Below are 116,330 nucleotides of genomic sequence, written 5' to 3' on the forward strand. Positions count from 1 at the left end.
TTTTGAAAAGGAGACTAGAAACTGAAATCATGCTTTCACAACACAGAGGATCTTTAAATGGCACACTTCCATTAATAATCTATGTATTCTTACATGAACACTGGACACAGGTTATTAAATGACGATTAAGAACATTCAAATCAAATGGGCTGAAATGTCCAAAGTCGATGAACACATATGAACTGAAAGTACTGCACCGAGTCCTAATGCAGGTAGAAAACGTGTATGTATGGTCTGATGGTAAAAGGCCATCATCTCCTACCTGCTTCCAGTCTGCTGCAGTATCCTACCCACCTCCAGCACTGTGTAAATCATAGCCATGAACTAGACATTCAGGAAATAAACAGATAGAACAGCCTGAAAAAGTTGGATCAGAAGTCTTGGTTACCAACCCCAGCAGGTCCCAGCAAGACGCGACCTTGTGTTGCTGGATCCATGCTCCAGAACAGCCACCTGCAGTCAGAAGCTCATCTTCTCTGCTACCGTGTTAGGTTTAAATGTAACTGATTTACATCCAAGCTGGCTTCCACTGAGACAGTGTCCTTCTGCTCCCTCTCCCAAACACAGCTAAATAATCCTTCAAATGATATTCCCTTGGAGGCAACCATCTTGTCCACCCATGTGAGCTTGAATGCTCCAGAGCCACAGTTGCCAAATGCCCCTACGCTCCATTTATCATCTGTGCTGGGCCAAAACTCTCCATCATTCCCAGAGATGGATGGTCTCCTTCTGAGTACCCCTCCGCAAGCTCTGCAAACCCTCACTTGGCCTGACATATCCACCACACCACAGAGCATTGCTCCCATGCACAGTGCAGCTGATCCTCAGAAGAGAACTGGGGGCTCAGTGAACTGTGAGGACTTTTTTTTTACTAAAAAGACAGGAGACCTATAGGTGCTCCCTGGACAGTGGCAGGTATCCGCACAGGAGACACAGACCTGTCTATGGGGACCACAGAGCTGTGACACGCCGCTGGCCTGAGGGAGAAGGGGAGGCAGTGGCTTTCACCGACTGAATTTTGACAAGAACACAGCAATACAGCGGCATTACCTGTTCATTAATTTCCCAGCTATGTAGTCTCACAAACGCTAGGTATGCTACCTCCACACACCCAAACTATTCCCAGAATAACCCGATTAAAGAGGTCACATACGGACACAGGTGCTTACAGCATCAGCCATCATATGTTAGCTGGCCAAATATGAAAATAAGAAATTAATTCACAAATATTTTAAACTAACCCATTCTAAATTGACGTATTACACTAAAATTATGTTCTCCCTTCCCATATGTGTTATAGATGTATTTTTTCAGCTCGATATATTTTGCAGAGAGAGTTCAAAGGTTGACTTTTCTCTTTGTCTGATCAGTTAAACATTTGTATGTGAATTCTTTTAGGAGGTAGCAAGTTTAAGGGATATCACCATACCTCTGTACATGCTTCCATTTATTTTATATGCATAACACATATTCTTACATAAACATAATTTTATAGTGGACGCTTGACCATTCTGACCAAAAATCCTTCAAAATCAATAAAAATACTAACTTTAACATTAGAGAAGGACTAAAGGGGTAACATACTAGAGCAGAAAAGTCACAAAAAACCCCCAATCAACAGTGAAGGATAAAAATCAACTTCAGGCTGTGTGAAATACAGTTATTTTGTCAATAAATTCTCACCTTCTGCCCTCTGAAAGAGCCTTCCAACGTACCTAGCAGGACAGTAGCTCAAATTGATGAGAACCCTGCCCAGCCGAGAGCTGAGAACATGAGCCAGTAGGATTTGGCAAGAAACACGACTACACAAAATTGCCCACCTCAGACTGACTTAATTTGCTGTATTTATTCATTTATTTACTTGTTTATTAGAATTACTTCAAAGCAAGCAGGGTTTGCCACTGGGGCAGTTTTGTCAAAGTAAAAAAAAACGACAGCAAGCATTGTGCTTTTCGTGTGTGCCACGGGATATTATGGGATGCTTTTCTGAACAGGTCTGAAATCTGCTTTTCTCCTGTATCAGCCCGAAAAATGTCATAAAGGTTTAAATCAATGCAGTTCATGAGGTCACCTCTGCCAGGAGTGAGTATTAGTTGCTTCGGAAAAAAACGCAAGAAACAACAGTTGCGGGATCTGAGCCGCAAAATTATCTCAAACTAAACGCTAATTGTTAAAAATTAGCTTAAACCCTGAAGCAAGAAGATTTATGTCTCCTTCAAAGCTTTTCTTGTAGCTTCAATTGTCATAATATTGAATATTCTTATTCTTCCAGACCCTCTTTAAATCTTGTTACAGTCCTGACCTCAGCAGCATCCTCTGGTAATGAGTTCCACAATTTAATTACCTGCTGAACAAAAAATGAAAAAAAAATTGCTTTTATCTGCTTTACATTTGTCACCCCTCACCTTATTCCTCTGTTCTAAGACAGAGAAAATAGGAGCTACTTGTCTATTGTGATTTTTTTGATCATTGCTTTCTATAGTCTTATCATGGCCCTCTATGATAATTTCTTCTAATTACTTTGTGTTTCAGTACCCCTCCCTGACTTCTGGTTATGTACTTTATCATGATAAAACTTCTAGTCACATGATGTGTCAACACAAATTCTATGAAGATGTAGTAGGAAAAAATCCAAACACATTTCAAAGAAATAAAGGCTACAAAACCCTAAATACTACATACCTCAGTTTAAGCTTCTTATAAGATGTTATATACCCATGATTAAACTAAAGGCACTTAAAATATTATCAGCTATATTTAGTATATTCAGAACTACATCTAAGACGTTATTTTAGTCCTTCAGTAAGTAATTTAATCAAACCACTTACTAAAGAGCACCCTCGAATTTTCTTCCTTCTTTTAGAGCTTAGAAAGGAGCATGTTAGCTGTAGGCAGTAGTCTGTGACCAACAATCCCAAAGTATCCATCCAAGGACAGGCTGGAAAACTAAGGATTTTTAGGTACAGCAACCTAACTATGTTTTGATAGTTCTTTCTAAAATCGCATCAAATGCAACTTTCTGAACACAGTGACTCACAGCAGTACTAACTTCATTGTCATACTTACTTAAAAACTAATTTTATGCGTCAGCAGATTTTGTTTCTGGGTCAGGCAGAGAGGACCAGGCACCAAGGTCAAGGCACCCTGAGACACGGAGTGACAGAAGCAGAATGAAAGCAACAAGTCTGAGGGTACTGTGCCAAGGCACAGCGCCCATCGCTTGGTTCAAATGATGCATGATATCATAAAATCTATGACAAAGCGTATTAGAAAATGTAATCTCTACTCTTCCTAACACATCCACATCATGAAAGTTTCGGCTTTGTTGTTGTTAAAACATTAATTTATTTGTTACAGCATAAGTGGCTAAAAACTATCAGTAAGTATTATTGAAAGCTTTAATTATCTGCTGGGTTGTTCATCTGTGGAACAAGCCTAGCAATGCAGAATTGTTCTGCTGGCTCATCCTGGCTGACCCAACCAGAAAACTGTGTTAGTGCCAACACAGGAGCAAAAACTGGCAGAAAGACAGAGATAGAAAGAGGTTGAAAACTCGAGTATGCTGGAGGTGACGGTAAATCTCTTTGTGTACCAAGGTAACGAGGTGGTCAGCACTGCTCAGACTAGGCTTATGTGTTGGAGAACTCTCGCAGAAGAACAGAAGAGCAACTTGGTTAAAAGTTACAAAAACATGGTGTTTCAGAGTTAAGGAAGCATGTGAGTAACCTGGTAATTCCTCAAGAACCCAAGCAAAATTCTGGCCACTCAAGGAAAAGGCAGAAATGTTCATGGACTTCAGTGTAGCTAAGGTTTCATACCACTTGCTGTCTTTGTAAAGACTAAATAGGAATTGCCCGTGCAAACAGGAGCTGTATCCCCTCCCCTGTGAGAGGAGCACCAGGGCTTCAGCTTCCAGTTTATTACAAATGTACTTGATGAGATTGGCTTCTGTAAAATTATGAGAAGTTTGAGTTGAATTGTCACACTGAGTTTTTTTCTGCTTGGATGCAACCTTGTGCTAAAATGTCACATTTCCACCGAAACCACAATTTTGTGATAATCGTCTCACTGCACAGGTAGGAAAGGACATGTAGGGCACTTCTGACACTATTCACAAATTCAGTTCAAAAAAGATGCTAATACATACATTAAAATGGGGTAGAGAGGCAACTCTTATTCAAACCACTAGATGTAGAGGGAGATGTGAGAAAAACCCAAAAAGTATTATTTTGAAAGCACTCGAAGTTCACATTGTTTCTTGTTACAAATCATAGATGTAACGATTCTTTTGTAGTACTGAGCGAAAAGATAACTGGCGTGTAAACAATTTCACATGTGTGTAACTCAGCTAGCAATTAAACCTCTCAATAACATTTATTGATACTTTTGAGCCACTTATGCTTTTACAGTAACAAAAGAGATGCAGGAATAATCTGATGTGTTATGAGAACTCAAGATGATCTGATGTATTAGGAGATTACCAATATTCAAACAAGAGGTTAATTAAAGCTCTAGTTTTAGTCAAGGAAAATTTAGCCACAAACTTCAGTGGATGTTTGAAACTCGTGGACTCCTTCACATGGGAAGAAGTCACATGTCATTTAGATATGTGGCCCAACAACGTTTCTGTGACAGATTTCAGATGGTCCTACTTGGCCTTCCCCTCTCAGAGTGACAAATCTGTTATTTGAAGTACAACACTAAATCGCTCAGCTGCAGAACTGACCCAAATCCCATCCCACGCAAATGGAAATTTGGTGTTAATGTTGTAATACTTGCAGAATTGACAAGTTCACCACTTCAGTCAAAACAGTCCTTGTCAAAAGACAACCAGTCTTGTATAATTAGTCCTTTAAGAAGAACAGAATGAACCCAGCTTCCGAAGCTGTGGCAGCACGTGTTCCTCCGCCCCGTCCCCTGAGAATACACCTCAGCCCCAGCTTTAACAGACCACTCTAGAGGGACACAACAGCCTTTGGGCTTTCATGGTGTTTATGAGAATGCTGATCTGAGAGATGCAAACGCTTCTCCGCCAGGACTGGACAAGGATCAAAGCACTGAGTTGTCATTAGGAGCAATGCCTTTTACTAACCGGTGAGCTGAGCGGTACTGCATTTCAGCTGATAAAATGGAAATGAAGGACAGTGCATCACTGCTGAACACAAGCCCTCTCTAAGCCGCCCATTGCTTTCTGTGAACGCTGGTAAAATGTGTTAAGGTCTTCAGACAATTCTGTCTTCACACAGCCTTCTAGATCAATTAACAGATTAAGGCAATTCCAAATAATTTTCTGGCAGGTATTTGAGTCACGTTAGAGCTCCTATATACACATCTAAAGGGAGAAACAAGGTCTACAAAAACAAGACATCAAATATCAGTGACATGAATATTAATATGAATAAATTATATAGCTGCAAGAGAATTCTTCATCTGACCAAGCCTAATGAACCTTCTATTGCATTTCCAAACTATTTTTACAGTTTTGCCCAATGAGCCTCAGAGAATGGAAAAATGCTAACGATGCTGGCCTGGAGAAGTTAACGAGCTGAACAGAAATAAATTATTTTTCCCTTTGAATGTCTTTTTAGCAGGAAAAAATGTCTTAAGAAACATAGCAGCAGACTTACCAGCAGACTTCCAGAGAAGTTTTACTGTTCTCCTCCTCGAACTGCTCAACGATTTAGGAAACCAGTAAAAAAAACGTGCTATCCTCCTGATGGTTTTCCTCAAGTCATTTCTTACTGCCATAGCCGAAAGGGCTCCACAGCTACACCAGGAACAACAGACACATGTATCCAGACAGAGGAAAGCCCATGAATACCCACACAGAGTGCGCTCGCTGTGAGCTCAGCGTCAGCCAGCACGTCTCAGGACCACCTGTTAGTCCTAAATCCCCTCCCTCTCCGTCACGCCGCTCCGAGCCCTCCAGACCTCCCTCTTTATTACGAGAAGCAGCTATATTAATAGATGCTTCAGCTAAAGAAAGACCAATGCTTCAGAGTCTTAACCTGGTACTGTCTTTCCAATGATGTTAAAACAAGGCATGTTTTCCACAGAAAGGTTTTGAAGGGCTCATTTGTTCATCTCTAGCTACCTTTTCTAGGCTGTAAACAAATAAACACCAAAACTGATAGGGACAAGTCCCCTTTCAAAAGCCCTTGATTTAAATCAACAGGATTTTCTCTAGAGAGAGTGCTTCCCAAAGACCTTCTTATGAAGGTTCTTAGCAGTAAATTTAACAGAGATTTCTACAGATACACAGGGTTTTAAAATGTGACTTTACTCTTAATGGATTTTAAGGCAAACATAAGAGTCAGATCATTCACTCCCACGGTTTGCTTAAGAATAGAGCATTTATCAACGTATCGCTATCCAAAGAAATTAACAGCACCTCAGTACTTAGACTACATGTGCTTCAAGCACGATACATATTAAATTGTAAATCCAGAGATGCTATGAACTAATATATGCCCCTCACAATATTTATCACCAATTCTAGCACACGCTTTTTAACAGCAAGACTATTTAACCATTTCCCAAGATTAATATGATTTCCTCGACTATGTCACAAGTTTCTCTTCAGCTTCTCACATTTTATTTGATTTTTTTTCTTCTGCTAGATCTGAATGGTAGAAAACACTGAAAATCAAGACTAAGGTAATGACAAAACAAAGATCCTTTTATATCAACCTTTAAACTACAGAAAGTAAGGGCTTTGTTACACCAGCTATGTGCACAGCACGCCGTTAATAACTCTTCTAGTATTCACAGTATATTTTTCTACGCCAAAATATGTGAAGTATTTAACCCCATTTTATACATCTGACATTTTTAACATACTGCTGCTTCTCAGGACCAAGCTAGATAGATTGCATTTCCTCTGGTCAATATGTCTCTGAAAACAAATAAACATTTCCATTTATACTGTATCTGCCACAATTCTTCAGCCAGTGTCAATGAAAGAGCAGAAGGCAGGACTCAGGCCGCCAGACTTGTCTCTTGTTCGAGCTCCACCCTGTCATACCAGCAGGAATTTAGTAGCAAAGTGACGGTTTTAGCACAAGTAGGAGGTCTGCCACCCAATCCAGCACATGCAAGGAGCAGAGTTAAAGGCCCAACAGCTAACTTGCTTCTTTCAGGAAACAGCATGGGTTTGAATGTTTAAGAGCATCTGCCAAATATTGAATCAAGCAATGACCTTTTTTCCCTGAAATTTATACATATAAAAATTTAATGAAAATCGAAGTGGCATAAAAAGAACCCCATATTATTTCAGACCATAAGTGAATATATGTTAAGAGGACTAGTTTCATAATTTGATAAAGAATCCATAAAAATATGTATGATCTTTAGCAGGATATGAAGGGCACAGGAATATTTTTTTTCATTTAACAGAAAATGCCAATACAGTACTTTTGTTATACTGGTATTTTATGAGGCTTAAAAAAAAATGCAGTAAAACGCATGAGAATATAACAATATAAAGGGGTAAACTGACTTTGCTGATGAGAATAACAAACCTGTGGAGGTTTACACCTTACAGTGTTTAGTGCCTTACTGGAACAAAAAATAGGCAAGAGCATAAAACATTGCATATTACTTTAAGGCAAACAGAACTCATTCTATGAAAAAAAGTCAGTTGGATGAATCTGACAATTATGCTATGCAACAAACCAGCTAACGCCAATGAGAACATGGACCCGAATTCAAGCTGAACTGAACAGCAGTGGTAGTTACCCTTGCAGTAATTTCATGACTCCTCCATCACCTTACATTTCTAGGCCCTAGTTAGGCCAAAACGTAGAGCTAATGGATGACAGCCTGTCCCCCACAGCTCACGGATGAGGGGTCTGTGATGATGACGGGGGTTCCTCTCAACCTGGACTGCTGGCTTTAGAATCTGAGCCACTGTGCTCTGCACAGCAACGAACCGCTGTCAGCCCGCATCAGCTGCATCAGCTGGGCTAGGGAGAGTTCACAGAGCCCCTCTGAACAACTCTGGTTGCTTACATTACACTGAAGCATTACTAAAGTTAAGAATTCACTGTATTAGAAAGGCACGACACAGAGCTACATGTGTACCTTTCAGTCTACACTGATGAAGAGATGGTGCATGGAGATGCTTTCCAAGAAGCACAGAAGGACCTGAAATGTGAGCGGAGTCACACTCTTGATCCCCACCTCCCTTTAAGGAAAAAAGCCATGTAAGGCTTTTTCCTGCAGCAGATTTCAACCCGCAGGTCATACTCTGCTCATCTAAGCAGTGTGCTGGAGGAAGGGAGGGGACAGTTGCTGCCCGCGCTGCTGTCCCACCTGCCTGGGAAGGGAGGTGAGCAGCTGTCCCCTCTGCTATGCAGGCAGCCTCTGACCTCCCACCTCCCCGCAACGGTGCAAAGGTCAGATCTCGCAGGCCTCTGCGAAGGGCAGAAACGGCACGCGCAGACTCCACGTGTGTGCCGCCCACCCCACGTGCTCTCCAGTCGCGGGCCGGGATGTGTGGCAAGTCACCACCTTGGCAGGAGAGCCGGGCACACCGCGCTGCTCTCAGCATCTGCCCCACAACCCGCTTTCCGCATGGAAACCTGTGCACAGCAGTCAGAAAGCAAAGGGGTGCCTGTGAAACGTCCAGCGGTTTAGACGCGTCCCCGTCTACCCCGACCTACAGAGCTACACAACGACCCCGTGGCTGCCTTACTGTAGCCATCCCATACCCACTGCTGGAGCTGAGAAAACTAAAAAAAACCAAACAAACCATTGCTGTTACATAAAATACTCTTAAATGATGAACTGTAAACAACCAGAGGTGTCTGACTGGAAATATTCTCTTGGAGTGTGCCGAGTTTATATAGTTTCAAAGCAAATTCTTTGCTGAGAAGCATTTGTTAGAGCAATGCAGCAGTGCTGAGATATCATAAAAATGCAATCTAACAATGAGGAGGAGCACAGGCAGCGGTACCAGACGGGGGCAGATGCAGAATTTCCTCTGCTCTGGCGCAGAAGAGTATTTTTCCTCAGTGAGGAGTTACTGCCATTTCTACTCCTCCCAGCTCTTAGGTAGCAAGTGACTGGGATGAGCAAAGGATTTCATTTGCTTTGTCTGAACTGGAATTTCTCCATTTAGTCTGGTTTCAGGAACAAAGATCCCCACAAACCTACTCACAATGGGATACTGCGTGTAGGAAAAGCTAAACCTATTAAGGAACATCTGCTTGCCTGCATTAGCAAATGTCTCTGTTAGCTGAGCTCAAAATGAGTTTTTGCTTTCTTTGTAGGGACAATAATGTACTTGGAAAACAAGGTGGTGTCTTTCCAGCCTGTCACAGTGTGGGTATGTGACACTACGCTATATGCCACACCTGCAGGCAGAGTTCAGTGTGGAGAGGTATTCAAAAGCCAGCCTTCTCATGGGTATTTTCCATATCAATGGAGCTTGAACTCCCAGAGAAGGAGGAAGAGACTTCCAGACCTCCATGGGCTGTTTTGCTTCACTTTTTGTCTGACAGAGATCTGAAATGGACTAAAAGATTTTAGCAATCCAGAACCGGGTTATGCAGAGAAACACTGTATCTATGCACTGGACAGAATTGAGTGTGTGAAACATATTTAACTAGAAATTATAAACAAAAGCTGTGAGCTTCCTTAAACCCTGTTCAGCTGTGTGTCAGAGTAAACTTTATCCAAGTAGCAAGAGAGGGGCCCTGCCTAACTAGTCCCTGGGCTTCAGCACTACTGCATTTGCATGACACTGTCAAGACACGTATCACAGATTTCATACTAAAACATAATTATAACATCACCATGTGTGACAAAGCTATGCAGTTGCTAGGAAGCTTACAAAGAACACAATACAACTACTAAAAGTAAAGAAATAAAAAACTGCTGTATTTCAGCTTCGTTCAGCAAAACTAGCATAATACTTCCGATTTCCAGCTCAGCTGTTCATCCCTCCCTAATCCAAATAAGTAGCTATATTTGTGAGCTTTCTAAAAAAACTTTTGATTCTCAGCAGCTGTGCATACACAAAAAGAAGGGATTAAAAATTAACCACTGATTGGCAATCTGCAACTTCCAAAACCTTGCCTTCATTTGAAAGATGGAAATTGAAGAACTGTAGTACTCAAACTGATGCAAGACACATTTGTTATCAGATTTAACGACCTATTACTTTGCAGATAACTAAATAAGGTTAAAATAGAATTGTATAGACACCTTTTTAGCTGTGACATCAAAAGTATTTCACATGTTCAATCCTCTGTTATCAAGGTTCCCAATAATTTAAACACCAATAGGTAACAAATGTGATATGAAAGTAAAGAAAACTGACAAAAGAGAAGGAGAAAAATGTTGAAAACCTTACACAATGGACTACGGATGACAGTTATGCTAAGAGACAAAAATACCGTAAAAAGATCACGCAACCCAAACCTTGCTGCACATCAAACTGAACCACCACCAGATCTATATCACTAGAAATTTCCATCCAACATTTTTTTCTGAAAAAAATGCTTCTAGGCCAGACATATTGCTATGATTAGAATGACTTTTTAAGTAAAAGAGCATGACGTTTGGACGAACACATCCAAAATGGACAGGAAGCAAATGAGCATTAGACGAGCATGAGCAGCTTCAAGCCTTTTCCACAGGCCTAGGGAAGTCTCGCTGTACGAGCAGGTAGTTGGGTTTCGTCTAATTGAATACAGATGTCTGCAGCTGAGCTGGTTGTCATGGCTCCCTTTACAGTCAGTAGAGAAAGACCAGGGCCTCTTGGGCATATTTATTCCCATCTTGCAGTAAGGCTGTAAAATCCATGAGATGAACTGTGCCCTGCACCGTTTCTGGAGAAGCCAGGATGCCACCGTGAAAAGCAGATCGGAGGCTGGGAGAGTATTAGTCCTTCTTGGCGCTGGCTCTGAGCAGCGGTAAGGACAAGAAGCAGTGTCCTGACTCTTCTATGGCACACCTAGCACATCTTAAATGGAAATCCCTGAGGTTTTTCAGGTATGCCATCTCTGTCAGGGATGGAGGACAGAACCCAGAATGACTGAACCCAGATCAGACAACCAACAGCTGCAGGTCTGGTTTCAGAGCTCTCTCCAAATACATTGGGATTTCAGTTCATTTTCTTCAGGCCTTAAGTGCTGTTTATTCAAAATAAAATACATAACACAAATTCAGCCTATCAACCACGTCTCAAGGTCCTCCGAGATGAATTGCTTACTTCTACAAGCTACCTATTGGGGAATAACTGGATTTCTCTCCTTAAGAAGTAAGGAGTAGTAGGAAGGTTTCTTCTGAGCGATCACTCCAGTGAAACACATCCTGGATTTTGAGGAAGAAAATCACAGTGCCAAAGCACATTTGTTCACATCTGGTTGGTTCTTATTTCATTCTACAATATATTACACTATCATTAAATATTTTCATATACTTTTACACGAAAAATAATATCTCTCTGTGTATTTCAGCAATATTTCCGCTTGATTCTTTTCAGTGTCGTCCGTTGTACTGTACAGTTGTTCCCCATTTCATTTCAAATACTTCAACCTGTAAAATTTGTTGTAATTTGCTGTATGTTCTCTTCCAGATGCTGGAAATGTGCAGAGGCAGACAGGACCGGCACAGTACCGTGATGAAAGTGAGTGTGTGAGAGACGGCATTGCCATGCTGGTCCAGCTGAGCATCGGGAAGATAATGCACTCCTTCCCAGAGACCGCTGCTGGTACCATGGGATGCACGTTATCATTTTTAATGTAGTCTGGTTACAGGCTTACTGTATGTATGTATGTAGGTTTGTGCATCAAAATTAAAGTTGAATATAAGTTTAAAAAGCTAAATGCAGAAATAGTAGTGCAATGTGAAAAAAACAAATTACTGTTAATTTTAGCTATGTAGTAGATATTATACTAGGAGCACTAAACTCAGGAAAATGATTGAACAGTCTTTAGGAAAACGACTTTTGTACATACACAGCTGCACTTCAGAGTGCAGAGAAAATAAAACTCAAGGCTAAAACTGGAGAGAAGATACTGAGCTGCCTTGTAACATGGTTTGACACATAGGATTTGACTCAGTGGATGATAGACCAACTTGCCTGTGGGCTTCGGGTGACTTTGTGCCAAAATTAGTAGACTTCTCAGTGAGAGCTTGCATGGAACTATCGCTAAGGGAAATCAGACTGGGGAAAAAAACCAAAAACATGTGTTAAATGTTGCTAAAACAATAAGTTTATTCATCCTAATCTGGTCTGCTTAAGACAAAAATGATTATTTTTTAGGGTGCAAGAAAGCTGTGAGCATCCTTCTTTAGATCTCTGCATGTTGTATGACTGATTACATGCTGTTTGCACTTGAAGATGAACAAGGGTGCACCTCGTACATTTATTCTCTCTTAGACAAGCAGGATGTTTCTTATTTTAGCCATGGCAGCTATTAGAGTGATATTTCGAACTGGAGTATAAGAGAAAAATACACAAAAGAGATATTGCAGAGCTTAACTTTCATTGTAGCCCTTCATACTTTTTTCCAAGCTCCTACACTCACTGTCAGGCTACTGCACCCAAGCTACAATACATGACATGCTCTTCCTTTACCAAGCAAAATCAAAAAGGCATTCATCAGTACTCAGTATGATGTGGAGAAAACAGGCATGTCTAGCAGCTCATAAAGCCACCCGGCCAAAAACAGCATCGTTATTTTCTTTCTGTTGCGCACACTGCTGACCTGCATTTAACTGTCTGGATAAAGAGATCCATCCAATTGTGCTGGAGGTTTCTGGTCAACGCTACTTAGCAACAGAGAGAAGAGATGACTACCGTCACTGGACAAGAGCTGAGCTTGGCCAGTGACCTCCTGGGTAACCTTGAAAAAGTCATTTCAACTCTCAGTGCTTTCATCTGTGGCTGTTTTGCTCATCGCACTTCAGACCAGCGGCTGCTTCTTCCTGTGCAAGCATACTATTACGGGCTTAGTGTGGCCAGCAGCTCCTACTGCTAACAGCAAATGCAAAAAAAAAAAATTCACAAAAAAAATTTAGCAACAAACTATGTTATCAATTTATCAAAAAATACATTATCCAGTAAAAATCTTGGTTTTATCTTTCCCCCCTGTGTATTAAAAGCACAGATATTGGCAATATGTAAATGGTACGCAAGCAATGTGACACAATGTAATTGAAAAGACACCTGTATCGTTACTTCCCACAATACCCCAAACTCGTGGCCAAGCAGTGCTAACCACCTGTTGAACTTTGAGCATGGTAGGACTGTACAAAACGAGCATCGAGACACAGCAAGCTCACCAAGGCTTTCACATGACAAGGTCAAGTTTCTCCTCGGTTCCCCAAGGCTTTCTCAGCCAGCAGACCATCAGGAGGTATCGCGCTGGTGAGTAATGGCAACAGTTTTATTGCTAAGAGCTTCTTTGCTTTTGTAAACAGATCATTGCTTTGATGTTTTATTACACATCTTGATGACACCCTAGATGATGAATGCTGCCTGCAGAAATACCTATTTTATCACTTTTTCATTAATGGACTCCTTTCTACTCCTGTACCAGCTCTCAAATACCAGCTTGTTAGAAACCAAGCCTTAGGGCATCTGGCCTCCTTGCACCCTGCGAGTGAAATGAAACGCAGGGTACCTCCACGTCAGGATGGCCTGGGCAGGGAGGGCACTGCCCACTCACAGCAGCCTCTGCGGGAGCTCCCGGCAGAGCGGCTCCAAAGCACGTGAGGAAAACCACGCAGCATTTTCAGAGCCTTTCCGTGCTGGCACCCGAATGTTATGGGGTGATTTTTTAAATTTTTCTCTTTGCTGCTATGCAACCTGAGTAACAACTGCTTGTATTCTCTGTACTCTCTTAGGGTTGTATCTGAGACTCCCAAACTCTGAAGGACACCATAATTAATAATTAACCGTTCATGAGGTGGTGAAAATGAGAACAAAGAAAGAGATGCTCAGAGAATGGGTGAAAGCCTCTACGTGTGAGAGTGTACGGCTTAGGGGTGGAAGACGGTCCTCACACAGGAAGAGAAATGTCAGCGGCCGAGAAAACAGGACCCACAATAACCAAGGAACTCGGTGAGGAGTTACTGTTCTCTGCAAACAGGGGGAAAAAGGGGCTCAGCTTTGCAGCAGTGGGAGCCTTGCTGTGGCTGCAGAAACCACAGAAATGCCCCAGGAGGCGGAGAGAAACTGAGGAAGACAGCAAGCATTACTCTTGAGGATCAAGCTCCATCAAAGCTGCTTCTTGCTCTCCATTTCCACGTCTCTTCCTTCCTCCCTGCACCGGGCACAGCAGCCTCCAGCTCCGCCAGCCCTGCGAGCTCCAGCAGATGCCCCGTTGGGGCGGCAGATCACCCGCGCTCCTTCGAACCCAACAGGGAGGAAAACGGGGCTTTCTCTGAGCTCAGCTCCACTGGCACAACCCGAACACTGTCGGCTCCTGCTGCTCCAGCCCCTATGGATTCTGAGAAAATTTGGTGATTTGGGATTTAAAAGAAAATAGAGAAAATTTTGGGAACTGCACATCATTAAACAAGTCTCCACAGAAAGAACGGGAAAGGGAAGCAGGCTCCCACTGCTGCTATTTCTAATCTGCCCCCCCAGTCCTCACTCTTTAGATAAAACTGTCAGAGGCTCCTTCGACCCTGAACAGTTTTGGCAATTCAAGTCGTAACTCTAGAAGTAGCTTTAGCAACTTAACCCCCTCATTACATATGATTAAATATGAATGTACTCCTACTGCAGAGATAGCAAACAATGTGTATCCTCTTCTTTAAAAACATGAAAAAGTATGTTACGCAAATTTGATGGCCAAAAAAATATCCTTCTGAAGGAAAAAAAAATCCCTGCGTTTGCTCCTTCCCTCCACATCTCATCCTCATTTCTGTAAGGGGGAAGCTATTTCTTTACCATTCCTGACAGTTATGAGCCATTTAGATAATATACCTTAATTTGTTCTAAGGGCATAAAGGCTTGGATTTTTGGTTTGGGTTTTGTTTGTTTTTACAGATACTTAAAAAGCCCCGTAGTATGAGAGCTATACCACATATTAAAACATAACGCTTCTGTTCTTCAACTGCACTAAAGCAGGAGTTGGCTACTGAATATTCAGAGCCACCATAAAAAAAAGTTAGAAATTGAACAAGGCCCCCACCAAAATACCCATTTCAGCAAAGAAAAAAAACAGAACACCCTGATGGGCCCTGAAACTGTGCAAACAAAGTCTGAAAAATGGGTAAAAAAGACATAAAGAAGATTCAGTGAACAAAGCTGAAATGACTGCCCAGTAGATTTGAGAGGAAGAGGACACTTGCAGTCTTATCTGCTCCCATGGGCTCCTGCACCTCTGCAGAGCACCTTGCAACTGGAGAGGTTTCTGTGCCAGGACAGGGGTGTCTGCCTGTGCACAGATCACACTACACCCAGGTAACATTACAGGCATTATGCCACACCTATAGAAAGTAATGCTATAGGCAAGGAGGAAACAGGCTGAGGGACATCACTTCCAACTAGCATTTAAAGGATACCCACTGACCCAACGCTCATCGATTGCACCTTTATAAAGGGCTCCAACCACCAGAAATCTGACAGAAATATTCTAATTTTTCCTTTAGCAGGCAACTTTTTAAGGGCAACTTAACAAATACTCGCAAGCCTCTGTTTGCCTCCTGAGGTCCTTAGAGCATTCCAATGTACTGGGTCTCCTCACTCTTGCAGCCCGACCAACCTTGGCACATAAACAAAATACATGCACCAATATCTATGTTGTTGCACAGGCAACATACAGTTGGTAAGAGTAATAAATATCAGTTCATAAAGGTCATGCTTTTAACAAGAGCATCTGTGAATTCCCAATCGGGCCCAGTCGCTTAATATTGGAAAGGAACAACCTGTTTTTCATGGTACCTCTAAATGCCATCTGCTTAAATATCTTCAGAAAGTTTGAACCGAGAGTCACGTAGGACCTATAATTTCTCTATATTCTCTTAAATGAATAATAAAACTTCTGAAAAGGCCTAGCAATATTTCTGTTTGGTTCAATGAAGAAGTGCATCTGAAATTAAAGTGTCAAAATGCAAGGTAAGAGAAAAGTTACAGAAATGAAGTAGGAAGTGTAGAGCAACTAGTCCACAACAATTCCTTTCACGCCCCCGCCACCTATGTACACCCAGTCCGTTGACCAGACTATGGGGAAAATAAAACTGTTCGGAGAGTATTCCAAAGCCTGGCAGTATAGACTTTCACCTAAAACCATGAGAAATGCCTCATTTTTCAAATGCCAAATGATACAGTGAAACAATGCAACAACTCCAGGGCTGCTACGCTACATCATGCTACACACCATGAAACCATCAGTATGATATAAGAAACTGATAATTATCACTCCAGAGCACTCTCAGATTGAAAGAAAAATGGAATGCTAGAAAGGAAAAACCACCCTTTATTGTACGTCATTTCCTTGGTATAAACCAGAATAATCCCAGCTGCTTCTGTTTCAAACGACTTTGTGCAGAGAAGTCAGGCCAGGCAATGGCGTTCTGCATCTGCACAGTATCACCAGGTTTTTACCCCAAATAATAGAGGTGAAAAGGTGAATAGCAGAGCAAGTCTGGACTGCTAAACCAATTAAGTCTCTCTTGAAAAGGAATCCAAACAACAGCAAGAGCTCAAGATACTACAAAGCATCCTTTTCAGAGGTATTTCATTACACGTGGCTTTCTTCCTGGGCTGAGGTCCAGAAATATCAGCATCGCTTTATTTTTTTTCCAAGTTGCTTGAATAATGTGCACCTTGTGCACTGCGTTGAAACAGATGATCATTCATCTCCTTGAACTCTTTTTTTGCATTCTGATCTTTCTGCCCCAAATTACATGAAAGTATGTTTTCAATTTATTAGCAGAAGCCTAAAAACAAACTTGTGAATTACAAACAAAAATCTCACAGAAGGCAGAAAGACCTTTTCTCGGTGGTTCTTCATTCACTCCAGTGGTCCCACCTCACTTCATGATGTGTAACAAGTCGTGTACAAAAATCCAAAGACGACCACAGCCCCATTGCGAAATGATGAAAGAAAAGCCTGAAGCTGAGCTCAGGTATCTTCCCTGTCCCTGTGGGGAAGGCGGGACAGAGACACTCAAAGGAAACCCCTGCTCCCATGAAGATGTCACAGATCCTTTCTCTGGGACAGAAAAAAGCCTGCACCTAAATACTTTAAAATGACTCCTTTGATGTGCCCTTTGAGTACTTCCCTATCCCAGAGGGAATTTCTCATGCCTTTTAACTCTTTTATCACCAAATTCAGCACCTCTGACTCTGACCTTGTTTGAGAGCAACGATCTAGTGAGAACTGACTTCAGCCAATACTCAAACAGGGTAATTTAAATAAATATAATACCTATGTCTTTGTGACTCAGAATCATTATGATGATTTAGTATGCAGCTCCCTCTTTATCAGCAGTGGACCATCTGGAAGATGCTGTTGCATCTTCCTTTTTAGATGACATAAAATATAAGTCCCTACCACTTGTGGCCTCTGGAAAACACAGAAATATTTGGGAACCTTTCAGCACTGTCACAAATTGCCAGGCAGCTTAAAATCTTTGAAAGGCATTTGCAATTGTAACTTCAGCTGTAATCTCTGCTTCACAAGTAGATACCCAAAGGGGACTGTGGCATTTTCAGTGGAGGCTGCCACAGTGGCCACAAACCCAGCTGTAGTCCTGGATGTATCTGCTGCAGTTTTTAAGGCCAGTTTAGATGCACTTTAGATGTTGAGCACAGGTGTGCCTGCTGCCTTTTCAAAGCAGGGGACATCTTCTTCTGTATTCACTTAAGGAATAGCCCGTGACCAAGGGTGCAGACTGACGTCTGGCCACAGAGCGGACTTAGCAGCTCTGAGCTGTGAGGGCAGCCGGCCACACGTTCCCTCACGCCTCTGAGCTGTCCTGACGCAGCCACCGCTTTCGTTGCCCTCAGCCAATTTTTCAGCCAGATCTGTTCATCAGTCTGGCTTGCTGGTGTGCCTGCGAACTGGGAAAGAACGCAATCCTTGTGTGCTTCAGCTAGTTTCCTTTCATCTCCATACCCCTTTACAGCTTTTAAGTATTATATTCATGCTAGGTCATAAATGTTGAATGTTCCTTTGCTACTTAAACAGCAATTCAAGAGAGCAGCTTGAAGTACTATGCCTCATAAAAATGGAGCTTGTCATGGAAGAGAAGGAAAAACATTGTAAGCTGTAATCATTCTGAGAAAACGTTGCTGGAAGATATATAATCCAATGTGACACCTGAAGTTCTGGCCACAGAGCATTTGATCATTAAAAAAAAAAAATGGTTTTTGAGGTCTATTTTCACACCAGTGCACTATACATCCTGTCAGAACGGTGCACTAACTTAAATGATAAATAAAAAATATTCCATTTTCACAGCCAAAGTATTTCCATTCCAACTGGTAAATGTAAAAATAGAGCTACTGTAAGTGTAACAGTGAGAATATTATATCATAACAGAAATTTTATGTCTCAGCAGAGGACAGTACGAGGTTATTACATCTCCTTAGGCCAGAACAAAGCAATACGAAAAGACTGACCTTTCTGTCCCACCGTGGGTTTCAAATATCATCTGTTAAACAAAGGCTCAGTGACGTAAGTCAAGGGCAAACCACACACCTCAACATGTCACTCCGCTAGGGATAGCACTAGATTGTCCGAAGAAGCGGGGGAGCGCGGCAGCCGTGGGTGAGGAACGGCCGGCGAAGCGAGCGCGCCCGCCGGGTCCCACGCCGAAACCACTCGCGGGGTCAACATGAAACCCAGCGACGTGGCCAAATGCTCTTCAAACCAAGGGACAGCGAAAGAGGGCTTTTCACCAGCACTAGATTATGTATGTTCTCCTACTGTAAATAACAGGCGCTAGCAGGTGAATGAAATCACTGTATTTTAGAGTACAGCAGTGGTAATGAGAGCCGAAAAGCAGAAAAGTTGTTTTCTACACAAGGAAAGGAAAATGCACGTTTGCCTACGATGAATCAGAGCCCAGAGAGCGAAAGGACACGTACGCGGTGCCTACATGGGGCGTGCGATGCTCCAAGGCACAGCCTCCTCCTCCTCCTCGAAGGACCGGGGACAAGACCCCATGGTTTTTGCCAGAGGTGGGAGCCCACAAGAGCTCCCTTTGGAGCTGCAGTACCTACACCCCCTGTAAGATGCATTACCGTCCCGCTGGGCGGAGATGGAGCCCTTTTACCTGGGTGATGCTGCGCCCACGCTACGCCGTCGCCCCACGCTACGCCGTGGCCCCACGCTACGCCGTCGCCCCACGCTACGCCGTCGCCCCACGCTACGCCGTGGCCCCACGCTATGCCGTCGCCGCAGCTGTAGGGCGCGAAGGGCGCGGCTCACAGCTCTCACGCTCCAACGCCTCATGAGGGGAAACCCAGGCTGCCGCTCGGGCCGGGCGAGGCAGGCGCTTCCCGCGCCCCTGGCGCGGGTCGGGAGACGCCGGAGCTGCCCCCCCCAAGCCGCGTAACCCCCAGTTTCGTGAAACCCGGGACCCGCCAGCCTCCCCCGAGCCCGCCGCCAGCGAGGGAGCGCGGCCCCGCCGCGGCCCGCCCGTTTCCCGCCCGTTTCCCGCCGGGGCGCTCACCCGCGCAGCGCAGGCCCTGCGAGAGGACGAAGCGGCAGCAGAGGTCGCACCACGTTCCCGCCGCCGGCGGCCCGAAGCGGTGCGGCGGCTCCGGCGGCGGCGCCTCGAAGATGGTGCGGACGTGGCGGGGCCGCGGCGGCGCCGGGCGGCGGCGGCCGACGCCGTACGGGGGGCCCGGGACCCCCTCCGGCTGCGGGAACACCGCCCGCGCCGCCCGGCCCCGCGGCGGCTTCCCCCGCCCGTCGCCCGGCGCCGCCGCCATGCGGAGCGGGGCGCGCCGGACGCCGCCTGCCTCTCCCCGCCGAGCGGCCGGCGGTTGCCGCCTCACGCACATGACACCCGCGGGCGAGGGGAGCGGGGCGGCGGCGGCGGCGGGGCGGGGGCGCCGCACCGCACCGCGCCCGCGTCCTCCCCGGACCCGGCGGCCGCCGCCGCCGCCCGCAGCGCCGCTCTGCCGCCGCCTCGCCCCCCGCGTCCTCTCGGCACGAAACGCCGCGGCGGGGAGCAGCCGCGGCCGGGGGCTCTGCAGCGCTCCCGGGCCGCCGGCCCCGTTCCCTCGAAAGCAGTTGATGTAAGCAGCACCTCTGCCTGCCGTTTTCAAGGCATTCACTAATGATGTCTGTTAGCAACAGAAGACGTGAAGCGTTTCCAGGAGGTGCGTTTGACTACCGTGGATAAAGCAATTAAGACCTAATAACACGCTGCTTGTGGCGACTCGGGTGTTGTTTGTTGCCCAGGCCGAAGTTTCCACGGGCAGCCTTCGCGGGAGTCGCCGTCTTTGGCGGCGGGCGGGAGCCGCCGGCTCCGCCGCCCCCGGGGCGCGGGGGGGGAGGCGGGCGCAGCGCGGGCCCCGGCCCCGCCGGTCGCTCCTCCGAGCCCGGCCACCCCTTCTGTAGCAAGCTGGCAGCGAGTCACAGCACCGTAAGCGAGGTAAAGCCCGGGTCTGTCGAACCCACGGCTTCAGAAAACATTGTCAGTGGGCTTACTGGTGCGTTCGGCTGTCGCGTCTCCTAGGCGTTGGAAACTTCATCTGTTTCAATGCAGCCTTGCGCAGATTTTAAGTGGTATAGAGCGGGATGTAGCCCGGCCGTAAGGCGTTTTCAGGATGTGCAGATACAGGATTTATGAGCAATTCACCTGCACATTCACGCGGAGGGTTCCAAGGAATGAAAGTGCAAAAAAAAAACAAACAGTGAAGTCTTTTCACCTCATTTCTTTAAAGATTGTAAACCGCTCCTGTCTGCCTGAATCTGAAGCCGCTGTAGGGCTCCCATGTCCGTCAGCGCGGGAGCAGCAGCGCGACTGTGCCAGCATCATCTTCTCGCACCGTGAGTTAGCAAATGTGCCTGCCAAGCAAAGCTACGGGCTGGCGCAGCGAGGTGCCGAGCTCAGCTACGGGCTGGCGTAGCGAGGTGCCGAGCTCAGCTCCCCCAGCACGGCACAGGGCCGCTCGGACGGATGCGCTTGCTCACAGCCGGCTCTGCAATTGCTGACAAACCCCGCACCGTAGGCATAAACGTGCTCGAGGGTGCCGAAGCTGGCACAGGGGGAGCTGGCAAGAGCTGGTGATGCACTTTAGTAGGTTCTGATTAAAATTATCTGCCCAGGTTACTTAAAGCAGCTAGTCCGGGAAAGGTTTCCCATGGCCAGGCAGCGGTGACACAACCCATCCCTTGACGGGAAGGCTGTGGAAGCCCGGGTGCTCACAGACTTCACTGGACGCTTGTGTAAGTTTTCAGGAGCAGAATACAACTTTGAACAACTGCAAACGCTGTGTGTTTGTTGCACACCAGCAGCGCTACCTGTTGCTGTCAGTCCTCCTTGTCAACAGGAAACAAAGTTCTCCAAAAGATGTGTATTTACAAGTACAACTGCTGCTGGCCAGGCTTGTACCAGGGTCAAAATAGCCAGCTCCACTGGGGGATACTACCCCACCACATTTTTTTGTGATCAGTAGAATAAATAACAAAAAAAAGCTGTTTAGCGCACAGAAAATTAAAAGGTCACGCAGCCTTGCCAATGGCAGAATCGGCCACAAGAGCTCCCAACAGTTCACCTGTTCCTAAAAGCCCTCTTCAACCAGTATCGCCCAGTTCCCAGAACACTCTCTTCTGGCACTTGACTCTCTTCACTATTGGAACAATTTTTCCAAACTCGTAGTCTGGATTTTTTTGTTTCTACTACTGCACTACCTTTTATATAATCTCTAATCCTTTCACCACAAACACGGTGGTGAACGTTGATCTTCTGTACCAGCCTTTAGATGACTGAAAACTTTTGCTCCCCCCTTCTTCCAATCTTCTTTCAGCCAGCCACCTCCCGTTTTTTCCCAGTCCCCCTCCAGTGAGTTTTCCAGACCCTAGCCATTCTTTTTTTCTCCCCTAACTTATCTTCAAGTGGCCAGCATCTCTTTAATTTTTAGAAGGCAGTTTAAAAGCGCCCATCATCAGGCTGCTCACAGGTAAGGCAAGTTTCCTCTGCACAGACCGGGGCGGGCGTCCATCCCGCTGATTTTCAGGTCCCTAGCTAGACGCCGTTACTGGATTAGCTACCCCAGCGTGGCTAGCCAAACCAATTACCCTGCCCTCCCTGGATGGGAGGATCACAGTAACTGCAGGCTATGCAGCTACTGAGTAATAGTTCTGTGTTTAATTTTACCCAAACAAGTTGATGCAACTCCAGTTTATTCCACATCTCGCCTCTTCTAGGCTTCAAGCTTAAAAAAACCCCAGAAGTAATCTTTTCCATTCAGCCTTTTTAATCCTTGCCATAGTATTATATCCAAAATTATTCTGTGATTACCACTTCCACAGTGATTAACTAAATTAGTGCTGATTGAGGTCCACCAGCGGACTGTTTCACACGGAGCAGAGACTAGGAATTTTGCCACCGTTACAGAGAACTAATACTGCTCAGAACACACGTCAGCAGAGCGGTGAAAAAAATAAATAAAAAGGATGAGTGGCTCTACCATGTAGCCTATGCTAGTGATTCCGTTGTACAGGCCACGTTTTCTGGACAGCTGGCTGGTGCAAGCTAAGCTGCAATTTGCTACTTCAGATTCCAGGCTTTGTCTTGTCCTTGAGAGGAAATAAAAATTACAAAATAATACTGAAATTAACAGGAAGTGAAATTATGGAAAGACACGGAAGTAAGTACACACCGTACAGTAAGTGGTTGATGATGTATTTATGTCATTAAGTCATTCACTCATGCATTTTCACAATTCATATGAAGAGAGGTTTGTTCAAGTAACAGATAATTAATATACTAAGCTGAACCCCCCAAAACAGTAAACCAGCTTCAGGAGGAAGACCCATATATTACTTTCTATTACTTCTTTTGGCAAATCAGTAGCATGACTGATAGTATCAGGACACTTAGTTTGAGCCAAAAATTGATGGTACTATACACTATGCTTCGACTTGAAAAATCTATTTGCTTCCTAAGAACGTAATCAGGAGATTACGAACTGATCACTGCAAGTGCCTTAGCTACTGCTTAGTTAAAATTGCTTTAGAAAAAGAAATTTTAACGAGATTAAGATTACTGATGTATTTAGCAACACTAAAACCAGCAATGTTTAAAATGAACATAAAATATAACAAAACATTTTCAACCATGTAAAAGAATGCTGCGCATACTTCAACATACAGACTATATTGTTACTACAATGAATGTTCTTTTTCAGACTGCTTCAGTATAAAGAAGTTGAAAATTATATATTCCAACCGACACTTGATTTTTTTCAAAATTAGGAACCTTTGAACCAACAAAGTGTTACAGACATAATATTGGAAAAAAAAAACAATTTATGCACGGTTTGAGAACCCAATCCTTTTAACACTTATGCACGTGTTTTACTGACACTCAGTGAAACTGCATGAACAACGAACAAATGTACAAGCAGGCATTAAACATTCCAGTTAGACATGATTCCGGTATTTTAAAACAAACAGTTAAGAATGCCATGGCTAACCAAGGAAAAGCATATAACAAACTGTTGCACTCCTTTTGCATAGCTAGATTTTTGGGGGACAAAGCTTGCAAAGAAAGAAGCTGCTCACGTAGGTGTAAAAATATCTGAATTTCCTTTTAATATTTGATTCTCCAGAACACTGGAAAGCAGGTCTCGGACATCAAGGCAGTGAATTTCCTCTTCTTTTAACAATGAAAGAATCAATTATAATCAATTATAAATCTCGTAAGTTTCTGTTCAAATATTTAAAAAAAATGCAATGGAAATGTTTTGTATTCTGACCTGGACAGGGAATAAGCATCACAAAATTATCAGATGCTATCACAGGTTACCGCTGTTTAGTTTATACCTAAATGTTTCACCACTAATTATAGAAAATTCTAAATATAGTTGGTCCAGCTCTTCTTACAGATGTAATATAGCAACTAGAAGTGCTATGGACACCATTGAACATCCACGGCCAGGTTTCCACAAGGAAAGGAGGAGTCCTGCAATATTTGCATGCTTTTCGTCTGAAAGAAGTAAGTACACCTGTAGGATCCAAACAAAGTAAGGGGTGTTTTCTGAGTTTTTGTTTGTTTGTTTTCCTCTTCTCTTTCTCCTCTCCTACACGTATTTTGGAGCAGACTGTTTCATTATGCAGCTCTGCAACCCAATCATGTAGTACTGAAAGTAGTAACTACTGATACCGGAAAATAAATATATAGTCTTACTAAATTTTCCAGCTAAGTTTGATATCTGTCGTAAGTCAGCAGTGGGTGCGGTCCCTTTTCAAGATCTAGAAGGTTAACTTATTTTTCCAATATTCAGTTACCACTGAGGCATGATGCTATCTAGTCTACTGACTGCCCACAAATTCTCCTAATACTGATTTTCAACCTTTTTTAAAAATTATGCCTGCAAGCAGGATTCTGAAAAAGCTATTTTATTTTAAGAACCCGCTTCTCTTGTGGTGAACAACCTGATTTCAGGGAAATTCTGAAAATGCTGTACTCTTAAAAAAAGAAGTTTTTACCATTCAGTCTTGACAACCTGGAGTGCAAAACTTCCATATACAGAGCAGTCAAATGATTACAGACAACATGGCACCAAATATGGAGAGGAACTTAAAAAAATATCATGAATTCGTTTTCTCAAGTGGAAGTGAACTAACAGTTTGGATGTGAAGGAAAGAGAAATGCATTTCCACTCTGTCCTGTCTGTGCTTTTAGTCCCTATTCACACTTAGGTGAAAAGATCTCATTTAAAACAGTTGTCATGTTCTGTGATGATCAGAGTCATTCAGCTAGACTCCAAAATAACAGTGGTGGTTAAAGGAAACCCAAAACACCCTTTAAGACTATTCATAATGTTTAGAGTTCTGCAAGTCCTCTTACAATAAAGACTAAACTGCATTCTGAAAAAGGGGCAATATTCAAAGCAAACAAACTTCAGTTTCATCAACAACACTTTTGCCTTTAGGACTTCGTCAGAGATCCTCCAAGGGGCCAAATTCCCTGCCAGAAGTAATTCTATTCTAACATTGACCAAAAAAAGATATATATTTCTTTTATATTTACATATTATACATATTTACATTTTTTTAATACTACAGTTGCAGAGGGAAAAAAAAACTGGATACAGATTTATTATCGGCCTTTAAATGTCCCAACAGTATTTTTTTCCCCTTTGAAAAAATTTACAAGTCCTCTTCTGGTCCTTTGAAAGCTAGATACAGTCCACGTTCCGCAGGCCACCATCCATAGTCAAAGCACCAAATCTAAAATGAAAAAACAGTGTATTCTTAGGTGATTGACTAGATTATAGAATCAATCCTTAATTCATTATAATTTATTTATGGGTTTTTCTTTTCCCTTGCTGCATGCCAACACATGCATTTGTATCTAAATTTTGTATGTGAAAAGAAGATAGAAGAAAGGATACTATGCTCCAAGTATGGGACTGGGGGTGGGGAACGAAACAAAACCAATTCAGCTTGAAGCTAAGCTCAGCTCCACCAGCAATTTACCCTAAAGCTTTCAGGAGATCATTATTTTTATATATTTTACCATCATCATAAGAAAAAAAGCAAAGTCAGTCTGTATGTGATAGTGACAGTACCCTCTCAGGATTATAAGAAATATGTTGGCCTCTTTTTCTTCACTTTATTTAAGCAATCTGAAAACTGAAAAATCATTCATTCAGATTGGTATAATTCCTTAGTTGTTAAAAGTTATGACTGAAAGTGAGGAGTTAAAAGGAATGAATCTGTCTGTGCAATGCAAACATGCCACGACTGCTGTGTCAGAATGATTTTACAGTAACGTTTCAAGGTTTTGAATACATTCTTTTTTTTTGTTACACCTCAGATCAACGGTTCAAAAATATATTTACAGTTAAAGAGATTATAGAATTGTCCCTTAGAGTAAGTTCTGGATCTACAAAATGTACCAAATTAAGCCTGTTCCTAATATGAGCCCAAAAAGAGAAAACCATTCCTTGCCTTTCCAAAATGTGATTGTTCTCAGCCAGCTCTTTAACAACCCCTTCCATTTCCTCCTTTAGTTTCTTCATACTGTAGTAACAAGAAGCGAAAGAAAGGTTAGAATTTTTACAGGGACAGTTATCTGCTATGATCGCTCACCACCACAAAGCTTTCATCAATTTGTCGTAACATACAAAATAAGGGACAGATAACAGGTTGGTTATTTACTAAAAGTTTCCAAATCTGTACCACCACTTTAGCAATATAAAGTTTTTTCTGCAATATAAAATTCTTAGTCTTGATAAAGCAATCACTAAGTCAACTGTAATTTTTTTTTTTCAATTCGCCTGTATAACAGGTAGAGAATATTACATCAGTCCAATTAAGAAGTTCTCACCCAAGAGTCATTTCCACTAATGTGTTTGAGCTTGGATAGACTGTATTCATTTTATGTTTCATCCCACTGGAAGCTGCAAACATCTTCTGCGGCAGAGCATCTTGTAACTGCAACAGATAAAAAGGAAATGTAAGTTACAATATAAGTTGTCATATGTATCTTGATGTCCACCTTAAAATCCTTCTTTAAATTCTTCATTGCTATGAGGCCTCATAAAATCATTACAGTAGTAAGGTGGCTGATATTCACGTTGAGATCATCATGGTGAGTTTTGTATTGACATGACCTATAGCTCCCTGATTTGTTCCATCTTCTTAACTGTCTTATACTTCGATAATAAACTCTCAAAAGGAAGAATTATCTATTTGTTATGTTTGTAGATATCCTAAGGCAACAGGATCCTACTCAACAACTGACTTCAGTAGTGCTACCAAAATACAAACAAATAACAAGTAAAATGCTGCTGTCCACCATTCCTTAATTGCTTTTACACCTATCAGGTGCTTTTCTTTCATTTATATTTCCTTTATAAAGAATAATAATTTTACTGCATGAAAATGCTCTTATTCTTTCAATTTTGAGCTAATTCTGATAAGTTTGCATCCCACAGAGTCACCGTCCAAATTTTAACAAAACATTTCCTTTCATGTCACCAGCAGCATTGGTTTAGCACGTATCCTTAAGCATGTATCCCTAAGCATGTATCCCCTAATCTTCAATATGGGAGTAGTGTTTTTATGCTTCATAAGAGTATTAAGGTAATCCTCTAGGTGCTCAGATACCATTATGACAACAGTTACACAGAACACTTCTCAATGAACCCACATCCATTTGCACAGATTTTTTTGGGGGAATGCTAACATTACAAAAAAAACCCAAACAAACAAACAAAAAACAAACCCCACCAAAAAAACCCAAAACAAAAAAAACCCCACCAAACTCCAAAATCAAGTCAGGATTCAAAAAATCACACCACTCTCTACGCCACTCTGACACCAGCACTGAAGCTACTATAGACCAAATACTACACCCATGCAGCTTGATATTTTAATAAGACTGCATTAATGTAAGACTTACTATAAACAACACTATTGACATTAAACAATGTGGAATAGTCTTTTATCTATGCAAACACTGTACATAATTTTGAAGCATTCTACCTCATTTATATAATCCTGGTATTTGGATACCTCTTCTTCAATATCAAAACATTGGTTGGTGAGAGCCAGTAACTGCTTCCTTGTGTGAAGCATTTTCCTAAAAGAAAAAAAGTTTTCTTTTAAGAGTTTCCTTTTATAAAAGCGGTGCAGTGAACATTACCAAATATTAAAGAAATCAATAACTTGCCTTGTCCAGTCCTCAGCCTTGTCCAAAAATGCATCATACTTGCTGACGCATTCATCTTTGAATAGAGCTATGGCTTTTGTAGCATGCAAATACAACTTCTGCCTGCAACACAGAAACAACCGGAACAGTGTTAAACTGCTTTCAAAACCCTGTTCCTCTAACTTACTTTCTGAAGCTTGGAGAAGAGGTATGTGGACTTAAAATCCCTTCAGCCAACTTTATTCATGCTGTTGTAATGTATAAGAATTCAACACACTGCATGAACTGACAGTTTATGTTTCAAAAATATTCCCTAGCAGGGAGAGAAAAAAAAAAAAAATATCTGAAGCATTTAATTGCAATTATTTGTATATGAACAAACGGTCAAATATCTTCTCTGAGTCAGCATTTATCCAAGCAGGTGACTTAAGGAAAAGGGACTCTAAATGGAAAGGACAGAAATCCTTATTGTTTCTTATTTGCCTTCTGCAGACACTTGGAACTTCCAGCATATATGAATAATACTTTGTGCTGAGTAATACACATGCAAGAAAAAACCAGGACTTTTGTGTCAGCTTAAATCTATGACAAGAGAAAAAAGCAAGCAGATAAGGACAGGAAAGCAAAACAAAACCCAATTCTTGTTAGTGTTGCAGACAGTAATCCCAGTGTAACTGCCTTACCATGCTATGCATTGCACCAGTAAGCAAAACTAAAGGGATACTGGGACACTACAGTCTAACACCTGCTTCTGGTATTTCATTAAGTCTTGCATGATAACTGTTGGTTAATCAAATTCTGCCTGGAGTGTAGCTGGATTGTCATCAGGCAGGCATACCTGTCATTCGACCAGAAAAAAATCTGAACTGAGTGCTGCTCCCTTGTCTATCTAGTGGTAAATATTACAAAGGCCAGCCTCTGTTGCCAACAGCACACAGTTCTTAACAAAAACCACTGCCATTTCTCTCTGGGGTGAATCAAATAAAATAAGATGCAGTTAGGGTCTCAAAGATACTGGAACAATCCCAATACCGGAACCACACTTGTAGAAAATATACCAGTGTTCAAAACCATGAAAATGAAGTCTATTTAAAGTTATTCACATATTAATGCAAGGACACATTGAGTAGTAGAAAAAGCCCTAAAATTTCTTTAATCTGCCCAAGGGAGTGCAGTTTTAAAATGAGCTATGGATTGTGTCCCAACGTTTGCCTGTTTTCCAACCATATCCTTAAGAACATATGATGAAATTATCGCTCACATTAAGTTCAGTTCCTTGCTGTTACAGGGCAATGATGCGTCCAAGTCTCTTTCAGCACATCAAGATCTGTCTTACAGGTTTCCTGCCCCTACTGTCCCTCCTCTTAAGACAATCTCCCCTCCACTTGGCAGTTATCCCATTGATCTTTCACTATGGGAAAATCAAGTGGCATGGTTGTGAGAATACCAGTGCCTTCTGCATATTTCTATCTGTAACTGTCAGTGAAGCCACACTAGTGGCAGCAACAGCAAGAATTTTTTAGAAAATTACAGAACCAGTGTCTAAATTCATATAGCACTCAACAAGGTCTAGGGAACCACTCAACTGACCGGCCACTAGGAGAATAACTTAATTAATTAAAGACGAGTATCTAGCATCATTTGAGGTGCACAAGGATATCCTGCCCTGCTTCTGACTGTCCATCCAGAAAGGTGTAGGTTTCCCATTTGTCTTGTGTCCTACTTCCCAGTCTCAGAGCATGTCTCAAATACCTTAGAATCATAGAATCGTAGAATCATTTAGGTTGGAAAGGACCTTTAAGATCATAGACTCCAACCGTTAACCTAACACTGCCAACTCCACCACTAAGCCATGTCCCTAAGCACCACGTCTACCCATCTTTTAAATACCTCCAGGGATGGGGACTCCACCACTTCCCTGGGCAGCCTGTTCCAGTGCCTGACTACCCTTTCGGTGAAGAAGTTTTTCCTAATATCCAATCTAAACTTCCCCTGGCGCAGCTTGAGCCCATTTCCTCTCATCCTATCACTTGTTACCAGGGAGAAGAGACCAACCCCCACCTCGCTACAACCTCCTGTCAGGTAGTTGTAGAGAGCAATAAGGTCTCCCCTCAGCCTCCTTTTCTCCAGGCTAAACCACCCCAGCTGCCTCAGCCATTCCTCATCAGACTCGTGCTCCAGACCCTTCACCAGCTTCGTTGCCCTTCTCTGGACACGCTCCAGCACCTCAATGTCCTTCTTGTAGTGAGGGGCCCAAAACTGAACACAGTACTCGAGGTGCGGCCTCATCAGTGCCGAGTACAGGGGCACTATCACCTCCCTGGTCCTGCTGGCCACACTATTCCTGATACAAGCCAGGATGCCATTGGCCCTCTTGGCCACCTGGGCACACTGCTGGCTCATGTTCAGTGGCTGTCAACCAACATCCCCAGGTCCTTTTCCACCAGGCAGCTCTCCAGCCACTCCTCCCCAAGCCTGTAGCATTGCATGGGGTTGTTGTGACCCAAGTGCAGGACCCGGCACTTAGCCTTGTTGAATCTCATACAGTTGGCCTCAGCCCATCGATCCAGCCTGTCCAGATCCCTCTGTAGGGCCTTCCTACCCTCCAGCAGATCAACGCTCCCGCCCAACTTGGTGTCATCTGCAAACTTATTGAGGGTGCACTCGATCCCCTCGTCCCGATCATTGATAAAGATATTAAACAGGACCAGCCCCAGTACTGAGCCCTGGGGAACACCACTCGTGACCGGCCACCAACTGGATTTGACTCCATTCACCACAACTCTTTGGGCCCAGACATCCAGCCAGTTTTTTACCTTAGGGCAACTTAAATAGTATTAGGCATCAGTGTATGAGGACCTGAATTGATCCTGAGACAAGTATGGCAGCATGAGCAGAGCAGCTGTTTACAGCTGCTCAAGAGTTAGTCAGTAGAGTCAGTGAAGCCTAATGGGAAACTAGACACCCGGGTTACATACAGATACTTAATGTGGCCACCTCTCCTAAGTGACAATTTTAAACAGGCATGGAGAACTGAATTAAAATTTATTTTGTGTGCTGTATTTCCTGGAAGATTAAATCATTCTAGAATGCCATTCAGCTAGCCCATATTTTATTCATCTGTAGAAAATTATCTCTGCCTTAGTTACAAAGTCACTTTACTCTTAACTGAGGGCTTTTTCCTCCCTATAAAAACAGGAAAAAAAATGTACTTCCTATAAGACAGTTATGCCCAGATAACAAACAGGTATTTCACATCTACATTTAGAAGGTATATCAGTGAAGAAACTCCACTGCCAGAAAGCACCTCATTATCATATGCTGGTACCCCTATGTATTTAAGATATTTAAAGGAAATGTTTTACAAAGCAGTCCTGAAGAGGTTATAGTTTACAATAAAAATCAACAGAAGAGGTTATTGGCAAGAGCACCTGAAGGACCTGAAAGCAATCATGGTATTTCCCAAAGGTAACTTCAAAACTTACTTGTCAAACTTGTGAATTTGTTCTTCATTATAAGGAAGCCCTAGGATCAGAGCAGATGACAGACATTACCAGTTTAATTCTGTTAGTTGTATTTATGTAAAACTCCGCTAAGCTTACCCATTTCCTATACGGTTTCCTTCTCCTATCCTGATAGGTGAAAGTGGTCATTTACTTTTTTTTTCTCCTCTCCAGTCTTGCAATTCAAATTCATGAGATTAATAGTGGCGTTTCATTCATATGGGCTTTAAGACAGTACCTCACTAAGAAAGACCTACACACATATTCAATGTTGCTGTCTAACTCTCCATTCCTGCCACAAATATCCTAGTGGAACAAGGACTGACCTGTCCTTTACATTATAATTTACGTAAAAAGTGAATCAAATAAGTTACTTACTTCGTTCTGCTTTGTCTTTTTTGAACTGATAATAAATATCTGTGATGGAACATAGCAGCGCCTGCAGCCTTTCTGGACTAGAGTGACAAAAGGAAGAAAATAAGATATTTTATATATAAACGTAAGAACCTATTAATGAGTTTTATGAACTACAATTCAATGTAGAATTCAATACATATCAAAACAATCAATACAGTTACTCACTTTCTGTCTTTTGGATGCATGCCTTCCTGATTTGCCCAGCTGTCAGCCAGTAAACCACCAGGAGAAAGTTTGTTTTTGATGTCTTGAAGACTAGTTTCTATTGTGCCTTGAGAGCTGGAGAGCTACGTAAGGGCAAGAAAGTTCAATCTTACCACTGGGTAAAGTAAAAAATTACTTGAGGCTGAAAACAGACTGAGCACATTAATACTATAGACCTGTTTGTTTCACTGCCCTTCATTAAAGAAATATGCCCAATTATCTACCTAGGCTTTGCTAGAACATGGTGTTATTAAGGAAAGAGTTATCTTTGATGCTGGCATTTCTGTTAGTTAACGTTTATTTTCTTTCAGCATCCTCAACAATAAGTTTCTACTTTTCATATATTCCCTATTTACTTCTACACTTGTTCTTTTGGTTTGTTAAGAATTCATATAATGACTATCCACATAATTCACACTTTTCTTTCTCCGCAGTTCATACAACCTTCAAAATAAAAATGCACTAATCAACTTTTGCTTTTAGAATGGAGAACTTTATACCTGCTCCCAGGACACCAGTGCATAAAGTTACTTTCAATTTTTCCTTACTTGTCTGGAAAATGATGCAAATTGCGAAGCAGATCACTCTGAAGTGTGTTTGTGTACGTATCATTTTAGAAAGCCAACAAAGTAGTTTAAAATTCTTTAAGGAAAGGGAAAAAAAACTTCAAAGTAAAATATATTTTGTCGTTATAATTTTTTACTTGAGTATTTTAGAATATGAGACTGTATTTTCAGGAACTTATTATTTTCACTACACTGGGCTAATAAAAAGGATTTACTCTGTTTTCAGAAAGATATCCACATCTCAGTATGGGCATTTCAACAACCTTTGACAGTCTAGAAATGACTTTGAAAATTCAGAGTTATTCACAGAAAAATCTGTGTTATTGTGTATTGCCTTTTTCTTTAGAAACACCATTTTGAGAATGACACGGCCTTTGTAAGATACTTACACGCAACAGTTTTGTGTGTATCTCTGAAATTTCATCTACTTCTGATGCTTCCAAGTTGATCTGCATCAAATTCTCATATCTGACCACAAAAAAAACCCCACCACAGTTAAAAAAGAAAATAAACAAGCAGTGAATACACTCAAAATATTCCTTGAATCTAGAGATTAACAATAACTACCTTTTCTTTTATATGAAATACAGTATCTGTCAAGCAGCAACCATGAAACACTGACAACCTTTAATGGCCATTAATAATATAAACATTTTAGTTACGAAAAAAAATTCCTTGAATTTTTTTTCCTATGTTTGAACTGTTAAAAAGAAGTTTGAAACTTCCATTCCCGACTTCTTTATTCTATTCTCATTACTTGTACTCAACAGGCAGTGTAAAACTATTTCCTCTCATCAAATAATTTTTAAAAGCTTACCAAACTAAAGTTACTTAAAGTAGTCAACGACACACAACAAACTAATACTCTAGTGCACCAAAATGCTTTTCTGTGGAAACTTATAGGAAAGGCTGAGTTACCAAAACCTTGCGTTGGTTGAACTACCAAAACCTTAAAGGCTGGGTTAATAGCACCATCTGTTCATATTGATACTTTCCGTATGACCTTAGCTCAAGTGCCAAGTAAATCATTCAGGATGATATTTTTCATGTTACAGTCACAGGCACATTTTATTTTTAAAGACACCATCAAAACCAGCTCAGCTGCTTTCAAAAAATACATACTTTGCCCAAGTTCAATACTTTGTTTACCTTTCTTTGTGGGGACCTGGCAGAATGCAGGAAGAAGCTATCTGGACCAAATACAGAATGAACAAGAACCAGTCCTGTCACTTAGTGTAAACTGGCTTGAAGGAGAGTTTGGATTACAGCCCTGATGATTTCTAACTAGGCTACACAGGTATACTATTATCTTGCTAGTTTCACTGCTGGGTTTTTGTTTGTGGGTTTTGTTTTTTTTTTTAAGCAAGTAACTTAAAGCAGAGGTGTGTCAGTTTGTATGTGTTTGGCATGCACACAGCAAATATGACAAATCCTTGGGTATCCGTAATACATACAAGCTGTTCAATCTGCATATGCATAGCAGCTCCAACATGGCTTAAGTCTATTCTTAAGTCTACTCTGCAAACCTAATAGCTCTACATGTGTGCATTAATCATCTCGTGGACATCTGCATTTTCAGAGCAGCTGGGAAGCAAGTTTAGAGAATCCTATGACCAAGACAGCATTTGGGGAAGATTGGCAGTAGGCTGAATAGGAAAACAACTACCCATAGGAGAATCCTCTGAAGAGCTGGGGTTTAAAGTTTGTATCAGGCTGTGTAAGAATAACGCACCTTAAAGACGGAACTAATGCTAGTTTGTGGAAAGACTGAACAAAACACTGCCAGGACACTTTAAAAGCGGAAAAGAATGTGACTGAGAATTGGACATTGAGTGGGACTCGGAGATAAAACAAAGATCAGGAGAGAGAAAAAATGAAACTTGGAGGGAGAATTCAATGGTGCAATCCTGTCTCCTACAGATAGCACTTGACTGAAAGAGGTAGGGCACAAGAGTCTGACCACTGGAAAACATTTGCTTCCTTGGAATGGAAGACGAGAAATAAGGTGCCTTCTGTGGTCTTTGAAACTTGGAAGTCTCCTATGCTAAAAGATAACAATCCTTCAGTTGCTCCTTATTATAAATTTTGTCAGTTTTAAAGAAAGCACTCTTAAAAACTTTCTACTATATAGATCTAAATGGGTCCATATGGGCAACAGTGAGATTCTGTGATACAGACTTCTGCCATTTGAATTAACCAAAACAGACAAAAATAACATAATAGTCAGTCACTTAAAAAAATTACAGAAATAGAATTTCCTATGCAGCTTACTTTTGGCATCCCCATGTGCATGCACTGTGATCTAGTGATATCCTAATGCAGCGTTGTTTTTTGGTGATTTTTTGCGGTTTTTGGGGTTTTTTTTGTTTGTTTGTTTGTTTTTTGCAGCTGCTTTATGTTATATTTCAACATTAAAATTTCTTCCATACAGAAAATGCTATCGTCTTAAAGCTGTAAAAGGGGCAGTATTTAAAGTTATCCTTAATGAACACACACAAGCAAACTCAGTGACAAAAGCACTACAGCACTAATGAAAGGAAAGCTACTTGATTCTTTGTCCAGGCTTTACTATAGCTTCTAAAGTCAACAACAGCAAATAAGCTGCGTCAAAGAAGAAAGGAGAAAAGGTACACAAGTAATTACTACTCCATAGTAATTACTTGTTCCCACTACGTTAAGCAGCAAAATTAGCACTCCAGTTTGAGTAAAGCATATTACTAAATCTGCTTAAGTCACTGCCATCAGCAAATCCATGCCGACTCAAATTTAATTTTCATATGCAAAAACCTGTAAATAAACATAACTTAAAATATCTCCATCATTAAAGATGATAATGACAAAACAATGCACTCAGTATAGTGCTTCTACTCACATTTTCTCAGCTTTCTCAATGTTTCTGCTGCAGAAATCCAGCCTGATGACAACCTCTGTCTTTTTATGAACCATTTCATTGTAATCGTCCTTGATTATTTCACTGAAAGAGTGAAGCATTAGTCTATAACAAAAGTATCAACTGCCATCTTACCAGCAATCAGTAATACAATATACCTACAGTAATAACTGCAAGTAAGAATTGCTTTCAGTTAGAGATGTCTAATTCTCATATAAAACTATCTTGTGCAAGCTGTACCTGCATGTTACCAGAGGTTAGACTTAAATTATCCACAGAAGAAAGTCAAATTCCAAATACCTAAACCTTATTGTCAGAAAAAATTATTTTTGTTTCCTTAATGACAGAAAGGAAAAAATTCAGAAAGCCTGTTCATATACAAGGAGTAAAGAAAACCTCCCAGGATACTGGGAGATCACAGAATTATGTATTCTCAATTAAAAAAAGTGCAATGAAATTCAATCAATTGCTTACATTAGCCATCGTATTCCTTTTCGCATCAGCTCCTGGTAAAGTAGCAAAGAACTGGCAACTCTACAGGCATAACATACAATACCTGTTACTGCCTGGTGGAAAAAGAAAACATTGTTACTAATCTGGCATTCTCTTAACAATTGTTTCAAGTCAATTAATCACAAGAGAGTAACACAGATTAATAAAAGAAAGAGTAACATGAAGATGGTAGTTTAAAATGCATAACTTTGCCCAAACTTTAGTCGGGAGATAACCGAACACTCATTATGGAGACAGAGCTAAACATGGTAATGAGTTTTTCCAGTTATGTTGAAATATCTGTTAGGGATGAAAATAAGTCTCTTATAAACAAAAATGACACCACTTACTCTCAGGATTTACTTTAATTTCTGGAAAGTCACAAGTACATTTCTTCAGTAGTTTAGGAATTAAACGCATACATTAAAAGAAACTTGTAAAAAATGACACATTTTTAAATGCTAAGGCTAGGGACTCTCTTCATTCACCTAATTCCACTTACAAGTTTGCTGCATTATTTAGAATTGTGAACAAAGTTTCTGAAATGATAATTTACAATATTTTAATACTTAATATCAACTGATGACTTTCTGTTTATTAATTGTAAAGACTTCTGGTATTCAAAGAGACATATGCTTTCAGGACTGCCATGCCTGAATACAAGGCTCCTCAGCAGCAGTATTTTACAGGCATAGTCTAAATGGCGGTCACAAAGTCAAAGCATGGCAATGCATACATTCAGTAATTTTAGAAAAATGACCGAAAGAATGAAACATCCTCTACTTGTCTCCCACAGGTTCTGAAAATTTGCAAGAGGCAACAGAAATTCCACTCTCCTGAAGAGTCCTAGAGACTCCTCTCTATTGAGAGAAAGATGAAAGTTATTTTTCTTACGGTAAGTTTTCCACCATCACAGGGGCTGTTATGAATCTTCTAGCTAACTTCAGGACTCCCAAGTGGCAGGCTCCTTTCCCCCCATCACTGAATTATGCAGTAGCAAAGCACTTGGACTTTAGAAGGCTGTTTTTTGGGTTTGTTCTTTTCTTAAAAAATATACAAACATATTTTGCATACAAAGTATGGCTTTAATATACTTTTGGAGCCCTTCTTAACAAATACATTTCTGTCAATCAGAATCCTCACTAGCATATTAAAAATAGTTTCATTAACATTACTCATCTGAAAATCAAGTAGCTTTCATTTCAGTATCATTATCTGAGACAGGTATATAAATTAAAACCATAATTACTCACTTTAGCCATACTGGCATCCCCATCCAAATCATAACGTTGATGTACTTTAGGAAGTAAAACTGAAACATAAAACAAACATCTGTATTTTCTTATTTTCCATAAGAGACTTCAAAAGTTCAGACTGTTCCCCCCCCACTACCCTGTACACTGTTTTTATGTGTATCTACACGGATTTTCAACTAATCTGTTGCTGCCAAGCCTTTTAATATCGTGTGGTTCTCATGCGCACCTTCAAAACTAGCCTTTGCCTTAAATGCTTTAAATAACTCGGTATCTTCAGCAAACTGCCCTTCACTTCCTTTTCCAGACTCACTTTTGAACATGCTGCACAGCACAGACTTCATGCAGGCCTCCACTAGTGATCTCTCTCCGTTGAGAAAGCCAAACATTTATTTCTGTTCTTCAGCTTTCTGTTCTATGTTTGCCCGCACGGGAGACCGTCCCCTCTCATCTCATGGCTACTTGGTTTCACTGAGACTCTTAAGGGCAGGACTTCACCAAATAGCTTTTTAAAACCTAGGGTAGCTTCTATCAGCTGAATCTCCTTTGTCCTCATGCTCACTGACTCCTTCAGAAAGCTCTGACACAATATAAAGGCCCTGTTGATCCTTCCACAAACAGCTCACCTACCCCCACTCTTCGGCACCTCTGTGTGAGTGCCAGCTGGCCCGAGCAGTCAGTACATAGACATACTGACAAAAGCAACACTGACCTCCCAACTGCAGGCATGTCCTCCAGCTCAACTCTTATAAAAAGGGGCTCTGGTACAGGACTTTCTATAAGCCTCTCAATGATAAATGGAAATGCAAAAACTTAATTTCTTTTTTTTTTTTTTTTTTTCTGTTATGGCATTACCTTATCCTCTAAGCCAAGGTTAAGTTATTAAGACCTCCTCTGTTAACTGAAAGGTTAACCACATTCATGACGAATAAAAATTAAAAAAAAAAAAAAAAAAAGCAAAACTTGAATTTCCACTTAGTAAGTAATGGAACAAAAGGACCAGCTTTGAATTACATTCTACAGTGTTCCTTTCCACTTGTTAAAAGTGTCATGCTTCAAAAAATTTCCGAACTCCATATGCACCACTACATCTTAACACACAAATGCTCAGGTTCACAGCACAAGCAGCTACTGCTTCTGTAAAAATATGCTGGATACTCAGCATTTTTGAAGAAAAATTGGACTGCATACTTAGATCTTCAGGCATCAGAAAAACTTTTCAAACACTATTTCTAAGACATAACAGACATAAAACGATAATGAAATAACCCAAACTATTTACAAAAGATAGCTGTAGGAAAGGGGAAATGACTTTCATATACCTTCTTCATAGATCAATCCAACAATGTTCACAGCCTCTCTGCTTACTACAAAGATAGGATTCTCCTCAGTTGTTCTAGGGAAGTGCTGTGCCAATCTGCCAGGCTCTAGTATTAAACGCCGGCCTTCATATATCAGTTCTTGATTCTGAGACGGTATTTTTGTCTGTTTGTAGACCAACTCATGAAATATAGCAGCTCTATAATACAAACAATACATTCAGTAGTAGTTAAGACTCACTACAATAGTTCAAGAATACAGATTTTGTATTACTTAAATAAAAATCCCTTTTACTTCTGATTAATTAAGAACTGGTTTTACATATAAAGTATTTGACTTATAAGCAGAACAAAAAGCAGCACACTGCCTCAGGCTCCAGGTTGCTCTGTTACAAAAATAAACGCTATTTCCTGCAAAATATCAAATTTCCCTTTCTACCTCTGATTTTCCACCAAAGCACGTCTGTGCAAACAAACTCGCTTTGGCCTGAAGTCTGAAGGTCAGTGAAAACAGGCAACACCAGAGGAGAGGAAGGAAGCACACTTTAGTTTTCTCAGGCATACCCATTTCTTCAAAGGAGACGGATGGTCTCTCCAAGAGAAAAGTCTGGTGCTTTACATGTCAAAAAGCACACACCTTAAATTCAGCCTGTAAGCTAACAGCCAGCCAGATTATCTCCTAAAACAGCAAGGATAAGGGAGACAAAAGGCACTTTGGTATTTTATTTCCAGCAATCAATGGATACAAGGCATAAGAATTTATAACAAACCTCCCTGCTCCCCCAAAAAACCCCAACAAACAAACAAACAAAACCTCCCACAAAGAAGAAAAACCTTAAGCACACTAACAGGAAGAACCAATTTGCCTCCTGTGCAGCACTAGTACACTGTCACTTCTTAATACTACAGCTAGTATATAAATAATCATAAAGGTAAATAATAATAAAATAAATTTTAAAAATAAAGTACAAACAGCAGTTTGAGCTACAAGCAAGATTTCTCTGCAAAGATAGTATTTGGGCTCTCTCAAAATACAAATGACAGAATAGAAAAGAAAATTGGAAAACACCAGAACTGTATTTACACATTTGATGAAATAACCGTATCTGTTCGCATATTAGAGAATAACACATGCTCTGTATTACCTGTAATAAGGCAAAGAAAAGGCACTTATTTTTCTATCAAACTGTAAACCAGACTTTACAGCTTTTAACATCAGGACTTAACAACCTGTCCTGGTTTCAGCTGGGATAGAGTTAATTTTCTTCTTGGTAGCCGGTATGGGGCTGTGTTTTGGGTTTAGGATGAGAACAATGTCGATGATACACTGATGCTTTGGTTCTTGCTAAGTAGTGCTAAGCTGTCTCTAAATAGGTGCTAAGTGGCGCTCACACTGGTCAAGGACTTTTCAGCTTCCCCTGCTCTGCTGGGGGCACAAGAAGCTGGGAGGGGGCACAGCCGGGGGGGGGGGGGGGGGGGGGGTGCTGACCCAGACTGGCCCAAGGGCTATTCCATACCATATGACGTCATGCTCAGTATATAAGCTGGGGGAAGAAGGAGAAAGGGGGGACATTGGGCATGATGGCGTTTGTCCTCCCAAGTAACCATTACGCGTGATGGAGCCCTGCTTTCCTGGGGATGGCTGAACACCTGCCTGCCGATGGGAAGTAGCGAATGAATTCCTTGTTCTGTTTTGTTTGCGTGCACGGTTTTTGCTTTGCCTATTTAACTGTTCTAATTTATTTTCCTTCAATTATTAAACTGTTCTTATCTCAACCCACGAGTTTCCTCCCTTTTACCCTTCCGATTCTCTCCCCATCCCACTGGGGGGGAGTGAGCGAGCGGCTGCGTGGTGCTTAGTTGCTGGCTGGGGTTAAACCGTGACACAACCATAAAGTGAACTCCATATAACTCAGGATCCTAAACTGTACCAATTACAACTTCAGAACCCCTGTAAGAGTTTAATGTCAGACACAGATGACGTGCACATTTTGTATTCTTGAGGACAGGATAAGAAAAGCAAGAGTTGAACACAATCTCTGGAAAACAACTTTGTAAATAAGTAACATACACAAATGTGGGATGAGTTGGTATCCATTAAGAACACATGCACATTGTAACATGTCAAGAATTATGTCTGTATTCTGTCACTGATTAAGACCAAGTTTAAGATCAGTTGATTTGACCTTCAATGATTTTGTTTTTATTTTTGGTCAGCATGCTTCTATGCACTGTGACTACACAGGAGAATTACAATCTTTCACTTCCTCAAATAAACTGCCAAGGAAAGACTACTGAATTTGTAACACTGGTGATCTGAGGTCACCATACTCTTTCCCTGAGTAAGAGCAAAGTAATGGAGAGAGAGAGAGAGAACACTTACGTATTATAGCTGTGAATATAAACTTTGTGCAAGGTCATCTGCTGTAGTGAAAAGATGTGGATTATTATTCGGTGCAGTATGTCACTTGTCTCTGCAAAGAACTGGTCAAATCCCCAGCATTTTTCCTGGTCTGCTTCAAGAATATTCGCAAGGACAGGTGTGAGCAGAACTTGCAGGCCCCTAGAGGACACCAGGAAGAGATAAGACAACTTGGATCTACTTGGATCTTTGCACCTTGTAATCAACAGCAATACTTCATTTGACTTGTCTCATGAATGCAAATCTATTATCCCTTGAATAATACTCCAGTGCTTTTTTTTTCCCCCCCTCTACTGAACAACAAAATGTTCAATGCTAATGTCCACTGTTTTTCATTAATGCACATACTTTATCTCTTACCTTTTTATGCTCAACTATCAAGTATTTTTTCCTTGGTTTCTGACAAATTTCACAGGCATTGGAAGAATGGTATGCAATTTAAAAAGTCTACGTTGTAGAGCAAAGGTCACCTTCTACCACTGCTGGGCAGTAGTCTTTTATCCAGCTCACCCTACACACTCACCACAGTTTATCACTTTGAAGGAAGCTACTGCCATTTATGGTTTGCTGGCTGAGCTGCTTGTGTGAGCACACTATGTTGCTTTCAATCAAAATCAGCTGCGTTAGCAAAGACTCATTATTTAAATTGTCAACACTAACAGAATTCGTCCTGATTGAGATGGGGCTGAATAAGTACTCCACACACGCAGCTGCAAAGAAAAATGTGCAACTATTGCCTTACAGTCATTACTATTCTAGGAGAAAGGCCAGCTTATATTTCTTGTAGTTCTACTTTGAGAATCTGAATTGCAAGGAACTTTATGGATCCTACTCCTGTGTTATCATAAACAACTTCTTCAAAGTTTTAACATTATGTACACGTCAAGCCTGAATCCAGCAGTAAAACTGGTAACATTTTGAAGCGAGCTCCAGTGGCTAACAAGAACGCTGATGGCCTCATTAGAGGTCAGTGAATGCTGTGCTCAAACTCACTTTACTACTAAGCTTGTAGCAGTAAATACTGTTTAAATGCTACTTGAAAATATTACTGTAAACAGATGTTTAATGAAAAAATCTGCTTCCTTTATTATTTCAAGCACTTTAATCGTATGGAATAAGCAGAGGAAACAGCTGAGTAGTATCATGAAAAATACATATAAATTGCAAGTTCTGCACACTACAAACTAATGAATTGATGTAAACCAGACTTTCACTTTACATCCCTTATGGATCTACATATTTGGCTTTCAGAAAAGTTTGTTTCCAGAGTCTGTTCACAGAACAATTTCTTTCTCCCTTTACTATGAAAGAGTAGCAACTTTAAAGTACTGAAGAAGTCTCAGGAAGATAAATAGGTAAATGGGTTATGGGAGGTGTTTTTAAGATCATATGGAGATTAGATCTTCCATGGCTCTTCCTACTGAGTATTATGACATATGAAGCAAAAATATGATGATAAAAAAATTTAAAAAATACTATGAGAACATGTTAAAGTGTGCTGATGTGATTTTTTTTTCTGGCAAAAACGCAAGTCTCTGAACTGACTTTTCTTATAATTTCCTTCCTACTGCCTAACCTTTGTAATGTCTGAAGTCATGTTCTTGCAAGAAAGGGGGGCCATCAATTCAAAGTTTATTAAATCTTCATACTCTTTCCTGAGGGTGGAGGAAATATAGTAATAATCTTTCTTCTACTCATACCACTTCAGATTCTCAGGTGCTCATTTGTAAATAGCAATCATAAAATTATTCGGATGAATGGGAAGAAAAAGCACTTGATAACCTAATAGTAGACTGTACCAATCTACTGAAGAGTTGAAAGAAAACAACTGCAACAGTCAGATTTCTGTTCCAAAGACCCAATCCTGAAAGAATAACTGCAAAAGCCCAATCAAGTAGCACTGAAACATTTTGTGAGAAGTTCAAACTTACTTTGAAAGACTACAAGAAACAGGCATCTCCCAACTCCACTCAATTGGTCCATTTTCTGCTTTCTGTATTCCAGAAATAGCACCAGAAGGCTTTCCAGTGATTATTTTATACCTGCGATACATTACAAAAATATTAGACTTCAACCGCTACCTCTTACACATACATAGGTCTAGTAACTAATCCTCAAAGGGGTATCAATAATATAAATCTAAACACCAGGTTGGCCTAAATTTGTAGGTGGTGCAGTAATTAGGAAGCTTCACTTACAAGCTGGCAGAGAGTGGTGCTAAAATAGTAAACAATGAAAAGGAAACACTTTGGGCTATGTTGGAGAAGCAACTTTGTCTACCTCAGGTTTGGGAAAAATTTAGGAGAGATTTCAGGCATCACTGAAGGAAGGTGAAGCTTTTTCACAAGTATTAATTAATCAAAATCAGATTTCCAAGGCAGTTCAATTTAAGTATTTACATAACTAACTTCTAGCATGTTCCATGGCAAGAGATGACATTTAGCCACGACAAAGTCACTTGGGGGCTAAAGAAGGAGCAGGACGTGGGCTTTGAGAAATTACTTTAACTTGGAAACATCTAGCATTTGGATACAATTTGGCATTGTCTAACTTTGTACTGAACAGGCTAATATTTCTCAGATTTCTCATGAAACGAATCAGGAGCAATAGGCTTTTTGCAACAGAAAATTTCAGTTGTGCTTTCTCTTTTTGGAAGACAAGGTACATACAAAACATATGTTCCTTGCTTCCCTCTGAAGAAGATAAAACAAGAATGTCTGTGGGATAATCACAGGACAGGCGGTTCCTTAAACTAAGAAAATTGGAGTCAGCTTTGCAAGGTGTACCAGAACAGAGATGTTATTGGCCTGTTAAGAGTTCCCAAGTACCACCTTCCTTTATTTTTTAAATGCAATGCACAAAACAACAACTAAATAGAACTAGACTGTGATGAAACAGGAATCAATTCCAACCAGCCCATCATAGACACAACTTCTGTTTCCCATTCAGGAGATAACCCTGTTATCTTCAGCCACAGTCCACAAGTATGCTACGCAAAAAATGTCAGTCTCATGGGTAGTGCATGCATTTCAAGACTGCCTGGGAAGACAATCATTTAAAGAAAAAAAAATTGCAGCACTGAAAACCCATTTCAGAATACCACAAATTTGCCTGAATAGCCAAGTTTATATATACCACACTGCAACAGACCAGCCTAGTGCCATGGTGAAGGAAAGACATGTGGAAAAACACCAGTGTTTTGGGGGAGCTCTGATGCTTAATTCTGGTCTTAAGGTGCCACACAGTAAAATACTTGTTGAAGCAGAATGTTTGTGCTGGTTTTGGCTGGGATAGAGTTAATTTTCTTCATAGCAGCTCATACAGTGCTGTGTTTTGGATTTGTGACCAAAACAGCGTTGATAATACAGGGATGTTTTAGCCATTGCTGTGCAGTGCTTACACAGCATCAAGGCCTTTTCTACTTCTCACACTGCCCCGCCAGCGAGTAGGCGGGTGGCAAGCAAGAAGCTGGAAGGAGACACAGCCAGGAGAGCTGACCCCAAGGGATATTCCATACCATACGACATTATGCTCAGCAATAAAAGCTGGGGGGGGGGTAAACTTGCCAGGGCAGCAGTTGGTCAGGGACTGACTGGACATCAGTTGGCTGGTGGTGAGCAATTGGGCTTTTTTTACATCGCTTGTTTTTGTTGGGTTTGTCTTCCTTTGGGTTCAGGGGTGTGTGGGGGGGTTGTTGTTTGTTTGTTTTTAACTTATTAAACTGTGTTTATCTCAACCCATGAGTTTTCGCACTTTTACCCTTCCAATTCTCTTCCCCATCCCGCTGCGGGGGAGTAAGAGAGTAGCTGTGTGGTGCTCAGCTGCCTACTGGAGTTAAACCACAACAAAGTTAAAGAACATTTTTCCTTAAATATTTTCACTATTTTAATGTTTACTATACGTGTGTAGGATTTCTTGATAAAAAAACATTCCATGGACTGACTCAATTTACGAACAGATAAAATCCTCTTTCTAAATTACCTACATCACTTCCTTGTTTCTACGAGGTCCTTCAAAAGGTCGGAAAGGCAAACTCCCTGTTGCAGCATGGTAAAAGGTCACCCCTATGCTCCACAGATCAACCGTTGCTCCATACTTTTTCTGATGCTCTTTCCTCAAAACTGCTCGCTCATACATATCGGGATGCTAAAGAGAAAAAAAAAAAAACAGAAAAAAAAGAAGTTAGAATTGCTTTATGAACAATAGAAAGAACAAAACCCCAATCTATCATTTCACAGCAAGATAATTTGTCATTCTAAACTTTCAGCTCTTTAATCAAAAAGCAAAGTTAGCTTGTATCACAGAATTTGCTTAAGTTATTGTGACAGAATATTACAAAAGTGTTCCTAGGTATGATAGCCACTTTTATTAAAGGTTTGCAAAAAATATTTTAAAATTTAGTTAAAGATTGACTACTAGAATAAAACACCACTAAAGAAGAGGAGAAAGTATTCCTCCAGATGATTCTGAAACAACAGAAATCAAATTGGAAAAAGATCCATAGCAGATGAGAGTATCAGTTACAATACTATATGTGAGAAAACATGGCAGGAAGAAAATTATGCCTGAGATGCTCGTATTGATGCTTCTCTGCCTGCCTCTCTTTGGTTAACTAAGATGTCAAGTGGATCTTAACTACTACACCTAACATCATCCAAGTAGCTCAAATACAAACTGAAAAATATCTTCAGAGATAAAGGCAAAGACATTCATAACTAAAATACTGTTGTTCTTCCTTTCACACAAGCCAACAGTGGAAGTTGGACCTGGAAATTATTTAAAGACTACTGTGCTAGGTAGTACAGCAGAAGAACTGGCATGACCCAAGGTGAAAAAGGTGGAAAGTTATAAAAACAATTATAATACAAAGGTTTAATACTAGTTCCCAACAGTCCGACCTTCACCTATTCAACTCTCATCACAAAGGGCCCCAGGCTTTAAACATTTCTTCAACAGAAAGTGAAATCATATGGGCTTACTAAATACTCTTCTGTGCCATAGAGAGAAACAAATTGTTCGTCGTCTTCAAGTTCTCTCGCAGCACCAAAGTCTGTAAGTTTGTAAACAGACTGACCATCTTCACCTATAACACGCATTATATTGCCTGGTTTGATGTCACGGTGCACTATTCCATTCTCCCGGAGATGATTCATCCCAGCCACTTCAATAAAAAAAGAAAATAATACAGAATTTATGTATACATCTTGACACAGACTGCACAAGCACTGAATTGTCACTGAGGCTAGGAAGACATATGTTTACTTTCTCACTGGGAAATGCGAACGAGAAGGGACACTCAACTAACAAAAAGACCAGGACCAGAGAATTTTCTAAGCATTTTTGACTTTTTTTCTTTCGAACAGCTAAATTACAGTATTTCTTGCTCTCAGCAACATCTTTCCCATAAAGTAATGGAGGAAAATTTTATAACAGGCAGACACAGGTAAACCTTATTATTTTTCTAATTTAATCTTCTGAGATTAATTATCACTAGGAATCAGTCCAACATGTGACAAATAATCTTGAAACAAACAAACAAAAAAGAATTATAGCAATGCTTTAAATAGAAATGGCTTCTTAATGCAGCTATCTATACCAATATAGACATAAATAAAAGATGTGACTCCATATGACCACATTAATTTGTTCAATTATTCAAATTCCTCATCTCTTGCTGTTTCTAGATAAACAAAACAAGTACGAGTTCCTTTCAGTCAACAAATTAGACTAAAGAGCAAAGTCTACATACCCACATCTCTCAAAACAATTAAGAACTCGGACTCTGGCAAACCAAAGGCATTAGACGGCTCCTCTAAAACTGTATATAAACTCCCACATGGACAAAATTCCATAACTAGTACTTTGTGTCTAGTCGTTGTCTGTAAAAAAAAATGTAAAAAGATAAGTCTGTGACTATTGTGAAAACACTGTCAGAAATTACATATAACCACAGGATCCTACTTTCAAAAAAAAGAAAAATAAAATCTGTATCTAGATCATAAATCCCATTCTGGTGATCTTCTGCAAAAGAAGTGCAGGTGAATTTTTATATTGTTTCATATATTCTAACTTGGACGGGGGAGGAAAATTAAGAAAGCCTCAAGTCCTAGACAGTTAGAGGGTGGACAGCAGTACTGATAAGCGGACAAATGAGAAACTACAGCACGGAAGAGCAGAGGTCCATCTTTCCTCTTTACTAATCTGAGCATCTGGCTCATTTGAATTGATGAGTCTCAGTTTCAGCACAACTACAGCAATTCATACTAACATACGGTTCTACATGTCCTATGTCATTATTTTAGTTGGTTGCAAAGCAAAAGCATAAAATTGTCAGGATTACTGAAACACCTCCAACTATCAGTAGGTATTAAATATTCATACATGTAGATAGCTTAGAAATCCTAATTCAAGATAAAGCTTAGGACAGTGGCTTCTCGAGATGGCTTTGAAGAATCATAACCTATGCCTAAACACTGAAAGCAAGCATATTCTTTCAACAACAACAACAAAAAAGAAAGAAAACCAAAAAGCAGTCATGGTTGGGTCAGAGTATTTATATCATCATATATGTTACCATTCTTTAAAAATGTAACTTTATCTTCTATAGTAAGGGTAAAGCAAAAAGACAGTTACTGTGGTTACTACCATGCATCTCAGATCACAACTACAACAATTCATTACCTCTTCTTCGATGGCAAACAATTTGACAATGTTCTTATGATTTAGTTTCTTCAATACTTCAAACTCTCGCATCTGAACATCCACAGGACGAAGGAAACTTATACTGTTAAATACTTTGACAGCATATAAATCCCCAGTTTTCTGTTCAAAACAAACAAATTACTAATCAAACAGAAGCATAAGACTGTAAATGTACACATACCCATTATCCAAGCATTTTGAAATCTTCTGTTGTGCATATAAGCATACCCAGACTAGAAATAGTTCAAAATAGTATTTTATGTTTAGGTGGAAATTAAGATTCTACTAAAAAAAATTATGTATATATTGGTTTAGTTTAATATAGACTAGAAGCAAACAGACTAGCAGAATGGAAAGTCAACGTTAGCCCACAAAATCTAAGCGCTTTTAAAAAAAGAACAGTTAGTGTAAGAAAGGCTACACATTTAAGAATGACCCATAAACTTAGCTGAAAAATAATTTTTCAGCAAGAGGTAAGCCACTTGCCCAAATCAATAAGAGACATGCACATACTACAGTTGAGAATCTTGGCTTGCTTAAGTTAAGAGACAACTTTCAGAAGCTGAACCTTGCTCTCTTTTTTCTTTATTGTTCTGTTTATACTGATAAAGCAGTATTTTGTTTTTACAAAGAAGGCAGTGTTGAGCACTACATACCTCTCATGCAAAATCCTGAAGCAATTCAAACCCACATAATAAGTGACAGGAGCACGGTCGTGATCTTAATCAGAGACTTAAATTCTCAAGTGGGACTAAGCCCCAACATGCTCAGGCACCCACAGCACCAGCTGAGAGTGCAACTCCTGCCCCTCTTAGGGGAAAGTACCTCCCTGTGCCCACTCTAGGAATAAGCTTACATTAGCAGTCATGTGTGTGACAGGTTCTTTCTAAGGACAAAGTCTTCCTGTGCTTAGACTAAGTGTGCTGTACATCACACTTACGTGCACTACTGGTGCCCAGGTAAAAGTTTTCTCCCATTGACAACGAGCTGCAGGTCATGCGCTCAGACTAGTGAGGGTGATGAGAGGTGCAACCATGAAACCATAAGCTTTACAGGGGAATCATTCTGTGTTGAAATTCACTCACCCAGAAAAGCACATTAACTGCTCAATTATTGCTTAGTGTTGCTTCACAGCTAAATGTGGAACCTAGAAAACACTGTAGCTTATATATAACTTCACACTGATTTCACACAGACTGTCATTACTACGGCTATAACTAGGCTTATCTTCATTTTGTGAGGCATACTGCGAAATTCACAGGAATAGAATGACCCACACAAGTAAGGCCATTTTAGCCCCTCACTCAGGTTACAACATACATATCAGTATACCATTTAGATGGCAAAAGTGCTCAGATGTCCTATTTTGTACCGATTACTCAAGGCATGTCACCAAGAAGATGGCGTCCTAGACATGTATGAAGCATTGACTTACGGACAAAGACTAACAGCAACTTCATCCAATACCATAATATGTTAAGAATATTACGGTACAAAATCATAAAAATCCCAAAAAATGGGTTTTAAAAGAACAGGGAAAAACTACGAAAAGAGAATTTAACAAAGACAAAAATGACATATCATGTAATAAGAACTAATAAGACTTTTATTCTTATTTAAATTCTTAAGCAAAGAGTATTTGAAGAATGGAGGAATGAAGAATTAATAACAGTTAATATTTTACAAGGACAAATAATACAATATTAAAAACAAATCCTCAGAAATAACTGTACAGAACTCTAATTCAATGGATGAATATTAAAAACTAAAAACTAAATATGAATAGTTACAAAGATACATTTGCTTTAGGCCTAAATCTTGAACAGTTTTTCGTTGATTTCATGACGCTACTCACATATGAAAAAGTTTCGGTTTTACATGTTACTCAGATTAGTAATTCCTCACAAACCTTATGTCGTCCCCGGAAAACATTTGCAGTAGCTCCCTGTCCTAGAATGTCAGACAACAGCCAGAGGTAATTGGAAGTGCTCTGCATCTTGGCTCGTTGATTAAACAGTTTTCTTTTTCACCTTAAAAACAAAAGGTTAAATATATTGAATTATAATTTAGTAAATACATGAAAGGGACTTATTTTATTTAGAAGGGAAAACAAACCACAACCACAACTCCAAAGACATACAAAAATAATTAAGAACAACCAAGTAGAGGAATAAGAGGTGAAACAAAGAAACAAACCCAAGCTCAACAGTCAGAACTAACGCCATAGACACAACACCTCTCTGCATTTGAGGTCTTTACTCCCCAAACTTTGTTTGAAAAATCATCTGGAAAAGTGAAAGCTTTATCATCCTTTTTCTGTTGTACACAGATGTTTAAATGATACGGTAACAAAAACTACAGGAAAGAGTCAAAAACACCTGCACAAGGTCTTCTGAAAATAAGCAAGACCTGTAATCGAATTCCATTATTCGGTATTTATGCCAAAGAACAGACATGAGAGATGATGACCGATATGTATACAGATCTTTTAGATCACTTTGGCTGTGGAAGTTGCACTTCAGTACAACTGTAAAGGAACTGGACTAACTACTTACAAAAAGCTATCTTTACATGAGCTAGATAAAAGTCACAGTTAACACAAGTATTTTCAGCTACTTGCTAGAACCACCAATTACTACTTGAAGAAATTAAGGGACATTTCTCTCATTTCTAAAATTTCACATTTGGTATATCACATCATTTCTAGAGAGACAGCCTGGCTTCTGATCCTTCCTGAAATGTAAACTGTCAGATACTCAGGTCTTCACAGATTCAAAAGAAATAGGAAAAAAGAAAAAAACAACAACAAGTTTGATTAAATTAAAAGGATTAAAAAAAAAAAAACATTAGAACTGCCAGATTTCCCCCCTTGCCAAAAGAGCAGGAGCTGCAGGTGAATATCCTTACCTTTTTGGTTTAATTAAAGCACTGATTTTGCCATTAAATCTAGCGAAAGGCTCTAAGATCAAAGACATAGCTTCCTGCATATAATGAATCTTAAGAGCAAAACAGCACCTGGACCAGGAGAAGGTCCTACAGCAGCAGCCGCCTTTCCTCACAGCCTCGCAGGGGTCCCTGCATCTGCCTGTGCTAATTGACAAGAAACAGCTAACTGATACTCAAAAGAAACAAAAAAGCCTTTCCTGTAACTACTGGAAGAAGAGGTATGACAGAATTTCCTGTGCATGTCTGTTACGAGAAGGTGGTTGGTGCTTTCTGAGAGCTCCCTGCTGCACAAGATGACACCACCAGAAGCCTCTCAGCATGCACCGTGGGAGAGTGGAGGAAGCTGCACGCCAGCCACTGCAGCACCATTTGCCCGTCCCGCTCCAGCAGCCAGCTGAAGCACCCGCCTTTGTACCCATGCCATGCCGCGAAGAGACAGAAATTTTCTCATGACTTTGAACACCTTTCTCTATGTGTAGTGACTGCAGATTTCATGCTTTCATTTAGCTACTTGCTCACGTAAGATGTACTTTCTTGCAAAGCTGTCCCAAAACATCCAGGCTATGACATACAGCATGCAGAACACAATGACACGGTGCAAAGACCTGACATTACTCTAAACTAAATTCAGAGTCATGCAGCAACATAATTTTTAAAATCTAGATAAAGTTCTTAATACCTAGAGAAGGGAAGAAAGGTTTTGTCTCAAATGTTAAACAAAAAGTTCAACACCACACCCCAAACCTTTAAAATTCTCAGTTAACTCTGACAAGACAATTTGCAATAGTAGAATAAGATAACTTCTTCCAGCTGGCCATTACTGTAGATGCCAAAGAGATGATGTCTCTGATGCAGACACAGAAGGTAAGGAAGAGGTCTCCAAGGGAATAATGCATAGCCCACTCCGTAAACCATTTGTAAAATCTCCGAATTAAAAAATTCCTCAGAATTAAAACCCTGCTTGTAACAAGGCAGCTGGCACATTACCAATAAAAGCGTATTTCGTCATTTATTTCAAAGCAATGTTCATTAGACTCGTACCAAGATGCAGAAACATAATGAATCCTTTCTAAGCAGACAGAAAGTGCGCAGAACGATCAAGTAAACACAGTTTCTTCACCAATCTCTATTCAAATACTAAAAATTTTAGCAGCCTATTAGAGACTGAATGATTATGTTGCCCGAAGTGCTAAAGATGAGGTAACTTATGTATCAGATCAGCTCTCTTTACCTTCTTACTTTCTAATTAAATTTGCATGAAGGTCAATGGGTGAAAACAAAACAAAAGGACAAGTCTGTGCCAGATGAGCTTGAATATCACTCAACGAATTTAAAAACAAACAAACAAACAAAGCAGCAAGTCACTAATGGGTTCTCAAGGTCTGTTTTTTTTTTTTCACTCGTAAAACTACAGATACAGTTATGCCAGTATTAATCCCAGGGTACATATCCAGCGTCAAACCAAAGTCAGTGTTGCACTATTACACTTTTTTTGTCAAAATAGTATTTTTGTAATAATAACAAAGTCTACCCTCTCTTGGTAGAGTCTTCACTTTTAAGGCATAAAGTCTCATTCAGCTTCAATGTTAATCTTCAAATTATAATAATTTGATTCAATAACTTATATAACATGTTAGACCTCCTTTGATTTATTACCTTTCCTTTCTTAGACTGATTCAGAACTGATTTTTGCTGAACACTCAGCATGTTGAGTTTTCTTTGTATATCTTCCATTATCTTCCTAAATCAATTCACTAAGAGTTTCATATTCAAAAAAGATATATCTCTAACTGTATGATTGGTCCTGTCACTAGATTTAATGTTGAACTTTGTATTTCTTCACGTCCCACTTATTGTCACTAAGTCTGACACTAGATGAGTCAGAAGTTCTTCACATATATCTAAAGATATTTCTCCTACCAGCAGTTTGATTTATTATCCCCCCATTACGCCATTAGCATTTTAAGGGTTTGGGGGCTGCTTTTTGGTTTGGTTTTTTTTTTTTTTTTTTTTGTATTTTGAATATTTTTCTACTTCTTTATTTGTCATCAGGGGGAACTGTAATAGAAAAAGACTGCATTGCTAATGTGATTTTTTTCAAACTCCCAATGCTTTGAAGCAGTACTGACTGCTTCTAATTAACATGAAGAAGTTTGCTGTTACCTCAGGCATGCGGGACAGGCACACAAAGCAGGTACTTCCCCTGTTAACAGCTGCAATGTACAAGTTCACCAGGCAAGTAGGGACAGAGGATGAAGTGAAGTGAAGGCTCTTTCTGTCTACACGCAAGATCCTATATGCCACCAAAGCCGACAGGCAAGGTGCTCAGGTTCTGAATAAATGTTATGTTAGCATTATACAGTCTGGTAAATATAAAGGTTTTATACTTCCCTTGATGCCCTCTCGTAACGCCTAGAAAAAGAAGTTTCTCGCCCTGAAGTTCCTGCTTCCTACACCTAACCTCCTTCCGGGAGTTTCCAGCCCAACAGCTAGTATCTTAATTATCAAAATACCCTGCCCTGGGCCACGCAAGGTGCTGCTTGAACCCATATGAAGCCGCACATGCTCCCAAAGGCCTGCAAAACAAACGGCAAGCCTGCTGCTCATCACCACTGCTCCTGGCGTTTCCAGCCTGTAACGGGGGAAGAGGACTCGGCCTCTGTCAGGGGCGGCAGCTCCTGGAAAGCTATGGAGGGCCACAGGCTCGCCTGAGCCACCCAGCCGGCCTCACGCTCAGAAACGTGGGGTATGGAGGGCACGGCACCGGAGCTCATCTCCACAACACGACATCCTTCCTGAAGTGAAAGTTTAATAACTTCTACAACCACGAAGGCGATGCCGCTACCTGAGGAAAGCTTCATGCAAACCACTGGCAAGCACATGCTTCGCTTGGCTTTTTTTTTTTTTCCCCCCTTACAAAAGTAATTTTGACGGGTCGCATCAACCACGACCTGCCGACATTCACAGCGATAAAAGATGGGGGCAAGGGACGAGCCCCAGGCACGCCACCGAGGCCGCAGGCCGGCCACCGCCTCGCCCCCCCCCCCCCCCCCGCCCCGGGCGGGGGCCGCTCCGCGGGGCGGCCTGCACAGCCCGGCCCGCTGCTGCCTCCGGGGGGCTCCGCCGCCGCCGCCGCCCGCAACCCTCCTCGGGAGTCGGCAGCTGCCGGGAAGGCCCCGCCACCGCCCCGGGAAACCGAAACCACCTCGCCCCGGTGGCGGCGGCGCGTAGGGAGCCGCTCTCCCTCGCCTCTAAGCGCCGCCGCCCACCTCAGCTCGGCTCGACGCGGCCTCCGCTCACCCTGCCCTGCCCACCGACCCCGGCCCCACGCACCCAGCCGCCGCTCGCCCTGCCTGCCCAGCGCCCCGGCCGCTTCCGGCTTCCTGCCGCGGCGCTGGGGAGGCGGGGCGGCAGAAGCACCGCCTCGGCGCCCGGCCCCGGCCCTTTGCCGCCTGGAGGCGGCCGGCGGGGAGCTGAGGTGCGGGGGTCGGCTGGCAGAGAGGGGCGGGCGCCGCCGCCGCCGCCCGGTATGGGGAGGGGGGGGTGAGGGAGCGGCGGCGGCCCCTGAGGCGAGGGGAACGCGAAGCAGGGAAACATCTGGGAAACGTGGAAAAGTGGAAGTAGGATGTTCCTTAAAAACGGGGACTGCGGGTATTTTAGCTGGTGTGGTGCTCAAAACGAGCTCGGAGCGGTGCCGGTGAGGATTTCCGTGGCGGTTTTTTGCTGCGTGACCGGTTCGGCGGCGGTTCCCTGTCGTCGCGCCCCGCCCGAGGCCGGGCTGCCCGAGCCCCGCCGGCCGCGGGGAGCCGCGCCTCACCGGCCGCGCTTTCCAGCGGCGTCCAGGGGAAATGTCTCCCCGCCCCGCGTAATTTCTCTCAGTTGCACCCTTTTTAACCCTCGCGAAGTCTTGGTATTTTTCATATATTCGTGCTCTTTGATTATTTTTTACTTAAATCAAAGTTCCTTGCTAATTTATCCCTTGCTCTTTTCTTGTCTGTCCAGTAATGTTGCTGTTCCAATAAATGGTCTATATAGTTCGTGTAAGGAAAAATATTGGTAACTTTATAATTTATGCATAATGAAATTTAAACATAATTGTAGTGGGAAAATAGTCAAAAGAATTTTTTTTTTCCCCAAGACTATCCTTTTTTTGATCCTCTGCATGTCGTGTTCGGAATTACCATCTTCCCAAGTCTTACAAGCCTGTTCTCTTGAGGAACTGACACATAAAAGATAGCACCTTCTCCTTGCAGGCTTTGTTTATTGTTATTATCTTACCTTTCTTAAGCTTTATCACAAGTCCAAACTTCCGCTGTTTCACTTGTTACAGGGCACTACGCTTGTTCCAAAATTCTGCTTAGTGAAACTGATAAATTGATACATTTTATGCTGTTAATACAAATGCTTAACTTGTATTCCCTGTTTGTTGGCATCTGAGCTTTATTTTGTATTGCTTCTGCATTATAGAGGGAACAGTTCCCCACCACATTTATGTTCTGTCCTTGCGTCTTTCAAAACACTGCAGCGCTCCTCAGAAGTTCAGTGGTTTATTTCTGCTACCCTATCCTCTGTACCCAGCTTTGCAAGCCATTTTTTTCTTGTCAGGTGGATACCCGTGAGTCAGCTTCGTCTTCTTCAGAAATAATTCATTAGATCGTTCATACGGATTTTAGCAAAAGCCCTCTCAAAATCAGGAAAACGCCAGTGAAACTTTTATTTTTATCTCGAACGTGTACTTGCTTCCACTTCTGAATAAAACCAAGCTGTTGGCTCAGTATCTTGATGCTTTTTGGAACTGGCCTTTTTAAATCAGTCTCATTCAGGCTGGACAGGACTTTGGGAGGTCTCTGGTCCAACCACCTGCTCAAATACATTGCTCAAATTGCTCAAAGCAGGGTCAGCACTGACTTCAGACCAGGTTCCCCAGGACTTTGTTGGCTTAAGACCTAGACTATCTCAGCTCCAATGTCACCCTGCCCCTGGGTCTGGCCACCGACCGCTCTCACTGCGGTTACCAGCCTGTCTGCTTTCCCCCAGTCTTGAATCGACGAAGATGATTCATACAGTTCACATGATTCAAATTGTCCATTTTTTTAGGGTATATTTGTAACATAATCAGTGATCCTTATGCAAGGAGGATCTTCTCTAGCCTTTAAATGTTTCACAGTATGAATCACAGGAAAATGGTACGTTGAATATAAGAATAGGAAAACCAGACACCAAAAAGGAAAGTGCCATTACAGTTTCACTCTAGAAATTTTTACTTTGCTTTCTTCCACTTCTTTTCAATGTATTAGTAAAACTTTTAGTATTTCTCACCTCTCCTGTATTTGGATTCTCATTCACGTTCACAAATTCAGCAGTCTATAGCTATATACTATTACACCTCTTCATCCTAACAATACGGCTGTAGGAATTGCAGCTAAAGCTGGCATGTTGCATACAGTATTCTCACATGTGTAGCTGCGAATGCCAGAACTCAAAGAAGAAGAAGGTGCCAGGGAAAAAAAGTCAAACTGAGCATAGTCAACCAGAGCTAAGAGCATTAAAACAGGCAAAATACAGTATCATCTTCTTCTTGGGACCCTCTGGGCAACCTAACAACAAGATAAGAACAGGGGAGAGTGGAGATCAAACACAGCAGATATTTGCCAAGAAAAAACATCTGACTGAATTATTTAACTTTTAAAAATTTTGAGTGAGAAATTGCGTTTTACCAACCTTCCCAAAAGGACAACCGCTAACTTTACTAGTAAGTCAGGTGAGAACAGTAACTCTAGAAACTCCTAAGCAAGTTAAACGTTGTTTTTCCTATATCATTAATGAATTTTCTAAAGAAAACCAAAGCTCATGAGCCATTTACTCTTATAGTCAAACTGCTTTCTGTCTTTGATTTAAATATTTATGAGGCATCACAGCTGAACCAGAATAAGCAAACCTATTCAGCAGCCAACTTCACTTCAGCTGGAACTGCCTTTCATTTTTCTGAGTTACTTAAGCCATTTTCTCTTCTCTGTAGTTTTGCAAAGAGGGAAGGGAAGCAATTCTGTGATGGAAGACAGCTCTTACTTAGCTTTGCCTTGTTTCCAGCTTGCCACCAGAGAATTCATTCCAAAGCTGTTTACAACATGTACAGATTAACACTCCCAAGCAAACCTTAGTCCAAAAGTAGTCCACAATTTATACTCTCCTCTTGTCCCATAGTTATGAAGCCATCTAGGAGAGTTCAGTGGAACAGTGGCTAGTGTTGATAGTACAAAAACATTATTAGATTAAAAAAATCTTGTTCTGGAGCCTGGTATCTCCCGCTTTTCTGAAATGCCTGGGATGTATATAGCGAACAACTAACACATGAAGGAAGAACAGAGAAACACAACATTTGGTTTCCTGTTAGCTTAACTCACTGAAAGGGCACAATTGAAGTTCAGTAACTGCATGGCTACAGTGATGCTACAACTAAATGGCCCCAGTGGCCAACTGCTGCTGAAGGGGGCTTGCTCCCTTCTCCACCCCTACCCACACATTACAGCTGCTTTCCTCGAATCTGCAGTAGCACTTGTCTCACTCCATGGTGAGATAGCTCCAACTGGAAAACTGTGTTTCCCCCAAAGGGTGAGTAGCTTTGAATTTATTTTTTAATAGCTTTGAAGTTCTTGAAAAACTCAAACCCAGTTATTTTGCAAGATTAGCTTTCTGCCATGAATTGTCTTATGGAATCAGACAAGTGCTAATGCTGACAAGAGAGGGGAAGAGGGCAGATTGCCTCTCTGGACAGCAACCAGCTGCTAAAATGTCTTACCTGCATTGATAAGCCATTCCCTGAGAAAAATTGTCCCTGACCTCAGCTTGCATGGAATTTGTTGCCTCTACTTCACACCAGGAAGAGCGCTTGCAGGCCTGAAAGCTTATCTGTCTTTAGTAATTACACTAGCTTGTAAATAAAAGATACTATCTTTCTGCAAAAGGTGCCTTGTATCTTTAATTAAAGACTTGCAGCTGTGTTTTCTACTTAAACACACTTTACAGGAGGAAATCCTGGTGCACACAAAAGGAGGAGTTACTAACATGTTTTATGCGCCTGCAGTCTTGATGGGCATTTTGAACAATGCAGGTACACAGCAATGGTAAGTCATACAGGAAAGCTGCAGGGGGTTGTTTGGTGCAGCCTTTAAATTGGAAGATCATCCATTGTCTGAAGAAGGAAAGCACGTGAATGTTAACCTAATCTCTCAGTGGAGTGTTCTCATCTCTCTCATCTTTTTCCTCTTCTACCCCACAAGAAGTAGTTTTTGTAATATGTTCAAAGCATCTGAACATTGGTTGGAGAATCTAGCTCACACTCTGAATACATGTTGCATCACCAGATTTCTCTTTGGAAATAACAAGTACCATGCACTTCTTAGAAAAGATAAAAAAAAAAAAAAAAGGCACAAAGCAGGAATCCATCTCTTCAAAGTAAAGATATGGAAACTCATCAATTGCCTTTCTAAACCTTGATTCTTTGCAAAGATAGTTACTAGGCACTGCATACCCAACTGCAATATAACAGCTGCAGACCTGCGGTCTCTGCACCGCTGAAGGAAATTGCAGAAAAAATAACCTGCTAGTAGCCAGAATCAGTGTTTGCATGTTTAGATTATTGAAAGATATAGAAACCAACCCACAGATGCTGTTGTATAGCTCACACCTTGCATAATCCCTGACAGTACACTATTCTGATTCAGCAGGGTCAAAGCACAGGAAAGTAAACAATCCTTTTTGGAATTCCTCAGGCTGAACCAAATTAGTTTCTCTGAAGATCTAGACTACCTAACCATTCATCCTACAGGATACTCTCTCAGTCACGGACGGAAGGTCGGGGTCCAAGTTTAAAATGCAGCCAGGCTGACGGCTCGCTCCCACACTCCGCACTCTCCACTTCATATCCGTTCTCACCTGACGCCACCCTAGCAGGTGACATGCTTTGAGAGGGAAGTGTTTCTGCCACCGCAGTTTCCCAAATAGCTCATTCTGGGCTTAGGTGAACACCAGATTTGGCACAGAGGAAGCTACAGGGAGATGGCGGGGATGAGGAAGGAGAGCAGCCTCTTTTGGCAGTGGGCAGTTGAAAGACTTTTCTCATGAGGGCATAATTTGATAATAGCTAAGTCATGCTCTGTTAGACAAATGACACAGTCAATTGTACTAACAGAATAAGTGTAGGCTTTTTTCCTGCTTTTACACAGTACTAAAAGCAGCAGTACTACCCTTACTTCAGAAGGCAAAAGTCTAAATCATGTATGAAAACTAAGAGTGACTCCATTACAATGACACTGTAATTTAAAAACAAAAAACTTTGCTAAAGACAGAAGAGCCCTACCTTATTGTTTGCTTCATAATCTGCCTAGTGAAAGCTCTTCCCTCCGCTGCCGTAACTGCAGGGGAAGGAGACCGAGCCAGAGAGAAGGCTGACAGCAAACGCTCGGCGATAGCTGCAGTGGCCAGGGGTGCAGCCCCTTCAGCTGGGAGGTGCAGGAACACAGCAGCACATGCAAAGCACCAAGTCAAAGATGGAAGGCTTCTAGCGCTGCAGGAGAAAACAAAATGGATACTGGACCCAGGGGACCTCTAGCCTTGGTATGGCAGCAAAGAGAGGGAAACAGGATTGTGAGACTAGGAGGCCTAAAAAGCACCACAAGCACTTAATCTGTGATAAAACAAATCAAGTAACAAGAAACTTGATTAAGTGTACAAAAATCGGGAACAAAAAAATCTTATAGAAGTGATGCTGTCCCATTGCAGAGTAGTAAAGGTAAGCACCCTCCACTTTCTTCCCTCAGTGCAAAGGGAGGGAATGGCAGTGAGGATCCTCAAAACACCACCACGCTCCACTCCTGGCTGCTGTTCCTGATCCACCTCCTCATTTATTTTCCGTTTAAATTGGATGAAGAGCCTGCACCACACAGTCTAGAAAAACGCTCATCTGATTATGCTAAAGGTAAGTCAGCTTTTTACTATCAACATCAGTTCTTGAGGGAAGTATTAAATCCCATGAATGGGAAGACTCCTAGCTTCCCCCTGCCCCTATGAAATAGCTACAAAAACTGTAACGTCATAGAATTAAAGGCAAAGAAACAAACTGACCAAGCAATACATTTTGGGACAAAAGTAGCCACGCTCTACTAAAATCTCTGTATAGACCATTGACCCTACTGAAATACTGCAGTGAAGGCAATTCTTCCTTTCTGCCAGCATCTTCCACGTGCAGGACTGCAATACAATATATTATCCAAGCATCAGAAAAATTGCCAGGTTCTACTCAAACGTAACAGCCAGAAGGTTAAAGAATGCTGTAGCTTCTAAGGATTCAACCAAAATGATTCGAGGAGACTTAACATTTCACTGCATAAAATTTTATTTTTTTTTTTATAAAAAAGATAGAACCAGATGCTACTTTTAAATGAAATCATTTATTAAACCAATCTGTTTTATAGGAGGTATATATATATTTTATAATTAAGACAACTTCAATGAAATGACTATCTACAAGAATGACTTTGATTGTTTTATTTTCATGTCACCATACATGAACAAATGAATTTTATGTCTTATGAAAACATTTTACTCCGTATCAAAAATGTACACATTTTAATAACCATTGCTATGGTCTGAAGGGATTTTTACATTTAATTTCAAAAATAAGTGTCATTTCATTGCTGTATGTGTAACAGCATAAGCTTAAATCATCCTATACATAATAAAAGTTTGTGTAGGTATACAGATAATTTTTCATGTTGTCACATACCTTCATGTTTGAGACACAGGTAGGGGATCTGCATTTCTCTTTTTTGCGAAAGGCTAAAATACGTACTGATGTGAGCACAAAGCAACATTTCTTAAAAACAAAACCAGTTTGAATGGCACAAGGGTTAGCGTTTTTATAAATTAACAACCAGAGTTCTGGATTATGGAAACAGGTACATGAGATTCCAGTACTTTCCTTAGGGCTTCGCTCTCTGGAAGAATACCTGTTAAAAAATTTATTAAAAAAAACATTTTAAGACAAAAGAAATAAGACATGGAATGGTTGAGGTGTAAGATAATTAGTTTGACAGAGCTCATTTCCTTGTTTAACACACTGGTTTGACAGAGCTCATTTCCTTGTTTAACACACTGGTTAACACACTAGGTTCAAGGATGCGACTTGTGCTATTTGATTACACTCACACCCTCAAAAATGAGGTATTCTGACACGTTCTCTACAATTATAGCATCACTTTTTTGCTATTTCAGCTACTAAACATAAGCCACAAGAATATCAAGCTATTGAGGAGATGGCAAGGTGCTGAGGATAAGTAACAATTCTACAGATGTAGGTTTGTTGTTGTTGTTGTTTGCTCCTTCTTTCCAAATAACAATTTTACTTCAGGTCACTACCACAACTGAGTTGTGTGACAAAGTTCAAATGGAATTAAAAGCTATTTAAAGAAAAAAAAAAATCTTTACCTTTAAGTAATTTTTAAAAACTTTAGCATCAGGCTGCTGAAGTGCTTGACAGAATTCCTGTAAGAGAGAATAAAGAAATACTACATAACTAAATGAAGCAACAAGACAACCCGAGACATGTTAGGAGCATATAGAATGCCTTGTACGTAAAGCCATTGATACTAGTTTGTATTTTCCCTAGCGTGCAACCAAAGAAAAGCATGTTATGGATAAAAAATTGTCATGGGCTATGAAAGGCCAAGTGCATTCTGGGGTGAAAACACGGTATTTTCAAATACAGGATATCACATTAACTTTTAGCTGAATAGACAGGAACAGGACTATCTGCAAGGACTGCAATCAAGGAGATTCCAAACCTTTAACTTTTCCAGTAACTTTTGGTGGCTTTGAAATGAATACTTCAGATGAACATTTACGCTTCAGTAGTATTATGTACACACTAAGTGACTCTAGCAGGACATGTCTGTCACTTGAAAAAGTTATAATCTTAGATCAGAAAACATTGGGGCACCAGCAAGAGGTAATACTTGATCCTTACTGATATTTAACACCACTTAAAAGTTCTACAGTTTAAGTCTTATAATGAGCATAATTGTCTCCTAATGCAGCAAACCCGATTACTATAGTATCCAAATTAGTTGCAATGAAAATTAAGTTGTCGGTGTTCATCTAACAATTTCTTCATGGAAGTGTTTACCATATGGCTAGCAATGCTTCATGTTGAGACAATGGTCAGGTGTAAAGTTTCACTTTTGAGAACCCTCTTACACTACTCCAAATTAAGCACACAAACCCCTCACACTTAATGTTGTACATCATTTTTGACAGTAGAACCAGTGCTGTGGCTTAAATTTCTGTAGTGTTGAATACAGCCTTTATTATCACACTTTCTATACATTCAATATTCTTCATTTTACTTTTGAGTTATTATGTTCAGTATTCTGATACTTTTTCCTCAAGTTAAAATTTGAATTAAAGTAGGAAGATTGCTTAGACAGTCACACGCATCGGACTCTTTTTTGCAAGGTACTCTTGCAGTAACTTTACTCCTTATGCTAAATTAATCCTATTCTGATATGCAGTATCAGAATAAGTTTTACTGAGGGATGGTAGGAGGTTGACTTTGTCAGTATTCATTTTGTTCCTATTTAACATTTATGATTGTTAAGAGTTTTCCAAATGCACTTTTAGGAATTCCTACCTGAATTATCTCAGGAGCTACTTGCAAAGAAGGCAAATACTCTTGCTGAAGATACTGAATGCACTCAGGACCCTAAAAAAAAGCAGTACATAATTTATTCAAGTATATTTTCATAGAAATGGGAAGTCATAGCCCTATACTGTATGGTACGGAAGAGTTTGAAAACAGGTGGTCTACATGAGTATTTTACAGACAAGTTATGCATATCAAATACCAAATGCTCATGTTATGCTCAGCTGTTAGCAAATAAAAAGATTTCTCAACCTTGGCATTAAGGATTCTACTGCAATCTGGTATCTTTTGTTACACAGCAGCAGAATGCACTGAAAATTGCACTGAAATAAGAATTACAATACAGCCAGTCAGTTTGTGACACGTCAAATGTAAAAGTCAGTTAAGTAAGAAGGTGGCCCTAATTTCACTAACACATGAAAGAAAAAAAAATTCAGCAATTAGTATCTGCCAACTGCTTTACCGGACTACTCCCATTGCGAAATTTAGTAGCCAAGTACCCCTGAACATAGTGTTTCTCTTCTTGTAACATTGACTATGTAATTTGTGGTGGACTAAACAGTAATAAAATGGAACTTCCAAACCTTTGGGAGAAGCAGACAGGTCTGTTTCGGTTAACACATTAGGTTTTGTTTTCTTTATCTGCACTTATCAGATACCTCTCATCACAAGAGAGGTTACGTACACTGGCAGTATACAAACGTGACCCAATACATCTACCAGGGAAAGTGAATCAACTTTATTAATTCACAAATAAGTTACCCTAGAACTAGAACATGGCATACAGTTCAGATGAGGGGAAAAGATTTCAGATCATTTTCCCATATTTGCATTGGTAAAAGAAGCAGTATTTGTAATAGGAAGTTATTTCATTTACTAAAACTTGATTTCCTACAAGTTTCTCTCTGCTTTTGGGGAAGAAGGAACAAACTCAGAAGTTCTCCTCAATTAAAACACAATTGCTTCTCTACCAGTTTATAACTTCTTAGAATTTTTGTGTAGTTGTGACTTTTACTTGCATTTGACAGAAAAGTTAGCCAGCAAGTTAAAGGGTATAGCAGGAAACAGTAACACGAACATAGAAACTGTTTAATTTTCCATTAAAAATGGAAATATGCTATAGTTTTTTTAGTCGTTAGACAATGCAAAATTCATTTTTTTCCATAAACGTTTTTCAATCTAGTCTCCTACTCATCAAAAGATACCTTTGGTTTTCACAAAAGTACTCTACAGTACATCTCTAATTGCTCTTCTATGTCAATTTAAGTACTACACTGAAAAGTGAAAGAATGCAATTGATTAATTAAAACACAATAACAATAAAGCAAGCAGATTTTTCTCCTTAATGAAGAGTCAATACTTTGCAGTAATTTATCAGGAGGTAGAACTACTGGATCCTGTATCCCTACACAGCATTATAGTCATCCTATTACTTTATACAACAGTAGAGGAGTAATTCACCCAAGTAATATCTAATTTTTAGAAAATAAAAATTCTAGTGCTGATAAAAGCACTAGAAAGAAACCTGCAAGAGTTATTCCCTGCAAAGTATTATGAGGCTTACCCTTTTGAGATGAATTGTTTTTAACGTCACTGCACATTCTGATAAAGCCTGCAATGCAATACATAACATTAGACTTTGATTAGTCTATTGGTTAAGTATTTACGATTATTAACGAGGCCCAAAACAAGGGCTGGTTCATGACATTATTCCCTCATTTCTCACACAACGATGACAGCCTCAACCTTCCAATTTTTGTTCCACTCTAACCAGAAAAATTTCTGTCACAGCTGAACCCAAAATGAACTAAAGAACAGCCACCTGTGTGTGTTCACTTTCACTGAACGTTAGCTAATAAGTAATATAGGTCAGTATTAAAAACTCAGATCTGCAATTCTCTAACTTGATTTTGAGCATAGGTGAACTACAAAATACAGTACCACAATATTCAGTAATTAATCGTCCGGGTACCTCAATAAAAACACAAGGGATTTTATTTGTGAGACGACAATCTTTGATACCACATGGCCATTGTAGGTTTCTTATCTTGAATCTGCCCCACAAGAATGAAAGAAAAAAAAAATGTCCGTAATACATACCAATACTGTCTGGGCATCTGCTAAGTCAAAAGTTTGCTTCAAAGGTGCTAAGAAACATGCAGGAACAATGTGCTTGTAGACAAAGTCTGCAAAACCTACTGGTCCATCTTTACCTCCTGAAAAGAAAAAACAACATTCCATGTTCTATTATTGCTTCATGGCTAGTAGCAGCTGCAAAGGAGTTATGGAAAGACCGTCTTACCCCAAAGCTCCACCAGCTTAGAAAGAATAATAAAACAAGTCTTCTGTGCAATAGGATCTGGGTAATCCACTGCTCCTTGAATGACAGTGAACAACACACGCTCCACATTCTCTGCACCTTAAACACATTAAAATGAGCTTGTCATTTCAACTTGCAGCCTAAAATGTTTCTGTAGTCTTACACTATTTTATATAAATACTGACCTGGAAGATATGCTTCAACTTCAAAATAGCTCTTTTTTGCACAAATCTCAAATATTTTTGGGAAGTTTCCCCTACGATGCAAGACAACTCTTATTTAGGTTATAATTGGTTTGTGTTTGTGGTTTTTTTTTTTTTTTTCCTTTCTTTTTTAAAGTTTGGAGATTTTAGTTGCTCTTCTGGCCTTTAATACATGCAAAGATGAGGGGAGTACTTTGATCTGCTAACAAATACAAGTTTTCTCCTCTCTACCCAAACCTGGTAGAGTTAAAACTCGGCAGCACTGAAGTAGTTCGCTTATCTTCCAATATATGGAAAGATATTTCTATCAAGCTTCAAATCTCTGTGCTGTGTCTATACCTCCGTTTGATTCCTTTAAAAATTTCTTGGCCCATCACAACTACCGAAGTGCCTCTTTCAAGAAAGCTCTCACTACTTCTTAATGCCACCCTTTCTTTTCCCACAGGTATCACCATCATTTTAGGATGGGGGGAAGGACATCTGAGCTCCACCCATCAGGTGAATCACTTTAAAGTTTCTCAATTCTCTAGCCATTTTGATGGAATACAAACCAAGAGAATTACTTAAAGAATCAAGCAACTGGACATTCGACTTAAAATTCCTGCTATGAAAAGCACTAATTTGCATTTGGCCACTAAGGGTGAGGAGAACCTGGTAACTACATATATAAGTCATATGATGCCTTCTACCATAGATTAACAAGATCAGGGGACAGTAATAAAAAAATTACAGAAGTTACTGATGTGTCCTTCAGAAAATGAATACTGGCAGCTGTGAGTGGTCTTGCCCAACAGCCTGAACATTGCTATACATTGTTATATATTGTATGATCTCCGATTCACCAAACACAATGATGCATGAGGATGTATTATACACCATTCTTCTCCTTATAGACACAGTGATCACATATAAGCTGAAAAGATCAATGGGAAGAATATGCCTATTATAGCTAGATTTCCCAAACCCAAATTCTTGCGCAACAGGTAAGCAACAGGTAAGTTGAATACTCTATTTACATTAGTCCATTCTACCTTAACATTGTTAATAATACTTGACACGAACTACGCTAATGATTTCAGCAGACAAAAACTTAGATGAGAATAACCATAGTACTATCCTTTGAGAAACTGAACTAGTTACCTTGATTAGCTATGACTTCACTCATTCCACTGCCAGTTACTGTCTGCAGAAAAGCAAAGTAACTCCTCCGTAACATTTGTTTTTCTAAAGCAGCAGACTGGTCATTTTCTTCTGCTGGAAGAAGCAACACCTCAAAAATAGCACGAAGTAGTGGCATAAACATCTGTTGCAGAAAAGGTGAAACCTGTGTCTGTGGAGATTGGAAGAGGGTATCAACTCAAAGTTACAGAAATTGAACATTTCGAAATTAGAACTTAAGGCTTGTTACAATTCTCAGCTTTGATTCACCTTTAAAGTTAGTATTCTCATGTACCAACTACTTGTAATAAAGTGAATCATGTCAGGGTCACCATGAACATCACTGCATCTTGACTTACACGCCACCTATTTCAAGTCTTTTGTACATATCTAGCCCCATCTAGTCTCATTCTAGGTATGAACAGAAGCTTTTTCAGCATTTCTCATCCTTCTCTTCAGACAGACACGATTTCAAATCCCCTGAAATATCCAGAAGGGCTATTATAAAGTCACTGTAGTTACAAAAAATGCATCTTTAAGATGTTGAAACTGACAGCACACCACCTTTTGTAGCACTTGTCTTTAAAGACTGCTTAACAAAAAAAGTTTTCCTGAGCTGAAATACTGCTGGCATTACAGAATAAACTTATCATTTATGTCCTACTTGCAGCGAGAAATATATGTAAGGGCACTAAATTAGTTGAACACTCATGAATTGAAAAACTGAAGGTGTGTGCTATTAAGCCACACCCTAGAGTTCCATGAAGAGGTAACTCAAATGTTCATTTCTTAATGCTTAAGCAAGTACAGTAAAGAGAAGATTAAAGATAAAACCTTGAAAGTATTCAAGGTGAGACTATTGAAGCTAGGATCTTTATTTTAACATATTGTAATAAGAATGGTACAGTATCATACAAAGTTAAACATTACACCTGAACATGGTATTTGTCGTCTTGCTCCTGTGACTTTTTTTTTACCGTCTTTACCTTACACAGACTATTTTTAATTCTCTGTTATCTTGCATTGCTTTTAGCATAACTTGCAAGAAGGACTAGAGTAATAAGAGTCTTCCTCCCTAATCTCTGAAATACTTGATTTTTCAAAATTCCTTCTCTCTGCTCTGCAGATGGGATATTCCAAACAGAGGTCCACATGCTAGATTCACATAGGTATATTGTGGCTCTGTTCTGTGGCTCACAAAACGCACTTCTCTTCACTTTCAGTAATTTTAATTTTGCATTCTGCTGAAAGAGTTATTTAAGCCTATTTAATGAGCTTCTTAACCTTCTCATACAGCAATGAATTTCCCATCCCATTCACAACAGCGCAATATTCGTGTGGCAGCTCCAGGGAATGAACCTCAAGTAACAGCTTAGTAACTTCATATATTTCATTGACTTCGTATTTGAACTGTTTGAAACCAGGAAGCTCTCAAAGGCTACACTCCAAGAACCTTTGCTAGATAATCAGTTGATGGTCCTACTCCCACTTAATACGTATCCCATGCCTCCAATTCAAAACCTGCATATTTGTCTACCTATTTTGAACAAAAATGCATTAAGCCTCAGTGTACATTTTTATGCAATAGCACTGCATCGAGATCTTGTAAATCAATATTCCTCCCTATATGCGCATCTGACATTTCTGTCTCTCTATGTCCTGTAAATGCCATTATTAGAAATGAGAAAATTCACTTCAGATCTTGCATAGTTTGTAATATGACCTTAACACTGTGGTGGGGGGCATGAAGTTAATTGTGTCAATAAAAAAAAATAATTTTGTGCTGCAAGTAGTATTTTATTTTAAAATATTAAACCCAAAAATTTAGATGCAACATAAAATTCTGAAGACTGATCAACAAAACCCACTTATCTAATCACTGCAACTCCAGCAATGTACGACTGTGGTTGAAGACTATGCTTCCCAGTACTACCTTAGAAATATACTTATTTATGAATTGTGAGATAAGGTTCTGACACATAGCTATTTTTCTGGAACCAGAAAAGAGGCGATATCAGCAATACTTTGACCCTGAAAAGTTTGTGCAATATAATACCTTAAACTTAGCTGTTATTTGGTTTATAAGAGGAATGAATTCTTGAAGATCTTTTGCTTCACAATCTTTAAGCATGTGTTCAGAGGCAGAAGGAATGAATGGAAGAACTTCTTCCTCTAGGCAAATAATCATGCGGTGAAGGAAAGTGCGGACACCACTTCTCAGAACTTCCTTTTGTAATGGACAACTGAGAGCTGGCAAAAATGTTTGTAAGCAGTCCAGATAAACCTCTGAGCAGCCACATTGTTTTACAGTCTGCTTATTGCTGAAAGCCTTGCTGGTTCGGCTGTAAAAGCAATACACCAAGTTTTATAGAAGCTCACGTTCCATCACAATGAAGAAGCAGTAACACTGAGAACAACATATGCTTTAGAAACCATGCATTAAGCTAGAGTATTACATTTCATGAAATGGGAGCCAAACACTGGAAGTAAGAAACAATTATTTGATATGAAGTAGCTACACTTTGGCACTTTTTGGAGAATTAAATTCTAATAATTTACAAACAACATATGATTAGAATAGCTCCATACAATTCTTGGAGGAAAGAAATACATGCTGGTTCATTATAAACCATTATAAACCATTTAACTAATTTTCTGCACTATTGTAAGAAATTCTACAACCACTGATGATTTTCTAGGTCAATAAAGCACAGGTAGAAACTCAACCCCTCCTCCCAATAAATCCTTTATATTTCCCTTTTACGCAAACCAGAAACACACAGAGTCACTGTGCCGTACCTACCTAGCAAACCCAACGGCATGATTGAGACAGTCAGCCAGAGCCATCTGTCTGTCCTCATCTTGTGCCATCATCAGTTTTTCTAACAATACTTTGAACTTCTCCATCAGTGGAGTCAACAAATTCCTCATTAGAACTTGTTTTCTTTCTGCAGAGTATTCGCTGTTAACTATTAATACTCCAGCTGTTTCATAAATGAAAAGTTGATCATCACTGCTTAACAGAGCCTGGTAACCATTTTCCTAAAATGGAAGATAACAGGAATAATTCACTAGATGTCCTGTATCAAAGTTGTTTTCTCAAAGTTTAAAGATACTACTCTTCCTTTAATCACGCCTAAGTAATCTCTCCAGTACATTTACAATAATTTTTTTCTCTTCCTACTTAAGTAGAATTGTCAAGTACAGGTAAAAACATAGTTGAAGGAACAACTATTTTCATAGAACTCAGACAGATAGCCTTCTGTATATACCCATCTCTAGCCTATACTCCCAGGAACCCACATAAGCAAGATTATTAAAATTAGGTACAAATGTAAGCATGCGAGTGATCTCACACCAAAAAAGCAAGACAATTATTTGTGTTTCAGTGTTTGTGTGCTAAGCTTACAATTCAGTAAGTACTCAGGCACACTGATGAATAAGTGCAAGCCTTGTTTATTACAAAAACCCGCTGTAAATACTCACAGGAGGAGAAAGTTCCAGCAGGTCTTGTATTCTATTCAGAACATCTTCAATAAAGGGATTCATTTGCTTACTGAAGTAAAACAAAAGTACATAACACTATTTAAAAGCATGTGCATTTTTACAAGTTTCCTGGTACTTTATTTAAGCTGTAAAGCTAGACACTAAACTACCTTCTCAGTATAGAACTCCCCTTTAAATATCAAAGCACTGTTGTAGAAAAATTTGGCTTAGGGATATGGTGCTTGTGGCAGGCCAAATAGATACATGGCACAGTGGGAAAGAAACATTTCTTTCTTTCCCCTCATTTTTTTAAAACATGCATGAATAGCTTCACTCATCTGAGTGAAATATTTTCATTAGGAGTTGAAAAATAGGATCATTCTGAAAACGGAACCATCTTGGAGCTTCTCCCGCCTCTACATTAAATACATGCCTCTGAAATAAGACCAACAGGACAGGACTGTTTGAAGGGCTCTAATACAGTGAGTAAACTTCCATCAGTATAAATTCTGTAAATATTCAGAATTTGGTCAGGGAAGAGTTACTCTTGGAAGTCTCCAGATCCACTCACTCTCAGCTCTACTCACTGAGGAAAACCAGAACAGACATTTCCATTGCTCATCAGTTTTAACATCTAATCAAAGTAAGCTAGGCATATGCATTCGAGTTCCTTGTGCTGTGACAAGTTTTTCCACTGCTACCTTAGTATTACACAATAGGACAACCTCGTTAGAGCACTGTTTTGATATATTAATTCATTGCAGTCCATTTGAAGTCCAGACTGTTTCAATGACAACCGTGATGTACAGAAGGGCTATGTATGGTAAATTCAGTGCAATTTGGATATATTTGTAACAGCTTTACTCACTTAAGAGACTTGACAAATCTGGAAAAGAGGTAAGCTGTTCGACTTCGTACTTTGGGACTTGTATGTCGAAGACCGCGGTGATCTAAAAACGCCATCTGCAATCAAGAAAGTATTTCAGTCTTAGAATCCCTGAACAAAGCGGGGAAAAGCTAAGCATCCAACAATTTAAGAAACCCTGCTTCTTTAGTGACCTTCAGGAAATAAGAAAATTTCCAAAGTCTAAAGAACTTATCAAGTTGAAAATGTAAGATGAAACTTACTAGAACAGTTGGAATGTGCTGAGGTTCAACAGCAAAGAATTTTTCATATCTAACCACTGTTTCAAAGAATTCCAGGGTCACTGATGTATGTTGATAGGCACTAACACCAGAAGTCACCAGCTACAAATAAAAGCATTAGCAGGTTAGTACTTTAGCCATTTATAACGCCAAACTACAATGTAGGCGATGTGTTGGTAATTAAGATCAGCCATTTGAATTGGAATGTTCATTAGCATTTTTAAATAGCTCCCACAACACACATGCTTACCGTTCTCATCATGTCCTGTAAAGCTGTAGCTTTTGTAACATCACCAGAGAAGTGAGCACCATGAGATACAGGAAGAGCCTCAGCCAACATATACAGCAGCCTTATTGCTACTTCTACTTCCATAAATCGCGTAGTCTGCCAATTCCTAGAGAAAGAATATGAAGATCACGTTAGTCTGTAGTAACTTATGAAATAATCACAGTTCTATCACGTTACTATTTTTTTTTTTTGAGCCTTCTTCAGATACGCAGCATAAAAAGGGCAGATTTAAACTAAGAAAAACGCTGTAAGACCTAGGCAGTATTTCAAGATGCTTCTGGAAGACTTTATCCACAAATGCAGCACCTCTCCAAAGGCGGCAAAGCTTCACCTTGCTACACCACACTTATGTTCATTACAAACTCTGAACGTTACAAAAGGCAAAAAAAAAAGCTAAGAACATCATGTAAACAAGTTAAAACAAAACAAAACAAAAAACCCCAACTTACTGAAGCGTAGTGTTAAAAACTCTGCGGACAGATGCCAACAGTAACTCTGGTGAGACCTGAGCAAGTCTGTCCAGCAACAGTTTCAACTGTTTTCTGTACTCCACAAACATTGCTTCATCTTCACCCTAGAAAACATTCACATGTTGGTGAAGTCCATATTTTCATGTTTAAATTCATCCACAACCATTTTAGACAATTATGCCTAAAACAAAAATGTGTACATAGAAGAAGAGTACACCACACTCGGAGAATTCAATAATGCTCACCCTATGCTCTTGCAACATAACAGCAGGCTTCTTTTTTGGCTGGTTGTAGTATGTTGAGATCCACTGCATTCAGTCCAAAGACATATTAAAAAGGCTTTCCAAACTGAAAACTAGCCAAAAGTACAAGAAAGAAAATGCTCTTGGCAAAGCCTTATTGACCCAATTCTTGAAAATTGACTCACTTCTCAAAGACGTTCTTTCTCAGCATCTAGCTTAGTTTTAAAATTAAACTGACAGAAACATTTATGGTGGACTGCACAGAGTTTAAGTTAACCTTTTTAAGGCTATAGCTCTCCAAACATCCTGGAACAAAAGTAAGTCTGTCTAACATATGCAATCATTATCACTGGCTGACAGAGATGTAAGCATGGGAGGAAAGTGAAATCAAAGACCTTCATGCCCCAGGGTTAAAAAAGCTTTCCACATAGGAAAAAAATGCAGCCTACAGAATTTTGCTTCCTACCTTCAAATCCTTAGTCTATGAAAAACATGGATTTTAAAAGCATGAGCAAGTTTTACTATATGTAATTTAAGTTGCATTTGTCTGTTTATTCATATAACACAATACCTCATTTTCAAAGTTATATTCTTCATCATATGTCAACTTCTTCATAACAGCCAACATGATTGCCTAAGATAAAAACAGAACTGTAAGCGTAGAAGCAGACAAGTGATAAGAAGCAACAGTTAAAATCCTACAGTAAAGAAATGTTAAAACAAGTGTTAAATGTTTACAAATATTTTAAATCCCATTTGAATCATTATTTTCAGAGGTTTAGCAGAAGTAACAGTCCAAATTAAAACAGATGGATTATATCCAAACAATACACAGATGCCATTCCAGATACACAGCATAGATGACTTGGAGCTCTCAGTCTCTGACAGTATTATCTGGCTTTGTTTCCTGCTTGTAATCTGTGCTGATCAGTTCACACTGAAAACAACAATTACGATGACTGAACCAGGCAAAGGAAGCTAAACAGGTTGTCCAAGACCCTATTTTAAAGGGGCAGGTCAGCTTGGCTGTAACATTAACTTCTCTAATAGCTCAACATCCTTGAAAGGTTTTTTTTTGGGACAGGTTAACAAGCTGAATTGGTTCAGGAAAGAATCCAAGAGTAAGAGCCAGGAGCAGCAAACAAGAGTAAGAAAAGCAAAACCCTCCCTTATCAGCAGCAGTAAGTTGTTAGATCAGTTAAAGCTCTGATGTGCAATTTCACCTTAGTAGGGACTACTAAGTGAGTCCTAAAACAGGAATAAAGACTTGATCTCATCTCTACTGGAGTCTCAAACTCTAAATGTATCACTTTGATCTTACTAGTTCAGGTTTTTAAAACTCTGACTTAATGTTTGAAATACATGGAGTACTCTTCCATTCATGCTTTCCAGGATGGACAGAAATTGAACTGACACACAGAGTGAGCTAGAACAAGTGTTTAAAAATCTATTATATTTTAATTTTCACTTTAGTTTAACAGTTTGTTCTGGGGAACCTGCAAAAACATCTATTAAATCTAAATATTCCAAACGGACAGAAAGCTATTCTGAATAATTAAAACTGAATCAGAGGCAGACCATTTGTACATCTATGACAACAATGAAGTGTTAGAAGTCCAAGAGAATATTAAGCAGCAACAAGTAATGGGGCAGGACACATCCATGTATCTATTACAAGGAACAGGTTCACTGAATATTGGAGAAGACTCAGGAGAACTATAAGAGGTATTTGATCAGCATTACAGAGCACCTCATCCCTATACCTACTGCCATGTGAAAAAACAAACTTGTGTCTTTTTTTTTTCTCATATTGGTTAAGTTCAGTAACCAACAGCTTTTATTATAACTATAGCAAATGAAAATGCTGATCATATCAGCAAGAATTTGATTAGCATTTTGCAATTCTCTTCCAATACTGGAGGTTCTGAATGCAGACAGATGTAAATTTCAGGCAAATAATAAACAAGAGAACAAGGTAAATTAAAAAAAAAAAAAAACCACACCAAAACTTTTGACAAATGAATCACTATTACATATTTTTAATTTTAAGTGCAAAACCTGAAGTTCTTTAACATCAAAATGGACCAATGAATTAAACTTAGGTTACTGAGGTGAAATTCTTGGTGATCTTGCAGTAATACTTTGAGGAAGACCATGGTCAACTAGCAAGAATGTGATCAGGCTTTCTATTGACACGAAGTGTCAGCATCATCTGTGAGAAGTCTCTGCTTCTCTGTAAGAAGTGATATTAAAGAATCGAAAGAATTGCAAACATTAATGCGATATGCTTGTAGCCAGAAATGCTTAGAAATACCTGCCATTTTAAGAATTAAAAATGAGATCCTGCTGATGAGAAAAAACTTTGGGACTCCAAAGGCACAACAAACAAGATCCCCTTTTTTCCTGTTCAAATAACGAACAAGTTGAAAGTGAGAACTTCTTAGGTGCAAAACTTGAAAAGGAATGCTGCTAAGCACTTAAAGCTTAAGACAAACAACAATAAGATTTAGACTATTTCCAAATACTTTCTCATTATGAGTTGGATGAAAGAAGAAAGATTGGTATGACCACTTCTCAGTTTAACACATCCTCAAGAAGTGCTCAGTAAAATTAAGAAATAGTTATAATACGAAGTTCTTCAGTAGGAAAGCAAGTTTAAGAAAACAACAGATTTCGGGACAGTAACACATTCAAATTTTAAGTGTCTTAAGTGCACTGCAGTAGTAATTTGGTTTGATCCAGTTATAAGAACAAAAGAGACACAGTAACAAAAATAAAAAGATTCAGTGATGTTATCAAACTTCTCTTATTTTGTTAACTCATGCAATTTAAACAGACATTAGACAAAACCAGATCAAGATAATCTAGACAACAGTTATCCAAATTCAACTTTTCATGTTAGGACAGGTACAGAATTCCATTTTCTTTGTAAAGGAAAAGGAATCACAACTGTCAGCTGCATGAACTTACAAAATACCTGCACCAATCTAACCAGTTCAACATCTAAATTAGTACATCCACATTCGTGCAGAAGGGTCATAGGAAAACGATATTAAAAAGGACTGTGCTGAAAAAAACGAACAAGTTTACTACCTCCAAAACTGGACATAAACCTTATTTATTAAATTTAATGCTTTATATATAAACTTAAGCTTATGTATAGACTTAGGCATATAAACTTAAGCTTAATGTATAGTTCAATGTAACACTTAACATAACTGTTCTTTATAATAAGTACAACTGTTATATTTGAATTGCAGCTTCTTTCATAAGTTTAAGCTCTGATACTATCAAGGGTTGAATTTTATGACAACCCTCCCCGTACTTCTTCCAATCCTTTGGAATTAGGACAGGTTTTAATAAAAATACAAAGCATCAGGAAAAAACCCAACTTTTCTTCTATCTTGATTTAAGAACATTCTATCAACAGTACAGACTGTACAGGAGCTTACCAACATATGCTTAAGGGTTGCTTGGGAAGACCAGCTCTAAAATAGCTTTCATCTTCATATACAATTCAATATAGGTTTACTATTTAAAGAAACAGCTGTAGTTACTTAGCAGAAGATGGAACATACTGTCCTTACTTTTAAGTCTTCCCTTTTAATTATTGTCACATGCACATTTTAAAGCATATAAATAAAACATGATTTGCTTCAGCAAAATGAAAGATTCTGACCCAACGTGTTCTTGAAAAAAAGAATCTCTGGTAAAAAGAAAATACTTACCTCTACATTAGCTTTTTGTTGGTCTGAAAGTGCAGAAAGCTGTAAAATAAATTTCAAGTGTTACTTTTTGTATAGTAACTCCTTTATTACTATCTAATAGGGAAAGACAGGTTTGCTTTTTTAACAGCCATGTGACCTGCAAGCCTTCTTTCCACTTAATGCAAGATTTAACCCGATTCCTTCAGATTTCTAAACAACACTATAGAAATAGCATGACCACAGCCATTAAAGATACTGAATGCTAATTAGTAAAAAAAAATATTTTGCAGGTCAGCTTGCACACAGTATGAGATTCATATATTCCCACAAAAAGAATCAAACTAAATCATGTGTCAAAAAGTGATATTAAATTGAAGCCACACATACTTACTTGTTTCAAGATGTGAAGGTAGTCATAACAAAAGCCAATGATATTAGATGAGATGTCATCATCTTCGTGAATTAGCAGTTGCAACATTAGGGCCACTTTTGCTTCAATAGCTTGCAGAGTGTCTTGAGCACTCTTCATATCACCATTTTTTATCAGTTTAGTCCAACTAGCTATTAACGCTTGCCCCATCCCATTGACCAGCTTAGAAAATCTGGCCAGAAAATCCACATCATCTTCCTGCAAGAAAAAACATACGATTAAAAATACTAGCAGAGTTCACGTTTAAATGGCGTGAGCTTACAGACTGTACTATCCATGCCTAGTATGTAGAAGTAAAACCAACATTTGTCTCCTAGATGGAAAGTACAATTGCTTGGTTCATTTTCCCCGGGGAATGGAGAGAGACAAATTAAAGCAGTGCCAGATTTGGCTGTCCTCCATTATAGAACAGTAGCTTGCTTCATCTCTTCAGATTAGTTTGTTTCTCTTTTTACTTTACAGCAAGAAGCAGGTTCAAAATAAAAGCAGAAGCACATACCTACCATAAATTTTAGGCTGTATAAGAGGAAAATCTTTTTATGGGAAAACTTCAAAGAATTAACAGCTGTAGCTCACTTCAGAAATACTGATAACGAGTAACTTTCAGTACTGCCTGTAAGAGTTAATATTAAATATTTATGGCTTGCTTTTGCAGAAATACATTGATCAGAATTGAGAAAAATCCCTAGACCAGTCACCCCAAACAAATGCTTTGCCCGCTGCCATAACTGCACAAAAGCAGAAGAATAACAAGTCTTCCTTGGGGAGACTGAGGTAGAATTTTTAGAGGAACACCTCCTGAATTGATGAATGCACATTTTCTGCATTCTAGTAGGAATACAAATTTGACAAAGGCTTCAAAAATGAAGAGAGAACCACCTTGCAATCTAAGGACTACAGCTTTATAAGGACCGGTTCCTCTTTCCCTGTGGCAGGTAGCAAACAGCTGTTCCTCAAACACTGCAACGGCCAGGGAACGTGTGTTTGGTTAGTACACGTATTTTTCCAGCCTACAGATAAGAATTTCAAGCCTCATGTCTGATGGGGCAGACATGTAGAAGGGCATATGTGCCCTTAAGAAAGCTCTTTCCCCTACTAATTATGCACAGCTGATCTAATGTCTCACTCAAAAACTCTATGTGGGCTACAAAACCTATTATGGAATCATTCAGAAGAGAAGATTCAAGGCAACAAAACACAGAAGCAGCATTAGCAGTAAGCACAACATGTTTTAGGAGAGGAACAGAGGAGTTACATAATACCTTGCTTCAAAAATTAAAAACTCATGCTGAGGACAAATGAAATGCAGTGTGTTTTAAATGAATAAGGAATATTAATAGCAAGCTGCTAATTTAAGTATGAGAAAACCATAAGAAGTGTTTAGCTTTGATACAGAAGTGCAACTAATTCTCCCTAATCTGTAGACGTAGTTTTATAGTTTTCTGTTCATTTGCTTATTTAAGAACTGTCGGAAACCTATGACTCATTCCTGTTGTAAAAATCAATATACAAACCTGATCAATACTGAAGAGGCCAGCAGACTGCAACACTTGACATAAAGATTCAACCAATTTTGTTTTATCAATTGGGTCCATTCCCTTATTTACAATTTCAAACAAACAATCACAGGCTTCTTCCCGGAGAACTTCCACAGACATGTGACCTAGCAGCATATTTATAAACCTTCAGAGAAAAAAAAAGTTTATTTTTATATGTACATAGTAGCATCATATAGAAGCTTTATATTATTTGTGTGCATATTTACAATGGCTTCTTTTTATAAGACAGTTTTAAAGTCTATTTTACTGACTAAACCCAGCATTTTGTACATCTTTAAAGAGAACCCTGCAAACTGTGTAGTGTTTATTTTGGCCATTATATCAGCGTGGCTTGCAAAGTCAATCACTCTAATAAAAAACCCCAAACTCTAAAGTTTTATATAGAATTAAAGTCCTTTCTCAAAGATGAGTTTTAATTCTGTTTCATAGAAACACAGTCAGCACACTATCAAGGTTATTTTTGCAAAGATAGTCCATCAGAAAACCCCTACCTTTCATTGGCTATCAGGCTCAAATCTATCCAGGATACATAAGCTCCAACTACTTCAAGGCACTGGCATGTCAACTCTGAGTTATTATATTGATAGTTTTGTAAGATTTGGTACCATGATTCCACCAAACTTGGAATGCACTGTTCCCTCATAGTATCTTTTAATAAGGTGTTCCTACGAGCCTCCTATCAATACAGAAAAAGGATAAATCAGTCTTGTCATAGATTAGCATCTTGTCAAATTAGTAGCATTTTTGTATCCACTACCAGACACCACTTGTCCTAGCAAGATAAATAAATCAGATACCCAAAGAGAGCACATACTTTTTCTTGCAAGAAATAAAACCAAGATATCCTAGTTTTTGCTCTTTTTTTTTTTTTTTCTACCACAATGCCCAAACACTGAGGAAAGGCAGACAAAGGCGAAAAGTCCTCTAGATCATTAAATGCATTTTTTTATGTTAGGACTCCTTAGAACAGGCACTAGAAGAAATCAACATTTTAAAATGACTCAGTCTAACATTAAATTGGCTAACTCAGTCCATTCATTTTTGTTTGCTAGCTCTTCAACCAAAAAATACATTAACTGAGAAGTATGAAATCATAAAAAGCATTAAACAACATATGGCTTTTGGATCTAAACCACCTAATATCTCTAAGGCAGAGTTGCCATAGGAAAAAAATCAACATCTCTGCAAGTCGTCTGCTCTAATTAAAATATGAGAACTTTTTGGAAATTTAAAACAAATGTTTTGCAAAATAATAACTTGCCTCTGATGTATGAACAACATCCCGGTCTACCAGCTCAGCATCAACAGCCATCAGGATTCTGAGGTACATATCCACGCCTCGTGGATTAAGGTCAACTACTGATAGAATATCAAAAAAAAACTTGGGCCATTTTGTGAGATATTCAGTAACAAAAAGCAATGCAAAGACTTGTGCTGCTTTGTTGCGAATAAAAGTCTTCTCAGGCTGGGGATTCAGCATCTGGTAGAAACAAGATATTTTATTTGTATATTCTTACTGAATTTGAGAAGAATCATATATGCCTGTTGACCTCTGTATATAATGTACTACCTCTCTTCCTGGCTGAGATCACAATAAAAAACCTTACCTTTCCAAGGATTTTGAAGAAAATTTAGCTAAATCGTAATGAAACAGGGAAAACATTCTCTCTGGGTGATACAGTCGTAAGCCTCTCATTCAGTACTAAGACATTAATTGTACTATTCAAAGACTAAAAGCTAATTTGTCAGTTTGGTGAAAGGAGTAAACAAGAACTTCCAGAAAACAAGTTACAGTCCTCTTCTAGCTAGCTTGTGCCTATGTTAGAGGTTAGATTTAGAAACTTCCTTTACTATTCTTAAAGCTAAGCTCATCAGGGCAGGGGGAAGGCAAAAATCTGTCACTACCAATTCCCCCCCAACCCCCCGCCCTCTCTCCTTCCCCTTTTCTATAAACTCCTCCTAAATGGAACAGCTTGCCACAAAGAGAAATGAAAAGCAATTTAATGCCTTTCACAATGATCTGTTCTTTTTCTAGGTGTATTATATTCCATTTCCTACTGTTAAGTTTTCTACAAACAAAGCAACTACGTTAATTTCCAGTGCAGAAGTGGAATGATAACTAGATAATGGCAGGTATAGGCAAGACTTGTTATCAGCCCACTTGATGGTTCTGCTGGTTGCCAACCCTTGAGTCCAACCCTACTACATGTTCAGCTACAGTAACTAATTCCACAAGAAAGAGCAGCCAATACTCTCCCGTAGTATTAACAGAGGAGTGCTGCTGTTCATTCATAAACATCTAGTTTGTAAGTAGACAGGAGTTAGGCCAGGAGGGTCTTCAAAACAGAATTACTGCTCCTCCTCCAGACACTCAGGAACATCTGGAATCCGGATTATCTCTCTCTAAAGGGAAACTTTTAATACTCCTTATTTCACACACAACTGATTAAACCACAATCATGATCAGACATACAAGCTTTACATTTAGTAATAAGTTCAAGCACAGACTTCTTTACAACACCTGATTTAAAATATTTCTAATAAAGATTAGCACATTAAAAGCTTTTAACCATCAGATACTATATATCTTCAGGACACCATCTTTAAACTCAAATGACAAATTAAACAGCCCACACTCAATGCCTTATGCTAGCCTACTAATAAGCCTACTATGCAAGACTGCTGTGAAGGGACATACTTACCTGCGCTTGCAGCCATGTTATGAGTGTTTCCCTAATTAGCTGCTGCTGGACTTCAGTAAGTTCAGAGTATCTGAAATGAAGCATAATGAGATCAAAATACAACTGCTTCATGACAAGTGCAACATTCAGTAAGGCAAAAACTCTTTTTAGTATCACACATGATACTGCACATTCATGTAAATGAAAGGTTCCTAGAAAAGGAATTTACACAGCTATTTGCATGCTAAAATTTTTAATCAAAAAAAAGAAAAACATTTTCCGCATATTCATGGATTACATTTTGAGGCACTACTGCCTTCTATACTGGAGGAGCTTGAAATTTTGCAGGAAGGCTGCTCTATCAGGGACAGGACTTATGACCCTGATAAAAATACACATTTGACCATAAGCCATGGGGAGAAGGAAGAGACATTTGTATATGCTCAAACTTGTTTACTACACATTGAAGACTGTCAATAGTGAGCACAAGGAAGCCCTTCACTGATCTGACCTACAGTACCTTTATTATCAGACATGTGTCAAAACAAAAAAGCAAACAAGTAATTCTGCTTTACGTCATACATATAGTCTTGGCAAAATTTGATGTTATACCCAGCCCACCTCAAATACTACCCATATAATGTGTTCCTTCCCAACACTAGCTAAGCTGAGAACACTCTCCTTGCAATAGATCTAGGTGTAGGTTTGGTACAGTCCTTAACAGGAATGACTGCTGAATGTGACTCCAGTGTCTATGTCTGCTGAATGTAACTACAGTGTCACAAGCAACTATTCATTAAGGAGAAGAAAAAAGCAACCCCACTGAAAACACTCAGAGAAAATAAGAAGCAGGAAAACAAGAGAAAACACACCGCAAGAAGCAGGTGACAGGAGTGGAACAAGCAGAGGACAATGGGACAGTGAGGTAAAATCAGGTAAATAAAAATCACAGGAAGTTAAGTCTTCGTTTTTGCTCTGATACGCAATTGTGAAAAATCAGTCACAAAATACATCTTATTCCTACCTAAAGCTTGACCCATGCTTTCAGTGTATTACAACCAGTCACAATGATATTCCAAGAGGCAGACGCCTCTGCCATGACGTTCAAGTCCAGACCAAAGGAGCTCGAAGTGTGGAAAAAAATACAGTTCCATGCAATGAAACTTATTATTTCAAAGTATTTTTTCCTAAAATTATGATTCTATGAAAACACCACTCAGTGAAAAGACTGCTTTCTCTTAACATCTCTGCCATGGTTATTGAATGAATAGGGCTTTGTCTGAAGTCCACGACTCTGTACTGAGCAAGGCTGCTGCCTGCAGGACTCTCTTCTGCAACGATCAGTGAGAGGAGAGAGTAAGGCTTGAATCTCCAGAAAGGAATGGCTAAGTCAGTTTCAAGCAATCCTTGGTATCTGGGCCTGTGTTGGGCCATACACAGGTGTTAGACTAGCTAAGTAGAGCATGCTGCTCAAAACCCAACTAGTCCTCTCCCAGAAAAGGTGAAGAAATACAAGAAAGTCCTCTGGACCAGATTAAAGCCACCTCAACCACCACACTGAGATGACAGATACCATTTTAAGTTTCTTCGCAAGCAAAATAAAAAGGGAAAATTAAATAGATGTATATGGCTGGTATCAAGAAAGATTACTCACTTGAACTTAATTTGATGTTCCAGAACTTGAAAGCAAAAGAACTTGATGTGATCATCACTAGAAAAGAAAAGAAAATTCTGTTACTGGGGGCAATATGGTACACTTCTCTGGGAAGAAAAAAAAAAATCCTCAAATATTACAACCAGGTCGTCCTTTTGGCAAATCAAGAATTACTGTGCACCAGAGAAAAATGCTACTGCTATTACTTCAAAGCAAAAATGACAAATACTCAAGCAGTTCATCTGGTAAAAATGAGCACTTGTTAAACTAATATTTATGTTTGATATTATAATCTTTTTTTCTACAGCCACCAATTTGTTATGCTTTCATTTCAGTATTGAACATACAAAATTACAATACCTATCGTATCCTGCCTTTATAAAAATCTGTCAGGCTTCAATAATACATTCGGGATCCATTAGTACACTAAGTGCAAGTTGTACACTGTGTCTTGAAGAGCAAAGCTAAAGACAAACTGAGGTATAGATTAGGAAGGGACATTCCACATCCTATACAATCTACACAAGTTTGTCTTATTATCTAAAAATTGTAACAATCAATGTATTTTGGTGAAGATTATAAAATGCTGTTTTCAAATCTTGTGTGGTTTTGTTTGTTCTGACTCCGTGGAATCAGATTTTTTTGATAAATCAGTTACAGAAAAAGCATTCACTATAAATCACTGTTGTTATTCAGGAGATATACATCCCTCAGCTTCCTTCCAGCCTAAATTATTCTGTGATACAGCAGCAACCTAGTATTTGAGATCTAAATACACAACTTTGTGCAAAAATACTGGTGACTACACACTCTTTGCATCTTGAAAAATGGGATGGCCTGTTCCGTAGAATAGGGGCAAGGAACTACTACTGAGATTACTGCATATAAAGCCTATAGTCTCACAATAGGCAATTTTCAGCACTCCTCCCCAAAAGACAGCACTACAACTCATTATTTTTCCCTAGATTTCATAAAGCAGCAGTCTTTAGGCTACTAAATTAATATGGAGTTTTATTTATACATTGCTCTTCCTTGAAAGGCATTATACAGAAACCACAGATCAACTACAACACTAAAAATAATATGAAGACCATATTAACCTTCAGCAATTTACAGTTTGCCTATTATGCTGTAGAGCCAAAACCAAACCCAAACATATTGCTAATGAAAATAAGCAATGATTCTTATCTACATTACCTGTATATACTCTGAGCTAACGCTTCTGCACAGACTTGCCAAGCATCCTGAGATATCTTCAGCTGCTCAAAGTAGGCTAGTGCCTGCAAACATCCAAGTAAGTTTCTTTTTTAAAAAAGGACAAACAAACCACACAGCAAGACATCTAATTCACACTTAGACTCACATTTAAAAAGCTCTCCTTCAAAAAAACCAAACTATTTGGATACATCCAAGTATTTATATGACTCCCTAATTACCATAAGACAAGAGTTTCTTCAAATACTAATATCATAGGTACTCATTTCCATTTTACACGCAATATAAAGATTTTTGTATTTGGAATATAAAAGGCATAGAATCAGAAATGTCGAGGTTAGAAGGGACCGACTAGAGGAAGTTGCCCAGGGCCTTTTCATTTGGGTGGACATCCACATTCAAGTTAAAATTCCTTCCACAAATTCTAAAGAGAAAGCGATTTAGATTTTTCACTGAAAACTCCTCACTGTTTTTGTTGCACCCCTTTGGCTGTATTCTACACCTCAAGCTCCAGAAACTTGCAAACACTGATCACCTGACAACTGTCAGTTTATGAATCTATTACAGAGACTGGAAAAAACCTTCTATCAAATTTTAGATAATCAAGTTGCTTATCAGAACTTCTAAATAGCTTTCGACAACAGTTAACTTGATCTAATTGCTTTAAGATTTAGTGTGGCCTGTTATACAAAACAGTAAAGTAACTTTTGAAACAGAGATTAGGTAAACAAAATTATTTCAATTCTATGGATGCATGTATTTCAAGAAGCTGTTGGGTTTTTTTTGGTTTTGTTTTTTGCATTAGTTCACAATTGTTTCCATTCACCAAAGTAATTTCGCAAAGTAATTATTCAGTGAGTTGAAATAAGTTCTTAAAACAAGAATTCATTTCCTGAAGGCTGTACTGGCAATTTTCTTGTACTGAACAGTTTTACTAAAAATTGTTTGATACTTCCTTTATATGTTACATCTTACATGATTAGTGAAAAGGTAAGTTGCCTTTTACTGTAAAATATTTCAAAATTAGGCAGACGGCATAGTTAAAAGGTCAATAAATCTAAAAGCTTCAAATTTTACAGTGATATTCTATTAACAGAACACTAAGGATTAGCTGTATCTATCCTTTCAAAAAAGACAAACACCCAGAACCAACATATTTAACAGGCTGCTTAGCAATATTAGGCTGCATCAAACTACATTTTTAACTTACTTATGCATTTCAGGATTCGTTTTATGAACACAAAACCAAGGTATTAACATCCTCATTTATGAAAGATTTTTCTGGACGTTATCTTGTAGACAGTTGAATCAACTTGATAATCAATCAGTAAGCAGAAATATTTAATCATTAAATAGTTACATAAATTGTAATGCCTTTTTATAGGAGCATCTCTCTTTTACAAAGTAACTGTTACCCACATATCACGATTACTTTCTTAACCTACTCTACACTAATACAAGTTTCACTACAGTGAACAATGCATGTTTCATTAAAAGACACTAAAAATAGGTAATCTATTAAAATAATAAAAAAAAATCTAAGAATTAAAAGGGCAATTGCAAGCAACTTATTGTTTTTGGTGGCTGCTTTGCATTCTATGGGAACCTACATAAGGAGCTGAGCAACAAGTACAAAGAATTGAAAGGACTGAAAAAGTCAGAGCCCAGAAAAACAAATTCTATGCACTTTAAGTGTAATTTCACAGAATTGGTGACACACGACCTTCAGCTTACATGTTTGCGACATGACTTTGTTTTGTACTTGCCACCAAGAACCGTATGTATTGGTTAACGAAAAAAACCCCCAAGCCCCCAACCTCCCCCCAAGAAAATATGAGACTTTTGCCCTGATACAGCACCCCCCATTATTAGAGAGATAAGCAAGTTAATTACATACTCTTTGTCTGAAGTCCGCATCAGCATTTGGGTTTAGCCCTAAAAGGGCTTGTTCATCCATCTCTATTGCTATACTCTTTGTTTCCTGCTCCTAACTGGTTTCCCCACTTCTTCTAGAGGGGAAACTAGGATCATCTGCAAACAGAGAAAGAGAAACTTTATTTGCTCAGCAGAATAACAAAAATTAAAAGGAGAGCAACCACAGAAGTTTGCCCACAAACCTCAGTCACATAGTATGTACTCCACCGAAACATGAATGTGCATACTTCTGACATAGATACCAGAATTCTAAGTCCTTTAATCACCTTTTAATAGTATTAAACAACTTATTGTATAAGGAAAATTTGAAGTGTCCATGTATTTCAGTTCTCTTGAAAAGATCTAATAACATCTTAATTAACACAGAAATGGCATGATGTGTACTACTCAATGGAAAGGCTTGAACCCAAATTTCCAGCATGCAGAGAAGGTTTCAGCAAGATACGACATAAGCATAAACTTGCTACTTAAATGATAAACCACTGTATTTTTTTCCCCACCACAAACTTCACAACTGGAAAAAAAAAATCTCTACTCATCTCTAATATTGTTAAGATGCTTCATAAACCCATTTATGAAGTAATTCCCCTAGGGGGGCAAAGCCATTAGGAGGTCTTTCTTCTAAAGCAAGAGCACACAAGAGAAGTGTCTTAGAAATTAACCACAAAATACACCATACTGAGTTGTTAACAAAGTCCTCTGTTCCTCTTAATGGGTGCTGATTTACTAGCAATTATTTTTATTTAGAAAAGTCAGTGTAAAATGAAGAAGCAAGCTAGCAAAATGTTCTAAAGATGATGCGCCTCTACAGGCTGTTCTGCAATGCTCTGGTAAAACACAGTGGATTAAAAAAAATAATCTTTGTCAAATACTAGGATGCTGTTAAACCGCAAGAAGGGACAAAAATGCATCTATCCTTCAAAGCTCCACACCCCCCTCCCCCCCCATGGTAACGTAGTTAATTAGGCCTGAAATAAGGCCTTGTTATGTAACTACGTAGGAGGTAGGGGAAGGGAAGATAGACAAGAGGAAGAGATGAAATACAAAGGAGCTGTGGTTTGAAGCTGCCTACATGCCTATAGGTAGAACTTCTGATTTCTTAGTATTGCATCTTGTGCACGCTCTGCTGTTCACCCTCCCCCACTGGAGGAAAGGTGGCACAGTGACAACTGACAGCAAGCACGTCTGAAAAGGAGTCCAAAATTTAACGCGGTAACAGACAGACATTTCTATAAAACTCATTACAGAACACACTGTAACAAAATGCATCATGAAAAGCAATTTAATAAGTAAAATTGAGTTCATACCAAAAAAAATTGCAGGTTGCAGCAGTATAGAAACCAGAAAATCTGGAACAAAGCGATGACTCGTGGCAAAACAAGCTTCGCACACTGCCTTACGACACAGAGCAATCCCGCTCAGGGTCAAAACCCTTCGGGATTAAAGTTGCTCTGCTGAGTCTTCTCCCTCTGCGTCCCCAGCCCCCAGCTTGTTTTCCCCATAATCAACATCCAAACCAGACAGATTAAAATAAAGGTTAAATGCTGCGGGGAATTTTTTTTCCTTTTACAGCATCTTTCAATTAGGGTCTGGTCCAGAGTTATGCAAGTAAAACTATTTAATATACAGAAGCATATTTCTGGCATATTTTCCTGCTGATATCACTACATTATCTGCCCAAAAGGTAGTAATCTTCTACACCTGGGTGACAAGTTTTGCTACTAAAAAAACCTTGCTCAAACATGTATTCTTTTCACTTGTTTAGCTAACAGCAATGCCAATCAGTTCTACTAATTTTGCATGTGCTACATGAGCATATTCAAAATTTCATCTTCTACCATGTATCGTTTTCTAAGAGTTTCAGCTTGACTAGCCAACTCTAGAAGACAATTAATGAGACAGACTATTTGAATGAGCCTTTCGAGCTAACAAAAGCTAATAAAATAGCTTCTCATGCTATATGGTTTTAGTTAAGCAGGTAGCTTTCCCACCACAAATTTACCAGCCAGCTACACTTCAAAAGCAAAACCAAACTGCAATTTTAGTAGTACTTACAGTTCGCAAAATCCATTACAAGATGTACTCATCTGTAACACCAAGTATGTCACTAAAGCAAGTTTTATTTATAAAAAAAAAATCAATAACATTAATAGTTAATATGCAGCTGTACAGAAAGTATTGTCTTACTTACATAGAGATGCTTTTTTTGTTAAGCAGTACACTATGTTGGGTGGCAAACTGATCTTACTATAATTAGGAGGGTGCAGTTCCTTAACAGTGAAGTCATATAGGTATACGTATCTCTCATCAGGATAGTTTATTCCCTTCCACATATGAAATACTTATAAATGTATTTGATAGTAGAGACTGCTTTCGTACAGGAAAACAGGAAAAAAACATAGCCACACTTCAAGCGGGGAAGATTGGCCAGTTTAACAATACTAACGCGGTCAAAGGTGCATAACTTGGGTCCACAGATGCGCTAATACTGAAAGCATTTAGAGCATTTTAACTAGGAATGCTAACCATGGTAACAATTGGTAATTAAAGAATACTTCATTTACAGCACTAGTTTTAGGTATTTACAAGATCGTGATAGCACACAGGGAGCCAGTGACATGCTTCATTTTAATCCCCTCAAGTTTTCTCTCTAATACAACAAAGACAGTAAAAGATTGTCTTTCACATTCTTTTTTTGATCTCTGTTTTGCTTGCTGCAAATCGTGAGCATGTTTGCAGACTCTCAGGCTCTGGAGCCTTTACACTCGCCGACCATGCGGTCAAAACGAACAGCTGTGTGATTAGAACTGCTTCGAGAACTTCTCAACTGGACGAGAAAGTTTTTCTTAGGTCTTCATTTCAGGCACATTCTTACTGGCCAGGAATTCCCCGTGAGAGGCAAGGCCTTCTTGCCCCCCGCCCCAGGCTTGGCCGAAGAGCCCGGCCTCCTGCCGCAGGAGAGCCACCCCCGGCCGCTCCGCCGCCGAGGCCGGTGGGGCACTCGCACCCCACCGCGGCCACGTCTGCGGCGAGGACACCGGGGCTGCAACTTAACCCCTTCGGCCCCTTCCCGGGGCCGCCGCGGCGTGACAAAGCACTCCTCCTCCCGGGGCCCGGCCGCGCCTCTCCCGCGGCGGGGAACCACCGCGCCGAGAGCGGCGGAATATGGAGGTGGGGGGAGGTCCCTGCCTCCCTCCCTCCCCTCACGTTGCAGGCTAAGAGCTTACGGTTACTTCCTTCCCCCACCGGAGCCATAACGGAGGGCGGCCACCGAGGCAGCTCCCGCAGCGGGCGAATATAACCGCGCCGCAAGACACAGCGTGCCTTAGGAGAGAAAAATCCCGATGCTTTCGCACGCACCGCCAGCCCCCACCGGCTCACGGAGGGCCGGCCCGGCGGGGACCGGCCGACTGCGGCACCCCCCGCTCTCCCAGCAGCGGGGCCGGGTGGCCCAGGCGGGCGGGGAGGCTGCGCCGTCCCCCCCGCCCCGTTCCCCAGAGCCCCACAGCTGCGGAGGAGGCGGCGCCGGGCTGACTGGAACCGGCCGGGTGACTCGAGGGAGCCCGCCGCCGCCGCCACCACCTCGGCGGCGAGGCCCGCGGGCGCCCACACCGCCCCTTCCCCGCCGCTGAGGCGCCGCGGCCCCCGCCAAGGGCCGGGGAGGCCCCGCTCCCGCCCCGCCACCGCCGGGCTGAGTCACCCCGCGCCGCGTCGCGTCGCGTCCCGCCGCCGCCGCCGTTACCTTCCCGGTCACTCCTCCATCGCGGCGGCGCTGCCGGCTCCCACCCCCACAGCTCCGCGGCCGCCACGAGCATAGGGAGCGGGCCGGGCCAGGCCGCGCCGCCTCGGCTGGCGGCGGGAGGAGGAGGACGCCCAGGGGAGGCGCCGCGCGTGCGGAACGGCCTCCGCGCCTCCGGGAAGGAGACCGGCCCCCGCCCCCGCCCCTCGGCCCGCCCGCCCGCGGCGGGGCCGCCGCAACGCAGGACTACGGCTCCCAGCGTGCCGCGCGGCGCCCCCGCCGCTGGCCCGTCCCGCCGCGCTCACCTCCCGCTCCGCCGAGGCGGCCCGCCGCGGGGCACGCCGGGAGGGGCACGCCGGGAGGCGCCGCCGCCCGGCCCCGCCGCACCCTGGGAGCCGTAGTCCCGCCCCCTGCGGCGAGCGGGCGTGGCCTCCGGCGCCCCGCCCCCTTCCCGGCATCGCGCCCCGTCCCCGCCCGCACCCCGCCGCCCCGTAAAACCAACGGCACCGATTTAATAAACCGGGACCCCCTGCGGGATCCGGCACCCGCGCTTTGTCAGCAGCAGCGAGGCGGGGCGGTGGCGCCAGCACGGGCCCGGGCTCGCCTGCTGCAAAAGCGGCGGCGCGGGCTCGTCCGGGAGGAGCCGAGTCCCCCCGCCCGTGTCTGCCACCGGACACCGGGATCTTCCGCAAATCGTTCTGCCAAGCGATGTACACGGGGGTTTTGCGTGGTTAGGCGCGTGCGTGTCCGTAGCATCAGACTTAAGACTAGATGCAAATAACGGCAGCAACAAGCTGCGGCTATTGACAAAATCGTTACAGCATCTGTCAAGGCAATAGCCATTCGCATCTCACGGCTGCGGCACCGCAGCTTGCAAAATCACGAAGGGCGCAACACTCGAGAGACCGCAACTCCCCGTTACTGCAGAACCGCTCCCAGTGCGCGGCGCACGGAGCGCACGTACTCGGCACCAGCCGTGAAGAGGATCCCACCGAACCGGGGGGGGGCGGTCCACAGGCGCAGCCTCACGGTAGCCAGCAACCCCGGTCTCCCACGGGACCACGGGTGAGAAAGGTTCCCCCGGCAGCCCTCCATGCCCGGCTACCGCCCCGCGGGGAGCGCGGTGCTGGCTGGGGCCTCCCTGCCACGTCCCCCGCGGCAACGCGAGCAGGGCCGGCGGGAGACGGAGCCACGCACAGCCGGGCCCCTTCCTACCGGGGCCATGCGGGTCCCGCGGCACCGCCGGCCCCGGTGCGCCGGGGGGGACGGGCCCGGGGGGGTGCCCCCGCCGCGCGCCCGCGCCGCGCCACGCCACGCGCCCCCGCCGGCCCGGAACCCAGCGCCGGCCGCCGCGGGCGGAGACTGACGGCTGCCTCCTCCAATAGCGCTCTGCTCCCAGCCAATGGGCGGAGAGGACGGGCGGGGGCGGGGCTGCCGGCGGGCGGGTGACGGGAGGCGGCGGCGCACGCGGCCTTTCCTTTCCTGCGGGCCGCGGAGGAGGCAGCACCATGAAGGCGTCGGGCACCGTGAGTGAAGGCCGGGGCGCGGGGGGCACGGCCGGCACCGGGGCCAGGACCGGGACCGAGGCGGCCGTTGGGAGGGCGGCGGCGCGGCCTTGCGGCGCTTGAGAGCGGCCTCTGCGCGCCCAAGCGGCCCTGTCCGGCCCTTGAGGGAGGCGAGCGGCCAACATGGCGGCGGCGCCGCTCCCGCAAGACGCGTGAGGAGGCCGCGCCGCCCCTGGGCGGGGGCCGCGATCGGCGGGCGGCACGGCTGGGCCCGCGGGCGATCCGCCTGGGCCGGTGGGCTCTCTCTTCCCCTGGCCTGGCCGGCTCTCGGCGCGGTGCCTTCGGGCGGAGGTGGCTCCGCGGCGGCTGGGCCGGCGGCGCGGAGGGGCTCACGCTGCGGGCGGCCTGTGTTTCGTCTCATTCCAGCTGCGGGAGTACAAGGTGGTCGGGCGATGCCTGCCCACGCCGAAATGCACGACCCCTCCTCTCTACCGCATGCGGATCTTCGCTCCGAACCATGTTGTCGCCAAGTCCCGGTTCTGGTACTTCGTTTCTCAGCTGAAGAAGATGAAGAAGTCTTCTGGAGAGATTGTGTACTGTGGCCAGGTGCGGGATTAAAAACCTAAAAAAGTGGGAGATTTGTAAGGAATTCCAGCTGGTACATGTGGAAGGAATTTATATGAAGCGCTGTTCTTGGGGGTGAGGTTGCAATTCATTTATCCTTCCGTTGCTGTGAAGCTGAGTGACAAATTCGTTTTTTCAAAGTGGCAGTATATGTCCAGTAAACTAAAAAGAAACTTAGTTCCCAGCACTTCAGAGTTATGAACTATGCCACCAGTCAGTTCTGCTCTCTGGTTCTTATGCTTGTGTCATTGTGGAATATGTCTTTTAAGAGTCACCTGGACATTCGTAATCCTTAGGAAGTAGATATTTGTATGCTTACGCTCATCTACCTTGGTGCTTAAAGGACATTTTTTAGAGCTGAAATCTTGTGTGTATTTTTCTTTCCACACTGAATTACTAAAACTCTTCACTCTGAATTACCAAGACTTGAGTGTAGCTATGCTGGTGTGGGGAAAGAGAGCAAATAGTTGTTTTTGACAATAAAACGTACCACGGTGGTTTCATTAGAGCTCTAAAATATTTATTCTTAAACTTGTAAAATGCAACTCGTAAAATGTAAACTTGTAAAAAACCTGCCTCTAACTACTTTTGTGGTCTTCTGTAATTCCAGGTGTATGAGAAGTCCCCTCTGCGGGTAAAAAATTTTGGTATTTGGTTGCGCTATGATTCTCGTAGTGGAACTCACAACATGTACAGGGAGTACAGGGATTTGACCACGGCTGGTGCTGTCACTCAGTGCTGTAAGTACATGTAACTGAGATGTAAAATGGTAGGACCAGTATGTAAGCACAAGATTAAATCTTAAACTGTGCATAAAGCGTGCTGACTTGATCCACGGTAAGATAACTGACACACTGGGAAAATAAAGTGGGGAGTTCCTGGAGAAGTCTGTAGATGTTTATGTGTGATGTATGTGCTATCTTACTTGTTACCACTCTTGATACAGTTTCTCTAGCTGAAAATCTTCCTGCTTCATCTTGGTCTGACTTTCTACAATTCTAGTAATCAGTTTTGCTATATAGAGAGTTTCATGACCTTTTACGTGCTGTATATATTTTGCTCACTCTATTGTTTTAAAACAATTGAGTATATCTTCCCAAGTCTTGTGGAGAGAGTATTTCAGATACCGTGTGGGACATACTAGCATCTGTCCTTTGGAGACCAAGTAGAAAAAAAATCACCGGGGGGGGGGAGGGGAATCTGTGTTGCTCCAAGGCCTCATTGCCTCGGTTCAGGGAGAATTAAAGGTTGTTCTGATTTCAGTTTGTTATGTGAAGTACTTGAGGGACAGACCATTTGTGTAGGTGATGCTGTTGATATTTGAATCCAGAAGTGTTACAAACCCTACAGAATGCACATAAAAACCCAAAGAATATTGTTCTTAATAATGATATTCTTGTCATGTGTGCAAATATTAAATGTATCTTGTCGCCTTTCAAAAGCTGAAGTGCTGTTGAAAGTGAAATTTAAGGTTCTACATTAACTTACAATGGTTCCTGTTAATTAACGTACTGAAGGACTGCTTAAGGGGCCTGAGAACTTAATTTGTCATGATACAGTGACTTTGATACCTTTCTGTTAAAGAATACTTTTGACAGGTAAGTTTTTGATAGGTGTGGTAGATCTTCATGGGAAGCATTGTAAGCACGGTAGTATTTCAGCAGGCGTATCTCGTGGAACTAGCTGTGGACATCATGGTTTGAAGACAGTGATTGTCACTGCTGCAGGGAGGAATTTTCAGGTAGCCCATGTACAGATGGCTTCCTCCTGTTTTGAAAGCCTAATTATGTGGGCTAAATATCAATTCACATTTCTGTCGCTTGTCAATTTTAAGAAGAGTAAAGATGGCCTCAGATCCTACTTCTACTTGCACCTTCCTTTTGGAAGGGAAATTTATTTTGAAGTTCACTTGTCTTTCCCGTAATCACATTTCAGTGATGATTCTGAATCACAGTTTTCTTGTGCAAAAAAATGAAATAGTGTCACGTAGATTACTTCTGTACTTGTCTACCTTCTTGAAATCAGGCAAGAAGAATAAGATGGCGCTTTCTTGGAGGAGTTCGGTTGTGAATTCCGGGAAGAGTTTGCTGCTGCATGTCGGTTCTGGGACGTTTCTGCCATCACTTTAGATACTAAAACCATTACCGTTAATTAGAGTTGGCCAGAAATTTTAAAAGTTGTAGGTGGTACTATAAACATTTCCTGAAAAGATGGTAGTAAGATTTTTGAACTGAAAATGTCTTGCTATTTATTTCTAATGAGTTCTCTTGTTACAGACCGCGATATGGGAGCCCGTCATCGTGCCCGTGCTCACTCTATTCAGATCATGAAAGTTGAGGAAATTGCTGCTAGCAAGTGCCGTAGACCAGCAGTCAAGCAGTTCCACGTAAGTGAAGTGACGCTGCAGTGCCTGGTGGGTCCCGGTCTGACACTGGCCTGGAAGGGGGGAGCTCTCTTGTCTGGTACAGGTTTGCTTTGCAGGCAAAAACAGGGAAGGAATGAAACTTGCATGCGTAGGTTTACAATTACGTTATATTATGATCAAGACTTTTAATGCTAGAACTGTTTGAAAGTCAAACTAAACCAAATACGTGTTAATGTTGCAGAAAACTTGCCTTTAACAGGCATTTCTTTCAAAAAGAGTTGCAAAACTAAGGCATCTGTTAGCTCCTATGAAGTATATCTAATCTGTGGATGCATTACTTCTCTGTACATAAGTCAGCAGTTGAATATAGCTTAGCTATTTATTGCAACCTATTTTTTGTTGTTCCTCTAATATCTCAATTAACAGAGAAACGTTTTTCTTGCAGGATTCTAAAATCAAGTTCCCTCTGCCGCACAGAGTTCTGCGCCGCCAGCACAAACCACGTTTCACCACCAAGAGACCAAATACTTTCTTTTAAATACGAAAACGTGCTATCAATCAACTCTGTGTTGTAATAAAGGTCTTATTTGAACCTTTGACTCCCAGTTGTCTTTTGGAAACGGTGTCCTGGATACCTAGGAGTCCCCCTTCCTACTCTTTATTTTCTCTAAACTATTGGCAGCCTACTGTTGACAGCCGTGGTTGCCTTCAGACAGGTGAATGTTTCAGGTGCTGACTTAAATTACCAAAATATCCCATCAATAAACCAGAATTTTAATTACCAGCTTTCCAGGTCAGAGCAAGTCTATTGTCAAGCAGCTATAAAATCCTACATTCATTTTGTCCCTTAGGCACACTAAGTAAATACAGTTGAATTCAGGAAGGCGGCAGCTTTTTGTGCAAACTCAAACTCGTCAGCTGTAAGAATAAAGACCTCATAACTTCAGTAAAGCTACTTCAAGTTTTAAGCATTTAAAGCCAAGACTTCAGTTCTAACCTGAACCTTCCCAAGAATGTTACGCACCATTCTGAATTAACTCATGTACATGTACAGAGGTGCCTGCACCTAGAAACGAAAAGTGACGAAGGGCTTGGCAGACTTACTTCTGATATTAGACCAATTCTTCTGATGAAAATTAATTTTTATATCCAAAGCCCCATTTACAATATAATGCCACAGTAAAAAAAATGCGTTGCAGATACGGTGTAGTTAAGGGGAATTAAAAAGGCTGCTTCACACCTAAAGCCATTTTTTGCATCTGGTGCCTATTATAAATTGCAATGTGTTTTGAGTGTTTGCTGGACAAGAGGGAGGCAGCTAGTTTCATTAGCACACCGGTCTTGCCCAGAGTTAGAGAGCTGGTGCTGTGTTTTGCCTAGATGTCAGCTTAAAAACAAATGCAGGTGCGAGTAGAGCGCAGGGAAATACTGTCCAGAGAGGAAACTGGGAATGTTTTAGTTTCGAGTAGCTGGAGAGCTGCATCTCAACCAGGCGAGGAACTGCCTGCTGGATGTCAAGCGAGAGCCTGGCTCGGTGCGAGGGGGGCGGCCGTGCCGCCAGAGTTGGACCAGTCGGTGCTGCCACAACAGCCCCCCTTCCGCGGCCTGGTGCCGCCGTGGCTCAGCCCTGCCCTCCTCCTCATCACCCCCGCGGTGAATCGGTTCAGGCAGCTCATCTGCCCGAAGCACGGCCTGAAAAATAAGGGGATTAATTTGGGCAATTCGTGATCTCCCGGTCGCAAGGGAGAGGAAACTGTAAACAAAAAGTTTGGACAAGTGGGAGGGTCCTGTGGAGTCCCAGCAGGGTAAGGCCAAAGGGTGGGAACAAGGTTGCCTGCAAGACCTTCTATTTTGGAACTTTTTGATTGAAAAAACAATTTAGCATGAAAATGGGCTTCAGATTTAAGCTTCATAAAAGCCCACGCGGCGGGGCGGAGGAGGGCTGGTTACAGCGGGCAGCACCAGCGTGCCCTGCGGAACCGGCCCACCCCCGGCCAGGAAGTCAAAGACGGTGTCTGCCCGCTGGCTTTGGCGCCCCTCGGGCTCGGGGCTTCCAGGCTGCCTGAGTGACGCCGCCGCTGGAACGCCCCACGCTTATGGCGTCGCTCCACGGAGCCTCCGTGACGAGGCCAAACGGCCCCGCGCGCGGCAACCGCCCGGCCGTTAAACGGAGACTGCGAGCCCCCGCCCGTCACGTGACCAGGAGCAGGCTCCTCCCCGCCTCGCTTCTCACGTGACAAGGGCAGGCGCGTGAGGGGAGGCGGCGCGAGCTTCTTCCCTCACGCGGCCGCGGTGCCGGACCCGGAAGTAGCGGCCGTTGTGGAGGCGGCGGCACCGCCGGGCGGGATGGGGGAGTCGATCCCGCTGGGCGCGCCGGTGCCGGTGGAGCAGGCCGTGCTGGAGACCTTCTTCTCCCACCTGGGCATCTTCTCCTACGACAAGGCCAAGGACAATGTGGAGAAGGAGCGGGAGGCCAACAAGAGCGCGGGGGCCAGCTGGCTGGCCCTGCTGGCCGGGCTGGCGCACCTGGCCGCCGCCGAGAAGGCCTACCACAGCATGACCTTCCTGGGCCAGAAGCTAGGTACCGCCCGGCCGCCGCCCCTCGCGTCCCGGGGGGAGGGATCCCTCTCCGCTCCCCCGCCCCTCGGGCCCGCGCTCCGGGCCGCCCCTCGCTCAGGCCCGAGGCCCCGGCCCGCTCACGGCCTGCCCCGCGTTTAGCTCCGCGGGTGTCGGCAGCGCGGTAGGGAAGGGGCGGCTGCCGTAGCCCTACCGGGTGATCTGTCAGCCGGCAGTTGCACAGCGCTAGGTACCTGAGGACCCTGGCCTCGCTGAGCTGCGTGTCTGAAACACAGGTGCTGGGTCAGCAAGTGTTCGTGGGCCCAGTGAGAAATCGGCTCTGCCGTTTGGGCTACCCCTAAAGAATAAATAGGAGTGTAGGTGGCACAGTGGCTGTGCGAATAGGTACATCTCTTTATTGGCTATCTACCTGCTGTTCCCAAGATATAGCCAGAGGTGTTTCTGTACTGGGATGCTCTGGCTGAGATTCTGGCAAAGGTGAGCTCAGTGGGGTGACCAAAGGGTTAAAGCTTTTTCATGTCAGTTTCAGGGCCTAATGTTAGAGCTGCATATGTGTAAGTACTCGGGGATGGAGATAGCCTCCTAAAAGTTGTTATTCATGTAGACTCTGCAGGATCTCGGGAAGTTTAGGCCACAATCTTGGCTGCTTCTTGCTCTCTCAGTGTGTGAATAGAAAAATCCCAAACTGGCACAGAATGAGCTGTCATCATGTTGCCCTCTGGGCAAAGCTGCTTATTTTGTCTTTGAACTGCAGACTGGCATAGAAAATGGATCAAGGGATATGTCTGATGTGTAATGCAGTAAAGTATCAAGAGAATTCTGCTTTGGTGTTTAAGTAGTGACTTGGAACTATTCTATAAGATCTTTACAGACAAAGCTCTGTCTATAAGGCTGACTTTAAAAAGTGAATTTGGTGCTTGCAGAAAGGATAATGTTGACAACAGAAGGGACAAAGTTTTGTTTGTTTGTACACTTCATGAATAACAAATAGATGATTCTTCATCCTGTCCATGACTTGGGGGCAACTCTTGGCTTAGGAAGGTAGCTATTTCACCATGATAACCAATTCTCTGCCTTTCTGCCTCAAATTGCTAAGGTCGCTTTTGAACATTATATGTGTAAAATGGATGTGAAAAGGACTATCCACCACTACAAAATTTATAAGCAGTTTCAAAGTGGAACCTAAATTTGGAATCTCTTTAAAAGTTCTGCAGATTCAGTCCCTGTGATCCTTGCTCTGCTGCAGCTGTCGAATGCTGCAGTGGCACATAAGGCTGTTTGTAAATAGAAATTATGAAGTAAGGTTCGTACCTTTGTACAGTCTTTTGGTAGCATCAAAGTTAAATATCTTTTACTTTGACCCTCTACTTTTGTCTTTTTTTCTTTTTTAAATTCCTCATAGTGTTTAGCAAGTAGAGAGAAGCACAGACTTCTTTCCTCCCCCCTTCCCCCCTGCCCAGTTTTAGTTATGGATTAACCTGCACCATGGTCTCACTGAGATAAACTGTGATTGTTTTACCTTTGAATGCTAGTTTACATTAAGATTGTGTAGGGACTGGAAACATTTGGTTTGCATGCGCAAATGTCACATGGTTCCCATTTAAAGGTTGCTTTGCAAATTTGAGTGCTTCATGATTGAAGAGCTATTCTTAGGGGAATTCTCTTGAAAAGATCTAGTGTTATTAATAGGAGTGGAGGCTATTAAAATTTCATGACTTGATTCTTCTGACTTCCACAGATAACAGTATTTCCAGGTCATGTATCATAGTAGTAAATTTAACTGAACCCTTGTTTTCTGAGAGGTCACGCCATAACTGAGGCAGATGTGAGAGAGTTGAAGTTTTGCAGCAGTTGTTGGCTGCTGAGATGTGAATTGGGACAAGTGTAACTTGCATGAAATTACATAAAATACTGCCGATATATGCTATGTGTAATTCAGTTACTTGCAAAATAATACACTGAAATTTGTTTCTTGAGTAAAAAAAAAAAATACTGTGATCAAACAACACTTAGGAACACCTAGGGGAAAACAAACATGGTTATATACAATTTTCCAGTATTGCTGTCTATCTTTGCTGTCCCTGGATTTTGGTAATACCTCCATATTTATCTGAACAGGTGGTCAGTCATTCTTCAGCCGAAAGGACTCCATCCGAACCATCTACACATCTCTGCATAATGAGCTGAAGAAGGTGGTGGCGACGGGTCGCAATGCACTAGGAGGAACAGCTCCTCACTTGGAAGAGCTGCTTTCTCACCTGTCTGAACAGCTCTGTTTTTTTGTTCAGGCTCGGATGGAAATTGCTGACTTCTATGAAAAAATGTACACGCTCAGCACCCAAAAGTTCATTAACTCTGAGGAACTGGTAAACATTTTGGAATCCATCTTAAAGAAATACAGCTCAAGGTCAGTGTTTATTTGCTGGCAGTAAGTACTTGGACACATGATTTGTAATAAATTATGTTGAGGTTCAAAGCAAGCCTAAAAACTTTGCTGTCCTTTGATTGCTGAGCAGCACAGCCCCTTGCATGAATTCGTGCATGAAGTCGGTGTTGGTCAGCAGCATCAGACACGCGAAGTCTCAAAATATGACTCCTCTGAAGAAGAAAAATAAAAAAGGGAGAGCGTTTCTGCTCATCATGTTCTAGGAGCCATCTTCCCTATTCCTTAATTAATACTTTGCATGTTCATGTTCAGCAGAGAGGAAGGGTCATTTTCCGTATAAAAGATGTAAGACTTCTTGCACTTCTTCGTTAGGAGTGGAGGGGAAACAAGACTTAATTGCATATGGACTTCAGTAAAATTGATATGCAAATAAAACAGATATTTGTGTGACAATTTTACTTCAGACTAGAATGTATGTCTGCTTAATTCTAAAAGCTGCACCATCGCTATTTGGTCTACCAAGTAGGGTTTTATGGTGCTCTGTTGTCACTTCTCTTGAGAAGTATTAGAGCCAGTAGAAGGAGCACCTCTGAGTCTTTGGTCCCTGTCATTGTGGTTTCTTGAAGTTAACATCTAATAGTTCCTGTTACAAGAATCCCAGGATGTTTCTAAATGACTCTGGGATGAGTATTTCACATATAACACATGTGAGCCTTGAAAGTGATGGCAGTTTAAAAAAGAGAGAATTTTTGAACGCTTGTCAACAGACTCAAATTCTAGCTCTTTTATTTTAAAGCAAAACAAGGTAGCCATTGTAGGAAGATAACTTTCAAATGTAGTTGGATTTTTTGAAGTCTGTGTTAGTGAAATAGTGTCTAAGACAACATTTGGGGAGAATATTCTGAGGTCTTACTTTTTTCAGTTACAATTTTTAAAGTGTACACCTAGGAAAAATCAGAATAATTCAGTGCTGCTTTCTGACATTCCAAATCTAAGCATTGCAGCTGACTCCCTTATTTTTTTAGGAATAACTTAGGCAAATTGCTACGCAATTTTGCTGTTTGAAAATCAAAACTAGTCTATATGATCTTACTAGTGATTGTTTTGCAGTTCTTTGTTTGTGAACTCTTACAATATCAGGGCTGTTAGTCCAATGAAAAATGAAACTTACATATTTTTTCCTTGGTGCAATAAACATTAAAAGAGTAAAGTTAGGTAAGTTTGGGTTTTTGTGTTTGTTTTTTTTTTTTAAAGTTGATTTATGTTGTACATTAACCATTGCCATGTGTTCTGAGCATGTGCTGAGTCAGTGGCACTGTTAAAAATCTGAAAACCAAAACTGATACTTGGACAAAGTGACTGGGGATTGTTATATATGAAATGCTTTACTACGCTATTTAAATAAATTTCAGTGACACGTCTGTACTTCTAAGGCATTATTATAACCTCTTTAAAAAAATAAGCAGTCTCTCCCTGGGAAAAAATACTGCTGATCTTGCTTTGCGTTAATGAGCAGTCTCTAAGATGGAGACATTCTAAGGTGCTGTTGGAACTAACTCAGTAGCTGCTGTGTTGTCCTCCCCAGTCACGTACAGAATATTTCTGAAAAAAGTGGGGATAATGATATCTTCCTTTAGTCCTTCCTTTAGTTTCTTCATATCTCAGATCAGTTTCTGGGGGCTGTTGTGCTGATGTGTGCTGGCTGGAAGGCATTTCTCTTTTACAGTCTGTTGACCCTCTCAGGTGAAAGGTCAAATAAACTCATCCTTACCCAGTCTCTTCCCTCTGTCAATATATTCCGCATTTGTAGTTGAGGATGTCTGCCATTATTTCAGCTAACTGTGCTAAGGCCAGACAGGGCATCTCTTCTGTAGATGGGTTCTGGCCTTGGTTTCTTTCTTTTACATCTAAAAATAGCTGTTCAGATAATTGTAGAGCAAATAAGTGCTTGCTGGTAAAGGAATGACGGAATTAATTGACTGTCAACAGTCAAGTCATATTGTCTGTATCTGAAAAATCATTAACTCTTGAACAGTTTAAAGCTATTTTCTTCCTACTTATTGCTGACTTGTACACAGCCAATACTAGATATTTTCCTCTCTGTTTTTCTATAGAATACAGCTGGAGAAGTAACTTTCCTGAAACTGTTGATTTGGGTGGGCTCTTAACTGAAATAATTAAAACAGCATCAGAAGCAGGATCCTTTAAAAGCTTAGTATAAAATGAATAAGTAACTAGTAAACCTATTCTGATGGAATTATTTTTAAGTGTTAAATGTTTTTCATCTAGTCAGCATTTTGTAAATACATGCATGCATGTGTCATCTATGGAAGGAAAAAAAAAAAGCTGTAGAAAAATGAGGCTTCTTTATAGTCTGCAAAACAAAACTGTAGAATCCCTCTGCTTTTGAGAATGATTGGGGGGGGGGGCAGAAATCAATGTTCCAATGTGTTTTTAAGTTCTTAACACTCTGGCTTATTGAAATATTGTAAAAACCTGTCTGGCTTACGTGATACTGAGCTCAGTCAGATGCTTCTGTGTTACGAAAGTTAATTGCAGCTGATATACTGAGTACGTAACCTGTTAGTTTACTCTGCAACCATATCAAGCTTCTCGGCTGTGGCTGAGGTGTGTATTTTTGGATTAAAACAGTTTCGCCAATCCTGCTGTGCAGTGAAACATGAAAATAGCTAAGAGCCATGAAGCAAAGTAGAAGTGGGAAGCTGTACGTTATAATGTTCATCCAGGAGATTTGGCAGTGCTGTATTAGTAGGAATTTTTTAATTGCTTTTAAGGATGAAGAATAACCTTCTTGGTCTGACTGCAGGTGTATTGAATACACTGTGCACTTGATGGGAATATTTGGAATAAATAATGTTGCATAATGCTTTTTTTTTTCCCCCTTTCTAATACATGGCAACAAACCCATTTTTCTGCTGAATACCAAAACCATTGGAAATATATAATGTTGACTGTTAGCAGAATATTATTTTTAATTGACTCTTGTTTGTTCAAAGAAATGTAAATATACTCTGGACTTCTCAGCTCACCAAAGTAGCCAGTAATCACTGTATCTCTGCTATAGCAGGTAGATATGATGATTGCTGACATGTACTGTGTACAGAAGGTGGCTGGTCACCCAACCTAGCCTGTTTGCAGAACATGGTGCATCAACTGATTTATGATATTCATCATTTCATTTTCTTCAAATAAATTTGGACTTGCATCTTAGTAGCAAATCCTTTCAAGATGTGTATTGTGGCTGTCAAAAAAAAAAAAGAGACGCTTAAAAATAGCGATATAAAATTGTAGACAATTTTCACAAGCCTAAGAATTAATGTTTTGGCAAGAGCTTGATGGAAAATCAAAGAAAAAATAGTGAAGGGAGAGGGGATGAAAAGCCTAAAATTCTCATTCTCTCTTCTGGTCCACAATAAGATTAAGTGTCTTGGTTTTGAACCAAGTGTTTCCAAAATTGATTATATGTATTGTGTCCTGGAAACTCAGGTGAATAATGGAGTCACTTCCACTTTGTCTGAAGATGAGCCGTTACAGGTTGGAAGGATTCAGTATAAACTTCTTTGTTTTAAAGCAATAACAAGACCCAGGATATTTTTCTGAAGTGAGGGGATAAATCTATCTTGTCTTAAGTGGAAACCTCATCAAGTCTTGTCTTTGAACTATTGGTTGTTCTTTGTTGGAGACCTCTTTAGGAGTCCTAAATGCCTATTAGCGAACACATTTACTAAAAAGGCCACTTTTGTCTTTGCTGAAGACTCATTCTTTCTAAAGTTAAGTATTTAGCTTTTGCAACTGGAACAGTTTTGCACAGTTTGAATTAAGTATGTATCTATCAATTATGATGTTATAAATTTGCAAGTAGTTTGAGTATCAAGGGAAGGGAGGTAGGCTGAATCTGTCTTTTTTTCCTGATGTTTAGAAAAAATAAAGTGAGAAGAGAAAGCTACAGAATGGATCTATAAAATTGCATTTCATTGAGATTTGTTCTAGTAGTAGGATCACTCTTGTGATTAAGATGTGCAGTGGCACGTCTAACTGGTAAATGAAGTGGTTTGGGTTTTTTGTTATTTTTTTAAACATCTGTTACATTGAGAGTTGATTTTGACCTGAATTTTTAATGAGAGAAACTAGTTGTCACAGTGTCTTCATTGTGATATGATGAAATTCTGCCAAATGTTTTTCCCCTTCATCATTTTTAGTACACCAGGGTTTGGAGTTTGAGACCTGGTTCATTGGTAAATACAGTTAATCATGGTTCCATTGACTAATTTCCCATCACAATTTAATTGTGAGTTTAAAAAAAAAAAAATAAAAAGCTCAGCTTGGCTTCCTCATAGCTTTCCTGTACAAACAGCAAATTTATAACATAACTCCTTTGATTTAACTTAATGTCTTACTGCTATTCCAGAGCTATCAAGACATATTTTACCACTAGAAGGGATTTTTAAATTGGAAGAAAACCACCTGAAACTAAAGAGAAATGGTACTATAGTAGTTCATAGATCAAGATAAACTGTGATTATTGTTGAACTTATCAAATGTAACTCCCTTGCTTTGATAGAGAAATGTCTGTCAGGGGGGGTTTTTTGTTTTTTGTCTTTGTTTTTTTTTTTCAAATAAGAAGTGCTGTATGCTCATTAAAAATATCTGCCCTAATTATGTTAAAAGAACAGTTTTTAAAAATTAACGAGGTTGTTAAATTAACAAGGTTGTTTTTTGGTTTACCCTTTACTCTGCATTGATATTTGGTCTTCTGTCTGTGAATTGACAAACACTCTCTGATTATTTCACTGTTGTGTACAGCAGTTCTCATGTCTTGGATAATGTTATGTTTTCTAGGTTTCATCATCCAATCCTCAGTCCTCTTGAAAGCAGTTTCCAGCTGGAAGTAGATGTGCTTGCACATCTCTTAAAGGCTCAGGCTCAGATCTCAGAGTGGAAGTTCCTTCCATCCCTGGTCAACTTGCACACTGCTCACACAAAACTACAGACTTGGGGCCAAATTTTTGAGAAACAGCGAGAGACCAAGAAGCATCTGTTTGGAGGGCAGTCTCAGAAGGCCGTACAACCTCCGCACCTCTTCCTCTGGCTCATGAAGCTCAAAAACATTCTCCTTGCCAAGTTTAGCTTTTACTTTCACGAGGCCCTTAGTCGACAAACAACAGCATCTGAAATGAAAACTTTGACTGCTAAAACAAATCCTGATTACTTTGGGAAAATTTCCAGCTTCATCCGGAAGTATGACGCCGTCAATGTTTCCTTAATTTTTGACAATCGTGGATCAGAGAGTTTTCAGGGACATGGTTATCATCATCCCCATTCTTACAGGGAAGCCCCCAAAGGAGTGGATCAGTACCCTGCAGTGGTGTCTCTGCCCAGCGACAGGCCTGTTATGCACTGGCCCAATGTAATCATGATTATGACTGATAGGACCTCTGACCTCAACAGTTTGGAGAAGGTTGTTCACTTCTACGACGACAAAGTCCAAAGCACGTACTTTCTGACTCGCCCCGAACCTCACTTTACCATTGTAGTTATTTTTGAGTCCAAGAAGTCAGAAAGGGACTATCATTTTATTTCTTTTCTCAATGAAATTTCACATTCCCTTAAGAACTCCAAAGCTTTTGCAAGCTTGAAGCCTGGATCCAAAGGGTAAAATACAAACTACTTACAAGTTGTCAATGCCAGCCTTGGGGGAGCTGTAGCTTTCAATGATTAGATAAATTCACAGTTCTCAGAGTCTAATTAAAAAGGAACCATTATTTTTAATGTTATAAGTTCCTTTTTTTTTTAAGCTAACAGACACTTGAAGAAAAGTATTTTTGGGCAGCACTCAGTGGGATAACTTAATTGTGGGGTGCTAAACGTCCACAGTAGGATTTTTTTTTTTGGTGTGGTTTCAGTAAGATTTATTTTTTCAGTCCACAACTTTGTTGCCTGTATCAGAAAGGAATATATGCACTTTATCTTAGTCTGATCATTAACTGACTTCTACAGAGTTTATTGAAAATGTGGTGAGAATGGAAGATACTATCTTTTCAGAAAACTGCATTGCCTGACAAATTATTTCTGGGAACTACACACTGATACAAGGGAATATTAAAAAAAATGAACCTGCGAGAACAAATTTTAAATAAAAATATAAGAATCGCAAAAGGCACCATTGTTAATTATAACTTAGTTTTCAAATGGTTTAAAATGATAATTGAGGTCTCTGACACTCTCTGTTCAGCACCACTCTCTATTCTGAACACCCTCTGTCATAAAGCTTTGTCATTGCTCCAGAACGCAGGCTGGGGCGAGAAAAGCTGCGGCGTGGGCTGGAAGGCCAGTATTCACTGGAGTGTTGTGACATTCTGTGTCCAGTACCAGTCTTGGCTCGGGTTAACTGCAGGAGGCAAGCTGAGGTTGAGCAGGTATTCTAGAAAGAACAGCTCCATGGAAAAAGCAGCAAAGCTCTTTTCAAATTGTGCTTCTGTCTGGTTACTTTAAAAAAAAAGAAAAAGGCAGTAGGAAATGCCCACTGTAAATGAGTTATTTTCTAATTTGCTGTTAGGGTCAACTTGGATTTGTTTTCAGGTTTTTATAAGTATATGTTTTTTTTCTTTCTGTTCAGTTTTAAATAATGTCACAATTAAGCCAAATCACTTTTGGAATTTGGATTTAAATATCTAGCCTATGCAGTATGTTTACCTCATTCTAAAATGTCTCCTTCACCACTAACTTCTAGGCTCCAGGTTTGGAAAAAAAATATGTTTTCTAGTTACCCTGGAAGTGCTTTATTTTGGAAATCAATATTTCCGAATACAAGAAAAGGGTCAATATGGCTGTACCTGTAGCCTTATATTGCATGATTCTTCTGACCATTAGCTATGCACTTGTGCAGGCACTTTCATGGGGATTCAGGAAGAGTGATACGGGTCTGCTGTATGATGTATGTAAGTGTAGTAAAGTTAGGTCCTTAGCTGACGCTGTGTAAGGTATAACATCATCAGGTTTGTTTTAAAAGGGAGTTTAAGTCAAAATGTTGGTTTCTGTTAAGACTGAAATATAAAATCTACCATTGCAGACGTGGCTTTTACTGATTCCCTTTCTCTCCCACAAAAGGTTATGGTAACTTGTCTTGCCTCTTACTGCAAGTACCGATTTCTTTACAATCACGTAAGCATGTTCTGTTCTTGAAATGTAAGCTCTGACTTTCCACTTTGTGCCAAATAGAGCCTTCCATGCTTTTCTACAATTATATGTTTGTCTGTTGTGAATATCTGTGCTACTGCCTTTCACCTGAAGTCTTAGTCTGATTGCAGTATCACTCTCAGAAGTTTAGAGACTGTTCTTTGTTGTTGGAAGATAACAGGAGTTGCAAATATACTAGCAACTGGAGGACACCTGGCTGTTACAGCATTACACTTTGCAGCTTGAATTGCCCTTTTAACAGGACAAAGTTGCAAATGACAGTATTGAGAGTTTGTGTGCTTCCCTCTGTGGGACAGTGACCTTGTAATAGCGTTGTACTATTGACTTCCTCAGCCTGAGTACCAGAAAAGAGGCTGTCACCAGAACCGATTCCCAGTCTTCAGCAGTGTAATAAAGTGTTGCACAAATTCTGTCTGCCTCAGTATTTTCCCGTTGTACTAGCTGTCTGTGGGAAGGGGGAGAGGAGGCTGGGGGAAGAGACCGCCTGTGGGTACAGACACCTTGCTCATTTCTGAGTTGCAGGGGGCACGTTGGAAGAAAGAGCTCGTGAAGGAGAAATCTGCTGCCCTTTGTAGCAGACCATCAGCTTTTATCGTTCTGAAATGGCTGGAGGCCATTCCCGGTGGTTTTTGTGGGGAGAGGAAAAGGAGACAACTCTGGCAGACCTGGTGGTTTGCTGCATGCTCCTGCCACTGTTTTTGGCAAGTAGTGTCTCTGGGAAGGGATGCTAGGTGATGTTTCTGTGGAAGAGGAGGTGAGACTTGCTTTGTCCCTTGCCAGTGGTGGAGTTGTTTGCTGCAGTTTTCTCTAGAGGCTCTTGGGGAAGCAGCCAGAGGTGCCGTCCGACTTGTGGGTAAGAATTTCTGCATATTTAGACTGATGAAGAACCAAAGGGACCCATAACCATCACTCTCCCATGGTGTGAGAATGGAGGGAATGGGAGAGAGGTGCAGACAAACAGTTGGAGAGAACTGGGTGCTGGAGAGAGAAACTTTTGTGGAGCTGTCTCTGGGTTTCAGAGTCCTGTCCCTGAAGCTCTCCTTGCAAGATCTCAGCCTTAAGTTAATACGAGGTGGGGAGCAGGAAATCCAAGCCATAGGAAGTGGCTTGGATAAAAGCTGCAGGGGTGAAGCTGAAGAGAGGTAACTGCACTAGAATAGATATCAAATAGTTTTGCAGAGTTAAGGCGTGCTATGACCAAAAACTAAGTGTGTGTGGGGTGTGAGTATGTGTGTGAGGAATAAATATTTGCAGATTTGTTAGCTTCACGCAGACTTACAGCACAGTTTCTTATTTGATGCTTTGAGGAGTTTACATTTGAAATGACAAATGAGTTCTCTGTGATGTAAAATCGGCTAGGGCATAATGAAAACCTGCATAATTAAGGGGGGAAAACATATATGTGGAGTAAGTAAAGGTGACCAGAAACTCAGTAACTGGAAAAAATACATTCATTATTAACTTCAGTACTGGAAAGATTGATCAGTCTCTCTACCATAAGAATTGGAGAACAAATGCACTTTTGCCGAGCTGGGTGATAACCTGTCGGCCAGCTTTTCCTCTCCACCAATTTAGCTAAGCAAGATTGAATGTACTAATGTACTTTAAAAATTTTGTATAAATGACTGCTTTAAATGTAAGGTGTAAAGATGTTTATGACAACATAACGAAAGCCAATGCTTCCAGACATATTTAAAAGTTTTTAAAACGGGTACTGCAATTTGATATTCTTGGTACCACTCAGATTGCATAGAATAGCAGTGTGGAAGCTTAGCTTGTAGCACATTTCATGTACCTCCTCACTTACTTGAGTCCATGCGGATTTTGGCAGGACGTTTAATTAAGTATCCTTTGCCTGGAAGTGAATATGATATCAAATGTATTCTCAGATCTCTTACATATTTTATATTTATGTCTTGTAAGATGTTTTCTTTTACATGTGGTGTTTGGGTTTTTTTCTTGAATAAAACATCTTTCCTTTTCTCCCCCCTTTGCATGAAGACGTAACACAGGGAGTGGAAACTATTAACATATTTTGTATTGTGCTGCAAAGGACTGCAATACATGCACAGTGCACATAACATTCAGGTTTTAATGATCTAAAAGCAACGTAAATTCCTGGTATCTATTTGAATACTAACACTCAGTGTTCGTCTAATGAATTTAAAAAAAAAGTCTGTGCTATAGGTGGAAATAATTTTATGGCACTCTCCCAGTTAATTATTGCTCTGGTCCACTCATCATGTATGAGCTTTTTGGGATAGTTGTGATCGTCCTAGTGGTTGTTCTTTGTTTGACATCAGTTGCCTGAGGCTTCCTCGCGTACCTGTCTGTGACGCCTGCTGCCGCAGGTCAGCCTGCTGCGTTTTACTAGACTGGGTCCCGATCTTCTTGTAACCCCACTTTCCTTAGGAAAATCAGCCATGTGCTATGCTTCATTCCTCAAGTCCTGTTTTTTTGGTCACAATATCTGCAGCCCCTCATCTTGTAGTAAGAAGAGTGCCACACAGCATGGCTGGCCCTGGGCTTGCGGTTAGCTCTGTGATTGCTTCCAGAAGCGCTGGCACTAAGCTAACTAGCTTGGCTGAAACTTTGGTGTTTCTGCCCTGTTTTCTCCAGAAGTCCCGTTTTCAGACTCCCAGAGGTGTAAGCCAGCCCTGCCGGGGTGGAGGCAGCCGAGGCCAAGCACTGCTTGTTTGCCTCCAGAGCAGTCAGTCAGCGTCCTGCCTGCTGGGGACAAGCGTTGTGCTGCTCAGCAGGGACGGCCTTCGGGCTGCGCTCGTGTCGAGGCAGGAGCCGTGTATGGGAAAAGCAGGAGAGGCTCTGGAAATGAGAACGATGACAAAGGACAGCAATAGCCTAATGCTTCGCAGAGCAGGCACACGAAATAAAGAAGTCAAATGCAAGTTGGAATTGGACTTTGATTTCATTTTCCTGCTAGTGAAGGACTGACTTAGTCTCCTTTGGAGGATAAAGGTAATGGATTCTTTTGCCATGAAATCGTTTAAGTACTCAATCATTTTCCTCCAGGAACTGCCTCTTTTCCTCTTCTGTGCATGCGTGGTTTCAACACCTTGCCTGACGTTTTTGTAAACGCTATGGAGCTTTTCTGGGAGAGTTTGCCTCTTTGAGTTCAGTGCACTCTTTTCACCTGGCATTGCAGCTACTGGGTTTGTGGTAGAATAACAGAGCTCTCCACCTTGCAGCTGGGCCCTGGCCGTGCCCTAGCTGTACACGGCAGCGGTAAGAATAGCAAAGTGCAGGAGAAGAGGAGGCAAGTCACTACGAGGTGGCCCGGGGCAGATGACAGCTCTGAGAAAGACAGGCAGGGAGAAAACGGACGCAAAAGGACTGCAATGCAGACGGACCGTGAGCAGAAGGTTTTCGTTGGCCCCTCTGCATTGCTGACCTAATTTCACAGCAATCTATATAAATTTTATATCCTGCAAAAGCTGCACTAGACCCCGCCTGTAGTTGCAGCTGCTGGTTTTATGTGACTACTTTAAAATAACTACGCTATTTCCAGGATGGCGGTGTTCAATCTTTAGGTATCAACAATCTTGGCAAAGCAGCTGGTTTGGGGCAGATGATTAAAACAGGCTTCGCTGTATCCCATTATTCGCTGGGATATGCTGCTACGATGTTACGAGTTAATATCCGAAGCTTCAGAGCAGTGCAATGTCATGCTTTATTTGTGCGGCTCGCTGCTGATCAGATAAAATATTTAGTGGCACTAAATTTTTGGCTCTGTGGTGTATGTGTCACTTGCTACAAAAGTACTGAGAGGTTTTTTAGTGTGTGCCAGTTGAATTCCTCAGGTTAGAGACACAAAGAGCCAGCATTGCCATGATCCTGTACTGGGATGCACAACCTTGAGCCAAGACCTTTAAGTTTCCCGTGGGGAGGATGATGAGGTCCTCATTCATAGTGGCCAGAGGCAAAATGAGGGCCAGCGAGAGATGCTAAGGGAGGCTGGGGTGTCAGTGTTAAACGAATTCCCAGCCTTTGATTTTGTCTTGGAGTTAGTTCTCTCTGGGGACACCAGCAGGGGAAACATTGTCTCTCACAGTACGCAATAGCCCGATCGTCTCTTAAGCATTTACTTAGTAAAACGTCATACCCAGCTTCAACGTTGCTTTTGACCAGGGGAATCCAAGTCAACATCTCCCTCCTCGGCATGTTTACGCAGATGTTCAGCAGAGCCTCCAGGCATCTCCCTGCTCTCTCAGGTGAGGAGCAGGCTTCCTCTCCCTGGCCCCGGGTCATTCTCTTGGCAAATGGGGGATGAGAGACTAAACTGCCTGAAGAGGAGAAACTGATCTGTTTTCTGGGTGGGTGCAGTCATCGGTGGGCTACTGTGTGGACAGCAGACAGCAGCAAAAGGACTGCCCTGCTTTCAGCAGGATCAGGGGTGGCTGCTGCAGCCTGGGGTGACGTGTCCTCCCAGTCCACTTGCTGGGCCTGGTTCTTCGGGGACTGGGAGTGATGCTTCTCCAAGGACTGCCTGGGACTGCATGAGGCTCCGTATCACCTGGAGGTAAAACTCTAGGAACATACAAGACTTAAAGAGCGAAAACTTGGGTTATGAGACCATGCTTTTCACCTGAGGGCTCTACATGAGACTAGTAGTGGGAGAGCTGGGGCTGCCTTTGCTCTCAGCAGTACAGCCGGCCCGTGTCCCCACCCTGAGAGATGCCAGGACTTGTCAGAGGGATGGGGTGAGGGGCTGGGAGCACTAACAGGTTTAGCCTTCTGCTTTTAATCTGATGCTGCAAATCTGTCTGAACTATTTTAACAAGTTGGCCGATTAAGTCCCATTCTAGGTGTGGAAGCCTTTTTGCAGAGCTCACCTCCAAGTAAAATGCCTGGAGCTCTGCTGAAGGCAAGATGTATAAGCCAAGTCAAAGCTACCTTCCCCTTCTCTTCATGCATCCCTGTCCAGAGAGAGCAAGAGCAAATTACTTTCAGCTGTCATCGGCTAATAGGTTTTGGGGAAAAGCCTGTTCCTCATTTACTGTTACAGAAGCGGGGAATTAGTGTGATGAATCAAGTCCCCACCCCAGCCTCCTAAGCAATTTATCTATGCCGTTTTGCCTGCAAATTCAATACACTTAGATGCGGTTGAACAGCCATTTCCATGCTGAAGTTACACTCTGTGTGCAGGCTGGCTTTGTTTGGAGGGCTCCAAAACTTCATACACTAAATTTTCCTAACCCAGCGGCTGCCTCAAGCCGGCTGACCTGCTGACTGCACCTCGCGGTGAGAAAAGCAGGAGGCAAATTTCTGAAGTTGTGCATTACTCGCTCTCTATTAGGTCTACAAATAGATGGGCCTAAATCTTGGACCAGCCTAGTGGGATTTGTGGCACTATCTCCTTTTTTTTTTTTTTTTTTGCTATCCCTGTAGACTGAAATGATAGCCCAGATCCACTCATGCCTGAACACATAAGGGTTTCAGTATCTAAATATGCCTTAGGTGCCTCAGGCCAGTCTCCAGTTAGGAATGATTTGTTGAAATGATGGCTGCTAGATTAGGAATGGCTCATTCTAGATGTTTCTGGCTGTAACTGTAAGAGAATAGCAAAAAAACCAAACCACCACCACCTTATTGATGAGTTTGTAGTATGTCCAAGAAGGAGGTGCGAGTCCAGAGAATGAACTGTCACAAGTTCTTGCCATATCTATCTTTAAAGCTGTCAACCAAAACGTCTTCAGGGGGCTAATAAGATGATAATATATTAAAAGCATAAGGCTCATGCTTCAGACTGTAATTTGCTCACCAAGCACTGAGGAACTTATCCATCTGGAAGGTTATTCTGCAACTGTGCATTATAGGGACTTTATTTGGTAGCATTTTCTTAGGCACTTATTTTTATAAGTTATGCTTGAAACGAGCCAGATACGGCTTTTTCCAAAGCTGCAGAGACTCAGAAAGTGCAGAGTGTGGGCGTTAAATTCAGCGCAGGTAAGCGAATTGCTGTTTGCAATTTTTGTACCATTTCTTAATGCATTAGATCAATACGTTGAACTGCATTTTTGCTTCAGTAAAGCAGAAAAACTGCCACTAGAGGGTGGTGTTAATACAAAAAGAAAAAAAGTCATTTTGGAATCAGTCTCTGTCCAGGATAAAATAATTTATACTCTCCTGCATGTTTATAAACATGGGATAGGTTTTACTGCTCTAGTCAGTCTTGTTGGCTTTTTTCCCTGTCAAGTGATTTATGTAGTTCTGTTTCAGCTGTAAACAGCAATAGCAGGTATCTAGTTTCATACCGTAATGTACATATGAATAATGAAATGATGTTTTTTCATCTTTGCGAGGGACTTTTTTTACAGTGTTTTTTGCAATTCAATAAAAAAGCTTTTATGGTTTTTCTGTTGAAAACTACCTGTTCACTTAAAATTGCATTCCATTTTAGAAAAGATGGTGGGGTTGGTTTTTTTTTTTTTTTTTTTCTTCCTCCTTCCTCTTTTTGCCTTCTTAAACAGTGGGAGAACTAAATGATTTTTTACTCAGGCAGTGCAGTACGATCAAATGACTGTTAAAGCCCATTTAGGGAGCATCAGGCCAGGGTTTAAGCCTAATGCAAAGTAAGACGGTCTTGATAGTCTGATGTGCGCAGGGCTACTGTGGTATATAACTATATATATATACGGTATAAACATATATATATGGTATACAGTATATGGTGTGTATATATATGGTATATGGTATAACCCTATGTTACACCTTTTTTTGTATGTATATATATGTTACATATGTATTTTATATGGTGTTATATATGTATGTTTTGTATATAAAAGCTAATTTCATGGCACTTTCAGCGTGATTGATATGTGCAGGGTCAATCCACTGGGCTTGGCGTGGGCTTGCGGTGCCCAAGAGCCGGGTGGGGACAGTGACCCCGGACTGTGGGAGGGGGACCCCCGCCACAAACTGCTCCAAACCTGCTGTACCCTTCTGTGCTGACCGCCAAGCTTGTGCGTCACCCGTGCTTCACCCCCTGCCCCCAGGCTGGGTCAAAACCTAGTAATAATTGTATTTATTTTTCCTTCTTCCATGTTGGAAGATAGCTGAATGAAAGATGTTATCTAGTCGTGAACTTTTGGGCTTTGATGTGATCTGAAAAGCATTAATGTGTGTTTCCCCTGCTGCTGTTTTACATCACCGCACACGATGACAACTCTGCCAGGGAGGCAGCGACCCAGCCTGAGCTGGCGGATTAAAATGACGATCGCATGGGTTTTGGTGGTGCGCAGTAAACACATTCTTTCGCCATGACGATGTCGAAATCATGGCTCTTCAGGGGACAGGACGGTGCCTTTGAACTGATATTGCAACTGTGTGCGTGGGATGCAAATGCGGTGCGTAAAGCCACCCTGTGGTGCGCTGGTTTAATAGAACAGATTTTCAGTGACTCAATAGGAAGATGAAAATTTTCTACTCGCATTTAATCTTAGCCTGATAAATCACTCAGAGAGGGGGAGGGAAGCAACAGTAAAACGCACAAAATTAGTGCTCTGGTGATGAGATGGACTTGGTTTTGGAGAGCCCGTGGTGGCAAGGAGCTCAGATGGTGGTGTGGGGCTGGGAAATGTGGAAGGAGGTTGGATTAAACTGCAAAGATGGGTTGGGGTGGAACCGGCTGTGGGGCAGAGCCAAGAGCCCGGCCACGGTGGTGGCTCCTCCTCGTTGGCATGTTGGCCACCGTGCATGTGGTTAAAAACTAACGATGTTCAGCTGGTTGCTATGGCAATGATGTAGCACGAGTTGTCATAGCGATGGAGCAGAATTTTTCGTCGGGTTCCTGCAGGAGGGTGATGGATGCCATTTTGGGGGGCCCTGAACTTGACCATCTCGTATCTTTTTCCGTGATAGAAATGCTTGCACCCGCAGCAGACGGTGAATGTACCCATCCTTCCCGTACCATTACCTGCTTTTCTGTGTCCCAATGCTAAATTTTTCTTTCACGTTTAGAAAGTAAAGGACAGGTGTGGTAAGCCATAAGTTGCTAAGCCTAACCTAATTATGTGCGCTATTATACAAGGGGTGTTAATAAAACGTACTTCTGTTAGTGAGGCTGTTTCCAGACACTTCCTTTGTCTTGTGTGCGCTCTTCACCTCTGTATCTGCCCACAATAAAATTCAATAGGACATTAGGTGCCCATTTGACAAAATAATTTAAAGCTGATCTGAAGTAAATTTGCTTCAAATACTCCCTTTCAGCACAGAATAATATATGTTCTGCTTTGACAATGCATCTAAAAAGATGCAGTTTTATTTAAATTACCTTTGCTTTCTCCTCCTTCTTGGGCTTTAAGAGCAATGCGTAATCTTTTTCCCTTACTCATGAGCTGTGCATCAGTCCCTCCTTGCCAGGGTTTGTTTCATATAGGTCATCAACAGGACAAGTTCATTGTATGTAAATTGTATTGCTTTCAATGGTCCTTTCCTTAGGAAGGCTGGTGTAACTCCTGGTTTACCCCTATAGAAACCGAGCGCGTACCTATATCAGCTGTGTTTTTTCAGTTGTGCAAGAAAGTAAACTCCTAGAGCGCAGGGCGCATTCAGCCATTTGGTTTTGTAAGGATAAAAATCTCAGATTCAGCTTGATTCAAGATGATGGCTGTTTTTAAAAAACAAAGTATTCTGCTCATAATCTGCTTTTAAAAATCCTTAAACCCTTCATTACGCATAAGTTTTTGTGCTAAACCGTACACCTCCAAATGAAGCCTGAAAATAGCACTAGTGGTGTAGATGCTGCTTTCATAAACCGTCATTTGCAGGCACCAGGGAGTCTGGGAAACGGAAAATCTGAATTTTGGGGTGTACAACTTAATAGCACCGATACTTCCTAAGTGTTTTCAATTTTGTCCTGTGCTTTTTAGCAGGTAAGTCTTGTGTATGCCAGCAGAACTGTATGTATTGCTGGAAAGCATAGGAACAATATTGGCCCAAAACTGTGTTGGGATTTGTACTTGTAAAGTGCTGGGTTGGAATCTGGATTATGCTTGAGGCTGTGTAGCTTTGGATTTAGGAAAGTAATCGCAGTGCTATGTTTTAAGCCCTTTTTGCTTTAGGAACCTCTGATTGCTGTGTACTTCAGCATGCGGCTGATGTGAGGAGCTCCCGTCAGCTACATGCGCTGGAGTTCTTGTTCTAGTTCCTCTAAATGAAGTCCAGCTTTTACAGCATCACTAAGACATCTATGAAAGATATTCTTTTATTTTTTTGCTTGTTCACATTTTTGTAATTACGCCTATAAATGATCTTAAAGTCATTGACCTAAGCAACTAAGTTTTCAGAATCTCACTGGGCTGTGTGGTACCCATGTATTAATTTAAGCACAAAAATACAGCTTCTGGGTGAGGTAAACTCTCAGCTGCAAGCTGCTGGGAAGCAGTGAGGTACCACCATGTGCTGGGCCTGTTTTTCCAGACTTCAGTGGATATATCCAGGGGTTCCTGTTACAGATGGGGTATGGAGCTGCATGGACCTGTAGACAAACCTGGTGCAGCCCTTCTTGGTTGGCTTCTTAACACGGGTTTCTCAGAGTCATTAGTTTTACAAGAAGCTGTGTAAAATATTGGGAAAATGTTGCTCCATCTCATTAAAGATCTTGCAGGTGTGACACCTCTGCTCTATCATCTTGTCTTCCTACTGTTTGTTGCTTTTCTTACAAAATATTCTATGCTTTTACTTGCTTGAATCTTTCAAGTGCTGGACTTAAATCCAGAGCCTGCTTGGGTTGTCCCATCGGCACAAAAAAAACGATCTCAAGGTGGGAGGCCTGTGCAGTGCCCATCTTGTTCTTCAGGTGTTGCATCAGCCCTGGAAGCCATCCAAAACCTCCCCAGCTAGTCCCTGCTCTCTGCTAGGATCTGCTCAGCCTACTTTTGTTTGGGTGAATGCAAGTCCACGGTCATGGAGCAATTACAAATAAATGAAGTACGAAAGACTTCATAGGATCTTTATTTGGATATTTATTCAGGCATAAACTGTGATGTGAATTCAGCTGGCCCCCAGATCGGGTGATGCCAGTGAATGAAGATTTGCAAACTGCATTGTTGTTCTGCAGGTATATCATTGTGAGTGATTTTTGGCAAGTGACCTCAAGAAGTCTCATAGCACAGTGATTTTTTTTTTTCCTACCTTATCAGTCTTTCTGATGATAAAAGGAAACTGGCTTTTGAAATCATGAATAACACTGGTATAGATTAGAAGATTTATGCCCAGACTTGTTGAGTACACTCTCCCCTCTCCCTCCCAAATGAAAGACACACTATCTGTCACTGTATCTTGAGAGAGGTGGATTTAACTGTGTTCAGCTGCTGAAAAACTTTGAAGCTCTCTGAGATGAGGGATACTGTTTGAAGTCACGCTAGTAACTTCTTACAGCGGAGGCTGCTCACAGGATTAGAGGACGCGCAAGCCCACTCATGAGTAAATGTGTGGTCTATGAGCACCGAGAGAACTTTTCAATGATGTTAAACTAACTCTACTGGATACAGTCAAAACCCTCATCTTTTGGGAAAGTGCTTATTTACAGGGACAGCATTGGTTCAGAAACTTGTTCTCTTGCTAGAAGTAGGCTTTATGAAATGGTTGCAAATATTTTAATAGGAAGCTCTGATGAGTGAGTGTTTGTCCTAGAGATTTTTTCTAAGATGTTCAACAAATTATTACAGTCAGTAGATGAGTGGAGGCAATTTTAAACAGCAGTAAAACTCCTCTGGTATGTACATCACTGCTTCTTTACGTGGCAAGGAGAGTTAATGAGATGTTTCAGCATGCTACAAATAACTACTGAAAGAAATCGGTGTTGTGGCCCAAACTTTTTCCTTCTGTGAACAAAGTCAAGCAACAGACGACGTGCTCTCGATGCTCTGCCATGAACATACTGCAGAACACTGCTTGCTAAAATGCAAAAAAAGTCCCGGAGGGAGGAGAAGTCTGCATCCGCGTGAAGGTAACTGGTTTTGATGGTGAGCTGGTTTTGATAGGGAGCTGGTTTTGACGGTGAGCTGCATCAAAGAGGATTTCAGCTTGTAACATTGTCACCTTCAGCCTTCCTAAATATGTAAATAAATGTATACCCATAGAACATTTGGGGAGTGTTATCCCTACTTGATAGGTCTGGTAGCTGAAGAAAGATGTTAGGGAACTTTCCCAAAGCCTTGGGAGTAGCAAACCTCC

General features: G+C 41.1%; 4 protein-coding genes across 11 annotated transcripts; 2 read left to right on the forward strand and 2 right to left on the reverse strand.

The window, feature by feature from the left end:
• Positions 1–22,875: 22,875 nt before the first annotated feature.
• On the reverse strand, positions 22,876–53,911 carry TBK1 (TANK binding kinase 1). 3 transcript variants are annotated; one of them, XM_082310030.1, is made up of 21 exons: positions 53,861–53,911; positions 49,491–49,611; positions 47,561–47,701; positions 46,629–46,758; positions 45,859–46,040; positions 44,865–45,025; positions 42,811–42,921; positions 40,841–41,020; positions 38,461–38,657; positions 37,139–37,197; positions 35,868–35,959; positions 35,376–35,477; positions 32,893–32,971; positions 31,899–32,020; positions 31,695–31,771; positions 31,299–31,338; positions 27,835–27,936; positions 27,648–27,744; positions 26,488–26,594; positions 26,109–26,180; positions 22,876–25,385 (listed from the first exon to the last, which is right to left on the reverse strand). In XM_082310030.1, exons 2-21 carry the CDS (start codon positions 49,575–49,577, stop codon positions 25,334–25,336), a joined length of 2,190 nt encoding a protein of 729 aa, XP_082166156.1. In that variant the 5' UTR covers positions 49,578–49,611; positions 53,861–53,911; the 3' UTR covers positions 22,876–25,333. The 3 variants fall into 3 exon arrangements, 2 of the variants coding, with proteins under 2 accessions (XP_082166156.1, XP_082166157.1); XM_082310031.1 differs by lacking the exon at positions 53,861–53,911 and adding an exon at positions 52,691–53,004; XR_014227965.1 differs by lacking the exons at positions 22,876–25,385; positions 26,109–26,180; positions 26,488–26,594; positions 31,299–31,338 and having other exon boundaries at positions 27,660–27,744.
• A 6,073-nt stretch (positions 53,912–59,984) lies between these two features.
• On the reverse strand, positions 59,985–88,852 carry XPOT (exportin for tRNA). 4 transcript variants are annotated; one of them, XM_082309680.1, is made up of 26 exons: positions 88,765–88,852; positions 84,683–84,816; positions 82,768–82,850; positions 81,571–81,627; positions 79,938–80,007; positions 78,497–78,715; positions 77,727–77,911; positions 77,191–77,359; positions 75,638–75,874; positions 75,268–75,306; positions 72,111–72,173; positions 71,543–71,605; positions 71,277–71,401; positions 70,789–70,933; positions 70,521–70,640; positions 70,261–70,355; positions 69,393–69,462; positions 68,710–68,948; positions 67,963–68,248; positions 65,889–66,078; positions 64,528–64,644; positions 64,326–64,441; positions 63,790–63,837; positions 62,214–62,285; positions 61,013–61,069; positions 59,986–60,534 (listed from the first exon to the last, which is right to left on the reverse strand). In XM_082309680.1, the coding sequence occupies exons 2-26, from the start codon at positions 84,740–84,742 to the stop codon at positions 60,508–60,510; spliced, it is 2,952 nt and encodes a 983-aa protein (XP_082165806.1). In that variant the 5' UTR covers positions 84,743–84,816; positions 88,765–88,852; the 3' UTR covers positions 59,986–60,507. The 4 variants fall into 4 exon arrangements, with proteins under 4 accessions (XP_082165808.1, XP_082165806.1, XP_082165805.1 ...); XM_082309679.1 differs by lacking the exon at positions 88,765–88,852 and adding an exon at positions 88,463–88,645; XM_082309681.1 differs by lacking the exons at positions 71,543–71,605; positions 88,765–88,852 and adding an exon at positions 88,463–88,645 and having other exon boundaries at positions 59,987–60,534.
• Positions 88,853–89,899: 1,047 nt separating this feature from the next.
• On the forward strand, positions 89,900–93,552 carry RPL18A (ribosomal protein L18a). The gene is made up of 5 exons (XM_082308384.1): positions 89,900–89,985; positions 90,391–90,570; positions 91,199–91,328; positions 92,865–92,974; positions 93,399–93,552. The coding sequence occupies exons 1-5, from the start codon at positions 89,968–89,970 to the stop codon at positions 93,489–93,491; spliced, it is 531 nt and encodes a 176-aa protein (XP_082164510.1). The 5' UTR covers positions 89,900–89,967; the 3' UTR covers positions 93,492–93,552.
• Positions 93,553–95,207: 1,655 nt separating this feature from the next.
• On the forward strand, positions 95,208–111,696 carry KICS2 (KICSTOR subunit 2). Of its 3 annotated transcripts, none has more exons than XR_014227880.1 (4): positions 95,208–95,534; positions 97,649–97,937; positions 102,777–110,425; positions 110,773–111,696. XR_014227880.1 is itself a non-coding variant. In XM_082309092.1 (4 exons), exons 1-4 carry the CDS (start codon positions 95,300–95,302, stop codon positions 103,591–103,593), a joined length of 1,263 nt encoding a protein of 420 aa, XP_082165218.1. In that variant the 5' UTR covers positions 95,208–95,299; the 3' UTR covers positions 103,594–111,696. The 3 variants fall into 3 exon arrangements, 2 of the variants coding, with proteins under 2 accessions (XP_082165218.1, XP_082165217.1); XM_082309092.1 differs by having other exon boundaries at positions 97,649–97,722; positions 97,801–97,937; positions 102,777–111,696; XM_082309091.1 differs by having other exon boundaries at positions 102,777–111,696.
• Positions 111,697–116,330: the final 4,634 nt, after the last annotated feature.

This window comes from Platalea leucorodia (assembly GCF_965183815.1).
Source record: "Platalea leucorodia genome assembly, chromosome: 4".
Taxonomy (NCBI): domain Eukaryota; kingdom Metazoa; phylum Chordata; class Aves; order Pelecaniformes; family Threskiornithidae; genus Platalea; species Platalea leucorodia.

What these genes read in the sequence shown, in the direction of transcription:
- TBK1 (XM_082310030.1), bottom strand. Translation starts at nt 49,577, where the DNA reads ATGCAGAGCACTTCCAATTACCTCTGGCTGTTGTCTGACATTCTAGGA. An exon ending in AAAGGAATACGATGGCTAAT is followed by an intron (nt 35,478 to 35,867) that starts GTAAGCAATTGA and finishes TCACTCTTTCAG; the next exon opens with TGAAATAATCAAGGACGATT. An exon ending in TTAGTGGAAATGACTCTTGG is followed by an intron (nt 26,181 to 26,487) that starts GTGAGAACTTCT and finishes TTGTTACTACAG; the next exon opens with TATGAAGAAACTAAAGGAGG.
- XPOT (XM_082309680.1), bottom strand. Translation starts at nt 84,742, where the DNA reads ATGGATGAACAAGCCCTTTTAGGGCTAAACCCAAATGCTGATGCGGAC. An exon ending in TGAAGTCATAGCTAATCAAG is followed by an intron (nt 64,645 to 65,888) that starts GTAACTAGTTCA and finishes AATGTGTTTAAG; the next exon opens with GTGCAGAGAATGTGGAGCGT. An exon ending in TAAGCTGGTGGAGCTTTGGG is followed by an intron (nt 64,442 to 64,527) that starts GTAAGACGGTCT and finishes TTTTCTTTTCAG; the next exon opens with GAGGTAAAGATGGACCAGTA.
- RPL18A (XM_082308384.1), top strand. An exon ending in AGATTGTGTACTGTGGCCAG is followed by an intron (nt 90,571 to 91,198) that starts GTGCGGGATTAA and finishes CTGTAATTCCAG; the next exon opens with GTGTATGAGAAGTCCCCTCT. An exon ending in TGGTGCTGTCACTCAGTGCT is followed by an intron (nt 91,329 to 92,864) that starts GTAAGTACATGT and finishes CTCTTGTTACAG; the next exon opens with ACCGCGATATGGGAGCCCGT.
- KICS2 (XM_082309091.1), top strand. Translation starts at nt 95,300, where the DNA reads ATGGGGGAGTCGATCCCGCTGGGCGCGCCGGTGCCGGTGGAGCAGGCC. An exon ending in CTTCCTGGGCCAGAAGCTAG is followed by an intron (nt 95,535 to 97,648) that starts GTACCGCCCGGC and finishes TTATCTGAACAG; the next exon opens with GTGGTCAGTCATTCTTCAGC. An exon ending in TTAAAGAAATACAGCTCAAG is followed by an intron (nt 97,938 to 102,776) that starts GTCAGTGTTTAT and finishes TATGTTTTCTAG; the next exon opens with GTTTCATCATCCAATCCTCA.